We start from the raw sequence: 144,179 nt of genomic DNA, 5'->3' as shown, positions 1-144,179 counted from the left end.
ACAAATGGTGACAGGGACTCTTGGTTTCACTTTCTGCATGTGTCGGTTTTCATGGTTCTGTTTATATATGTCTGTCATGAAAACAGAACAGCCATTCCAGACAGCGGCAGTTATAAACTTGGTTACTACCATCACTACTAATGGATACATAATCTCATTCATGAATTATGAGTCAGATGACTGACCAATTGCAAAGCCCATGCTCGAGTCCAATTTCCAGGGTTCAAATAACCTCTCTAACTCTTGTCACCTGAGTGACCTTAGGCAAGTGACATAAGCTACTCTCAAAGCTTCAGTATACTTATCTGTACAATGTGGATGATAGAGGACCTGTACCCATAGAGCTGTTGTGAGGATTAAATGAGATAACTCATATAAAGCACATACAACACAATGCCTGTTACTGCTAGCCAGAGTTATTAGGCTACACTGTCCCATCATTTTTAGAAAGAATTAAGTATTTTTTATTTGTGTAAGTTAAAACCAAGTTTATCAGACACGGGAAAAATACACAACTCTCTTATATTTTTTCCAATAAGAATCACTCTTGAAATGTCCATTGTTGGCCTGACCTGTGGTGGCGCAGTGGATAAAGCGTTGACCTGGAAATGCTGAGGTCACCGGTTCGAAACCCTGGGCTTGCCTGGTCAAGGCACATATGGGAGTTGATGCTTCCAGCTCCTCCCCCCTTCTCTCTCTCTGTCTCTCCTCTCTCTCTCTCTCTCTCTCTCTCTCTCTCTGTCTCTCCCTCTCCTCTCTAAAATGAATAAATAAAAAAAAAAAAATAAAAAAATAAAAAAAAAAGAAATGTCCATTGTTGGCTCTCTCCCCTGCTCGTTTCTCAATAACTTTCACCAAATGAACATCCCCAAATGATAAAATATGCACACTGATAGAAATTTGTGGACAACATTTAGACCAGTGAAGGATAGGAAGGAGAAAATATAAAACAGTTCATGTGGAAGAAAGAACAAGACATCATAATACAATTAACAAGAAAGGATAAGCACAGATGCTTCCGAGGTCAAGAAATGTTGACCTTCAGACACAGAAGCAGACAAAGCAAACAGTGTTTTTGTCTTTTTTTTTTTAAGCCAGGCTTTTGGGTATCCTAACTTGAAAAATACTAATTGTATGTAAAAGTAAACCCAATACCATCATCAGATCTTTCCCCAAAGCAATTAGACCACTTCTGGCTTCAAAATACTATATTACACTATTCAACTTTAGTAAATGTATTTTTAAACAGCTTGCTGGGGGAAAAAATCCGTTTTTAAAAAAACTAAGAGAATAAATTTAATTTATAACCCAAACTACAATATTAATTGCAGAAAGAAAAATATTAAATTACTATTAAAACATGATTGAAGTAAACTCGACCTTTTCAATCAAGTTGGATTCCTTATTTACAAGTTGTGTGAGTTTCTGCAGATTTGCATCTACCATTTCTTGTCCAGCAGGAGAGATGCCTAAGGAGCCAGGGACAGAAATAAAAATGACAGGAAATTTGAAAGCCTTTAGAACTGTTTAGATTACAAGAATTTTGAGTCTATCCACTCTCCAAAGTGGCCCACCCTCTAAAAAAAGAAAAAAGAAAAGCCATTCTAGTGTTCAAAGGCAAACTTAAGTGGTAAAAAGTAAGCTCCAAAACCCTACTGTAAACAAAAGGACTAAATTTGTCCACAGAATAGACACTGTTGGCCAACTGTGATACAGTTAGCCAAAGTAATTCATTAGTAAAAAAGCACAGCAGTCCTCATTGCCTTCTCAAATTTAAGGTGTGCCTTTTCCCTACCCATTCCAAATAGATCTTTAGTTACAACTATCTGGGTAGCTTCCTAAGGCAGTGACTCCCAAACATATGTATCTACCTGTCATCCAAAGTACTAGGAGGGACTTTTAAAAATACAGATTCCTGGAACCGGTCCCTAAAAAATTTTCATTTGGTAAACATGGTGTAGGACTCAAGATTCTGTATCTGTCCTGTAGACAGGGTTGCCAACTACTGTTTCAAAGTAACAAGGTTGAACACTACTGAATTTCATGACTCCCAAACCAGTTAACTTCTCCCTATAAACAAAACACATAACCACCCATAAAAAATAAACTGTCACTCAGCCAGCTGTCCCCTTATAACTTCTGTTTCTTAAAAATACAATCTTTACCAACTCTCCCAATCCAAATTTAGTATCCCAATCACTCAAGCACAAAAACTCACACTCCCAACAAATCATATCCTGAATGAGAGGTGCCCTCTCTTTACTATACCTCCAGTCTGATGCAATCAGTTTTCAAGTAGTGGAATTATGGGGTGTACCTCACCAAAATCAATATGCTACTGATTTCTGTTCATGCAGAAAAATGCTAGAAGCAACATTTAGTGATTGCCCATTTACATTAGGAAAAATGCTATCTTAATAAATACCTCAATAAATACTTGTGGTTCAAGGCCCTGGCCGGTTGGCTCAGCGGTAGAGCGTCGGCCTGGCATGCGGGGGACCCGGGTTCGATTCCTGGCCAGGGCACATAGGAGAAGCGCCCATTTGCTTCTCCACCCCCCCCCCCGCCTCCTTCCTCTCTGTCTCTCTCTTCCCCTCCCGCAGCCAAGGCTCCATTGGAGCAAAGATGGCCCAGGCACTGGGGATGGCTCCTTGGCCTCTGCCCAGGCGCTAGAGTGGCTCTGGTCGCGGCAGAGCAACCCCTGGAGGGGCAGAGCATCGCCCCCTGGTGGGCAGACCATCGCCCCTGGTGGGCGTACCGGGTGGATCCCAGTCGGGTGCATGCGGGAGTCTGTCTGACTGTCTCTCCCTGTTTCCAGCTTCAGAAAAATACAAAAAATAAATAAAAATAAATAAATAAATAAATAAATACTTGTGGTTCAATCTTTCTGAAGAAAAGGACCCACTTCAAAAGGGCATTTAAAAAAGAACAAGAAGCAAGAAATATACAAAATCCAAAAGAATAGGCAAAGGGCAAATATTCATTTCTTATTTAAATTAAGAACTAACATGTGGGAATAAAGTTAGAAAAAATGCAACTTTTTGAAGTGTTATAAGCCAGCATTTAAAAACAATATACAAATTTCTTTAATAAGTAATGAATCATGCTTTCACATCCTTAAGAAAATATGCAAATAGTCTATACAAACAAAGATTAGCTGAAAATGAGCCAGCTTACCTCCAAGATGAAGCCTAAAATAACTGTTTAGGATGTCATCACAAAAGCGACACAGATTGGAGAGCTGTTTCAAATGTCCTTGTAACTGGACTTTAGGGAAGCATACTTTATAAAGAGGTGCAAGAAAACCAAACACATAGGCGTCCAAGGTAGAAGGTCTAAAAATAAATTCAGGATTTTTTAAAGGCACATAAGAAAATATTAACTTGGGATTATTAAAATTTTTTCTCAAATTTATTAGTCAATTTTGAAGTATATAATATAGTCTCTTAAATGATTTACTACCCATTTTAGTTTATAATAATGATGCAACTAAGATTTTATTCAGTAGTTTTTCTTCATACAGGCAGACCCTGGGTTATAAACAAGATAGATTCTATAGGTTTGAAAATGTTTAAGTATTTATATACACAGAATGGTAAAAATCAATACTATATTAAGACAAACATCTGTCTAAATTGTATTTAATAGGTACATGTACCTGTTTCAACTTACAGACAAAAGTCAGCTTAAGAACAAACCCACAGAACCTACCTTGCCTGTAACCCGCAGACTGCCTGTACTCATATACTATTTAGAAGAAAACTTAGTTGTATATTAAAGATTCATTTTTATAGACACTGGAGACAGGATAAGAATAGTCTTAGATGTTTTCAATTCACATATGCAGTATATTAAGTCAATGTTAGATTTCCACTAACAGAAAGTTTCCCATAGTAAAAATCCACTAAATATTTTTAAGTGAAAAACTCATTGGGGGAGAGGGAAGACAAGGGAACTTGCTTTAAATAACTGCTCACTGAATATATGCACACAAAACTTTAAAATGATTTTTAAGGAATGTACTCACGTGTCTCCAAAGAAAAACTGAGATGTTCCCAATCTGTTTGACAGAAGGTTTAGGCACTCCTTGGCATCTCTGTATATCTAATAAGGATGACAATATATCTCAGAGATTGGAAAGATGCTCTAGAACTCCTTGGGTATCTATAGATAAGTTCATCTCTACTCTCTCTCTCGCCCTCCTTGAAAGGGCCATGGCTCTGACAGTAACCATGACCATACCTGTGCCTCCACTTCTCGGAGGTGGTAGAGGGGAGGCTCTCCTCTGGTCAGTAAAATCCGAGTCAGTGCTCCCTTAGACATTCTTCTAGGAAGGATCAAACTCAAGGGAAAGGGAATTCGTGAAGCAAACCATGGCTTTGTCACAGTAAAGTAATTGTCACTCTCAACCCAGAATGTATGAAGCTGCAAAAGAAGGAGGAAAAAGCACTACAGGATGTTCTTTTATTAAAAGAAAGATCACTCAATCAATGTGTAAGTTTTTCATAAACATCTTGGCATAACGTGACTTCATACATTTTTAAAAAATTTTAAGTTAGACTCAGGATTAAAGAAAACTTGAAACATCGCTTCTGTTGATTAGTGTATCCCAGGCACCCAGAACAAGGCCCAACACATAGTAGGTGCTCAATAAATATTTGCTGAATGAATGGATTACAATTCAACCAACTCTATACATGGAACAACAAACTCCATCTTCCATGAAGAATTTTTATTCCAAAATAACAGTATCTTTCCCTTTATTGTTTTATATCTAACAGAATCCTGTTTTGCAGACACAAGAAAGAATCAAGATTAAAATATAAATGAAATTTCCTCTCTTAAGCCTTTTTCATTATTTTTCTTCTAAGTAGACTAAGTACATGTTTAGTAGATCATTAAAATATTGTAATAGTTACCAATGCTCACCACTGCAGGAAGAAGCTTCTCTTCAAGGAGAGCAATGTAAGCCAGTGTGTCTGCCCCTTGTTTTGCTGAAAGTTCATAATCAGCATTATATTTCTATTAAAAAAAATTTTTTTTTAAACTTCAGAAGTCAAGAACATCTCAAAACAGCAAAGCTAAATAAATTAGGATTCCTATTATGTCTTCCTCAAAAATGGCAAACATAATGTTAAAAGGGAGAATGAGAAATACAAATTTAGTGATAAATGCTGCCTAATGCAAATCAAGTTCTTAGCACAGTATCATGCACACAGGTCAATAATTGTTATGATTTGTTTTGTTTTGTTTTTGTTTTTTTAGCATGCAAGAGAGAGAGGTACAGACAGGGATAGATCAACAGGAAGGGAGAGAGATGAGAAGTATCAATTCCTGGTTGCAGCACCTTAGTTGTTCAATGATTGCTTTCTCATGTGTGCCTTGACCAGGGGTCACTGGCTTGAGCATGGGATCATATACATGACCTCATGGTCACTGTCTTAAAGCTGGCTTGAGCAAGGGGTCATAGGCTCAGCTGGAGCCCCCTTCACCCAGTCAAGGCACATATGAGATATGACATATCTCGGATGTCATAACCAACACAAAATTTGTAGCACATATGTAACTAAAATGGATAATCATATCAATAAGTGTAATAGCAAAGATGGCTAAATGAATCTGCTGATATCTAAACTTCAATAAAATCCAAGGAAAGTGCATGAAAATATAAATTGACTATACCTCACTTTATAACTATCAATTCATGATACAACCCATGATTTAGAGCAGTAATTCTTTTTATATCAGACCCAGGTATCTCCAATTGTCTACTGACTTAGCAAAAAAATAATTAAAAAAAAAAAAACCCTGCCAACCTTACAATGTGTTTTTTAAAGCAACATGTAGGGATCAACAATCTACTTCTTCAAAAGGAACCACCCACCTGTTTTCTTAAAAAGTTTAGAATTTTTGCTGGTTGAGAAACAACGTTGTCTTCAGTTGTCAAAATTGGCACATCTCCTATAATCAAGAAAACAGTTTACATACAAAGAAACAGTTCTATTTCCTCTTAGAGGTTCCAATACTCTAGAAATTAAACCAATTGCACATTTGGGGGGGGGGGGGATGAGTTTCACAAAGAGCAATTCTAGAGAACATTTTCATGTCTCAAAATTCCACTGATCAAGCCATAAGCAACACACAGCCAAGGTCGTGGTAAAAAGAAACTCTAAGAAATGATGACATGGGGGGGGGGGGGGGGAATGATGACATTGGAGGGGAGGGGGTTGAGAGAGGGGAGGGGCACAAAGAAAACCCGTTAGAAGGTGATGGAAGACAATTTGACTTTGGATAATGGGAATGCAGCATAATCAAATGTCAAAATAACCTAGAGATGTTTTCTCTGAACATATGTACCCTGATTTATCAATGTCACCCCATTAAAATTAATTTAAAAAAAAAGAAACTAAAATCCCAAAGTACTCCATGGCTATATGCCTCTGAGCTTTAAAGGGAGTAGGGAGAGGCCCTTAATGAAGGCCAGAAAGTGTATTTAAAGTTTACACTGTACCTCTTGAACCTCTCCAGGTGTTATCTATGACATTGACTTTCAAGGGTGCACCAGAAAATTTGGCGTAAGCCTGAAACAGAGTTTGCAATAAAACATTTTAGACTGAAGACGTAATGCAAATCTGCAGAGCTGCTTGACCTCACAGCCCAGCTCCCAGAAGGCAGAAACGTCCGACAGGGGGGCGCGTCCCTTCCCAGTTCTCAGGCGGATCTCTAGCCGGGGGAGCACGCGCGCCACTACCCGGCGGTCCGGAACCTTGTTTCCCAGGAACTCCAGGGGATGCAGCGCGGGGCGCGTTCTCGCGCGCGCGACCGCGCCTTCGGCCTTTCACTCCACGGCCCAGAGAGCTTTGCAAAGCTTAGAATAAGAACTATGAGCCAAGCGGAGAAACGATGGGTCTCCCGCCACGCTTCGGCGGGGTCACAAGCCAGCTGCAACTCATCCACTGCAGGAATCCCAGGGCGGTGCCGCGAGCAGCGGGAAGCGAGCAGCGGGAAGCGAGCAGCACTACGGCTGGCCTCAGCCCGGCAGGAACCACCACAAGCCCCGCCCCTTCTTTCCCGCCCCTGGCGCGAGAGGCGGCCTCACCATTACCACCAAGGACTCGCTGTGTACCGATGGGAGCCCCCAGCCCCCTCCCCAGCAACTGAGCTCCAAGGAGGCCGCCATCTTGCCGGGGCCAACGTTTGCTATCCCGGAAGTACCTTGCTTCCCAATTTCCGGCAGGTGGAAGGGCGGGGCGAGAGGCAGGAAAAGTGCCTTTGGACTCCTTAGAGATGCAGAAAGGGACACTGGTCGTTAAAAGCGCGCTTAGAATCAGGGGTTAGGAATCCTGGGCCTGGAGTCAGGCTCACCAGTCATTCCTTAAATATTTATTGGATGCCTGTTGTATCCCAAACCCTTTAGCCTAAGCTAACTTGTTTGTAAAATAGATAAGACAGTTTATTTACAAGACTGCTATGTTTAAAATTATGACATGGGGCATACAGTAGGCATTTAATAATTGTTCAACCTCTTCCCCCATATTTGGCCTCTGCCTCTTTCCACTCTCAGTCTCAGGTATGTCATCCTCATGTTAACTTGCTCCACCTTCCTTGAAAGTAACCCTATTCCTGAAATTTATTAGGTGAATTTTGCTTTCCTTTGATATGAAATCTGTTTCTTCACTGCCACTGCTCCCTCAAAAATGAGCTTAACTGTCACCTTCCCTGGGATGATTTTACAAAGTTAAAACTTATAAGTTCTGCAGCCCCTTGTATATACTGTACTTAAACTGTAACTTCTATCCCTAGATACAACCCTTTTGCCCCTTTGAAGACAGGACAAGGCTGGCTCGACAGAAGTGAGAACTATGCAGTTGCATAGGGCCCTGTGCTTAAGAGGGCCCACACTTGACTTAATGTCTTGCTGTCATCATCTTAAAATTCTTAATACTTTTTCAAAAGGGGGCTCTGTGTTTTTATTTTCAACTGGGCCATGCAAATCACATAGCCATTTTGTCTGTGGGCCTAATGGGCATCAACTAAATAATTCTTAAATATCAACTGACAGTTTCTCAGGAAAACTATTAAAAAGAAAAAATGGGCCTTGGGAATGCCATGATCCTAACATGCTTACTGGGTCGTGGAGTTGGGACTCTGGTGCTGTGTCTTCTTTCTAGAAGCACAGAACTCTTTCTGGAATACCCTCCCAGTCATTCCTCTGAGTTTTTTCCTTTCCCCTGTCCAACTGAGATAGATAGGTCCCCTTAAACAACTGAGAGCTCAAAAGAAATCTCTGCAGATTTTCATAAACTTACAATTCAACAAATAATTGTTAGGCACTCCCTTACTGTTTATATATCCATCTAAACTACAGTGTCAGTCTTCTAAAATATTTTGTCATGTTTCAAAGGCAAGAGTTCTCAGAAATAGGAAGGGAAAAGTGTGCCAAAAGATGGGAATTCATTAATAATACGGTGTAATTGGGAAATGCTTAACATATGTATTATTAAAACTAAATAGCAATATACTTATTAAGATGCCACTGTATTCAAGATACTGTAAGGTTCTGGGAAAATACAAAGATAAATGTAACACAAATTATGTCCTCAGGAGTTTATAGTCTACGAAAGAGACATACAACTAAGTGTTATCATGAGTAAAGTTAGAGATATAAATAAAATTCTATAGAAGCAAATCAGAGATGATGCCTCCTCTGTGGGATTAATGGAGGCTATTTGTTCAGTTTTCAGTAAACAGAAGGTAATTCCACTTTCAGATTCAAGTAATGGGACCTCCCTGTTTTGAAGGTTAAAACTGCAAGCCATAAATCTCAGAGTCCATATACTACAATCAGGCATTTTAAATATCATACATAAAGAATGTGGATTCCCTGGGTCTTGTTTGCAGGGCAAAGGGGGTAAAAGTGGATGCACATTTCTTGTGGACACATAATTTCTAAGATCAGCCTTCTTCCTTATTGCTGTTGTTACAAATGGCAACTTCATTTGCTTTAAAGAGAAATTAAATCTCTTAACATTGGATTAGGACAGAGAATAGCATGCTATTGCATCTGATGAGAGAACCCTTCCCACTGGTTTATTTGTGCCTATTTAATAGCAGTCTTTTATTGCTGCAGTTTCTCTTAAGGGTCTGTATTTGCTAGATTGAATTTTAAAACCCTAGTACAGCTGATTTCACAACCAGGATTAATATTGTTGCAGAGAACAACACAGAAAGCTGAAACCTTCAGGAATTATGCCTGGGATGGGTAGTTGGCCCCTGTGTCTTTTTGTGGCTGCTAAAGAGTGTTGCTCAGAGTTTATCAAAATAATTTCATATTTATACCAGGAAACACTACATATCTGCAAAATATTCATGTATGTGTGGGATGGCTTGACTCACAGCTTTTTAATGAGTATTCCAGACAATGTTTTCCCTCAAAAAGAAATATTATTTTTCAAACGATGGACATTAAAAATGACTTCATGTAGTGATAGTCATCTAAACTCAGGGGATCTGACCTTGGCATCTATTCTTATCCCTCATGTATTTCCTAACTTGGGAGCTATGGTACAGGTTCTGTTAGGATCTGTTTATCTGGGTGATTAAGTATCTGTGAAATGGTGCTGTCAGCAAAGATGAAAGGTTTGTGAAAAGTGGTCATGCAGTATAAGCCCTTATGGGAAAGTTAAACTAGAGAGCCTTGAATATCCTTTTCAACTCCAAACTTCAATAATTCAATTCCATGTCCAGATACAGAATCCTTGGGGAGGAAAAAAACAAACACTGAATGAAATTCAGGACAGCTGGTTTCCTGACTAAGCCTCCAATGAGCTATATGACCTTGTGCCAATCACTTTACCTTTATTCTTTAACTCAGTCCCTTATAAATCAAAGGTTCTTTTAGCTCTGAGATATTACCATTCTATGTGTAATGAACATTTAATAATAGTTGACATTCATGGAGTAATTTCTTTTTTTTTAAGTGAGAAGAGAGATAGACTCCCATATGTGCCCCAACTGGGATTCACCCAGCAAACCCCGTCTGGGGCCAGTGCTCTGTGTATCTGGGGCCATGCTCACAACTGAGCTATTTTTAGCACCTGAGGTAAAGGCTCCACAGAGCCATCCTCAGCACCCAGGGCTACTGTGCTCAAACCAATCAAGCCATGGCTGTGGGAGGGGAAGAGAGAGTGAGATAAGAGGGGAGGGGGAGGAGAGGAGAAGCAGATGGTTGCCTTTCCTATGTGCCCTGACTGGGAATCAAACCTGGGATATCCACATGTCGAGCAGACATTCTACCACTGAGCCAACCTGCCAGGACCCATGGAGCAACTTCTATATGCCAGAAATTGTTTGGCATATCCAACATAACTTACTAGATCTTTATAATGACATCATGTGGTAAGTACTGTTATGTTCCTGTATTTTGAAGAAAGGGAATTAATACACAAAGGTGATAATTAAACTTCCTAAGGTCATCTAGCCAATAAGGTGTTAGAGCCAGGTTTGAACCCAGCCAGTCTGGGCTTATATTCTTAACCATTATGTCAAACTGCCTGTAGCCTCCTAAGTGATCAATTGAAAATCCTAGTTTCACTCACACTGGAATTATCAATGCCATGATATTGCCACCATTACTTGTTTCAGTAGTATTTGTTTAGTACTGAGCCATTAAATAAGTTCATTAAGCAACTTCTGCATGTCCAGCACACTGCTCAGCTGTCAGGGAATAAAAATTGATGTTCATACTTTTCAGATGGATAGTTGATAAAACAAGGCCTACATATTTGAGGTAACTATAGATAATTAAGAGATACCATTTTCTCAAGCAGGTCACAAGTTCATTGTGGTTTTAGACAAAGGCTTTAATGTACTGAAATGCAGGGCAAAGGCCTAATGGAAGAATTAGGACTTTAACTGTCCTTGAGGGGTGGGTTTAGCTTGGCACAGAAGAAGGCATTCCACATGGACTAAGCTAAGGTATAGAGATGGAATGACTGTTAGCAAAGAATCTGAAGTCAAGGAAATGGATGCTGGATACAATAAAAAGTTGGAGACTGAACAATAGATTGTTGACTACCTAACTTAAGAATCAGAATTAGTGATATTGGAAGGCATGGGGATATGGAGTTTTGAGGAGGTAAAAAAAAAAGAAGAAGAAGAGTAAAAGTCTAAATATCATACAATATTAGTGGATTCAAATTGTCATGGATGGAAGGTAGAATGCTATCACTGCATAGACACCATAGGAGGAAGTGTATTTTGAACACATAAATTGTATTAAATTAAGCAAAATGTTGTGGAAAATGAAAGAGATGCTACTGAATAACTTTAGAAAGAAGAAAGTTACCTGGCACCTCTGCACCAAGCAATGTTCACTGACTGGCTTGTTAGAAATCAAACTGCAAGGGGTCACTGGAAAAATTTGTATTAGAAATAAGGGCAGTTATAGGATTGGGAGGAATGTGGCAGAAATACAGGAAGGAAAGAAACAGGACAGTAAAAGAAGACCCAAGATAAAGTTGTTGAAGGAAATAACAGTAAATCTATATATAGATGAAGAAAAAATTGACTACTAGTGGGCAAAAGCCTTAAGATGATAGCAAAAGCCTGACCTGGGGTGGCGCAGTGGATAAAGCGTCGACCTGGAAATGCTGAGGTCGCCGGTTTGAAACCCTGGGCTTCCCTGGTCAAGGCACATATGGGAGTTGATGCTTCCTGATCCTCCTACCCTTCTCTCTCTGTCTCCTCTCTCTCTCTCTACCTCTCTCTCTCCTTTCTAAAAAAAAAAAATTAATAAATAAAATTTAAAAAAAAAATTAAAGATGATAGCAAGAAAAGGGATAGGATCCTAAGAATTACTCTAAATAGTATGAGCAGTGGAGTTGGCATTGAAAATGAGTAACATGCTTTCTCTCTGACACTGAGTGAATTTTCAAGGGGCACATGGGATGCTGAGTTAGCTCAAATCTGTTACATTTAAACTTCCCTGTTACATTAGGAGAAAAATCAAAGGAGCCTGAGAGAAAGACATTTGGCTTTGAAAAGAGAATGTGCCAGGGAGTTAGTAAAAAGTGAATGAAGAATTGCTGGCAGTGGCAAAAGTTAAATTTAAATTAGTATGAAAGAGATTAATCAAGTGAGAGTCATGGGCAGGTTAATAATTAGGTGCCCTTTCCAACAGATATTCTTTAACTACATATTTATTCAACCTTTTTAAAAAAAATGGACATGAGGCCCTGGCCGGTTGGCTCAGCGGTAGAGCATCGGCCTGGCATGCAGGGGACCCGGGTTCGATTTCCAGCCAGGGCACACAGGAGAAGCGCCCATTTGCTTCTCCACCCCCCCTCCTTCCTCTCTGTCTCTCTCTTCCCCTCCCGCAGCCAAGGATCCATTGGAGCAAAGATGGTCCGGGCACTGGGGATGGCTCCTTGGCCTCTGCCCCAGGCGCTAGAGTGGCTCTGGTCGTGGCAGAGCGACGCCCCGGAGGGGCAGAGCATCGCCCCCTGGTGGGCAGAGCGTCGCCCCTGGTGGGTGTGCCGGGTGGATCCCGGTCGGGCGCATGCGGGAGTCTGTCTGACTGTCTCTCCCTGTTTCCAGCTTCAGAAAAATACAAAAAAAAAAAAAATGGACATGAGATAAGCTAGAGAACGTAACGGGATCAATTTACATCTTACCAATTCTGTCTGTTAGACGTTCTATGTGGTGACCTAGCCTTAGCATCCCTTAAAATTTGGTCCTGAGAATGATGTAAAGAAGAGGGAGGAAGGGGTCTTAGGAATTTCCTTAGGAATTTAAAGAAGGTGGAATCTATAACTTCAGCAGTGGGGCTCAGCCATCTTTCAGTCTAGCTAAGGTTGCACAGTTGCGTAGAGTCCTCCAATGGTACTTTGCTACTCAGGAGTGTAGGTGGGGAGCCAGGTTCTTTTATTCACTTGGTATCCACATTATCAGCAGTGATATATATTAAAAGTGATTCATTTTGCTCCTCCAGCATAATGAACCTGTTGTCTGTGTTTTGTTAAAAAGGATTAAATAAAAAAAATATATTATCTTCTGACAGTAATCAATTTATGTAAAAACAGAAATATTATATTGTAAAAGTGAGGATATTAAAGGGTTCTAAGTGGAAAGGTTTCTATACTCCATTAAAAGTGATAAAATGTCATATACCAGAGAGAGAGAGGAGCATCAACTCACCATTCCACTTAGTTGTTCCATTTAGTTGTGCACTCATTGAATGCTTCTCATCCATGCCCTGACTAGGAATTGAACCCATGACCTAGGCATGCTGGGACAACACTTTGTCCCCTGAGCCACCCAGCCAGGGCCAATATTGTCCAGTTTTAATAGAGCTGTATTCCTTTTACAGATTAATAGGCTACCATTAATAATGAAGTACAAACGAGCACTGCTTGTGAAATCTTGCCATGTGGAGAAGTGGAGTTTCATTACTGAGGGATTCTTCACTTTATACATAAGTTGCTTTTAATAGCAAACTGCCCTAGCATTTAAAAATAGTCCATCTATATAAATTCTACCTATGAAAAATTATATCAATTATGTAAAATGACACATATCTGATCTGATACCCCACTTTATTGAATCTCCTCTTGAAATGTCAACCATTACTAACATCAATGTTTTAAATGTCATCTTAGCAGACTAAAAGGCATTAGTGTATGTTCTGAGTAATAGAAGTGATTTAGAAAGAGGAAAGAGTCCAAGAAGTTTAAAATGGTTTCACAGGACAGTTTTACACCTATGTATTGTTCACGGCTCTTAAAATGTCCCTGCTTTCCATATTCATCAAGGTGCTGAGGCTACAACATTAAAATCAAGCCCAAGTTATATTGGTTAGATATATGAGAGAAAGATGTATATGTTGACTACTTGATGAAATGTCTTTGTATGTAAATACTTGTAAGTTGCTATTAATTTTGTATTACTGTATCTACTCACACTGTATAGTTGCCCACACATAAATGTGCACCTGGTCTTCTAATTCAAATGTAGGGTTAAATGCACAGCATCCAGCAAGCACAGAATAGATACTCATAGTTATGGTGTTTTCTTAAAGGGGAGAGAGGGACACAAGACATGTTCAATTATTTAAGAACTTTATTGCCTATCCTGTTTCCAGTGTCTCAGACTCATCCACTGCTTTTCGTCACAATGTCTACCCCTGCCTAGAGTGGTTTCCACTGAGGTCTGTTCTTTCCATTGCATCAACTTCTCCCTCATTTCTGGGAGCTTCCTTATTTTGCTGACTCTTGTCTCTACAAGTCATATCCATCTTTTTCTTTCCCAATACTTCATGTATTCTGTTTCTGTAACCATAATTTTCCATTCCACACTTCTAATTTCTATCATAAGGATGGAACAATAAGACTATTGCATGAATGAACATAATTTTTCCCTCTTTGTTGGAGTAGATAGTTAAGTGACCTTGAACTTGCATCCAAGACTAAATAAATACTGAAAACCAACAGGATAAGGGAGCATGAGCAAGGCAAGTCTAGAGAGGATTTTCTTGGGTGTATTTTCCACTGTGGAACAATGACTCAATATGAATAGCCCATGTGGTACTGCAAGAACATGTGTGTGTGTGCAAGAGTGGGTGGAGGAAGGCTTACGAGGCAGGAATTGTAGAAGCTTCTTCAGGCAGAAGACATATTCCCAGAGGATCTCTATTTAAAAGAAAAAAATTGCTCTCAGTTCCTGAGATTAATATTAGAGGAGAGAGCAGAAAGGAGAGCAGAGAGGAGAGCAGAGAGAGGCCACATGGAGGAGGCCAGGAGAAGCAGCCAAGATGGCGGAGTGTTGAGTGAGAAGCCAGTTTGTGCAGAGTTTGTGCAGGGAGAAGGAAGGAGATGGGGAACAGAGGTGAATAAGTCTGGTGAGCTAGAAACTTTTGATTCTAGGAAACTCGGATAAGTCAGTAGCTTTGTGAGCACTGAATAAGTGGGTTTTGGAGCCCAGTGTGTGTTTTTTACTTGCCTGCCGGGTGCAAGCTAGGATTAAAGATGATGGCCCATCCAAAAAAAAAAAATCTTTTTTCTTTTATCTTTTTATTTGTAGATATAGTCATTATGTATATGGACCTGTTTTACATTTTTCTTCAAGATAATTTGTATTTGTAGATATGGCCAATAGTTTATAAAAATTAAGACAGAGCAGTTGACTCTCAATTAAACTGCTCATCTGGTCTATAAGTATCTTTCTTCTATTATTGGATTTCATAAGTCAAATGGTGTCTTAAAATTGTCAAATATAGTTGCAATCCTGTTTAACATATTTCTCTATGGAAAATATTATGAGTACAAAAATGACATCTAGAGGTGACTGTCAATATATATACAGTGTGTCTGTAAAGTCATGGTGCACTTTTGACCGGTCACAGGAGAGCAACAAAAGACGATAGAAATGTGAAATCTGCACCAAATAAAAGGAAAACTCTCCCAGTTTCATATCTATTCAGTGCAGTTCGATATGGGCTCACGCACAGATTTTTTAGGGCTCCTTAAGTAGCTATCCCGTATAGCCTCTACAGACTCGTCACTGACTGATGGCCTACCAGAACGGGGTTTCTCCACCAAACTGCTGGTTTCCTTCAATTGCTTATCCCACTAAGTAATGTTATTCCTATGTGGTGGTGCTTCGTTATAAACGCACCAATATTCACGTTGCACTTTGGTCACAGATTCGAATTTAGTGAGCCACAGAACACACTGAACTTTCCTCTGTACCGTCCACATCTCGACTGGCATGGCCGTGGCCTGCTCTGCTGTATACACGGTGTTATGTCATCATCTGCGCATGCGCACATGCTGCCACATCATCCTACAGAAACTGCGAGGGTTCTCCTTTTATGGTGCAGATTTCACATTTCTATCGTCTTTTGTTGCTTTCCTGTGACCGGTCAAAAGTGCACCATGACTTTACGGACACACTGTATTTTCTCTGCATGTACTTTGTATTTGTTTCTGTGTTTTAAAAATACCTTAGGAGAATGTTGAGTAACAAAATTAGCAATAGAATTATTGGATCCCTTCACACAATAACCCTAAGAGTAGTATTTATACTCATTTTATAAAAATATCTGTTTCAGTCCAACAAAAATATATTGAGTTTACTAAATGCTGGCACCAGTGATACCAAGACAAATAAGAGGTAGTTCTTGTCTCTGAATGGTTTGCATTGGAGGAGATAAACATATAACATTCATTCTGTGTGGATCATACTGATGGGGTAAGTTCAGGGTATTATGAGATTATAGAGAAAGAATAATTCTCCTATCTGCAGAGGGATTGAAGATGACACAGTGTCGGGTAAGAATCCTGCAGACTGGGAGGAGTTCTCGGCAGGCATAACAGCTTCCATAAAGACATAGAGTTTCAGAAACAGTATGTTCTGATTTAAAGTGCAATTCAGCACTTCAGGAGGGTAAAGTGAGTAGTAGATAGTGACAAAAAAGGAGGCTACACAGTCAAAGGTCTCTGTAGCTACACTAAGGAATTTGTATTTGAAGGCATCAAGGGGAAGTACCTTATCCTAAAAAAGTGATTACATAAGGATTTTTTTACCCAGTCTTGTTTGTCTTCAAAGTCTGTACTTTATACACTAAATTGTACTTACTTCATAGACATTCTTGAAGTTAACTATTTACTGAAGATGTTAATAAATCATATAGTAACAAGGAAAAAAATACCAATTTAGAAAATACTTTAATAGCATTATTTGGGAAAAGCTAGTGTTATAATCCTACTTTCAACATTCTTTGAACTTTGAGTCAGTGATTATATTATCTATCTTTTACTCTCATATTTTATACCATATCATGTACTCTTATTTGATTTAGTGTTATTAATATTAAAATAGCAAACTCTCCAGCATCTAATACTTGGTGGAACCTGCACAACAGGCACTCTGCTCTTTGGACACTCAGCCACTGCCTTCGGTAGCCTCCTGACATCAATGTGACCCAGAGACCAGGCCTTCGTATCAAGGGCACCTCCATCAAGGCATATCTACAGGGCTGATCGGAGCATAGGTCTCTCCCAGTCCTGGCATCGAGGATTGACATCCCCTCAATGGATGTCAGAGAAGGCCCAGTTGCTATGGATGACTCTGCTGTCCCTAAACCATTAACATTTCCCAAAGAGGAACAGAGGCCTGAGGACTGTGCCCTCCTCTGTGTTTACCAGTCGTACTGCCTCAGAGGGCAGGGAAGCTTCCCTCTCCACGACCTCATGCTCCATCCTAATGTGAATGGTCTTCTTCCTTTTTTACTAAACATTTAGATAGAAAGGGTGCAGAGAAAGTGAACTATAATCACTTGGTGCAGAGCAAAGAGCAGAGAGAGAGCATTTTATATTCAAGAATAAATTGTCCAAGCAGTAAATGTCATTGAGGTGAGTCCTGTAATGAGACAGGAGAGAAACACTGGACAGCTGAGGAGCTCCAGAAGGAGGAAAAAAGGAAAGCCTAACCTAAACAGAAGAGCATTAAATGCATACAGTTTCAGAAAAAGGCTTCTGAACACAGTTGCACTAACGGTGGTGGGAAGTCTAACTGGTATATGCCTCTTCATGGGAGATGGGTAAAAGAACTATTATTTCAATGAAAGCTCACTAAAAATCTTTGTTTTGTATTTCTATTTAGAAATTTAATTACATGACCTGATTTTTTATCATAAAACAGGGAATGTAATATTTTCAGCAAGAACAAGTTTGTTTTTTAAATACTTCTTATTATAGCCCATAGCAGGTAAATGAGTTACAAGTTCAGCATTGTGGTTAATTCCTGGGACGCAGAATGAAGGGTGGAATTTTCAGGAGAAAGAGAGAGAAAAGGGGCCTCAATAATTTGCTATAACAAACTTAGCTGAACAGTAGGAATGAATGTTTGTTATATTATTCCTTATGCCTTTACATATGCCTGAAACATTTCATAACTTCCAAAAAGTGAATTGGAGGTGCCAGGCAATATTTAGGGAATGGAGAGAAGCAGCAAGACAGAGATCAAAGGGACACAGGGATGAGACCAAGAGGAGAAAAAGTAGGGAGAGAGAATAAGAGAAGGGGTGATTCTGAACCCAGAGAGCTTTGTAAAGGTTTAGGTCACAGGGCACACTGTGCTGTTTGCTAGATTTGCCCTGATTGAATAAGCTCTCTAACCATTTCTTACCAAATATGAGGTCAAGAAGCTGATCGTGGCATTCTGATCTCTACAACCCAGACCTAAAAGCACAACAGCAGTTCTTCCAAAAGAAAAAAAATGGACAGCAAATGTGATTCCATCAAAATGAAAAGAGAAAACAATGAGCAAATATGTATGATGAAGCTAAAACAGCTCTAAATGACCCTTTGGGGGCAGAAGCAGAAGGCTTAGCCAAGTTCAAAATGAAATCTCATATCCTTTAGGACCCCTTTCTTGGCATTTCTATATAATTTACATGCAAATCATCTGCCTAGTTAATCTTCCTCTATAGCATCTGGTATTTATCATCAGAAACAGATTGGTAAGAGATTTTGAAGAAGTTCTTTATATATTACTGGTTTTAAAGATTCCTCTTCAAGGCTGTTTCTTTAAAAGTTAAAGGGGCAATTGAGCACAGGGAAACACGTGACAGAAAGTAGGGGTCAAGTCAATTATACTTGGGACTCTCCTAACGTGGCATAAATGAATCACAGCCAGACAGGTGAAAATAAAGGCAACTACAATTTACTACCAAGAGGACTTTGAGAATCTTCCAGCTTATCTTCCTCACCCACAGCTGGGAGCTTTCACAAGGAACCCCAACCACAGTGGCTGAGCTGCAAGTTAGGAATTAGGTTTTCTGGAGTGTCATTCAAGGGTGAATTAAGGTTTTATTTTTTCCCCAAATGAAGTAAATAGAAAAGTTTTAGAGATCAGCTCTGCATTTGGCTGACCTGGGAAAGTCAGGACTCTGTACCTCAGGGCTAGGCTTTCAGATGTTGGTGACACAGAACAATAATACCTCATCATGTTCATTCTCAAGACACAGATCTGGGATCCTGCCAGACACATCATGCATGCTAGACCTTTTCAGGACACTGGCTCCTCACCTCATAGAGTCTCCCCTTCTCTGTAGTCTGTGGATTTGATTTAGAAATTCAGGAAAATCTAGGAGTGAACAGGTAGGTGAAAGATTAGAGTAGGGTTTACCCATTGGAGCAAAGCTGCAACTAGGAGCATTTTACAACTGTAGAAAATTTAAAAAATAAAAATCAATTAAAAATTAGAATAATAATGAGAACTCAGAAATGACAGTAATGAGACAAAGTCCGTGTGGAAAAGTTGCACTCAATATATTTTGGGACAATGTGGGTTTTCCTTTTTTTTCTTAGCTCTTTGTGTGAATATTTATTTTAGTGCCTCAGTGCTACTAAACAGAAAATATTATAAATGTCTTCATGTTTAATGTAGTATTCTTCAGCTTTTTCTATATTGGTAGAAAGTAATAGATTACAAATTTCTTAGAGTTTAGCAGATTGTGGTTCCATATGTAATAACAAGTATAGATAAAGGTTAATTTACTTGGCAAATTGGCAGTTATCTGAATTAACTATCCTTTAAAATTTAATTTACCAGACATGACATTTTGTGATTAAATTAAGTCATTTCTAATATATTTTAATATTCCTAAACCACAAAGCATCTTAAACTTTGTAAAGAGAGCGCCTGGCTCTGAAGGATGGACATTAGATGTGAATTCTGGTGAGCTGGGGTCTGGGACAGGTCCTGCCACATGTTGGCCTGAGCAGTTTGCTCCGATTCCCTGAACTTAAGAGCTCTGTTTTATGTAAGGAAGAGCACTGATCTTCCTCTGACTGGCTGGCGAGGCATTGTAAGAATCCAGAGAGGTGATACATGATAGAGAAGTTTATAACCTGGAACATTGTATACAAGTTTATATTTTGTTTGTATCATTGTTTTGAAAGGAAGGGTTTTGTGTGCATTTCGGTTTTACTGAAAAATAATGGTTTTCAGAAAAGTAATTAGGAAACTTTTTACTCTTATATGTCGCGTGCCAGCCGCAACAAGTCTATTCCGGGGTCCTGAGCGGGAAAAGGTATGAAATTGAATTAAAGATAGACAGAGACTTAAAGATATATATATACAGATGGGTCAGGAGGATGCCATGGCCAACAGTTACTACTGTTCCTGAGCCGCAACAATGGCTGCCCCCAGAAAGACATCCGTCTTTATTCCTGGGCCACACGTGGGCCATTAACAATTCAATTAAGTTTCCAAGGCAACTCAAAGACAACTCCCACCATACTTCAATCTAACTTTTCACCAAAAAGAAACTAGTTTCCAGTCTCTTCCAGGGAACATGGGTAGGCAGAAAGAGCAGTGAAGCACAGCTCTTTGTTAACCAGGCAGGTGAGGTGGGGGGTTTGGCCCAACACCTCTGTCCCCAAGATATCCAAACTGCAGAATACCCTGTTGGCTTTTTCTGTCTCCAACACTTATAGCTATAAAATATCAAGAGGTTTCTTTTCCCCAGCTCAGTCAACTCTCCTTGTTCTAGTTCTTTTTGGAGCTCAACCTCTTCCTTCGGATTCTCTTAACTCCTTACATTTATACAGGAAAATGAGTCCTCCACTGGAGGTCAACACCACCCTGCTGGCACATCTCACAGTGAAAACATCTGAAGTGGGAATGGCTAAGAAAGAATTCTAACTGTAATTGCAAAGCTGGCTTAAAATGAAAAAGGCACGCCAGTCATTCATTTCTTAAATGTTTACTGGGCACCAAATATATACCAGGCATTCCCTGAGGTGCACAAATAAAATGGGCAAAAGTGCTTTCTCTCATGGAGCTTACATTCCAGAGTATGAGGCCAAGGGCATCAAAGTCCCAGAAGGATCAGAAAGGAGGGAGAATGGATGGTGCCCAATGAACAGTAGTATGAAACCCAGAAGTATTTATCCTCATCCATAGCTCCATAGCTCCACAGCCCATAGACACACACAGACCAGACTTGACCATGATGAGACTGGATACTAATGGGAAGTAATTAGTGTGGTTTTTCTGATAAATTTCACAAACATACAATAACACAGTCTAAAACAGTGTTTCCCAACCTTTTTTGTGCCACGCCCCACCTTAACCTTTCTAAAATTTTTATGTCCCCCCTATGTAACATACATAATTTTTAACATTAAAAAATTGATTTGTTCACTTAATAAACATAAATGATAGGTTCTAGGAAGAAATCACTATGAAATTGTTAACAAAACACAGTAAGTAAAATTTCAAAACATATAATGAAAAACAGAAATTTAAATTCCAAATAATTTTAATACAGATTTTTCTATATTAATTAATTATTTTAATTTAGTGTGATCCTTGCGCTTGATGCTTGCTGCACAGAGATTTTATATTAGGTTCCAATTTGGTTAGCTTTAGTCTCAAGTCTCCACGTTGTGTTATATCCAGCCGATTTCTTTTTTTTACCAGTAAATCATTTACAGCACTAAATCCACATTCAGCTAAAAATGAGGATGGAAATGGTAGCAATAGTTTTCTTGCACATTTGGTTGAATTTGGGTATTTAATTTCTGTTTCCTCACAAAGCCATGCCATCACTCCTTTGATATTAAATAAAGCTTTAACTGACTCATCATTTTGCAATTCTGCGAGTTCTTCTTGATACTGCATATTTGATATATCAGACAAATCCACTAACATTGGCTGCATCATCCATGTTGGGAAATCAATTTGTTTTAAATCAGAAAATCTTTCTTTTAAATCAGCCGATAGAATATTCAAATGATTGACAATAACAAGTAAAGCGGTATCAGTTACTTCACATTTTTGGAGCCAATGAAACTGTTTAAAGTTTTTGTTGTTAATATGTTTCTGACATAACTCAATATTGGTAATGAAACCAAATATCTTTGCTTTTGCATCGACAAGAGTTTTATTTGTTCCTTGAAGTTGCTTATTTAATATATTTAGTTTTTCAAAGATATCGGCTAAATAACTCACAAATGCTTTACCATCTACTGTTAACAGATACTTCATTTCAGGTTTGTTGCTTAAAAAATCACTAAGAGTATCAAACAGTTCCATAAATCTTTTCAAACAGTTTCCTTTAGATAGCCATCTTACTTCAGTATGAAGTAAAAGTCTCACATGGTCTTCATTTTGTTCTTCACAAAATAGCTTGAAAAGACGCTCACATTTGGCACTAGCTTTAATAGCATTAACACACTTTATTACTGTATGTAATACTTCATTCAGAACAGGCGAGATGTTTTTAGCTACCAAGTTTTCCCTATGAATAACACAATGCACAAGAATCATTTCTGGATTTGCATCTTTCATCAATTTTAAGCAGCCATTTTTCTTGCCCATCATATTGGAAGCACCATCTGTAGCACAAGATGTTATATTTTTCATTAGTATATCATTGACATCTAAGTAGTTTTTTAGCTTATTATATATATCTTTGGAGGTAGTGGTGCTTTCTAATCTTTTACTGAACAACATTTCTTCAGCAAAATATCCTTTATCAATATATCTTACGTAAGTTATCAATACTGCCTCACTGTTTCTCAAAGTTGATTCATCCATTTGCAAGGAGAATTTTCTTGTTTTCAGCTTTTCAATAAGTTGTTTTTCAATATCCTCACTCATTTCATCTATTCTTCTGCTAACAGTATTGTCACTGAGTGGCATAGCTTTTACATCTTTGTCATCTTTTTCAAGAACCGTTTTAAGAAATGCTGATATTGACGGTTTTATTAAATTCTCTCCTATAGTGTGATTTTCTCCAGTTTTAGCGATGAATAAAGAAATTTGATAACTAGCCTCAAGAACATGATTATTAGTTGAAGTATGAGCAGTAAATAGAGACTTTAATGTTGTTCTTTTTTCAAAATTTTTCTTTAAAGTTTTAAAGTAACTCAAATCTGAATTAATATGAGCACTATGTTTCGCCTTCAAATGCGCCTCAAGATGACCTCATTTCATTGATTCGTTGGTCAAGCATTGCTGGCATAAAAGACAAAAAGGAATCCGCTCATCGTGAACAGCGGGTATGAACCCAAATTTTAAATATTCCTCCGAATATTGACGAGTTTTTTTCTTGCTTGCAACACTCACTTTACCATGGGCTATAAGAAATAAAAATAAGATTAATTAAAAACTAATATTAAAATATGTGTTAAAATATATTCAATGTTAAGAGTGTGGTGGTTACGGGGGGGAGGGGGGAATGGGAGAGGGAAAGGGGGTGGGGAGGGGCACAAAGAAAACAAGATAGAAGGTGACAGAGGACAATCTGACTTTGGGTGGTGGGTATGCAACATAATTGAACGACAAGATAACCTGGACTTGTTATCTTTGAATATATGTATCCTGATTTATTGATGTCACCCCATTAAAAGAATAAAATTATTATAAAAATATATATATATATATTCAATGTGACATAGAGTAAACGTATACTAAAAATTCATATTTATTTAAATGTATACAACACATTTACTACACTACCACCGCAAATCAAAAGGTATCTATATTTTTTCCACTTGACAAAATTTTCTGGAAAGTTATGCTTCTAAAATTAAAATTGTCGTGCATGCACTATTATAGCCCCAATAATATTTATAAAATATTAGTGCTTTCTAGCCCCGATGCAAGAAGTACTTAATAAAGAGTTTAATATTGATAAAAATAAAATCAAATACTTACCAATTATATCTATACAATATATATGTATATTTATTAAATCAACGAACTTTTACAACAGTTTTGACTGACACTTATTTCAAATTAACACCAACTGAATGATGTGAAACACCACAGAAGTTGCGATGGGCCAATTAGGTGAGAATAACTGCGTTGTTTAGCGAGTTTTTAAAACGTCCGGGGTTCCCCGCGGCAGACGGCATGCTCCGCGGTGAACCCAGGACAAAGTTTACTTGATGACGCCAATCACCCAGTTGATATTTTGGTCTCGTCAAATGAAATTATACTTAATAATTATTTACCACAATTATTTAAGAATTGCATTTTTTGTTAAATTTGGCACCGATATCTAGCATTGCATTTTTTTTTTTTTTTTTCTTTTTCATTTTTCTGAAGCTGGAAACAGGGAGTGACAGTCAGACAGACTCCCGCATGCGCCCGACCGGGATCCACCCGGCACGCCCACCAGGGGCGGTGCTCTGCCCCCCAGGGGGCGATGCTCTGCCCATCCTGGGCGTCGCCATATTGCGACCAGAGCCACTCTAGCGCCTGAGGCAGAGGCCACAGAGCCATGCCCAGCGCCCGGGCCATCTTTGCTCCAATGGAGCCTTGGCTGCGGGAGGGGAAGAGAGAGACAGAGAGGAAAGCGCGGCGGAGGGGTGGAGAAGCAAATGGGCGCTTCTCCTATGTGCCCTGGCCGGGAATCGAACCCGGGTCCTCCGCACGCTAGGCCGATGCTCTACCGCTGAGCCAACCGGCCAGGGCTAGCATTGCATTTAAATGGCCTGGGGCAAAAGAGTTCAAGTTGTGTCGAGTCCATTTTCAAATTGCCCCCCCTTAACTATCGAATTGCCCCCCTGTGGGGCGTGGGCCCCACATTGGGAAACACCGGTCTAAAAGAACTAAATCAATTTAACAGTAGTAATCTTTTTTTGATATTTAGTGTCATTTACCAATGGCACATTTACAGACCTTGAAAGCACAGCCTCCATGCTGTCCTGAGTCAACTACAGTAGAGCTTAGTGCAAGGACATTCCAGCATCTCCTGGAATTCATCTGTACCAGGAAGCCAGGTAGCTCATGTTCAAAGTTAACCCCTCTAAGATGCAGATCACTGTCCCATCTGTAGGACTCAGCTGCTACCCAGATCCTGGTTCTCAGCCAAGTTCTGCCTCACCGCTAAAATCCTGTCAATTGACACAGCTCTGGAGGTCCACCTGCTTTAGGGGCCCAACTTGTCTGTGAATGAAACCGAGGCTCAGAGAACTGATGGGAAGCCCAGAGTGAGCTGGTGGCAGAACCTCAGCCAGATTCAATTCTTCTAATCCCAGCTCATCTGGAAACAGCGTGTATTTTTATAAGAGACAAATATTTTTGTTTGGATCTTATTTTCATTTTCTTCTGGTGATATGGATGGTGTGTTGGATTTTATCTGAGTTATCAGTGCTGATTATTCATATTCTTCTCAAATAATAACTACTAAGTTTTATTTTGAGAGAGAAAAAGGCTACAGATGCTCCTACAAAGAAAGAAATTAAAAGACCCTGATCTGTATTTTTGGGGTAAAATCTTAGGACAAACTGGGCTCAGGTCCAGAATAAATGTGGGCCATTCCTAGCAGAGCATAAGAGCATAAAAATGTTTATGATCATATCACATCAATGTTAACAAAAATCTGATTGATATAATTTTCAAAGAAGAAACTAAAGATAGCCTCAGGCTGCGTTCATGGTAGTATGGTCTTTTTGAAAGATAATTAGTTTGTTTATGTACCACATTAACATAAAAGAGTTTTAAAACCAGTGAGCATCTTTTAATTAAAATCAGTGCTTCAAATGAAGATGTAAAAGCAGTCCTACCAGTGAAAAATGAAGGCAAATGTCTCCATCTAAGGTAAAGTTGCCAGATAAAATACAAGCTGCCTGGTTTAATTTTAATTTCATATGAATAACAGATAATTTTTTTCATATAAGTAAAAACCTCAAATATAGCTCAGTTTCTTGTATTTTTACTTGTTAGATGTGTCAACTATAATCTGAGGGGAAAATTTTGTTTCCAAATACTGTTCCTAAATAAAATCCAAAGTATATGATGGCCAATAAATTTGGAAAATAATTCAATAAAATTTTATATCTCACTGATGCAGGGTTTCTCAATGTCCACCCTACTGACATTTTGGGCCAGGTAACTGTTTGTTGGGAGGCTGTCCTATGTACTGCAGAATGTTCAACAGTGTCCCTGGCCTGGAAGTAGCATCCCTTAGTTTTAACAGCCAGAAATGTCTCCAGGCAGTGCCAAATAACCTCGGGTCGGGGGGCGATATCATCCCTGATTGAGGACTACTGTTTTGAAGGAGGAAACTTAACATAACTAAGTGTGGTACATGTATTTTGGTAGAAAACCAGCCTGTCTGGTCTTGAAGACAGAAGGGGAAAGCCATACTTGATGTTTTTAAACATCAATTTCATTTTAAAGTATCCAGAGAGAGACAGCCATGGAGAACTGATGGGAAGTGGATGCGGGACTGTTTTCCAATCTGAGGCTCTATTAGAGAAGCTTCTGTTTCTCTCGGGGCTCCAAGAGAAAAGGGCGGTAGGAAGTACTCATGAGAAGGCTCAGGTTCCCAGCATAGTCTCATCCAAGCTCTGAAAGAACAGTTAGTACAGAGTCTGCTGATTTTTGGAAAAGGCATGTTTTATTTGGATAGCAATAAGTGAAATTCCAACCTAGACCACCTAGCTGAATAATCATGGTGTGTGTCCAAAAACTACAAATTGCCAAGTGATGTGTGGAGAATCAGAATGGTAAAACTGTTTACTGTATGATTTTCAGAAGAATTTGACAGGGAATTTTGCTAAGGTGCTGTTGCTTCTGTTTTCCTCAACAAAACATTAATTTAGTTTGCTGTCAAAACCAAGAAGGTAATGTGGTTATGCATGTTATTGAGAAGTTTTTAAAGCCTTAACCTTTCATCTCTTTGTGGCTGTAATTACTGTTCTTTAGTTGTATAGAGAGAATCACTAATCATTCCTTCTCCAAGGAATTTTCAGCTCTAACTCTATTTTCCACTCAAATTCTACATGACTGCCAGATTGGAGTGAAATATCAAATCTACTTCCAGTAAGGGAGACTCAAAAGAACAGTGGTTCAAAGAAAATTCCGAAGAGAATATATGCACTTCTTATTTTGCTTTTAATAATTTGAAATATCTAACTGCATATTTTGTGAGGATAATGCAAAAAAATTATTACTTAATTAATTTTGTATTTTTTCTGATGTTAGAAGCGGGGAGGCAGAGAGAGACAGACTACCGCATGCACCCGACCAGGATCCACCCGGCATGCCCACCAGGGGGCGATGCTCTGCCCATCTGGGTGTTGCTTCGTTGCAACCTGAGCCACTCTAGTGCCTGAGGCAGAGGCCATGGAGCCATCCTCAGCGCCCAGGCCAACTTTGCTCCAATGGAGCTTTGGCTGTGAGAGGGGAAGAGAGAAAGATAGAGAGGAAGGAGAGGGGGAGGGGTGGAGAAGCAGATGAGCGCTTCTCCTGTGTGCCCTGACTGGGAATTGAACCCAGGACATCTACACACTGGGCCAGTGCTCTATCACTGAGCCAATCAGCCAGGGCCTAAAAAAAATTTTTTTAATAGAGTCATTCTAACTAAACGTAAGGGGTATATCCCTACGAATGTAATTTTTTTTAAAAGTTATGTTAAGCAATTCTTCTGTAAGGATGAAGAAACTCAGTTCTGGGCCACAGTTGTTTCTTTAGACCAGGGATCCTCAAACTATGGCCCACGGGCCACATGCAGCCCCTGAGGCTATTTATCCGGCTCCTGCCGCACATCCGGAAGGGGCATCTCTTTCATTGGTGGTCAGTGAGAGGAGCACATTGACCATCTCATTAGCCAAAAGCAGGCCCATAGTTCCCATTGAAATACTGGTCAATTTGTTGATTTAAATTTACTTGTTCTTTATTTTAAATATTGTATTTGTTCCCATTTTGTTTTTTTACTTTAAAATAAGATATGTGCAGTGTGCACAGGGATTTGTTCATAGTTTTTTTTATAGTCCGACCCTCCAACGGTCTGAGGGATAGTGAAATGGCTTCCTGTGTAAAAAGTTTGGGGACCCCTGCTTTAGACAAACAATATACTCAATCTTAAAGATGCAGCAAAGACTAATTGCCCTTAAGATAAAGTCCAGATTCCTGACTGCAAGGTTCTAAATTATCTGACAGGAGTAGATCATTTTCCCCAGCTCCTAGGGTAAGACTAAGCTCCTCTAAGATACAGACTCCAAAATAAACCGGCTCAAATAAGAGTGAAGATGATTAATCTGTTACATACAGGTGGTCGGTGGTCCAGTGTTCATGGGAAACATGAAGTCATGAAGTCATCCAGTGACCCAAGTACTTTCTGTTTTGTTGCTCCTTCACCCTATCAGTCATTCTCCTTATCCACATGGTCAACTCTGGCTCATCACCACTTTCTTGTGTTCCAACCTGTAGAAAAGTAGGCAGAGAAGTGGGGAAATACCTTTCTTTTAAAGATGTGTTACAGGGTGAGTTTCCCAGGAAACAGACTTTGTGATGGAGATTAGTGTGCAGGATGTTCCTTAGGAAATACTCCTAAGATCAACACCTTTTAAGGGAAGAGGGGGAGGCAGGAAGCCTAATTGGGCAGAGAGAGAAATTAGGCTACAGGATAATCTCAAGGTCTCAACTGACCTTATGAAGAGTACTGACACAGAGCTAGCCCTTAGAGTTGGGATGGGAAGTTGGGCCTTTGTGTCCCCTGACCAGTTACTGGCGTCAAGCTGCTGCAGGAAAGGGGTATAGCCTCGAATGAGTCTGCTCTTTCCAGCTGAGGCAATTCCCAAAGATGGTTTTCAGCCAACAATCTTCCAGAGGAATAGCTCTTAGTGCAGCCCAGCAGCCATGACAGGTTATAACCTGGAAGTTGCAGAAACCCCTTCAACTTACATTTCATTATCCAGAATGTCTAAAGCAGCCACCATAGCTGCAAAGTAGTCTGGGAAATGCAGAATCTAGCCAGCAGCCATATGCCTAGCTATAGAGGGGAAGGAAGGGGAGAACGGATATTGGGGAACAGTCACCAGGCAAAAGGAAAATCACTGCTTCCATTTGTACAGTTTATTGACTGTTTTAGATCAAAACCTATTTTACTGAAGAAGAAACCCACAAAACACAGATGTAGAAAAAGAGCTTAAAATGGGGCAAGAACTGAGAGGTTGCTCATATCCAATGATGTTTCAAGTAGTGATGACTTCACCAAACTTAGCTAGATTTTAGAATAAGACATCACAGATTCCCCAGAGCTCCATAGGAAGAATTTCTAGGGCCAAGTTTCAGTCTACTCTCCACAATTCCAGACACAATGAGAACCAAGTAAAGCAGTATCTTCATGAAAGGCCCGACTTTGAGCTCTCTCTATTTCTACTTCTGGAATTAGATGCTTTTTAAAGAGCTACTATATATCAGAGTGGGACACTTAATGTAGAGTATAAGAGATACTGAAATATGATTCTGCTTCTACAAAGAAAACAGTAATTATATTGACTGAAATCAGACACAAATCACATAGCACTCATACAAATTTATTACTTCCTATTAGTGGTACTTGGATTTTCAACATAATAATGGCATGTTGGAAAGAAAGGACACTAAGAAAATCTTAAGTACTTCCTACTCCTCTTTCTAAACAAAGCAGCTGGACGAGTTCCTGCTACTGATTGGACCAAGGACTGAAACTTTTATAAAAGATGTCATCGAGGCCCTGGCTAGTGGCTCAGTGGATAAAGTGTCAGCCTGGTGTATGGATGTCCCAGGTTTAATTCCTGGTCAGGGCACACAGGAGAAACAATCATCTACTTCTCTACCCCTCCTTCTCTCCCCTTCTCTCCCCTTCTCTCCCCTCCCACAGCCAGTGACTTGATTGATTTGAGCTTGGTCCTGGATGCTAAGGATAGCTCAGTTGGAGCACATCAGTCTCAGGCACTAAAAACAGCTCTGTATTCTAGCACTGGCCCAGATAAGGTTGCCCGGTGGATCCCAGACAGAGTACATGGTGGAGTCCACCTCACTATTTCCCTCTCACCTAAAAAGAAAAAAAAAAAAAAAAAAAGACACCATCAATTGGCTAAACATAGGGAGAACTGCAACCTCTAAAGAAGCATGGTAATAAAACTCTTACCAATAGCAGCACATATTAGAGCATGGGACTAAACAACCAACCAATTCTGTTGTGAAGCTGGAATAAGACAGAGTAAGAAGACAGAGCGCAGGAACAGGAAAATCATAGTGAAACTATAGAGACAAAAACGGAGGTAGCTCATATGTCTGACTTCTAGAATGGCCGATGGATACCCCAAGTGCTCGGTCTCTTCCCCAAGGACAAATTGCAACCACAGGTTGAAGCTAACAAGCTTATGAAGCCTCAGGGCTTCTTATGGAGACAGCCCCCTACTCCCCATGGCTATGGCATCCTGATTTTCCCTTGCCTCAGTATCCTGACCTCTAGCATCCATCATTTGAAGCAATCCGGTTTCTCCACCACTAATAACTTACATATGCCTAATGAGTAAGTCTACAGCCCACCTACAAGCATGGTGAGACTAAGGTCCAGGTTCATACTCAGGAAATTTCATTCCACTGAACTAGCAGTGTTAATACCTTCAGATGAAAATGTATCTTTAGAAAATCTCCTGTCAGTCTTTCCACTGGACCCTCATCCTGAGACTCTCCTGTACAGCACTTAACTCTGTCAAAGATCCTCTCTCCTGTCCCCTATGCCCTTGTCCCCATCCTCTCCCACAAACCAGTGCTGGAATACAGGCGACTTCTTAGCTGCATATAGAAAGGGCCACAGCAATCCTCAAAATGGAGCAAGTTTCTGCTCCACCCCCAAAAAGTGTTTAATTGCTTAACTCCAGAGGAGTCTTTCCAGGATCCTGCATACTGATATTTTAAGAACAAAGTGATGTCTCCATAAAGGGGCCTACTTGGAGTCCTATCTGTGTCCACACCGGGAGTACACCATAGCCAGGCATGGGGGATAGGAGAGAGTGAAGGCTCCAGAATGCCACAGGTCTGCATTTCAGTCTTAGTTCTACCACTTGGTAGCAGGGTGGCCTTGGAAAGGTCATGCATTCTCCCCAAGCCTCCACCTCCCTGTTGTAAAATAAGAACGTAGTAAAAGTATCTGTTTCACAGGACTGTTGTAAGAATCTAGTGATGTAAAATTAGCTCTTGGCATAGGGCTTAGATGTAATGAGCACCCCATAAATGACAGCTATAGTAGTTGCTACCCCATAAATAAGCCTATTTGGAGGAAATATACCCTATGGTAAGAAGAAAGTGAACTTGACCCAGTAATAAGACCTCACTCTGTCTCCTGGCCCAGCTTCCCAATAATTCGTCATCAAATCTCATATAGAGGTGGGATTATAAGTAAATATGAACAGAGCTATTTCATTAAAAATAACTCTTTAAAGCTTTGAGGTGTTGCTTTAGCACTGCCACAACTTCCTAAAATATATATACTCCACCTAACCTGGAAAAAGTCAGTCACTCAAACTGCACTTCAAAATGCTGTGCAGCTTTGGAATCTCACAGGACCCAGAGTATCGGAGGGTACACAGGAGACTCGATGGTATCCAGCAGACCTGACCGTGATCCCCAGTTGATGTGACAACAGTACTTAGTAGACGTGAATAGGGTTCCCAACAGATAGAAAGATGATCTCCAAGAGACAGGACTGCAGTCCCCAGCAGACATGACAGTGCTCTTTAGCAGCTGTGGTTTTACCTCCAAAAAAGGAGATGAGTGCTCTGTGCACACTGCAGGATTCTTGGAAGTGGCAACCAGCTCAGGCTGAATGAAACCAAGGGTGGTGCTGGAGCCCAAGGGTGTGGTATTGGCCAATGATTGGTGGAAGAGCAGAAGAAAATGGAGTGGCTGCCCATATTTATTTATGGACACATGTATATTATAGCCCACAGTACAGAAATTTGGAGTTTGAAAGAAGTGGAGGAGACCGTGAATTGAAGCAAAGTGAGCAAAATAGGCAGGGAGCCAGGGCGTGCTCTTCTGCTATCTGGGATCCTCATAGAAGTCAAATGAAGAGCTTCAGCTACAGCACAGTGTTTCAGTGGGGAAGTGTGAGGAGCTGCACCAGGAGTGTGGAGCACTCCAGGTTTTCCTCCTGGTTCACCACTGACTGTCTCTGGGGGGAGTTACTGAACATCTGTGAACCTCAGCTTATCCACATAAGGAAAGGAGGGAAGGGGGTTGTACTCGATAACTGAGGCCCTTTCTTTGATGGTTTTATTCCATCACTATCAGATTTAGATACTCCTTCCCAGTTGAAATGTGTAACTCACAAGAACTTGGAAATATTAGCATTCAGTAAGTCATCTTTAATGGAAACTTACATCCTTTAAAATAATTAGCATTTAGTACTCAACCTCAGAACATTATGCAAATTTAGATGAGAGAGGATAAAGCAAGAAAAAGATGCTACACTATCACAGTTTTCTTTTTGGCATTAAAACAAAGACCCAATAGGTGGTTGAGACAGTTTTTGTTTCTTTAGCACTGATTTGATGGCAGCAAGAGCTAAGTAGGAGTCTCTCAGACATGGATTTCTCCTAGGTGACCAAGGGGTCTTGTGCAGACTGAGGGTCTGGGGCTTGCATGGCTTGGTCACAAGTGAGAGAACTTCTATAAAAGCCCACAAATCCCTGGGGAGAGAGAAAGGCATATTCTAAAGCAGGCGTAGTCAACCTTTCTATACCTACCGCCCACTTCTGTATCTCTGTTAGTAGTAACATTTTCTAACCGCCCACCAGTTCCACAGTAATGGTGATTTATAAAGTAGGGAAGTAACTTTACTTTATAAAATTTATAAAGCAGAGTTACAGCACGTTAAAGCATATAATAATAATTACTTACCAGGTACTTTATGTCGGATTTTCGCTAAGTTTGGCAGAATAAATCTTTATAAAACAACTTACTATAGTTAAATCTATCTTTTTATTTATACTTTGGTTGCTCCACTACCACCCACCATGAAAGCTGGAACTCCCACTAGTGGGCGGTAGGGACCAGGTTGACTACCACTGTTCTAAAGGGTTAAAGCCCACCTCACCTATTAGGGGGTGGGAGATAGCCAGTGCCCTCAGGAGATGTAACAGGAAAGAGGAACCCAGTTCTGGAGCTCATCTTACGCCTTCTGGCATATTCCCCCTCTGATAAGGTGTCAGGGTGACAATCAACTACTCAGAGACCAGATGAAATTCCCCAAGGGCCGAGGGGAGGCAACAGCCCTGGTCAGCAGACTGAAAGACTAAAGCCCCATCCCCAGCCTTACTCAGATATTTATTAGCCAGTACAAATAACTCAAGGAAGCAGACAGCATAAGTTTTCAGGGGCTGAAGTAAAGGACAAGGAACATGCTGACTTCCAATCTCTGTTCTGAGAGTCTAAACAGTTCTGTTACTGAATCTTATCCTGCTGTTTTGCTGTTTCCAGCACACAATGTTTCCCATATGGGTCAGAGAGGCCCCTGGACTCACATCCACTCAGGACTTTAGCCCTAGGGCACCTCGCTTTCTCCAACTGTCATCTTAACTATGCATATTTTCATAGCATATTCCTACAATAAGGAACCTCTAATAATCATGTAGTTCATTGAAATAACATCATCTTTATCATTAGTACAATGTTTGCTGATTGGGACATCCCCGGGAAGCCCGATGTCACAGGGGAAGCTGGCAGACAGCCCCTCTACATAATGAAAGCACCAGAGAGCAGGGTTGGGGATTCAGTCTCAGAGCTGTAGAAACTCCTCTCTTGTCACCATGAAGAATAATCAGCAGACTGACATTATTGTCATTAAAAAGCAAGGTGTCTTTTACAAGGTAGATATTAGCATCAGCCTGGCAAAAACTTTCTTAAACAAATCTTAAGGAATCCAATTTAACAGAAAGTTGCTTAGCAAGCAACAAGGCTGTTGTTTAATGAGGTCAAACTATGATTACCTGATGCATCAATTTCCACCGTGTGCCCGTCTTCCTCTTGGGCCAGAAGATTTGTGTCTGGGGCCAAGACAACCCCTCCCTGGACAGTATGCACATGTCCACTGCCAGCTTTTGATTCACTGACAGTTCCCATACTACCCATTCCCAAATATCAATGTTGGGCCAATTCCTTTCTGACCGACACATCTTCCCTTAGATGTGGTAAAACCTTTCATCATCAGATTAGAGTCAAGTCTCTGTATGTTATAAGATGTGGCTGAATAATCAAATGTCAAAATAACCTAGAGATGTTTTCTCTGAACATATGTACCCTGATTTATCAATGTCACCCCATTAAAATTAATTTTTAAAAAAGATGTGGCTGAATATTGGATTACCCATTATATGTGTTCAGCTGGCATAAGGCTATTTCCTTCCACAACCAAATTCTCAGGGTCATCCTATTTTTGCCATCCTCCCATGAAACACCTACACGGTAGTCTTCAAAAATCATTTTGTTTTATTTCACTTCCTTTCTTATTTTCTGTGTTCTTTATAATGTCTCCACTGATTTTCTGAGTGGAGAAAAGATTGTTATTTTTAGCATAAATTGAATTAAGTAAGATGACAAATTCAACTGTCATAATCAGCTTTATTATATCAAAGGAGAACAGGTTATTTCCCCATTACAATTTCTATTTCAGAAACTGTGTCCATAAATGATGAACAAATATACATATATTATTACTACTAGCTCTAAAATTGTCAGTAAAGTATTGCAACATTAGGTAATAAGTTCCATTTCTCTTTTTCATAATAGATTTTGCTTGTCTTGTTAGAGGTTTGCACCACTAGTAGCTGCTAAAAAAACCCAAACGTGGACAAACTGCCTGTATTTCCAACCTTGTATGAATTGATTCAAATACTATAGTATAGATTAATCTAGCACACAGTCTCTGTGCTGCCACTAATAAAGAAGAGTAAAGAGCAAATGAAATAGTTGCCACTTTCAGATTTCAATCTTCTATTGGCTTTAATCCCTTTATTGTTATTTATTGGTCCATTCAACCATCTACTTGTTTATTTCTACCTAATTTGTTCCACAGAGCATTTAAAGCAAATGACAAGAACACAAGATGAAAATCAGGATCAAGAAAAATAAAAATAAATGTTAGATGATCAAAGTGGAGAGGAGGAGTTAAAAAATATATAGGATAGGATTTCCTACATAAATACTAAAAGTGTAAGCCAATGTTTGTGCTGGGATTCCTGGTGGCAAAAATGAAAATGTAGTAAATATACTATTAGCTATTACCCATACAGAAAACTTCTCAAAATAAACAAGTCTTTTTCTTGGCACTTGGCTCTGAAAAAAATTTCTTACTTTATATGAGAAAAACTCAGTGATGTGGATGATGACAATCCTACAATATATTTTGCCAATGGAATTCCAAACCAATAGAATTTTGTGGTTTTTAAGGGATTTTTTCCTTGTTCCATTTTTTTCTTCTATAGTTTCTGAGCAATACATCCTCCGTTTATCTTTTGAGTGGTTAGCATAACTATTTTAATATTTAATAAAATTTCAACTTAATCAATCTTTTTTATCTGCTCCAGAAAAGTACAAGGACATTATAAGACTATAGCAAATTGCTTCCCTCCCAACTTTGTAGTTATTGTACTTTAGTTCTACCTTGACTTCTAATCTGCAAATTAAACAGCACTATTATTTTTTATATGGCTGTTTCAATTTATGTATTAATTACTTTGCTCACTATTTCTTCTTAAATTCCAGGTTCCAATTTGAGTTCATTTTCTCTGAGTCTGAAGAATTATTCTTTAGAATTTCCTTTTGTGAGGATTTATACTCAATTTTATTTTAAAATGTCCCCTATTCTTAAAAAATCTTTTTATTAATTGTAGAGCTTGGAACTCATAATTATTTTTTCTCAGCATATTAACGGTACTATTCTGTATCTTCTGGCTTCCATTAATGCTATTGAAAACAGAGCTATCACTCAAATTTTTACTAATTTGAAGTGATTTGTCTTTTATCTTGGCTGCTTTTAAATCCAGTATATTTACCATTTAACTACCCAGTTGAAAATATAGTTGTCTCAACACAGAAAGAAAAAAAAAACTCTATCAAGTCAAATTTTCCCCTAATTTATGAAGTTTATTTATTCAAATCATTGTAAAGTCATGTTTCTACATTTCATACAACATATACATATATAATGAAAGGCTAGATCATGAAAAAACACCTTCCCACTAAATCATAAAGACTTTCTCTCATAACAACCATAGAAATAGACCTGTTGACAAGGATAATACCTCCTTTTTTTATTTGCTTGTATAAGAACAGACTATTAAAGACTACTGAATATCTCTCACATTTTATTTTTTATTGTTGTGGACTTGGGATGCTCTGTGAAGATGTGACACTTCCCTTAACACAAGCCCCCACTTAAGAACAAGGGTAAATCTTTCCCCTAGATAGCTGAGTAGATCATCATCAAATCCTTCATTTGTAGGAGCTTCAGCCTCAATTGATAAACAGGGATATTTATTAAAGAAAAATAGAGCCTGACCAGGTGGTGGTGCAGTGGATAGAGCATCGGACTGGAACGTGGAGGACCCAGGTTCGAAACCCCGAGGTTGCCAGCTTGAGCGCAGGCTCATCAGGTTTGACCAAGGCTCACCAGCTTGAGCCCAAGGTCGCTGGCTCGAACAAGGGGTCACTCAGTCTGCTGTAGCCCCCCCCCCCGGTCAAGGCACATCTGAGAAATCAATCAATGAATAACTAAGGTGCCACATGAAGAATTGATGTTTCTCATCTCTCCCTTCCTGTCTGTTTGTCCCTATCTGTCCCTCTCTCTGTCTCTGCCACAAAAAAAGAAAAGAAAAAGAAAAGAAAAGAAAAATAGAGAAATAAAGGAAAAGTTAACAAATGTTATCTCTTCTGCAACAAGGAAAACTCAGAATCATAACATTCCATGTACCTCAGAGCCCCTGACTAAAATAGAATAATTATTCCCCAGTGTCAATGACAGATTATTTTTATTCTGGGATCTTACTTGGCCCAAACCAGCCACAAATTCTCTATTTTTCTGATCTGTATGTTGGCCAACATGGCTAGCTGGACCCACATACACAGAGTTACCCAGGAATGAGATTATTGTGTGTTTCCATGGAGTAACACAATTCCCCCCCACACCCTGATTCGGGAGTTCAGTTTTTGCCCTAGGTTATCAAGGCAGCCAAAATCATTCATTCTTCCTGTAGTCAGGGCAATTGAAATTTCCTCTCAGCCCCGCTGTTCTTCCTTTTTTAAAAGGGGGGTTGGGAACCCCCTCCCTCAGACAACATGCTCTATTTGTTTAAAGATAATCGCCAAAATCTACTGCTTCCCACTTCCTCTCATTTAGGCTCTGGATAATAATAGATTTTAAAAGTTAATTACAAATAGAAATATTGAATCCCAAGCCCATCCAAAGAATGGGGGGGGGGGGAATAGGGCCATTAAATGGCTTCCCAAGGACACACAGTGATGGAACCAGGATCAAAGCCAGACAGTATGGCTACAGAGCCTGCTGCGTTTCTGCTTGTTTTCATTGGCTTTTTTCAGAAATATTTCAAATTCGCAACATCCTGGGGGTTGGCTTCTGGTCTCTGAAGTCAGAGTCCCAACCCAGAAATAAATAACTACTGTTTTATTGAGAGCCACAGTATGCCTGGCAGCATCCTAGAGTTAATTCTCCTACTGCTCCCATGGTGGGTGCCATTCCCATTTCCCAGTGAGGACACCGAGACTTCACCTGGTCCCCAGACAAGAAGTCAAGAGAACGCCCCAAGGTCATGTGCCTAGTAAAGGACCGAGGCCGTGTGGCTCCACCAGGCCCCTTCTTCAGATCATAGCATTCCTCCACAGGACAAGGCGAGGCCATGATATATTGTGCTGGTGACCACATGACCACATGCATTTTTGCAATGGCCTTTAAAAAGTGTAGAAGAAGAAAAAGCAAATACTAGAAAACTGAACTTTTGGCTTCATATATTATACTGGAAGGAAATAAGTTAAATTAACAATAAGAAATTCATACTTACAGCCTCACTTCCCCTAGTCTGCTCAGGAAGCAGTGTTTTATGCAGTGCTCAGACACTCATGGTCCCTAGAGCAGTGCAACAGAGTATGAGGGAGTTGGGCCTGGGGTCAGGGACAGGAGTTTGAGTCCAAGCTCTGGCATTTCCTTGGGAAGGTTATCCAACCTCCCTGAACTTTCGTTTTCTAGTCTGTACTGTGGGAATTTAAATCATCCTATCTATCTTACCTCATTGTTGGATAGATTAAGTGAGATCAAATATAAAATAAGGCTTTATGTCTGAGATATTTAGAGTTGATTACTATTATTATGTGGGCTACTAAGACACTTTCACAGAAAAGAGAAAAAGATGATGTATGTCATGTGTGTGTACTTATGCATGTGCATGCACATATATGCATGCACAAATGTGTGCACAAGTACATATGTTTAAGTTATGTTGTGCAAATGAAGATGAAAAACTAGTCAAAATTTCACAGGAAGGAACTGATGAAGTGTGTTTGGGCAAGTCTGCAGGCTTCTGATTTTAGCTGCTTAACTTTTAGATGTGCAGATAATGTTGAAAGCTTACTGCTGTGACCAAGATAGAGGAACAGTGGCCCTCAAGGAACTGTTCCACCTGTGATCCCATAGGCAACTTGAGGAAGCTGCAGTGGATACGGAACGCCACCCAGAGGGCCCTGGGAAATGGGCCCTTATATCCAGCAAGTGTGGGCTTGGGGGGCAGCAGGTGAAAAATGGAAGTATTAGATGGGGCATGGGACTCTGACAGGTACTTTCAAAAGAATGACCAGTCAGTACCGCAGGACAAAATACGCTTGTCTCTGAGGGACCCTCTGCTGCCGCTGTCTAACCTTTCCCTCCACAGTCCTTCCTCATCCCGTCCCCCCTTGTTTTCTTCTGTTCCCCAACTCTTCCACTATGTTTGCTCACCTCTGGTTTTTCTGCTCAAACTTTTACTTTATTGGATTGGTCACATCTATTATTCTTTCCCACTGGTCAATCTTTAAATGCAGCAATAAAATAATCAACATTGGCCCTGGCCGGTTGGCTCAGTGATAGAGCATCAGCCTGGCGTGCAGGTGTCCCGGGTTCGATTCCCAGCCAGGGCACACAGTATAAGCGCCCATCTGCTTCTCCACCCCTCCCCCTCTCCTTCCTCTCTGTCTCTCTCTTCCCCTCCCGCAGCCAAGGCTCCATTGGAGCAAAAAGTTGGCCCGGGCGCTGAGGATAGCTCTATGGCCTCTGCCTCAGGCGCTAGAATTGCTCTGGTTGCAACAGAGCGATGCCCCAGATGGGCAGAGCATCGCCCCCTAGTGGGCATGCCGGGTGGATCCCGGTCGAGTGCTTGTGGGAGTCTGTCTGACTGCCTCTCCGTTTCCAACTTCAGAAAAATAATACAAAAATAATAATAATAATAATTTAAAAAAAAGAAAATAATCAATATCACTAGCAATTAGAGCCACACTCAGAATTGCTCTTGGGAAGGGATATGCCAGTATGCCCCTATGGTAATCTCTTCCTGAGAACTACATAGGTTGGACTTTTAACTGGCATGTATGATAAACATGCAATGAAATGTAATGCTCAAATGGAATAATGAAATATGCTTGCAGTTTCCCTAGAACCATAAAGGAATCACATTTTTACGGATAGTGGCCAATTCCCTCCCATTTCTTCTGAGATTGATACAAAGCTGGTCCATTTTAATGCCACTGGGAAAATATTGTCCCTAAAGGGAGGAAGGAGAGGTACTGTAGATGTAATATTTATAAGTTTGTGGTACTAAGAAACCAGATGTAACTCTAATGTTTTGTGCCCCTCAATTCCTGGGTCTGAGTAGAAGACAGGAGGGTAAGAAATGGAATATCAGCACCAAGAAGAGTTCATTAGCTTCCTCTTTCCATCTGTTTTTATGCCTAATGAGTCAGTCTAACATAATGGAGAGTGTGGGGCAGCTGTGCTAGGCTTGCTCTCAAATTTACTGGCTGCAAGCACTTTGCTTGATCAGTGCATGAGCACGTGGTAGAAGCATGTGTGCACAGCCTACATAAGGCTCTGGGTGCTTCCCCTGGCCGGCGATTCTCCCAGAGCGCTCTCCCGCTGCTTGTGAGGTGTGGTTTTCCTTGCTCCCTTGCCTTTACTGCAAATAGCAGATTTTCCTTTGTTTATTCACTTTTTATCTTCTGTTGTTTATTTGCTCACCTGTCTTTGCGAGCCTCCAATAAACAAGTATGGCCGGACACTTTCCCACTCCGCAGTTTCTCTGCAGTCTGTCTGAATCCAATGTGAACCTGCCTGGCTTTGGCCACAGGTATTACAGAAAGGATTGTCAGAAAATGTCTAGTATAGAAGAGGGGTCAGCAACTTTGTCTGTAAAGGTCCAGCAAGTGAGTATTCTAGGCCAGGGGTAGTCAACCTTTTTATATCTACCGCCCACTTTTGTGTCTCTGTTAGTAGTGAAATTTTCTAACCGCCCAGCGGTTCCACAGTAATGGTGATTTATAAAGTAGGGAAGTAACTTTACTTTATAAAATTTATAAAGCAGATTTACAGCAAGTTAAAACATATAATAATAATTACTTACCAAGCACTTTATGTCAGATTTTCGCTAATTTTGGCAGAATAAATCTTTATAAAACAACTTACTATAGTTAAATCTATCTTTTTATTTATACTTTGGTTGCTCTGCTACCGCCCACCATGAAAGCTGGAACGCCCCCTAGTGGGAGGTAGGGACCAGGTTGACTACCACTGCTTTAGGCTTTCCCAGGTGATACGGTCTTTGTTGCAAACATTTAACTTGGTGGTTATGCCACAAAAGCAGCCATAGACAAGTGAACATGGCTGTGTTCCAACAACTTTACTGACAGACCTTAAAATTTGAATTTCATATGCCAGAAACCATACTTTAAAATTTTTTCTACCCATTTAAAAATGTAAAAACTATTGCTAGCTTTCTGACCCTATGAATACAGGCAGTGGGCCAGATTTGGTTTGTGGGCCAGTGGGCCAGTCCTAGAACATTTTATATATTAACTGTATTCTTCACATTAAACCCATTGAATTGCCCATCCACTTTTCCCTATCTGTTATTTTTTCCTCCCTTACTCCCTCCCATTCTGATTTACCAGTACCTTCTCATCTGCCTTCCCCTATTTGTTATTTGTTTTTTCTTGCTATGAATCTCCCAAAAGATTAAGGACCATTTGCCAAAGACCCACCTGTAAGCCCCCAACACTGTGGTGAGAACCAACAAAGTGTTGCACACAGAGCCTGTGGCTGACTGTGTTGACTGCAATGCCGGTGGCCGAGGCCAGGCAGGTTCACATCGGATTTGGGCAGACAGTAGAAAAACTGCTTAGCCGAAAAGTGTTGGGCCATTCCGTTTAATAAATCTCACAATGGTGGACAAGCACACAGGCAGGGCAAATGCCTCTCAGGCAAACAAACAACAAATGGCCCCTCACAGTGGCGGGCAGGTAATCCACACATCCACAATCCCCCTGAGCACAGTAGCCTTATATAGGCCACACACACGTGGTGCTGCCACGGGCTCACGCACCAATCAGGCAAAGGGCTTGCAGCTGGTAAACTCCCGAGCAAGCCTCACACAGCTATTTTCCCCACACTGTCTTACACAGACAACTTTCATTCTTGTGAAGCTTATATTGTTAGAGGGGTGATGTAACACATAAAATACAAAACTATGAAAGGAAAACACAAAATATACTTTTGGTGCCTCTTGATTAAGAAAAAGCACATATCAGCTATTCCCTCTTGGAAGCCCCAGTCCATCTACATCAAAATATGTTCATATCTCTCTCAATAGTTCCTGGCCTACCCGCACCTTCTGCTTCACAGGCAAGCTTCTTGAGAATTACTTTACTTTTACTATTACCCTATCTCCACTTCCTATTCTGTCATCCTCATTTCTCAAATGGCAGTGCTCTGCTTTTCTTTCATTGACACTACTCCAAATTACTTTCAACAGTCACCAATGACTACTGTGTTGACAAACCCAAGCATGGTTTCACCTCCTTATCTTGCTTGACCTCCCCAGTGTTGCTACTTTTCACCAGGCCTCCCTGACATCATACTTTCCTGATTTCTTTTCTACCTTTCCATATTTTTTTATTGATTGATTTGAGAGAGAGATAAACATCGACCTGTTTCTGTATGTGCTTGGCTGAGGATCAGACTGGCAACCTCAGCGCCTCAGGGTGACACTCTAACCAACCAAGCTATCCAGCCAGGGCTCCATCTTTCCATCTTTATTGCTGGCTTTTCTTTCTCTACAAGTCTCTAAATATTAATGTTCCTCGGTGTTCTTTCCTCATCCTACATGTTCTTCTTAGTTAGTTTCATCTACTCCTATGGCTTTAATTGCTACTTTTGAATGAATGATGCCCACACCTATGAACCTATCTCCCATTAACTAACTGCCTAATAGACAGCTCCATTTGAATGTGTTGATGATGCCTTAACTCAGGGTGGCCAAGCCAAATCATCATCTACCCTCATATCTCAGGGAGTGGCACTACAATATGCCAAGCTGCCCAGGTCAGAACCCTGGACATCAGGATGGGTATTTTGACATCTCCCTTCATGGTCTTGCACATAACATGCATTCCTTCTGCTTGCAATATTCTTACTTTCTCACATGGAGAAGGCGTCCTCATCTTTCATGACCCAAATGAAAAGCCAGCTCTTCTAGGAAGCCTTTTCTAACTCTGCGACTATAGGATGCTTTCTTCTCAGCATTTCTTTTTTTATTTCTTAGGACATATGTTTGTCACAACCTTATTCTGTTTGTTTATGTCATCTGCTTGTCTGAGGAGACTATGAGCTGAAGAACAAGAACTATGTGTCATTCACCATTGTATGCCCACTGTCTAACAGTGCTGGGCACATTCTAGAAGACTGTCAATAAATATTTGAATGAATCAGTGAATGGATACATGGTAATTATTGCTGTATAACTAATTGCATTAGTAAAAATTTTTGAATTAAGATTTCATACCTGATAAAAAAAACTATTCATTTTCATACTTTTGTCAATGATTGGATAGTCAACCTACATAATTTTTTAATTTAGAGTTGAAAGAACTGCATCTATCTAGTTCAGCTGCTTTATGAAAACATCAGGGCTCATTTGTAATTAGCAGTAAAATTTTTCTATTGACAGTTAACTACTAAAATATTTCATGTGTTCTTTTAGTTAGGTTAAACATGCCCCCCAGGAATTCAAGTAATATTATTCATTTGCTTACAAACATTTCCCCATACACTAAATTCAATACAATTCTAATCAAATTAGTCCAAATTCTAAACTCCAAGTGAATCAAATTTTAGCATATTTTACAAGTTTGCTTTATTTATTTATTTATTTATTTATTTATTTATTTATTTATTTTTGTATTTTTCTGAAGTTGGAAACAGGGAGGCAGACAGACTCCTACATGCGCCCAACCGGGATATACCTGGCATGCCCACCAGGGGGCGATGCTCTGCCCATCTAGGGCATCACTCTGTTACAACCAGAGCCATTCTAGCGCCTGAAGCAGAGGCCACAAAGCCATCCTCAGCGCCTGGGCAAACTTTGCTCCAATGGAGCCTTGGCTGCGGGAGAAGAAGAGAGAGACAGAGAGGAAGGGTGGGGGTGGAGAAGCAGATGGGCGCTTCTCCTGTGTGCCCTGCCCAGGAATTGAACCCGGGACTCCTGCACACCAGGCCGACGCTCTGCCACTGAGCCAACCGGCCAGGGCCACAAGTTTGCTTTATATCCTACTACTGCATTGCACTCTGCATCATATGTTCATAGCAAATACATTTAGACATCTGGCACTAAGTTTGGAACTTTTCTGGCACCATAATCATTGTTATCATGGGGGACATTGCAGGAACCCCCATGTGGATGGATGAATGTATTGTTTAACGATGGAGAGTAGTTACTTTAAGAAATGAGAGTTGTCAAAAACTCTCTCTGAACTTCAAGTTGTGTAGACATAGTTATTATTTGTAACAAATGTCCTCACAGTTGTATTTCTGGTTATTTTTCTAAAGAATATTTAGTTTTTAATAAAGGTATATTAAAGAAGTTTAATGAGAGGTTTTTTAAAAAATTCATTTAGACCCTTAGTGAGATTGAAAATAAGTGATTTTACACACTTTACTTCCTTCTACAATTTTTAGTGCCTAATTGCTAAAGCAAAATATCTTACAAATTTGGTGGTGGGTTGGAGGGGGAAAACGGCAGGAAGTTTTTTACTTTTCATTGCACAGTAATCAAAAGCCTCCTGCTTCATTTGCTGGGCCTTTACTTGTGCTAACTAGTTTCTAGAGAAGCAATTTTCCTGTCACCTATCAAGTACCTTCCTTTGTTATTGTGGGGCAGCTGTTAGGCTTGCTTGCTGTTTACCGGCTGCAAGCCCTTTGCCTGATTAGTGTGTGAGCACGTGGCAGAGGTACATGAGCATAGACTATATAAGGCTATGGGTGCTTGTGCTTAAGAGAGATAGGGGATTGCAGATGGCGGATTTCTCGCTTGTCTGCCCGCCACTGTGAGGGGCCATTCTTGCTATTTGTTTGCCTGAGAGGCCATTTCCCCTGCCTGTGTGCTTGTCCGCAGTCGTGAGGCTTTATTAAATGGAATAGCCCAACACTTTTTAGCTCCACAGGTTCTTTACCATCTGCCTGAATCCAATATGGACCTGCCTGGCCTTGGCCACCAGCATTACAGTTATTAACACAGAACTAACTAGTAGCCCAAAGTCTACATTTTCCAGCACTGTGATGTCAATGTCACAACACTAGAGTATAAACCATAGTTCCTTTATAGAATCTTTTTTTTTAAGATTTTATTTATTTATTTTAGAGGAGAGAAAGAGAAGCGGGGAGGAGCAGTGTAATGCTAGTGGCCGAGATCAGGCAGGTCCACACTGGATTTGGGCAGACGGTAGAAAAACTGCAGAGCCAGAAAGGGTTAAGCCGTTACATTTAATAAAGTCTCACAACAGCAGACAAGCACACAGGCAGGGAAACCACCTCTCAGGCAAACAAACAGCAAAATGCCCCTCATAGTGGAGGGCAGGCAATCTGCCATCCGCAATCCCCTTGAGCTCAAACACCCATAGCTTTACACAAGCCATACACATGTGACGCTGCCACGTACTCACGCACCATTCAGACAAAGGGCTTGCAGCCGGTAAAACAGCAAGCAAGCCTAACACAGCTGCCCCACAAGCAGGAAGCATCAACGACTATATGTGCCTTGACCAGGGAAGCCAGGGTTTCAAACTAGTGACCTCCGTGTTCCAGGTAGACACTTTATCCACTGTGCCACCACAGGTCAGGCCTCAGATCTTTAAATGTTACTAATTATCTTCTATTTCTATTCCCAACAAGAATTCAAGTGAAAAACCTGACAGAACTAATGATAACTTTATACAAATATCAATTAATAAATATGTATGAAATTTCTACTTAGTTGTGCCAAACAGCAGTAATTTGAGCAACTTTTCCTACTTCTGAAGAACAGCAGTAGCAGGATGGGTAAGCCCATCCCCAAAGTTGGGTTTGGATATCGAGATCAATGATAGTGTAATACATGTGGCAGAGGGTTTGAAAAGACTTATTACTCATATAATGAGGAGAGAGCAGGACAGTCTGAAAATGGCTTGAAAGATCAGGGAAAGGAGAATAGCTTTGGAGTTTTCGTGGTGTATAGGGAATGGGTTGGGGTGAGGGCTCCAGTGCATGGTCTAGGGCTTGCCCAGTCTGAACTTCCTGCCAACACCAAAGGCTTTCTCTTCAGGTTACACAGATGTAGGGCCAAGGGGTGGGGAGTTATAGAGCATAAAAGCTGTCAGCAAATACCAAAAGTGGAGTCACACTCTGTATTAAAACAGTTAGAATGGAAGGGAACCTAGTATATCAGTTCTCTGTTGCTACAATATTACATAACAAACTACCCTCAAATTTTAATGGTATACAAAAATAAACATTTATCATTCACATGTCTGGAGGCCTAAACAGTTCTGCTTAGTACCTGAACTCCTTCACCTGTCTGAGTCAGCTGTCAGTTGATATCAGCTGGCTGTACTTAGGGCAAACTGTATATGAGACTCTCTCTCATCCTCCAACAGACTAGCACAGACACACATGCTATCACGGGAAAGGCAGAGGCACAAGAGGAAGCAAGCCCAATTGCATGAGTACTCTTTAAGCTTCTTCTTGTGGCACTTTTGCTGAAGTTCTATTGTCCAAGTAAGTTACATGGCCAAGCCTAAAGTCAAAGTGGGAAGGCAAAGATGTGTATATAGAAGAACACAGAATTGGGACCATTTTTTTGCAGCCACATGAATGGATTACCAACATATCACCTCTTATCCTACTTTACCATGTGAAGAGAAGGAAAATCAATTCAATGAGCTGCTAACTATTAAGTGCTAGGCAGTGTACTTGGAATTGGCACTATAAAAATAAATGAGATAGCTATAGGAAGCACAGAGTCTGACATTAGGGAAAAAATAAATGAAAATTAAGTGATAAGTACAACATATTCTAATGAGGTAGCATGGAAAAGAAACTGATGAACTCTTTTACCTCCTTTACCATAGATTTCATAGTCAATTTAATCAATTTTGTTGTAATCAAATTTCTTCTTAATTCTGAGGACACAAAGTAAAGAAAGCTTCCTGAGATTTCCTAGTGAACAGCTTCATAAAAATGCAGGCTCTTTAGAGGCAAAACTAGATTGTAAGTTCTGTTAGGCTAGCTAGCAGAAAGTCATTTGATTCTTTTGTTGCTCAGTTACACTTAGTAGTCATCTAGTTTCAACCAGTATGAACTGCATGCCCAATACAAGCTATTATCCTGGGAATCTGCAAGGAATTGGGGACGCCTAGCAAAACGACTTAAAAAACCAAAATGACTAAAAAATGGTATCTGCCTTCAAATAACTTACAGTTTAGTTCTGCTTACTCCCAAGTCCTCACTGTATAAAACATTCACAAGCAGAGCTATTCCTGAAACAGAAGTTGGGACATAGTCTGGAGACCTGAAGATCTAGTCTAATTCATCTCATTTGATTATGGTAACTGTTAGATTCAGGGAGTACTGTTATGCTGGGGCTGCCAAGAGTGTAACTATTGAAGGAACAGGGAGTGCTGATAGGGCCCCTGTGAGGCTGAGAACAAAGAAGGTCAGAGACCCTTATCAGAAGTTTATGTTTGAAATTCACCACTAAGCTAAAACCGGCCCCTGTTGCTATGCCGGCCCCTATTGCTATGCTGTGTGCCACCTCCCTAGCCAATAGCTAAACTGCCACATCTGCTTCTGTAAATGCTTGCTCACTTAGGATATATAAGAACCTGGCTGTAAGTGCCAGGCACGGCTTCCGTTTGCAGCTCCTTGTGAGCACGGTGTCTCCGGACATCTTGGGAATTCGCCCGTGCGCAGGTTAAACTGGCCAATAAAGTAACATCTAAACTCCTGAAAGTCTCCGACGTTTGTTCTCATACCCGGTGGATGCAACATTTTGGGGGCTCGCCCAGGATTCTCCCTTGGCGGAGTTTTGGGTCAGAGACCGGAAGGACAGCTAGAGCTGAGTAAGTATTCACGGAGGATCCTCATTTGGTTTGGCTTTTAGGCTCCGGAGCACACAATCCTGAGGTAGTAGGTAGGATGCTGCTGGTAACCTACCCAGGGTTTTCAGAAGCGGGACGCTGCTCTCTGAAATTTGCATATTTGGATTTGTTAACTTTAGAGTGACCAGTCACATTAGGAATCCGTTTTGCGCTGCGCTGCGCTGTGTTTTGTCTGAGCTCAAATGACTGAGTTGAGTGTGAGAGAGACAAGTGTGTTCCTTGTGTTAATAGTGTGTGTTGCCTGTATCCTACGTTTTCTCATTATTCCTGAGTCATCTAGGATGGGACAACAGGAGTCTGTGCCGGGATCCCCGCTCGAGTGCCTATTGAAGAATTTTTCTGATTTCCAGAAGAGGGCTCAGGGGTACAGAGGTCTGCAGCCGAGTCCAGGTTTCCTCCGGACCTTGAGCCAGCTGGAATAGCCTGCATTTAATGTGGGATGGCCCACAGAGGGCACTTCTGACCTTCCAACTTTATTTGCTGTCAGAGCCACGGTCTATAGGGCTCCCCACCCAGACCAATACCTGTATATGGATGTGTGGGTAGATGCAGCCATTTTGCCTCCTCCTCTGGGAGGGCAGCCATCTTGCCTCCTCCTCCGGGAGGCGCCGCCGACACCAGATGCTGGCCCACGGGCACCTCCTGGCCTCATCTATGTGCCTTTTTCCACTAGTGATTTATACAATTGGAAACATCAGAATCCCCCATTTTCCAAGAAACCTCATGGACTAATATCTCTCCTTGAGACCATTTTTAGGACCCATCAGCCCACATGGGACGATTGTCAGCAGATTTTACAAACCCTCTTCACTTCTGAAAAAAGGGACAGAATAATGAGAGAAGCTGCTAAGGTGGTATTGGGAGAAGAAAGGGAAACTTGGGAGGAAAGAAGGGAGGTAGAAGACGTTCTCCCATCTTAACCTCCTACCTGGGACCCTAATACCACTGGGGGAAGGGACGCACTCCTCCAGTATCGCCGGGCTCTGTTGAGGGGGCTCAAGGCAGCAGCTAGAAAGCCAACCAACTTTAGCAAGGTAAGTGAAATCATCCAGGGAAGAGAGGAATCCCCAGCAGCCTTTCTAGAGAGACTCATAGAGGCTTATAGAGTATATACCCCTCTAGATCCTGAGGCAGAAGAGAACAGGAGACTAGTAAATATAGCCTTTGTAACTCAGGCCGCTTCAGATATTAGGAAAAAGCTTCAGAAGATAGAGGGATTTAAAAGAGAAAATAGGAGTAATCTATTAGAAATAGCCCAGAAAGTATATATATTAACAGGGATGATCCGGAGGTTGGCAGAGCAAAGGAGGTAACCAAGATCCTGATTGCTGCTCAGAAACCTCCCCCCCCAAAGGAAAAGGGGGACAGAGGAAGGGCCAAGGATAGCGAATAGACAAGGATCAATGTGCCTATTGCAAGGAGAAAGGACACTAGAAGAGAGAGTGCCCAAAGTTGAGGGCCGACAGCCAGAGGCCAAAACAAGCCCCAGAGGTATTGCTCCAAACCTTAGACTGACGGGGCCAGGGCTCCATTCCCGCCAGCTCCCAGGAGCCCATGGTCACCTTAACAGTCGAAGGAAAGCCAATAGACTTCCTAGTCAACACGGAGCCACCTACTCAGTCTTAAAGAAACCACAGGGCCAGATGCAGAAGGCAACTACTAAGATAATAGGGGCAACGGGCAAAGCAGAAGCCTACCCATGGGCCACTGCAAGAATTACTGACTTAGGTCGAGGCACCATCACCCACTCTTTCCTAGTCATTCCAGACTGCCCTTACCCACTGCTTGGAAGGGACTTATTGCAGAAACTTCAGGCCACCATAACCTTCTGACAGGAGGAAAGCCCTATAGGGAACAAAGAGGCAGAGGCCAGCATAGAAGTAACTGTCCCACTGTCTGAAGAACACTTACTTGCCACCATCCTAGAAGGTAAGGAGGCCGAGGAAGGGGTTCCAGACGCCCTGCGTGCTTGGGTACCTGAGGTTTGGGCGGAAACCAACCCCCCAGGTTTGGCTGCTCACCAACCGCCTGTCCTGGTGCAACTGCTTAGCACTGCTAGACCGGTTAGGATCAGGCAGTACCCGGTCCCAGCCCGAGCTAGACAGGGAATCGCCCGGCACTTGCAACGCCTGCTGGAGGCAGGCATCCTTTGAAGGTGCCAATCAGCCTGGAACACCTCGCTGCTTCCCATCCAGAAACCGGGGAGCCAAGACTATGGTCTGGTCCAGGACTTGCGGGAGGTGAATGCTCAGGTAGAGACTATTCATCCCACGGTGCCCAACCCGTATACCTTACTGAGCTCATTGACCCCAACCCATACCTATTATTCTGTCCTGGATTTGAAGGATGCCTTCTTTTGTATTCCCCTGGTGCCTCAGAGCCAAGAGATCTTTGCCTTTGAAAGGAATGACCCAGATAATGGACTGGTGGGGCAGTTCACTTGGACCAGACTACCACAAGGGTTTAAGAATTCCCCCACCATTTTTTTTTTTTTTTTTTTGAAGCTGGAAACGGGGAGAGACAGTCAGACTCCCGCATGCGCCCGACCAGGATCCACCCGGCATGCCCACCAGGGGCGACCACTCTGCCCACCAGGGGGCGATGCTCTGCCCCTCCGGGGTGTCGCTCTGCCGCAACCAGAGCCACTCCAGCGCCTGGGGCAGAGGCCAAGGAGCCATCCCCAGCGCCCGGGCCATCCCCACTCCAATGGAGCCTTGGCTGCGGAGGGGAAGAGAGAGACAGAGAGGAAGGAGGGGGTGAGGGTGGAGAAGCAAATGGGCGCTTCTCCTGTGTGCCCTGGCCGGGAATCGAACCCGGGTCCCCCGCATGCCAGGCTGATGCTCTACCGCTGAGCCAACCGGCCAGGGCTCCCCCACCATTTTTAATGAAGCCCTCAGCAAAGATCTGCAGGCTTTCCGCTCCTCCCATCCATCGATCGTACTGCTCCAGTATGTGGATGACATCCTCATACCTGCCAAGGACGAAGGAGAGTGTGAAGAAGCCACCTCCGACCTGCTTCAAGATCTCAGGCGAATGGGGTATCGAGTCTCTGCCAAAAGGCCCAGATTGTGACACAAACTGTAAGTTATTTGGGGTATAACTTACAGGGAGGGCAAAGGATATTGTCCAGCCAGTGAATTCAGACGGTCTTGCAGATCCCCGAGCCTACTAACAAGAGACAGGTACGAGAATTCCTGGGTGTAGTCGGATACTGCCGACTGTGGATATTAGGCTTTACAGAACTAGCTAAACCCCTGCACGAACTGACCAGGGGTAAGGAAGAGCAGCTCACATGGACAGATAAGGAGAAGCAAGCGTTCCAAGCGCTGAAAGAGGCTCTGGCGGCTGCCCCAGCTTTGGCCCTGCCAGATCTGGCCAAACCCTTTCAGCTATTTATAGCAGAAAAGGGAGGGGTAGCTTTAGGGGTACTGAGCCAGAAACTTAGACCGTAGAAGAGGCCTGTCACCTATCTGTCCAAGAAACTTGATCCTGTAGCCTCGGGATGGCCAACATGTCTGAGGGCACTTGCTGCCACCTCCATACTAGTCAAGGAGGCTAGTAAATTAACTTTAGGGCAGGACATCAAAGTCATTGAGGAAAACTACGTAGAGCAAGTGCTGCGAGCACCTCCTGACAGGTGGCTATCTAATGTGCGGCTAACGCAGTATCAGGCTCAGCTGCTGAACCCTCCATCTGTACAGTTCCTCAAAACTGCTGCCCTGAACCGAGCGACTCCACTTTGGTCCACAGTTGCAAACAAATCCTTGACACAGTGACTGGCTCCTGCCCGGACTTAAGGGATCAAGCATACGGGAAGGCAGACCTGACCCTCTTTACTGACAGGAGCAGTTTTATTAAAGATAGACAGCGACATGCAGGGGCAGCAGTTACCATGGAAAATAAGGTCCTGTGGCAGAAAGCACTGCCCGCAGGAACATCTGCACAAAGGGCAGAGCTAAGAGGACTAACCCGAGCCTTACAGATAGCGGAGGGAAAAGTTGCCAACATCTACACTGACAGCCAGTATGCATTCGCCACTGCCCATGTCCACGGAGCCATATACAAGGAGAGAGGCTTACTGACAGCAGGGGGAAAAGACATTAAAATCGCAATGAAATTCTTGCCCTCCTAAACGCCATTTGGCTACCTACCAAAGTTGCCATCATCCACTGCAAAGGACACCAGAGAGGGGACTCGCCTATTGTAAAGGGTAACAACCTAGCAGACTCAGCTGCAAGAGAGGCAGCCACTGGGCCACAAGAAAGCCTTCTGCCATTGCTGCCTAAGCCAACGCTACCTCCGGATCCTAGATATTTCCCAGAAGAAGAGCAGGAAGGGATGCAGTTGAAAGGGAAGAAAAATCAGCAGGGATAGATAGAGCTTCCTGACTCCCGGCTCTATTTACCCCAGGGAATAGTAAGAGAAATAGTAGGAAGTATTCATACTAGTACTCATCTAGGACAAAACAAGCTAGAACAACTTATCAGGAAGTATTATGTAGGGCCCAACATCAGGGATATTGTCCACTCCATTGTCTTGAGGTGCAGCATCTGTGCCAGAGTAAATGCGCAGAATAAGAAGCTACCCCCCTTTGTGAGGTATCGGGGGAAAGCTCCGGGAGAACTGTAGGAAATAGATTTCACAGAGATGACCCCTAGGAAGTCAGGTTATAAGTATCTATTAGTATTAGTAGACACCTTCTCAGGATAGGTGGAAGCATTCCCCACGCGAGGAGAGGCTGCTTCCACAGTCTGTAAAGTCTTATTAAGGGAAATCATACCTAGATATGGCATTCCCCTAGCCCTAGGATCAGACAATGGACCTGCATTCATATCCAGGATATCTCAAGAATTAGCCACTAAGTTAGGTATTAATTAGAAATTGCATTGCATTTATAGGCCCCAAAGTTCAGGACAGGTAGAAAGAATGAACAGGACTCTGAAGGAAACTATAATTAAGCTGAGAGGGGAGACCAGCGAAAACTAGGTTGAGCTCCTCCCTTTCGCCCTTTTTAGAACCAGATGTACCCCCCTATCTCAATAAATAGACCCCTTATGAAATCTTATTTAGGCAACCTGTGCCCCTTGTACCTCGATTGACCAGAGGGGAACCAGAGATTTCTAATCATAATTTCCTCAAGTCCTTGCAGGCCCTGCAACACATCAGAAGCGAGGTGCAGGCCCTCCAGAGATCAGCCCAATCGAATGCGGAACACAGCTCCTGACTACCAGAGCCACCAGAACCTAGACCAGGAGTCTCCAAACTATGGCCCGCGGGCCACATGCGGCCCCCTGAGGCCATTTATCCGGCCCCCACCACACTTCCGGAAGGGGCACCTCTTTCATTGGTGTTCAATATCTACATCCTGTGCTCCTGGAGTACTGTATGTGACGGCAGCGGCACCACAAAGTGCGGCGGCGCTTACGTACAGTACTACTTCTGGTGAAGCGGGACGCATGCATCACGGCTCCTGAAGCACGTCATATCACTTGTTACGGCTAGCAGTGACAAATATGGAACCAGGCATTGACCATCTCATTAGCCAAAAGCAGGCCCATAGTTCCCATTGAAATACTGGTCAGTTTGTTGATTTAAATTTACATGTTCTTTATTTTAAATATTGTATTTGTTCCTGCTTTGTTTTTTTATTTTAAAATAAGATATGTGCAGTGTGCATAGGGATTTGTTCATAGTTTTTTTTATAGTCCGGCCCTCCAACGGTCTGAGGGGCAGTGAACTTGGCCCCCTGTGTAAAAAGTTTGGGGACCCCTGGCCTAGACAGTGGGTGTGGATTCTCAACCACTGACGGGGCAACCTTGAGCCGCGGTAGAATGGACCGTTCCAGGTGATCCTGAGTACACCCACAGCTATTAAGGTAGCTGAAAAGCAAGCCCTACTGGATCCATCTCTCCCACGTGAAGCTGGCCCAACCACCTGACGAAGGATCTCAGAGATAGCAAGTCATACGGACCCCTGGAGAGCCTCTAAAGCTCACCTTCTCCTCCACTTAGGACTTTTTATTGTTTACCCAGCAAGGGACTAGAGTTACAGGGATAAGTTTTAATCAGGACAGCAGATAGCACAGTTATGGCACAGAATAACACCTAGGATAATAATAACCCCATAACTCTCCAAGCTGACTTATCAAAGTTCTTTGAAGACAAGTTCTGTGATTCACCAGCAGCTTGGAGACATTCTGATTCAGCCAGGAGCCCTCTCGCTGATGATTTGCCTAGCTCATACACCTTAGGTAATAGGTGTAACCCCAATGTAAAAAAAAATAGGGCTTTATAGTATACTCCACACTATGCTTGCCCTGAACCCCCTTTCGGACGGCGTCGCATATACGGGTCTCACTCAGATTATTTTTGTAAAAAGTAGGGTTGTGAGACCCTAGTCAGTGAATTTCAATGGAGTCCACCTAAACCAGGAAATATACCTCGAGAAGCAAATAGACTCCCTAGCCGAGGTAGCCCTTCAGAATAGGAGAGGGCTAGACCTCCTCCTCCTTCAGCAAGGAGGACTGTGTGCTGCTTTAAGAGAAGAATGTTGTTTTTACGCTAACCACTCTAGAGTAATTAGAGAGAATATCAAGATACTTGCAAACAGATTAAAGAATAGGAACCTAGAAGAAGACAGCCCTAGCTGGTATGCCTCTATGTTCAAGACTTCTCCTTGATTAACTACCCTCATATCCGCAATTGCTGGACCCCTCCTATTATTATTTTTGGCTCTTACCTTTGGACCAATAATCCTTAATAAGCTCCTTGCATTCGTAAAAGAGAGGATAGATGTAGTAAAGTTAATAGTTCTGTCCCAACCTTACACCAGTCTCCCCACTGATGAAGAATCAAGGGTTTGATTTATGCCCAAAAGAGATGGGGGAATGTTAGATTCAGGGAGTACTGATATGCTGGGGCTGCCAAGAGTGTAACTATTGAAGGAACAGGGAGTGCTGATAGGGCCCCTGTGAGGCTGAGAACAAAGAAGGTCAGAGACCCTTATCAGAAGTTTATGTTTGAAATTCACCACTAAGCTAAAACCGGCCCCTGTTGCTATGCCAGCCCCTGTTGCTATGCTGCGTGCCACCTCCCTAGCCAATAGCTAAACTGCCACATCTGCTTCTGTAAATGCTTGCTCACTTAGGATATATAAGGACCTGGCTGTAAGCGCCAGGCGCAGCTTCCATTTGCAGCTCCTTGTGAGGACAGTGTCTCCGGACATCTTGGGAGTTCGCCCCTGCACAGGTTAAACTGGCCAATAAAGTAACATCTAAACTCCTGAAAGTCTCCGCCATTTGTTCTCGTACCCGGTGGATGCAACAGTAACACTGCTGGAAACAAGTATACCCTGTCTCCTCAGTGCTCTCATATGTGGTGTCTCATTCCATACAGTGACTTTAGTGTAACGAGGCATTAAATGAAGCCTGGATTAGAATCATATCAGACCTCGAATGAAAAAGAGCTTTGATGGATAACTCGTAAATCTCCAGGTCATTAGCTGTAAGGAGAACACTAATTGGTGAGGGGTTATTCTAGCAGAGTTTGGAAATAAGCTGATGATTAGTTCATCTTCCAGCTGGTGGCAGACTGCTTCTTAAACTTGGAAAGAAATTCTTTGAGATATAAAGATGGATAGTAATACTTTTCTGGATCTTCTCTATTAGTCTATTTTGTTTCAGAGGGAAAGTTTCCCCTTGTGCTGACATTTTTCTAGTCAATCCCCCTTATTTTTAGGGGGCTTTGCCCAGGAGGAAGACTAATTCCTTATGCTCTGTCCCTCTCTTTCAGGTTCTACTCCCGCACTTTTAAACTGTCACAGGGCATCTTCTGAAAGGGTAGAATGGAAGTAGGGAGACAGAAATGAATTGAAAGTAAATTTTCCATAAAGCACCACTATCCTATAAACCAGGGGTCCCCAAACTTTTTACACAGGGGGCCAGTTCACTGTCCCTCAGACCATTGGAGGGCCGGACTATAAAAAAAACTATGAACAAATCCCTATGCACACTGCACATATCTTATTTTAAAAGTAAAAAAAACAAAACGGGAACAAATACAATATTTAAAATAAAGAACAAGTAAATTTAAATCAACAAACTGACCAGTATTTCAATGGGAACTATGCTCCTCTCACTGACTACCAATGAAAGAGGTGCCCCTTCCAGAAGTGCGTGGCAGGGGCCGGATAAATGGCCTCAGGGGGCCGCATGTGGCCTGCGGGCCATAGTTTGGGGACCCCTGCTATAAACGGTTCTGTCAGATGGATTCCTTCAGATGTGTTTTATTTCCATTAAAAATGCAAAAACTCTCAAACGTTCACTGTTCAGGTCTCAAAACTTGATTGGAAAAATATTCCACATTTGAGGTATTCAAGAAAACCTTGAAGAAATGAAAGAAACCAGTTGCTCTAGAGCCTTCCAAATTTATTCAGAGCAGGTCCCAAAAGCCTGTCCAAAAGTTCTTCTAAAACAGGAGTAGGGGGAGGGAGGACTGATGATGCCTAACGCTAGCGGGTCAGTGTCACTTTCTTCCTCCCCCTTTCGTCCCTTTCTTCTTTCTCCTCCAACTCCATCGTGCGGGCCTCTCACCAGCTCTCTGCTGCCCATCCTCTCAGCCCCTCCCCCCACCCCGCCAAACACCCTCGCCATCGAGGCTGCCTCCACGCCCACCCGAGGACCGCGAGGTCCAGGGCTCTTACGTGTCCGCCCCCCACGCTCCACACTCCGGCCATCCCCACTCCTCCCAGCAAAATGGAATCCCAGCCAAGGGGGCCGCCCCCGCCTCGGCCCTCCTCCTCCAGGACCCGCTGGGCCATAAAGCCCCGGGCCGCGGCCGCTCAGCCCAGCCGCAAGCGCACCACTCCGCGGAGCGCGGGAAGCAGGCACCGGCCCCGACGGCAGCCCGGGACGCGGGTCCCGTACCAGCCCAGAGCGCGCCCCTCCACCTGCGCCGCCTGCTCGGGGGTCCAGCCAGACACAGCGCCCCGCCCGGAGACACCGAGGCAGGGGAACGCTGCGGTCCCGCGGCGCCCGCGGGGAGCAGGAAGAGCCAACATGCTGGCCCCGCGCGGAGCCGCCTTCCTCCTGCTGCACCTGGCCCTGCAGCCGTGGCCCGGGGCTGGCGCCCAGGCCCCTCAGGGTAAGTGGGCTCGGGTCGCGCCAGGGACCACCGGCCCCAGGCCCTTCCCTCGCGGAGTCCGCCGTCCCGCTCTCCGCGGCTTCCCCCTTGGGGCGTCGCTAAGCATGTCTCTGTTCTGGGGGGGCTCCGGGACCCGAGTCAAAGCATTCTGTGATTGAAAGCTGTGCATGGAGTCTAGAATTTCTGAGATTCCACTACCCAGCGATGAATCCAACAACACTTGGAGAATTTTTTCAGTCTGTGTAAAGATGCGAGTTCACTTCAAAGCTGACCCCCACACGGCCCTAGACAGGAGTAAGACGAAGCCCGGTTCTGCTCCCCGCGTCTCGGTCCGGCTGGCCCGCTTCTCTTCTCTTTGCCTTATAAATCCTTCCAGGTGGCGGGAGCGATGTTCACCCAGACAGCCTGGGACCCACAACCCGGGAAAGGCGTGGCATTATTCTGTCTGCCCAGCCACTCACCTTTTTCTGCTCTTAACTTTGCTTGGACCCCAAAACCTCCTTAGGGAATCCCTTGATTCCTGAGATAAACAGAACAGGAAGGGTTGAGAAATCAGTCTTTCTCTATGAAGAAGTAAAAAATCAATAAATACAGTAATTGAAAAAACACCTGGATAAACCTCAAATCCTTTGTGAGATGGGGTAAAAACGATTAGGCAGAAAGCACTTAAGCTAAACAGAAATTTTTGTAAAGGCCAAAAGGAAGAAATTATTTAGGCAAAAAAATATCTTGCTGACCATCTGTTTGAAATTGGTGCCCGTGTTGATTTATTACCAAGGAAATAAAGCTGGGAGACACAACTTGAAGTAAGTTATTCCTCAGTAAGCCAGGATAAAGAAAGTCTGTGAGGGCATTCTCAAATTCACTGCAGTAATCACCCAATTAAACTTCACCAAATAACTCACTTTGATTCCAGACCAGGCAACCAGAATTATCGTTTCAGGGGGTGCTTTACCACTTTTAGTTTGCATTGATATATTTGAAATGCTATAGTCAATAATATTTATTTATTGTGACCTTGCTTCTAGAAAGGTAAGAGAAATTTTTTTAATTGAATTGACATGTAATGTTATATTAGTTTCAGATGTACAATAAGTCCAATTAATATCTATCACCATACATAATTACAAAAATTTTTTCTTGTGCTGAGAATTTTTGAGATCTACTCTCTTTGCAACTTAAAAAAAATTTTTTTTAAGTGAGAGGAAGGGAGACAGACAGATTTCCACATACAACCAGACTGGGATCCACCCAGCAAGCCCCCTACCCTGCCGAGATGCTCTGTCCATCAAGGGCCATAGCCTACAAGGAGCCATACTCAGCCCCGGGCCCAACTTGCTAGAACCAATGGAGCCATGGCTGCGGGAGGAGAAAAGAGAGAGGGGAGAGGGAGGTAGTGGAATAGATCGTCGCTTCTCCTGTGTGCCCTGACCTGGAATTGAACCACATACATCCACATGCCAGGCCAACACTCTACCACTGAGACATCCGCCAGGGCCGCAACTTTTCAAATAACTTTCATTATTAACTATAGTCATCATGCTATACATTACATCTCCATGACTTACAGTATTTATTTTATAACTGAAAGTATTTTTCTTTTGGTCCCCTTCACCCATTTTGCTCACCCACCCCCAACCCTGATCTCTGGCAATAACATATCTGTTCCATAAGACTTGTTTCACTTAGCATAATACCTTTTGGGTCCATCCATGTTGTCACAAATGGAAAGATTTCATCCTTTTATGGCTGAATAATATTCCATTATATATATATATATATATATATATATATATATATATATACACACACACACACACACACACACACATATATATACCATATTTTCTATATCCATTCATTCATCTGTGGACACTTAAGTTGTTTCCATATCTGAGCTATTGTAAACAATGCTGCAGTTAACATGGGGGTGCATATATCTTTTCAAGTTAGTGTTTTGTGTTTGTTTTTTGATAAATACCCAGAAGTGGTATTGCTGGATCATATGGTAATTCTATTTTTAAATTTTTGAGGAGCATCCCTACTGTTCTCCACAGTGGCTGCACCAATTACATTCCCACCACTGGTACAGGAGGGATCCTTTTTCTGTACGTTTTCACCAACTCTTGGTGTTTATCTTTTTAATTAGCCTTTCTAACAGGTGTGAAGTGATAGCTCATTGGGGTTTTGATTTGTATTTGTTTACTGATGTTGAACATCTTCACATGTACCCATTGACCATCTGTATGTCTTTGGAAAATGCCTATTCAGATCTTCTGCCTATTTTAAAATCCAGTTGTTTGGGTTTTTTGCATGAGTCTCATAAATTTTGGATGTTAACTCCTTAGCAGTATATGATTTGCAAATATTTTTCTCCCATTCAATAAGTTGCCTTTTCATTTTGTTGATAGTTTCCTTTGCTGTGCAGAAGCTTTTTAGTTTGATGTAGGCCCACTTGTTTACGCTTGTTGTTGCCATTGGTGTAAGAAAGGAAACTTTTTAACATTCAAAAGTTTTCTTATTGCAGACATTATTAGGCTGGTTCAAATTTATGAGTATAGTATTATGTGTTATATGATTTTTTTCCCCATTGATTTGAGAGAAAGGAAGAGAGTGAAAGAAGCATCAATTCATTGTTTCTCTTAAGTTGTTTCATTTAGTTGTGTACTCATTGATTGCTTCTCATTCGTGCCCTGACATGGGGGTGGAACCCACAACCTCTGGTGTTCTGACACGATGCTTTTATCCACTGAGCCACCCAGCCAAGGCCTGGTGTTACATAAATTTTTGACACTTGAACACACAAGTTTCTGATGTGCTACAGGCATAGATATCACTTCCCCTTAGACAGAGCTGCCTGTTTTTTTTGGAGACTTGAAATCAGGCTATACTACCTAAATTATCTGGTTTTTGTAGTTGCTATAGATTATCTGATTAAGTCAAGTTTCTGATAGATTTCTTTGAGTTAGTTACTTTTGCAATTATCAGCTCAGTTGGATAATTTGCTTATCTCCTTTTTCCTCTGAGCTAACATTATTAGTCTTATTAGTATGTGTTCAATTTTTATACTGTGGTGTTTGGCTCATTGACAGCAGTAATTTCACCTCTGACACTGGAAAGTTGTGCTTAGATCCTGGTGCTATTACTAAAATGTAATAACATTAAAAGAAAGATAGTGTCTCATTTCCTTTTCAAAACACTCTCTAAATTCATCACCAACTACTCCCAACTCTGTCTCTTGAGAGAGAAGCCAGTGGATTAGACAAACCAAACAGACTGAAATAGGACAGATTTAGCTTGAACTAAATTATGGAAATGATCACAGTCCAAAATAAGAATCAGGGATTATTAAGTTTAGTTTTGAATGCAGTTCCCACACTTTCAACACACATCTCTTTTCTGAAGATGTCTTGTCCTGAATAGAACTTTTAAACGTATTGACTTATTGCCCTCGCTGGTGGAAATGTAAAGTTTCCAATTCTCTGGAAATTTAAAAATTCTATTTCTCTTTGGAAGTACAGTAGGCGGCAGTCTTCATGCTTGGGGAAAGTGGGATGTGCTAGAAGGGACGCAATAGCTCTTCTGCTTTCCAGTGCTCCTAGGAGTGAGCTCATTATTGTGTCAAGTCCTTGGTACATATTAAAGAAAAATACAAATTCAGCCTAAAGACAAGTTTTCTTTTTCAAAAGTAGACATTTTTAAGTAGGTTTTTGCCTGTTTGTTTTATAACTTTTATTTATTTTTCTTATTCACTCATGTTAGGATTTTATTGTGTTGGCTTTCAAATCTTTTGCTATGCAAATTTATATTTCAACTGGGATCTGGTTATATGTATATTTTTTATAATCTCTTTTTACCATTTAATATACCATGAACAACTTTCCATGTCTATAAGTGTTCAGCCACACTACCTTTTTTAATAGATAGTATTATACTTTTTGGAAGGACCAAAATGTATCCATCCAGGGCACTAATATTCATTGTTCCCAGTATGTAGATATCATCAGTAATAATTTGTTGAACAGTTTCAGTGACATAGGATGGCTTAATCTGTGTCAAGCCCTTTTTTCTCTGCTAGGGACACTTTTCATAACATGCTATGCCAAGAGAGCTTCAGGCGTCCCACCTCTTCCGTTGAATTTTTATATAATTCCTTCCATAACAGAATTCTAGAATACCACTGGTGGTGAATATTTTTGTACTTAAATAATTTACTATATTATCCACTATTTCCTTAGGATAAATTCCTGCAAGTAGAATTGCTGAATCAAAAGCATGTGCATGAGTGGACCTGGAGAAAATTATGCTAAGTGGAATAAGCCAGTCAGAGGAAGATGAGTGCCATATAATTTCACTTATATGTGGAATCTAATGAACGAAATAAACTAACAAACCAAGGAGTAACAGACTCATAGATACAGAGAGCAGACTGACATCTGTTAGAGGGGAAGGGGGTTGGGGGCTGGGTGAAAAAGGTGAAGGGATTAAGCAAAGAAAAAAAAGCTCATACAGACAACAGTGTGGTGATTATAAGAGGAAATTTGGGTGGAGGAGGTGAAACAGGGTAGAGGGAGGATAAAGGGTGATGGAAGGAGACTTGACTTCGGATAATGGTGAACACACAGTACAGTGTACAGATGATGTGTTATAGAATTGTACACCTGAAACATATATTTTTATTAACCAATGTCACCCCAATAAGTTCAATTAAATGAAAAAACATGTGTGTCTTAGAGCCTTTGACACTGTTGTTTAAACTGTTTTCAATAAACTATCTTCACAGTGTCTATACTAATTAGATCTTACTCATGGGTATATGAGTCCCCGTTTTCCTGAACCCTCCACCAACAGTTTGGTATTACTATGTTTTGTTTTGCTTTTTTCAATTTAATGAAAATTGTTTAAGTTAGCAATTCCTTCATTTTTAGTTAAGCATGTGAACATTTATATAAATATATAACTATATATAAATATATAATTCTTTGCCTTTGTGACTCTTTTTCTATAAATTGCTTTTTGCCCATTTTTCTTTGAGGATGCTTATTTTACTGATTTTTAAGAGCTACTTTTAATTATGAATACTATTACACTTTTGGTAGCCAAATCGTTGGATCCAGGAGACATCTGTGGACTTGTTCAAACAATATTTGCGTAAGTAACTCATAGTGAGGAAGACCCAAATTTGGCCATTGCCTTTTAAATAACTCTAGATGTACTCTCTCATGCCTTTCTTAAATATCAAAAAGTTGGAGAGAAAGTGTTGCTGGCTTGAACAAAAGCAACTTATTCTAGTTTTTGTATACCAACTCTATCAGTCAGGTTATAATCAAGAAATAGAGACCACGTTGTTTTTCTTTTTTGTTTTGTTTTTTTCTGCATTGGGATTTGTTAACAAATATCAGAGAGCTATAGATGCAAAAAGGGAACACTTAGGTCTCACAAAAGGAGCAAACCGTTTTTCTGACACTTTATCTCCCACCACAACCATGCTTTCTGCTGTATTCCCTAGTTCACTTATCACCAACTAGGACAAAACAATTGGCACTGGTCCAAGAGGTGCAGAGCGAACCCCAAGGTCCCCTGAAGTTCACTGCCTGGGGACCTAGGAAAAGCAGTGACTCGGCTGCTCTCCCTTGCCCCCTGTACTCTCAGCCATCAGTGCTTTGCCCAGCAGGCATTCTCAAAGCCGCTTCTTCAGCCACATGCAATTTGGGGTTTGCAAACTTAGTCTTTCCTTGAGTGGGGGCCATGACCTAGTAATAAGTGTGGTGCTCTATTCCTTTTGGTTCGGGAGTCCAGCCACTGTAGCTTCCTGTCAAGTTGTCTCCTCAAATGGCATTTGCCCCAAAGTTAAATCTTCCACTGATTGTGCCTTTCTCTCCACTCTCCCCAGTGTTTGACCTTCTCCTGTCGGCCAGCCAGAGGCTGAACCCAAGTGCTTTGCGGCCAATCCTGACTGACCCCAGCCTGAACGAGCTCTACGTGATCTCCACCTTCAAGCTGCAGAGTAAAAGTTCAGCCACCATCTTTGGCCTCTACTCTTCAACGGACAATAGCAAATATGTTGAATTCACTGTGATGGGACGCTTAAACAAAGGTAAGGAAACTTGCAGAAATCATTTTCTTAAAAATCCTCTTTTTCTATTCCAGGATTTGAGGTCTACTTTTAAGATGGTTCCCTTGTACAACTTTTTTTCCCCCTCATTTACCGTTCATTTCAGTTTTCACTACTGAATTCTTCTTATTGTCCATTCACCTATACAGAGAGAGCAAGTTGATGTTGGGTGAAAGAATGAAGAACTGCGTGTGGCCACAATGCCCTCTGACATTGTCCCTCATGTTATTCTGGGTCCAGTTCTGGAAGGGACAGCACCCAGGACAGTTGGGCCCCCATCTCAGTCAGCTCAGGTTGCTTATAACACACCATCAGCTGGGCAGCTTGAACATTTACTTCTCGCAGTTCTGAAGGCTGATAAGTTCAAGATCATGGTGCCAGCAGATTCGGCTCCAGGAGAGAACTTGGGTCCTAGCTTGCAGACAGCCACCTTCCATGTGTCCTCTTATGTCCTCTCCTCATTGTGTGTCACTGGGGGGCGGGGAGCTTTTTGTCTTTCTTTTCTTATAAGGACACTAATACCATTATGTGGGTCTTGCCCTCACAATCTAATATAAATCTAATCACCTCCCAAAGGCCTGCTTCCTAATACCATCACAATGGGGGTAGGGCTTCAACATATGGATTTGGGGGGGACACAAACATTCAGTGCATAACAGCCACCCACACCATTTTATGTTCTCTTGGAAGTATGTGGTTTAGCAGCCCTAACTCCTAGCTCTGCAAGCACTTCCCAGACTTGATGGAAAGACTGTGCCTTGGACAGCAGAACTAAATGGACAGCTCTCTCTTTCAGCTGTTTCATGCCAATTCATACACATTGGTCACCTGTTTGGCACCTCCACTGTCAAATGTTTTACTGTCAAAATCAGTTACTACAAGTACTAAAAAATGACTCAAAGAAAAAGGCCACTAGTTTTTCATCTCCTTCCCTTCCACCCATGTGCTGGGGAAAATACCTGTTCCTACTTATTGAGGAATGTGACAGATACGTGTTTTGCTTTTAACAAAAAAAATTAAAATAAATAAATTTTAAAAAATAAGAACCAGTCTTTGTGGCTAGATGTTATATTTTTTTCTCTTTCTTTTTTAATTCAGTGAGAGGAGGGGAGGCAGAGACAGACTTTTGCATGCACCCTAACTGGGATCCACCCAGCAAGCCCACTAGGAGATGATGTCTACCTATCTGGGCTGTTGCTCCATTGCTGAGCAACCGAGGTCTTCTTAGCACCTGAGGCGGAGGCTGTGGAGCCATCCTCAGCACCCAAGGCCAACTCGCTCCAGTTGAGCCATGGCTGCAGGAGAGGGAGAGAGAGAGAGAAGCGAGAGGGGGGAGGGATGGAGAAGCAGGTGGGTACTTCTTTGTGCCCTGACTGAGAATCAAACCTGGGACATCCACATGCTGGGCTGACCCTCTACCACTGAGCCAAGAAGCCAGGGCCTTTAATGTTTATTTCAATTTGCTTTATAAAGTACATAGATACTTCCAGTGCTCCAGACTCTTAGACTTTGACTGTGGTTGAACACTTGAGTCAGAGGCATTAGCTGCTGGAAGACTTTCCTCCTTCATAGCCTTCATGGGACTATAGAGTTAAAAGCAAGAGGAATGAGGTTCTAAATCTAACCCCTTCTTTTATGTCAAATTCCAACGTTCCCTTTCCCTTCCACCATCCCCCTCACAGTCTGCTTTCTCGGTGCATCTCAGCCTCTTGGGTTGTGGTAAGATTTCACATAATGCAGTCTGGGGACAAGGTTTATGGTTCAGCCATTCCTCTCCCTTTGCCCATCTTCAGCCCTAATGAGGGGTAATTTCGCCCATTTCTCTGCCTTGAATCAGCCCCATTTTGCCTCACATCTATTGAAGGAACTGCACATCTCACAACCCAGCTACTCAGTTTGTAACACTATGTGAAAACCACCCTCTTCATCTAAAGAGCAGTAGCTTCTCACTAAACTGTCTATTTAAATGCATGAAAGATTTTTCTTTTATGTAATTCACTCAGCTTAGTGGCTAAAAGGTTCTCTGTAGAGTGAAAAACTCTGCTTCTAGCTTTTCACCCTCGCTGAATCTCATCCTCTATTTCTAAACTGGTTAGTATATATGAAACTACTGTGGAAAGCTTGTGTTGCCTGGAAACACAAGAAGCAACTTACCCTGAACTTATTCTTCCTGTTTAGTAAGCAGGAGTAACACTAAATATATGGGCTGCTAGGAGGATAGGTAAGGGAGTTGTTAGTATGTTTCCTTTGAAGAACCACCAGGCATGTGACTCAGCTGTAACTCCCAGCTGATCACTGTGTTAGAAAAGATGAAAGGGATGATGAACACTTCTGCACCCTCCAATCTATTAGAGGCGAGCAGTAGCCATTAGAAAATATTTTTTAAAAAGAATACAGAAATGGGCCCTGGCCAGTTGGCTCAGTGGTAGAGCGTTGGCCTGGCGTGCGGGGGACCCGGGTTCGATTCCCGGCCAGGGTACATAGGAGAAGCGCCCATTTGCTTCTCCGCCCCCCCTTCCTCTCTGTCTCTCTCGTCCCCTCCCGCAGCCAAGGCTCCATTGGAGCAAAGATGGCCCGGGCGCTGGGGATGGCTCCTTGGCCTCTGCCCCAGGTGCTAGAGTGGCTCTGGTCACGGCAGAGCGACGCCCCGGAGGGGCAGAGCATTGCCCCCTGGTGGGCAGAGCGTCGCCCCTGGTGGGCGTGCTGGGTGGATCCCAGTTGGGCGCATGCGGGAGTCTGTCTGACTGTCTCTCCCCGTTTCCAGCTTCAGAAAAATACAAAAAAAAAAAAAAAGGATACAGAAATGAAAATTCTTGGAATATGAGGAAGTTATACTAGTATTAGAGTTTGGAGAGTTTGACCTAGAGATGTTTCACTGGAGCAATAGGAAAAAGTACAGAGATTTCCTACCACTGGTGGATCTGAGAGTTCAAGGAAGGAGCAGCAACCCACTCTGATTCGAAAAAGAAAAAGTCACTGGGTCCAACAGGTCCCAGGTAAGGACATGACATATGGTTGTGGCTCCCCATGGCAGTATTCAGTGGTGGCCATGCATTCCTGATATAATTTATGGAGAGTGGGGGAGAAAGTGAGCCCCAGTCATTACTCAACTGGCAAGGCTCAGTTGATCTGTTCTCTTGATTGCATGGGAAACAGTAAAACAGAAGAAATCAAGATGTAGCTCTACTGAGTGGGAACTAGGACCCACCTTTCTCTCCATTAAAGGTCATGATTTGGGAGTGGTTGACTATATAGATAGTATCAAAGAGCAGGATTTCGTTGTCTGGGTCCTCAGAGAGCTCCTACAGTAAACAAAAGTGTATCACATGAAGACTGAAAAACAAGTTTGCCACTAAGCAATTGCTTCTACTGTCACCCTCTCCAATTTACCTTACCCACGACAGTCTCATTACTATTTACAAAGCACAACTTGAATCAAGTTATGCCTGATACCAGGCTTAAATAAAGTTTAAACATCCACCTGTGCATTCAAGGCTTTCCCCGGCATGACACCCAACTAGCCTTTCCAATGAATCCCTCCTTCCAACCCTCCATGCAGCCTACACTTCAGCTCGACAGACTAGCTACCATTCACAGGACCTGCCCATGCTGTCTTTCCTTCTCCATCCTCTTGCTCTCGCCCTCTGCTCCCCCCCCCCCCCCCCGTGCACATCCTGCTCTCTCTGCAGATACCAAAATTCTACACATGCAAGACGCAGCTCAAACTCCTTCTGACACCTTTCCTTATGCAACTTTGTATTTCTGTGGAAGGCACTCATCTTAGTTTGTCTTGTACTTGAATTACTTCTAGGTCTTCTCTTTCCTAGTTTGTAAGCCTCCCTCAAAGCAGGGACTAAACATCCCTTGAATCACTTTTGTGTCTACTGCTGCCCCGATCACAGTGGCTCACACATAGAAGTGACTCAAGAACAGATTGAATAGAATAAATGGAGGCTGAGAAGAATAGTCTTGTTTGTTAAAGAAGCCATACTCTATTGTACCAATTCTGTAGATACAGAATGCCTGGCATGTTGTTGGTCTGACTCAGATTCATTTTTGAATGAATGAATGTTAGAGACATTTGGGTGAGACTATAAAAGAAATATACATAGTACTTCTGGAAGAATGATCTATCAGATCTATAAGTAAGACAGGTGGTATAATCTTGATAGAAATAAGCATTCTATAGAAACCATCTGACTGGATAGGAAATATAGTTGATGCTTTTCTAACATCTGGCATGGAGGCAACTTTCCAGTTAGTATCCTGCGTTTGAGTTACAGTTAAAAATCTTTCTGACTGTGAATACCTCTCAATTGCTCCTAGCTTTGTTTGCTATCTCTGAAGTGGGGAGGAGATGATAGCTGCCTCACAGATTGATTGCAAGAAGGGAATTACATGAAGTATGATAACTCGTTTATACTGCAAAGCTCAAAGAAATCCTTCAGGGTCTTCCAGAAGGAAGGGAAGAAAACAGGAGGGAAAGAGAGGTAGAGATAGATATCGCTGCACCATTTAATCCCCATCTTCCAAAGATGATAACTTGGTGAACTCTTCTTGGCTTGCCCAGATGAAAACTTCCCCTTTTAGAAAAAACAAATGAGAAGAACTGTTTCTGTTGGGTTTTTTACTATTTTTTCAATTATGCTTTACATTTAATATTACTTATATTAGTTTCAGGTGTACAGCACAGTGGTTAGACAAGCATATACTTTACAATGTGATCCCCTGGATATTTCCAGGGCCCATCTGGCACCGTACACAGTTACTGCAATATGATTGACTGTATTTCCTATGCTGCACTTTAGATCTCTGTGACTGTTTTGCAACTGCCAATCTGTCCTAAGAACTGCTTCTTTAGACCTAATTTTATCTCCACAGAACAGCTTGGTGCTGTAGAAATGAAGGGAACCCCAAGACTTTGCAGTAATGACTGGAGAGAGTCAAGCTCCTAAGCCTGAGTGTAGGAGATGTCTGGTAGTTCCGGGCAGTGATTCTGAAGGCTGTGGGGCTAAAGAGAAAGATATAACTTGGAAGAAATGGAAGAGTTTAAAAATTAGAATTTGGATAATGACGGTCAATAAATGAGGTGCCTCAGACATTTATACTAATGGAGCTCTTACAGTGTACCAGGACTGTGCAAAAGGTTCAATACTCATTTTCCCTTCTAGCTTTCACAATACAGCTAGTGCTCGACTTACGACCATGATTGGTTCCGACAGACCAGTCATAACAATATTTGGTTGTAAGTTGAGTAGGCTATATGTACAGCACTATGAAATGATGTTATAAAAATCTTTAAGTCAAAGACAGAAACAATTTCCTCTTGGTAGACATCTTGGGAGGGGTTTGATGAAAAATATCCAAGACAGAAAACACAAATTGCTGTACCGAGTCTGGGATAACAGTTGAAATGGTGCACGCGGAGATGGTAGTGCTTCTGGAAGCTGGTCCGCACTGTCGTACGCCCAGCTGGGCAACGCTTGCACTGCCAGACGTGAAGCAGTCATGGCTAGCGACTGTGGTCATAAAGTCGAATGGTCGTAGTTGCATAGGTCGTAAGTCGATCAATACCTGTATCCTTATAATGTGCCCTTGAATGAGCTCAATTTTAAAGTGGCTATGTGCAGAAAATTAAAAAATTTTAGTAAACTTTAGGGCAAAACTCCAGAATGTTATATATGATACTATACTGCTCACAAAAAATGGGAGATATTTCAAAATGAATATGAAGCAATAAGAAAAGGAGCATTTGATTTTTTTTATTAAACAAGAACATCAGAAAAGCAAACGACAAGTCAAAGAAAGTGGTTTGATTATGCAAATGTGATGCAAAACCAACTTTAATTTCATTGGTGAAAATGCACTGTACAAAAGGCTGCAAGTACTGGAGTATCTGCACGTTCCCTGATGCTCTAATTTTTTTGAGCAGTGTATATTATCATATGTGTATGGTAACCTGGAAAAGAAAGCTGGGATTATTTTAAGACAAATAAGTTTACTAAAAATAAGTCATGCTAACCTTTTTTGTAAGTAAAGTTTCTAAGCTGATAGATCAAAAAGATACTGTGAGCTTAATATATCTTGACTTCAGAAAAGAATGTTAAGTTACTCATTATACCTTTGGAATTATATTAAAAAGAATGAGCTGGTTAAATACTGCTGTTAGGAGTTGGTAAGTTGCCTTATAGAAAAGTATCTAGTGATTTTTGACAAGTCTCTCTCTTGGGCGTTTAACTGTTCAACTTATTAGTGACTTAGATCAGGGGTAGTCAACCTTTTTATACCTACCGCCCACTTCTGTATCTCTGTTAGTAGTAACATTTTCTAACTGTCCACTGGTTCCACAGTCATGGTGATTTATAAAGTAGGGAAGTAACTTTACTTTATAAAATTTATAAAGCAGATAGATTTACAGCAAGTTAAAACATATAATAATAATTACTTACCAAGCACTTTATGTCGGATTTTTGCTAAGTTTGGCAGAATAAATCTTTATAAAACAACTTACTATGGTTAAATCTATCTTTTTATTTATACTTTGGTTGCTCCACTACCACCCACCATGAAAGCTGGAACGCCCACTAGGGGGCGGAAGGGACCAGGTTGACCAGCACTGACTTAGATGAAGACATTGACAGTATTTTATCATGTTTGTAATTGGAACAAAGCTAGAAAAAACAGTTGAACATATTAGATGCTATGGTCAAGATTTATGACACGTAGAGACAGACAGAAGGGAAGGGAGGATAGAGGTAGAGGGAGGAGGGCAAAGGGGGAAAAGGAGATGGAGATAGAAAGAGACTGCTTGTGACAATGGGCATATGACTCAGTGTGCAAATGATGTTTTGATGAGCTGTACACTTGAAACCTTTTCGACTTTGTGAACCAATATCACTCCAATAAAGTAAAAAAAAAATTTATAAGGCCCTACCAGACTGATAAAAGATGCCACCATCAGTCAGATGAAATTTAATAAGAAATATGTAAATCACAATCAAGGAGTGAAAAGTAAATTACAGAAGTACAGGATGTGGGAGATATATTCTAAGAGTTCTAATCAGACCTGACCAGGTGGTGGCACAGTGGATAGAGCATCAGCCTGGGATGCTGAGGACCCCAGCTTAAACCTGAGGTTGCCAGCTTAAGTGCAGGCTCATCCAGCTTGAGGATGGGGTCATAAACATAACCCCATGGTTGCTGGCTTGAATCCCAAGGTCACTGGCTTGAGCAAGGGATTACTCGCTCTGCTGGAGCCCCCTGGTCAATTCTCATATGAGAAAGCAATCAATGAACAACTAAAGTGCCACAATGAAGAATTGATGCTTTTCATCTCTCTCCCTTCCTGTCTGTCCCTGTTTGTTCCTTTTGCTCGCTCACTGTCTCTTGCTTAAAAAAAAAAAAATTCTAGTCAACAACATTAAGAACCAGTCAGTGTTGAGCACAGTACCTGACATAGTAGTTACTCAAAAATACTTACTTCTTGAATGGGAAGATACAGTAATACAATGGTTCGTAAAGGTTCCTTAAATTATTGCTTTGTTAATGATGCATGTGACCAAATAAGGGAGCTAACAGTTCCACTGTACTCTGAACTGCCCAGGCCATATCTAGAATATTGTGTCTAGTTATGGACACATTCACAGGGACACTGACAAGTCAGAGATTACCTTGAGAGTCACCCAAACAGCATCCCTTTCGACCTCACTTTTTACATCAAAAGTCAAAAAGTTAACAACGGGAGAAATAAAAGAGCCAGACAGAACACATGAGAGAGATAAAAAATTGACTTAAACTATTTGAAGAATATGGTTTGGGATAAGTCTAAATTTATCTGTAGCTCTGATGAAGAGCAAAATTAGGACCCATTTGGTCGAAGTCAGAGGAAACAAATACTGGCTCTGTATTAGGAAAATCTTGGAAAGAAATTCAAAAGTGAAATGGTTTTCTCTACAAAGTAATGAGTTCCTTGTTACTGGAAATGTGGTGATAGAGGCTGGATTTGTATTGAAAGAATTTGTGAAGTGAGATAATGAGCTGGATGACTTACAGTGCTAATATTCTGTGGCTCTTCTAAGGCTAGAGAGATTACTTGGGCACTTAAGAAATTGCTTTGTGCCCTGACCAGGTGGCTCACTTGGTTAGAACTTTGCCCTGATATGCCAAGGTTGCAGGTTTGACCCCGGTCAGGGCACATACAAGAGTCAACCAATGAATTCATTAATAAGTGGAACAACAAATCAAGGTTTCTTTCTCTCTCCCTTACTCTCTCTCTAAAATCAATCAATAAATATTTATACATAAGAAAATTGCTTTGTAACTCTTTCCTATAACATGTACTTGGGATTTTATGCTTATGCACTGCTTTGTCACCTGCCAGATAGTTGTGTACAGTGACGAGTCTCATGATTTCTCAAAATATAAAGCTCTCTGAAAATATATAATATAATTGCTGTGCTTTTCAATGGATGATTTCTTTGCTTTGTGTGTCCATGTGTGTGTGTACATATATGTGCATACTGTAATTCCAGTTGCAGAGGCAGGTTCACATTGGATTGAGGCAGACGGTAGAGAAACTGCAGAGCCGGAAAGGGTTGGGCCACTCCATTTAATAGAGTCTCACAACAGCGGACAAGCACACAGGCAGGGGAAACGCCTCTCAGGCAAACAAACAGCAGAATGGCCTCTCACAGTGGTAAGCAGGCAATCCACACAGCCACAGTCCCCCATCTCTCCCGAGTGCAAACACCCATAGCCTTATACAGGCCTTGCACACGTGGCACAGCCATGCACTCACATACTAATCAGGCAAAGTGCTTGCAGCCGGTATCCCTGCGAGCAAGCCTAACACAGCTGCCCCACATTCCACCCCTTTAGGGTTGTTTGCTTCACAATCTACATGACAGGAAACAGAGACCACAGCAACAGCAAAAGTTACACAATAATTACAGTTGCAAAGATGTCCTTCACAATGTCTGCCTGAGCACTTTGCCCAAGAAGTTAACTGGAGGCCCACCTCCAACTCCCCACTCCACAGTGCCAACAAGGCCACGCACCGTGGGGGGGGAGGCTGTACAGTCCAGGGCCAAGTCCATTGAAGCTGTTGGCCTTTAAGGAGGGCTGTTGGGGCAGGCAAAAGCATGTTGCCCTGATGTCCAAATGTCCTTGGTGCATATCCGCAACTGGATGGGAGCAGCTGTCTGATGCAGGAGGGCCTCCACTGGAGCTGGGCTCCCCCGCCCCCTGTCGAGGTCTCTCATTCAAAATCCGGAGTACTGTCCACAAGCGGCGTGTCCATCCAGTAAGGGAGCTGGTGCCCCCCTCCTGTCGCAGTCCCTGCTTTAAGAGTCCATTATACCGCTCAATGATACCAGCAGCCTGGGGGTAGTAGGGAACATGGTACTTCCAGTCCACCCCCAGCTCTTGAGCCCATTGTCTCACCATTGAACCAGTGAAGTGGGTACCATTGTCACTTTCAAGGACTAGCAGTCATAAGTATGCAGCATTCAGGCGGTCCAGAGCCTGTATGACTGCCCTCTGGTCAGGGTTATGGGTGGGGTAAGCAGCAAGCAGACCAGTGGCAGTATCTACACAAGTGACTGCATACTGGTAACCGTATGGTAAGGGTCTGATGATGTCTACCTGCTACAGTGTCAGTGGAACACGACCCCTCTGGTTCTGTCCAGATGACACCAGTGGTCTCCAAGGGTGCTCCTTGGAACACACTACACATTGCTCACAGGCTGCAAGTACCTCCACATAGGACACAGGCAAGCTCCACGCCTTAACTGTAGCCCACATAGTTTTTTGTCCCCCATGGAGCAGACGCCAGTGGAGCCACTGAGCCACATCACCTGCAGGCACAGTCTCCAAACATCACAACCTCACCAAAGTGTCTGCCTCATCATTCCCAGGATGGGCTAGAGGGGCATGCCCTGTGACATGATATACTGTCACCTGCTTCTGGTGTCCTGTTTCCCATAAGTCCTGCCACATGGCCTGACCCCAAAGTGGACGGTGCATTACCATCCACTGGTTAATATGCCAAGTAGCAATCCAAAGGGTCAGTCCACGATAGACAGCCCAGCTGTCAGTGCAAATCACTAGAGGTGAAGGTTCATTACAGGCAGCTAGCCATATGGCTCTTAATTCTGCCCACTGGCCACTTTGGCCTGTACCTGTGTCCATCCAAATAGTCTCAGTGGCCGGATGGAAGGCTATGGCCGTCCACTTGGCAGGTTGCCCCCTGCTGGAACCATCAGTATACCAGACATCCTCGGGGATGGGCACCCGCCCCTCATGGTAGGGACTGACTTCAGGTTCTGCATCCTGAGCCCCAGCTGCACCTGACTCTAAGGTCGCATAGGTGACTGGACCCAAGACTTCCTGCAGTTCTGCCCTCAACAGGCTGGTGCTAAGAGCACAGCATTGTTGCAAGTATGCGCCCCACTTGGCCAGGGTGGAGGTTTGGGCCATACCACTATGAGGTTTGATCACCCAATCTCTCACCCATCTTGCAATAGGGTATGTTGTCTTGACTGTAACTGGTGTTGTGGTTGTAATGCTCTCAGTGGTCAGGAGGGCAGCATACACAGCTGCTAGGTGCTTCTCCACTAATGAGTAATGGACTTCAGTGCCTTTCCACAATTGGGACCAAAACCCAATAGGTTGCCGTAAGCGCTCTGTCCGTTGCCACAAGCCCCATCCAAACCCCTCCAAGGTTACATGAATATCCAGCTCACAGGGCTTGGCAGGATCAAATACATTCACCTTGACAGCTCTCTTAGATGCTGCGAATGCACCTTGTGCCTGCTCAGTCCAGTCCCAGCGAACCCCCTTCCGAATAAGGTGATATAAGGGATGTAGTAACTGAGCTAAATGGGGTATGAATTCTCGCCAATACCCCAACAGACCTAGGAATTCCTGTAACTGCTTTACCATAGTGGGCATGGGGTATGCTTGGATCTTATCTATAACTGCGTCAGGGATAACCTTTGTCTTACCTGACCAGATAACTCCCAAGAACTTAACAGATAACCCAGGTCCTTGCAATTTGCTCTTGTTGACCGTCTACCCACAGGCTTTCATATGGGATAGCAGGGTAGGGACTGCTTGCCCCAATTCTGGAAAAGAGTCACTAGGTAGCATAATATCACCAATATAATGGTACATGTGGACTACCTCTGGCTGTTTCCATTTAGCCAGGCCAACAGCCACCAGCCCATGGCACAAGGTGGGGCTATGCAGATAGCCCTGTGGTAATACTGTATAAAAGTCCATTGCTGACCTTCCCAAGTGAAGGCAAATTGGTCTTGACTCTCTACAGCTGTATCAATAGAGAAAAAAGCATTGGCCAAATCTGCCACAAAGTGGTATGTCCCCAACTCATGGCTTAACCGATCCATCATGTTAGCTATTGATGGAACAGCAGCGTGCAAAGGGGGAACAACTTTATCAACTTCCCTGTAATCCACTGTCATTCTCCAGGTTCCATCTGGTTTGTGCACAGGCCACACTGGGGAGTTGTAAGGACTGTGTGTTGGCCAGACGATCCCCAACTTTTCTAGTTTGAGGACTGTCCCTGTGATATCTTCATAGTCACCTGGCAGGCGGTACTCCTTCGTGCTAGTCACACGCCGAGGGAAGGGTAATTGCAAGGGGGAATGTGCTGCATGTCCCCGCAACACTGCCTTTACAACCCGGACTTGCAGGCAGAACTCCCCAGCTGTAGTTTCCAACCACTGTCCTTGTAAGACATCTACCCCCTAAATGTATTCAGGAATAGAGGATATGTATACCCTGTATTGCTGAGGAGGCAGTCTTCCTATCCCCAATGGAAGAGTTATTGGCTTCACTTGAACAGTTTGGCCCACATACCCGTCAATGTCCACTGGGGTCCCAGCAAACTGCTCTGGGTTCCCATAGAGGAGGGAACATTCTGCACCTGTATCCACCAAGGCCAACACCCGTTGTACATTAGAAGGGACCAGTGGATAGCCAGTTCCACGTGTGGCTGCCAGTCCTGCCCGTCCCTGTTAGATGGGTCCCTCAGCCTTCCCTGTATTCAAACTGGGACAGCAGGTCTTGGGGTCCTCCTCTCCTTCAGCAGTCTCCATCATATAATCTTGCAACCATGCCGCCTGCACACCAACCGTTTTATTGGTAGCTGCTGGGGCTGTTCGTCTCAGTGGCTGGAATCTCTGTCCTGGTTCAAGCTGCTGCCAAAGCTCCACAGAACCTTAGTAGGCTTGCCATTCAGTTTCTCCCTATCTGCCCAGCTGCAATCAAATCTACCCACATCTGTGTTCAGGTAACTTTCACAGGCCTGTTCCTCTTGCTGGGGGGGGGGGGGGCTAGTACAGGCAGCAGCCCTCACAGCTTTGTGATTCTGTGGTGCCTCCAGCTCCCCCAAATCTGCTACCATCTGTGTAACCATGTTGATGGGCTGCCCCACATAGGGACCCAGGATAGCCACTAGTGACCCAAAAAGGGCTGATGGGGCACTGCAGAGGATAAGATCCCACATCCCGGCCATAAACATTTCCTCGTCTGGCCCACAGGACCCAGGGTAGAAAGCAGCATTCTTCATAACCAGTTCCTAAAGGACCTTTACTAACTCACTGTAGCACTAACACCAACTCACTGCTCCCAGCAAGTCTCCAGCATTCTGCCAGACCATACAAATGGCAGCCATCAGCCATCCTAATAGGGTGTGGTTTCCTAGGTTGTCATGGCAGTTCTGAAGACACTGCTTCAAGAGGGAGTGTGTGGTAATGGCGGCCAATTCCTCCATCTCTGTTCTGGAGAACATGATACCATCACCTCTATGTCCAACAACCGCAGCAACCAGCTGCCAGCAGCTCCATGGATTTCTGCCTGAATTACACCCCCAACTTCATCAGCTCTGATAGGGCCGGACCACAGAGTGCTCCACTATCTATGGAGGAGGTTATGGTTGCCCCTGAGGGATTTTACCTTTATGGTGACCACCAGCTGGGCTCTGAGTCTGCAGACAGCAATTGCAGCCCAAGCCTACCCCTCAGAAGAGGAGGAGTCAGGAACACCTGCTCCCATCCACTCAGAGACACTCTGCAGGCAGGAATGCAGCTCTGTCTTCCACGCCCACTTTGGCTCCTGCAGCTGCCGGCTCTCAGCCTGAAGCTGACTCTCGAGCTCCTGAACCCGCTGTTGTTTCTCCAACAGCTGTCGCTGCCAACATTCAGCTTCCAGGGCAAACTGCAACTTGAGAACCCACAGTTCCTTCTCCAGAGACTGCTCCAGTTCCAGGCACCACCTGCAGCTCACAATGCAGCTCTCGAACCCGGTCGGCCTCCCTCTCCAGTGCTGGCTCCAGTTCACGCCATTGCTGGTTCTCAGCCTGCAGTCTGTCTGGCAGTTCTCAGATCTGCAGCTCTTTCTCCAGTGACCATTTGCAGCTCATGCTGTTGTGGCCTCTTGCTCTGCAGCTCGTCCTGGAGCTTTCAACCTCAGGCCCCTTCTTGCACAGAGCTCTCGGTTTCCTCTTGCAGGGCTGTAAAAAACACCCAGCCTTCAGCCCCTGAAAGGAGAGACACAGAGAACAGCGACCACTCCTCTATCCCACCCTTCAAGGGTGTCGGCGGCTCCATACTGATCTGCTCTGAATCCTGCCCACTACACCAGGTGTAATGCTTGTGGCTGAGGCCAGGCAGGTCCACATTGGATTTGGACAGATGGTAGAGAAAATGCAGAGCCAGGAAGTGTTGGCCATACCTGTTTATTGGAGGCTCACCAAGACAGGCAGCAAATAAACAAAAAAGTGAAAGCTAATAAACAAAGGAAAATCTGCTATTCACAGTAAGGGCAATGGAGCAAGGAGAACCACACCTCATGATGGTGGGAGAGCGATCTGGGAGAATCACTGCCCAGGGGAAGCACCCAGAGCCTTCTGTAGGCCGTGCACACATGCCGCTGCCACGTGCTCATGCACTAATCAGTCCAAGTGCTTGCAGCTGTTAACCCGTGAGCAAGCCTAACACAGCTGCCCTACAGTGTGTCTCTGCAACTGGGTGAGAGCAGCTTCCCAGAGCAGGATGGCATCCACTGAAGCTTACCCCTGCCCCCGTCAGGGTCACTCATACTATCCAAAGGCGGCATGTCTATCCAACAAGTGAACCAGTGCCCCCCTCTGGTCGCAGTCCAAGAGTTAGTCCACGATAGATAGCCCAGATGGCTATGCAAATCACCAAGGTAAAGGCAACTAGCCATACAGCTCTTTTTTTTCCTCTTTTTTTAATTATTATTAATTTTAATGGAGTGACATAGATCAGTCAGGGTACATACGTTCAGAGAAAACATCTTCAGATCATTTTGACATTTGATTATGTTGCATACCCATCACCCAAAGTCAAATTGTCTTCCGTCACTTTCTATCTGGTTTTCTTTGTGCCCTTCCTCTCCCCCGCCCCCAGTAACCACCACACTTTTGTCCATGTCCCATAGCTAATTAACAGGTGTGAGGTGGTATCTCATTGTAGTTTTGATTTGCATTTCTCTAATAACTAATGAAGATGAGCATCTTTTCATATATCTGTTGGCCATTTGTATTTCTTCCTGGGAGAAGTGTCTGTTCATGTCCTCTTCCCATTTTTTTTATTGGATTGTTTGCTTGTTTGTTGTTGAGTTTTGTGAGTTCTTTGTATATTTTGGATATTTGTTTATGTCCCACTTCTGTATGAAATCATATAGTTCTTGGTTTTTTCTGATTTACTTATTTCACTCAGTATAATGTTATTAAGGTCCATCCATGTTGTTGTAAATGATCCGATGTCATCATTTCGTATGGCTGTGTAGTATTCCATAGTGTATATGTACCACATCTTCTTTATCCAGTCTTTTATTGAAGGGCTTTTTGGTTGTTTCCATGTCTTGGCCACTGTGAACAATGCTGCAGTGAACATGGGGCTCCATGTGTCTTTACGTACCAGTGATTTTGAGTTTTGGGGGTATATTCCCAGTAGAGGGATTGCTGGGTCATATGGTAGTTCTGTTCTTAATTTTTTGAGGAACCACCATACTTTCTTCCATAATGGTTGTACTACTTTACATTCCCACCAACAGTGGATGAGAGTTCCTTTTTCTCCACAGCCTCTCCAACACTTCTTATTACCTGTCTTGTTGATAATAGCTAATCTAACAGGTGTGAGGTGGTATCTCATTGTAGTTTTGATTTGCATTTCTCTAATAACTAATGAAGATGAGCATCTTTTCATATATCTGTTGGCCATTTGTATTTCTTCCTGGGAGAAGTGTCTGTTCATGTCCTCTTCCCATTTTTTTATTGGATTGTTTGTTTGTTTGTTGTTGAGTTTTGTGAGTTCTTTGTATATTTTGGATATTAGGCCCTTATCTGTGCTGTTGTTTGAAAATATCTCCCATTTAGTTGGCTGTCTGTTTTGTCAGTTTCTCTTGCCATACAGCTCTTTATAAATGAACCTCAGCACTTTCCACAGTGTGCTGTCTGTTGCCACAAGCCCCATCCAAACCCCTCAACAGGCTCACAGGGCCTGGCGGGGTCACACACATTCAAGGCCTGTGTCCCCTTAACAGTTCTCTAAGCTGCTGCTGCTGTATTAAAAAAATAAATAAAGCACCTGTTACCTTCTAATGCCAACATCTACTGCACATTAGAAGGGGACCAGTAGATTGCCAATTTCACATGGGGCCTCTGGCCTCCCCCCTTCATCCCTGCCGTCATGGCAGTTCTGAAGACGCTGCCCCAAGGAGGAGCATGTGGCAACAGTGACCAGCCTCTCCATCTCTGTTCCAGAGAGCATGATGCCATCCACCCCTATGCCCCACAATCACAGCAAGCCTACCAGGGGCTCAGTAGGTACTCTTTGCTGCTGGGTTTTACCTTCTGGACAACCTCTGGCCAAGCTCTGAGTGTGCAGATGGCAGCTTCAGCCTGACCTCCTCATCCTCAGAAGAGGAGCTGGAAACACCTGCTCCCACTGACTCAGAGCCACTCTGCTGGCACAGCTCCATCTTCAGCTCCTGTGGCTGCCGGCTCTCGGCCTGAAGCTGAACCTGCAGTTGTTCCTGCAACAACAGCCACTGCCAACGTTCAACCTCCAGGGCAAACTGCTACTCACGGACCTGTTCAGCCTCCTTGTCTAGTGCTCGCTCCAGTTCAAGCCGTTGCTGCTGCTGAGTTCGCAACTCATCCTGGAGCTCTGGGCCTTGGGCCACCTCTCGCACAGAGCTCTTGGTTTCCTCTTGTAGAGCTGTAAAAACCAGCCAGCTCGCAATCCCCAAAAGGACAGTCATGGGGAGCCATAACAATGACCACTCCTTTTCCCCACCCCTCAAGGGTGGCTGTGGCTCTATACCCATCTGCTCCAAACCCTGCCCACTTCGCCAAATGTAATGCCGGTGGCCAAGGCCAGGCAGGTCCACATTGGATTCAGGCAGACAGTAGAGAAACTGCAGAGCTGGAAAGGGTTGGGCCACTCCATTTAATAAAGTCTCACAATGGCAGATAAGCATACAGGCAGGGGAAGCCACCTCTCAGGCAAGCAGCAGAATGGCCCCTCACAATGGTGGGCAGGCAACCTGCCATCCACAGCCTCTAATCTCTCTCAACTGCAAGCACCCATAGCCTTACACAGGCCACACACACCTGGTGCTGCCACGATTCACACCAATCATGCAAAGTGCCTGCAGCTGTTTATCCTGTGAGTGAGCCTCACACAGCTCTACACATACTCTGTAAACTTTGCATTTGTTCAAATCACTTTAGACTCATAGGCACAGAGAACCGACTGTCAAAGGAGAAGGGAGTCAATGGCTGAGTAAAAAAGGTGAAGCAATTAAGCGAAAAAAGAAAAGACACCTCACAGACAACAGCATGGTGACCACCAGAGGGAAGGGGGGTGGGAGGAGGTAGAAGAGAGTTGAGGGGGGCTAAATGGTGATGGAAGGAGACGTGACTTGGTGTGGTGAACACGCAATACAGTGTGTAGATGAGGTGTTATAGAAATGCACACCTGAAACCTATATATTTATTAACCAATGTCACCCCAATAAATTTTAATTAAAAAAGAAAATTTTGAAACAGATTATATTTATCATACCTGGAAGTCACCCAGACTACTTTCAGGAAAAGCAATTTGATGATTTACTTTTTATATATATTTCTGAAGCACTAAAGTTACAAAGACCTAGTGTATAAAGGATAAAGATAAACAAGCAAAGGCAAACATGACCGTCCATCACAGGAGACAGTAATGGCAAAAGGCTTTTTTTAAATGTACAGTTATTTTTAAAAAGGGGGAAAGGGTGACACCAGTGGCTTTCATCATATATTTAAAAGTGTGAAAGAGCAAAACCATTTGCCAAGCAAAGCAGAAAGCCCCAGACTACCTTCCCAAGTTTGCTGCCCACAGGCCAGGTCACTCTGGACCTCTGTGCTCAGCAGACAGAATATTATCATTCTCAGTCTTTACAGCTGGTTCTCTGTTTCATTGCTTTGACATTCAACATGTCGTAATATTTTTGACAACCATATACATTTTTCCCAAAAAAGGCAACTTTTGAAAATTCTTCCCCATGGTAGCAATATTTCAGATCTATATTGCTTGGGTTTGTTTTTTCATCCTCTGCCAGTCACTGAGATGGTATTTAATCAAGTTACACTACATAGTTCCCATGTCAGGCTTGTATCCAGACATGAAAATGTAACCATAGAACGAGGTCTCAAATTGTCAAGTCCACAAAGATGTGAAATTTAGAAGGAAAGGATTTATATATAAATCAATAGAAACTGTCCCCCACATTTTAAAAAGATTGTGCGTTCAAAAATCAGAGTGGGCCCTGGCTGGTTGGCTCAGTGGTAGAGCGTCAGCCTGGCGTGCAGGAGTCCCGGATTCGATTCCTGGCCAGGGCACACAGGAGAAGCGCCCATCTGCTTCTCCACCCCTCCCCCTCTCCTTCCTCTCTGTCTCTCTCTTCCCTTCCCGCAGCCGAGGCTCCATTGAAGCAAAGATGGCCTGGGCGCTGAGGATGGCTCTGAGGCCTCTGCTTCAGGCGCTAGAGTGGCTCTGGTTGCAACAGAGCGACGCCCCAGATGGGCAGAGCATCACCCCCTGGTGGGCGTGCCAGGTGGATCCCGGTCGGCGCATGCCGGAGTCTGTCTGACTGCCTCCCTGTTTCCAACTTCATAAAAAAAAAAAATATATACAAAAAAAAATCAGAGTGGACACATGAATATTCTATTTTATCTATTATTTTTTCAATTAAATCATTATAGGTGGTATTTTCACATGCTATGGGAAAATTAGTAAGAAATGGACTCCTGGTACCGAAAGTTTATGCTCTAGTAGGGAAGATAAAAAATAAACAGATATAGTACTACCTACATTTGTACAGCAGTTCATAGTTTTGCATTTTCTTTCAATGAATTTTATTTTGCTTATTTAATTTTTAAAATTTTTAATTACAGTTTATATTTTATTTTATTTTGTATTGGTTTCAGGTGTACAGCATAGTGGTTAGACAGCATATACTTTACATGGTGTCCCCTTGATAGTTCCAGCACCCACCTGGCACCACACATAGTTATTACAATATTACTGACTACATTCCCTATGCTGTACTTACAGTCCCATGACTATTCTGTAACAATTTTTTTTTTTTTTTGGTATTTTTCTGAAGCCGGAAACGGGGAGAGACAGTCAGACAGACTCCCGCATGCGCCCGACCGGGATCCACCCGGCACGCCCACCAGGGGGCGACGCTCTGCCCACCAGGGGGCGATGCTCTGCCCCTCCGGGGCGTCACTCTGTCGCGACCAGAGCCACTCTAGCGCCTGGGGCAGAGGCCAAGGAGCCATCCCCAGCGCCCGGGTCATCTTTGCTCCAATGGAGCCCTGGCTGCGGGAGGGGAAGAGAGAGACAGAGAGGAAGGAGAGGGGGAGGGGTGGAGAAGCAGATGGGCGCTTCTCCTGTGTGCCCTGGCTGGGAATCGAACCCGGGACTTCTGCACGCCAGGCCGACGCTCTACCACTGAGCCAACCGGCCAGGGCCTCTGTAACAATTTGTAGCTTCTCAGTCCCTTCACCTTTTTCACCCAGTCCTCCAAACCCCTGCCCTCTGGCAACCACCAATCTGTGTTTATGAGTCTGTTTCAATTTGTTATAAAAACTTTTCCATTGATAGAGAAGCTTGTTGTTCCACTTAGTTGTTCCATTTAGTTGTGTACTAATTGATTGCTTCTTATACATGCCCTGATTGGAGGTCGAACCTGTGACCTTGGTGTGCCTGGACGACACTTTATCCACTGAGCCACCTGGCCAGGGCAAGTCTGTTTCAATTTTATTTATTTTGTTCTTTAGGTTCCACAAATAAGTGACATCATATGGTATTTGTCTTTCCCTGTCTGACTTACTTCACTTAACATAGAACCTTCTAGCTCTACCCATGCTGTTGCAAATAGTAAGATTTCATTCTTTCTTGTGGTCAAGTAATACTCCATTGTATATATGTATCACTTCTTTATCCACTCCTCTGTTGATGGTCACTTGGGATGCTTCCACAGCTTGATTATTGTAAATAATGCTACAATGAACATAGGGGTGCATATATTCTTTCAAATTAGTGTTTTGAGTTTCTTCGGATATGTTCCCAGAAGTAGAACCACTGGGTTATTAGGCAGTTCCATTTTTAATTTTTTGAGGAACTACCTACCATACTGTTTTGCACAGTGGCTTCAACAATCTACATTCCTACCAGCATTACACAAAGTTTCCTTTACTCCATGTCCTTGACAACACTTGTTGATTGATGATTTGTTAATGAGTGCCATTCTGACAGGTGTGAGGTGATATCTCAAATAGTTTTAATTTGCATTTCTCTGATGATTAGTGATGTTGAGCATCTTTTTATATGCCTATTGGCCGTCTGTATGTCCTCTTTGGAGAAGTACCTATTATGTTTTGCTCAGCTCTTTAATTGGGTTGTGGTTTTGGGGTTTTTTTGGGTGGGGTTTTTTTTTAGTGTTGAGTTGTATAAGTTCCTTATAAATTTTAGATATTAACCCCTTATCAGATGCATCATTGTCATCCCATTCACTGGGTAGTCATTTCATTTTGTTGATGGTTTCTTTTTTAATGCAAAAACATTTTTAGTTTGATTTATTCCCAATGTTTATTTTTTTCTTTTGTTTCCCTTGCCCACAGAGAGATATCAGAAAAATATTACTAAGAAAAATTTTTGAGAGTTTGCTGCCCATGTTTTCTTGTAGGACTTTTATGGTATTGAGTTTTACATTTTAGTTTTTAATTCTTTTTGAGTTCATTCTTGTGTATGGTGTGAGAAGGCGGTCCGGTTTTATTTCTTTGTATGTATCTGTGCAATTTTCCCAACACCATTTATTGACTAGACGTCTTTACCCCACTGTATGTTCTTGCCTCTTTTGTCAAATATTATTGAATAATTGACTACAGAGGCATGGGTGTATTACTGGGCTCTCTATTCTGTTCCATTGATCTATATGTCTATTCTTATGCCAGTACCATGCTGTTTTGATGACAGTAGCCTTATAGTATTGTTTGATATCGGGTATTGTGATTCCTCCAACTTTGTTCTTCTTTCTCAAGATTGCTGTGTCTAATCAGCATCTTTGTGGTTGGTTCTATATAAATTTTTGGATTATTTGTTCTACTTCTGTGACATATACCATTACTATTTTGACAGGAATTATGTTGAATCTAGAGATTGCTTTGAGTAGTATGGACATTTTAACAATGTTAATTCTTCTAACCCATGAGCATGGTATATGCTGCCTTTTATTTGTGTCTTCTTCAGTTTCTTTCTTTGGTGTCTTACAATTTTCTGAGTACAGGTCTTTGACCTTCTTGGTTAAATTTAATACTAGGTTTCTTCTTTTTTCTTTTTTGATGGAATTGTAAATGGGATTGTTTTCTTAGTTTCCTTTTCTGATAGTTCATTAATGTTGTATAAAAATGTAATTGATTTGTGTATATTTATTTTGTATCCTACTACTTTACTGAATTTATTTATCAGTTCTAGTAATTTTTGGTGGAATTTTTAGGGTTTTCTATGTATAGTATCATGTCATCTGTAAATGATGGCAGTTCTACTTCCTTTCCAATTTGGATGCCTTTTATTTTTTCTTCTTTTCTGATTACTGTGGTTAGGAGTTCCAGTAGTACGTTGAATAAGAGTGATACAAGTGAACAACCCTGTCTTGCTTCTGATCTTAAGGGGATTGCTTTTAGTTTTTGCCCATTGAGTATGATGTTGGCTGTGGGTTTGTCATAGATGGCCGTATTATGTTGAGGTGTCTTCCCTCCATTACCACTTTTCTGAAAGTTTTTATGATAAATGGATGCTGGATTTTGTCAAAAGCTTTTTCTGCATCTACTGATATGATCATATGCTTTTAATCCTTCCTTTTATTTATGTAATGTATCACATTTACTGATTTGCAGATATCGTACCACCCTTGCATCCCTGGAATAAATTCCCCTTGATCATCGTGTATGACCTTTTTAACACATTGCTGGATTTGGTTTGCTAATGTTTTATTAAGGATTTTTGCATCTATGTTCATTGAGGATATTGGCATATAATTTTCTTTCTTTGTAGTGTTTTTTATCTGATTTTAGAATTAGGATAATGCATGCCTCATAAAATGAGCTTAGGAATTTTTCCTTCTCTTGAAATTTTTTTTTGGAATAGTTTGAGAAGGATAGATGTTCTCCTTTAAATGTTTGATAAAATTCTCCTGTGAAGCCATTTGGTCCAGGACTTATGTTTGGTAGATTTTTTTTTTTTTTTTACTGCTTCAGTTGCATTAGTTGTAATCAAGTCTATCCACATTTTATACTTCTTCTTGATTCAGTGTTGAGAGATTGCATGTTTCTAAGAATTTATTCATTTCCAGATTGTTCAATTTGTTGGCACATAAGTGTTCATATTTTCTTATGGTCCTTGTATTTCTGTAGTGTTTTGCATTTTCTTATTTGACCACCACCGAAAACAAAATGAAGTGGAAGGGAAACTTTTTTTTTTTTTGATAGAAAAATTCTTTAATCAAAACAAGTTTATATGTTAACACGTATGGCTTAACTAGAGTATCCAGATTTTAATTGTACTAAGGACCAAACATGTTAATACCAAGAGTTCCCTCAAAACACAGGGTCCTGTGTTCCATTTTAAGACCTCTCATAATTAAAATTCCAATTATTGAAATAATTCAACTTTTCACCTGTTGATGAAAATAAATTATGAGAGGTCAAAAACATACAATGTATGCCACATGCAAGTACTTTGTCTACTGTCTCAGAGCAACTAATGTTTCCACTTTTTGCAGTCCTGTCACATGTATGATACAGAAATAAAAACTCCCTTCTGATGTAGCCATGTTTACAAATAGGTTAGTTTTCTAATATAGTATTTTATGTTTATTTACTGCATAAGCATCATGGATTATTCTCCAATTAAAAAAATACTTAGTGACATTCTTTATGAGTGTGCCCTTAAAAATTCAGAAATGTTTCAAAAATAAACTTTTATCATTTAGTTTTCACTTTCAGCTATTAGTGCCTGTAAAGGATTTTAGATGGCTGAACCTCGAGCCAGATTTCTTCTTTTTTTTTTTTTTTTTTTAGTTTTTTTTTATTTTTTATTAAATTTAATGCAGTGACATTGATAAATCAGGGTACATATGTTGAGAGAAAATATCTCTAGATTGTTTTGACATTTGATTGTGCTGTATACCCCTCCCGCAAAGTTAAATTGTCTTCTGTCACCTTCAGTCTGGTTTTCTTTGTGCCCCTCCCCTCCCCTCCCCTAACCCCTCTCTCCTTCTTCACCCCATCCCCCCTCCCCCAACCCCCTGCCCCTGTTGCCATCACATTCTTGTTCATGTCTCTGAGTCTCATTTTTATGTCCCTTCTATGTATGGATTCATCTTAGATTTTTTTCTGATTTACTTATTTCACTCCGTATAATGTTGTCAAGGTCCATCCATGTTATTGTAAATGATCCTATGTTATCATTTCTTATGGCTGAGTAGTATTCCATAGTATATATGTACCAAAGCTTTTTAATCCACTCGTCCTCTGACGGACACTTGGGCTGTTTCCAGATCTTCCCTATTGTGAACAATGCTGCCACAAACATGCGGGTGCATTTCTCCTTTTCGAGCCTTTCTATGGTGTCCTTGGGGTATATTCCTAAAAGTGGGATAGCTGGGTCAAAAGGCAGTTCGATTTTCAGTTTTTTGAGGAATCTCCATACTGTTTTCCACAGTGGTTGCACCAGTCTGCATTCCCACCAGCAGTGCAGGAGGGTTCCCTTTTCTCCACATCCTCGCCAGCACTTATTCTGTGTTGTTTTGTTGATCAGCGCCATTCTGACTGGTGTGAGGTGATATCTCATTGTGGTTTTAATTTGCATTTCTCTAATGATTAGTGATGTTGAGCATTTTTTCATATGCCTATTGGCCATCTGTATGTCCTCTTTGGAGAAGTGTCTATTCATCTCTTTTGCCCATTTTTGGATTGGGTTGTTTGTCTTCCTGGTGTTGAGTTTTACAAGTTCTTTATAAATTTTGGTTATTAACCCCTTATCAGACGTATTGTCAAATATGTTCTCCCACTGTGTAGTTTGTCTTTTTATTCTGTTCTTGTTGTCTTTAGCTGTGCAAAAGCTTTTTAGTTTGATATAGTCCCATTTGTTTATCCTGTCTTTTATTTCACTTCCCCATGGAGATAAATCAGCAAATATATTGCTCCGAGAGATGTCCGAGAGCTTACTGCCAATGTTTTCTTCTAAGATGCTTATGGTTTCACGGCCTACATTCAAGTCTTTTATCCATTTTGAGTTTATTTTTGTGCGTGGTGTAAGCTGGTGATCTAGTTTCATTTTTTTGCAGGTAGCTGTCCAATTTTCCAAACCCATTTGTTAAAGAGGCTGTCTTTACTCCATTGTATTTCCTTACCTCCTTTGTCAAATATCAGTTGTCCATAGAACTGTGGGTTTATTTCTGGGTTCTCTGTTCTGTTCCATTGATCTATATGCCTGTTCTTATGCCAGTACCAGGCTGTTTTGAGTACAATGGCCTTGTAGTATAACTTGATATCAGGAAGTGTGATACCATCCACTTTATTCTTCTTTTTTAAGATTGCTGAGGCAATTCGTGTTCTCTTTTGGTTCCATATAAATTTTTGGAATATGTGTTCTATATCTTTGAAGTATGTCATTGGTATTTTAATTGGTATTGCATTGAATTTATAGATTGCTTTGGGTAATATAGACATTTTAATGATGTTTATTCTTCCTAACCATGAGCACGGTATATGCTTCCATTTGTTTGTATCTTCCTTTATTTCTTTTATCAATGTTTTGTAATTTTCCGAGTACAAATCTTTAGTCTCCTTGGTTAAGTTTACTCCTAGGTACTTCATTTTTTTGGTTGTAATTGTGAAGGGGATTGTTTCCTTAATTTCTCTTTCTGACTGTTCATTGTTGGTGTATAAAAATGCTTCTGATTTCTGTGTATTGATTTTATATCCTGCCACTTTGCTGAATTAATTTATCAGGTCAAGTAGTTTTTTGACTGAGACTTTAGGGTTTTCTATATATAATATCATATCATCTGCAAATAATGATAGTTTTACTTCTTCTTTTCCAACTTGAATGCCTTTTATTTCTTCTTCTTGTCTGATTGCTGTGACTAGGACTTCCAGGACTATGTTAAATAAGAGTGGTGAAAGGGGGCACCCCTGCCTTGTTCCTGATCTTAAGGGGATTGCTTTTAATTTTTTCCCATTGAGTATGATGTTGGCTGTGGGTTTCTCATAGATGGCTTTTATCATGTTGAGGTATGTTCCCTGTATTCCCACTTTGCTGAGAGTTTTGATCATGAATGGGTGCTGGATTTTATCAAATGCTTTTTCTGCATCTATTGAAATTATCATATGGTTTTTCTCCTTCTTTTTGTTTATGTGATGAATCACATTGATTGATTTACGAATATTGTACCAGCCTTGCCTCCCCAGAATAAATCCCACTTAATCATGGTGTATGATTTTTTCCATATATTGTTGGATCCGGTTTGCTAATATTTTGTTGAGGATTTTAGCATCTATATTCATCAGAGATATTGGCCTATAATTTTCTTTCTTTGTGTTGTCTTTGCCTGGTTTTGGAATCAGAATTATGCTCGCCTCATAAAAGGAGCTTGGAAGTCTTCCTTCCTCTTGAATTTTTTGAAATAGTTTGAGAAGGATAGGAGTTAGTTCTTCTTTGAATATTTGGTAGAATTCCGTTGTGAAGCCATCGGGCCCCGGACTTTTCTTTGTTGGGAGTTTTTTGATAACTGTTTCGATCTCATTTGTTGTAATCGGTCTGTTTAGGTTTTCTGATTCTTCCAGATTGATTTTTGGAAGATTGTATGTTTCAAGGAATTTGTCCATTTCATCTAGGTTGTCTAGTTTTTTGGCATACAGTTCTTCATAGTATTTTCTTACAATATTTTATATTTCTGTTGTGTCAGTTGTTATTTCTCCTCTCTCATTTCTAATTTTATTTATTTGAGTCCTCTCTCTCTTTTTCTTGGTGAGTCTACTTAAAGGTTCATCAATCTTGTTTACCTTTTCAAAGAACCAGCTTCTAGTTTCATTGATCCTCTGTATTGTTTCTTTAGCCTCTATGTCATTTATTTCTGCTCTGATCTTTATTATTTCTTTCCTTCTACTACATTTGGGCTTTACATGCTGTTCTTTTTCTAATTCTTTTAGATGCAGGGTTAAGTTGTTTATTTGAGCTTTTTCTAGCTTCTGAAAGTGTGCCTGTAGTGCTGTGAACTTCCCTCTCAGCAATGCTTTCGCTGTGTCCCATAAATTTTGAGTTGTTGTATGCTCATTGTCATTCGTTTCTAGGAATTTTTTTATTTCTTCTTTGATCTCATTCTTAATCCATTCATTATTTAACACCCTGCTATTTAGTTTCCATGTGTTTGAGAATTTTTGAGCTTTTCTGCTGTGATTCATTTCTAGTTTCATGCCGTTGTGATCGGAGAGAGTGCTTGCTATGATTTCAGTCTTCTTAAATTTGTTGAGAGCACTTTTGTGCCCTAACATGTGGTCTATCCTAGAGAATGTACCATGAGCACTTGAAAAGAATGTATATTCTGCTGCTTTAGGGTGAAAGGTTCTGAAGATATCTATTAAATCGAGTTGATCTAGTGTTTCCAATAAGTCTGCTGTTTCTTTGTTAATTTTCTTTCTTGAGGACCTATCTAGAGATATTAGTGGGGTATTGAAATCCCCTACTATTATAGTATTGCTGTTGATCTCGCCCTTTAAATTCATCAAAGTCTGCTTTATATATTTAGGTGCTCCTATATTAGGTGCATAGATATTTATAATAGTTATATCTTCCTGTTGGATTACTCCCTTTATCATTATGTAGTGGCCTTCTTTATCTCTTACTATATCCTTTGTTTTAAAGTGCAATTTGTCTGATATAAGTATTGCTACCCCAGCTTTTGTTTCATTTCCGTTTGCATGAAACATTTTTTTCCATCGTTTTACCTTCAATCTATGTGTGTCTTTTGTTCTAAGGTGTGTCTCTTGTAGACAACATATGTATGGGTACTGTTTTCTTATCCACGCAGCTACCCTATGTCTTTTGATTGGATCATTTAATCCATTTACATTTAAGGTTATTATTGATATGTAGTTGTTTATTGCCATTTTCTTCTTTAAAGGTGTATTCCTTTTTTTTTTATTTTCTGTATTCTTTTCCCACTTTGATCTTTTTACACCAGGCCCCTTAATATTTCCTGCAGCATTGGTTTAGTTGTAATGAATTTCTTGAGTTGTTTTTTGTCTGGGAAGCTTTTTATTTCTCCTTCGATTTTAAACGATAGCCTTGCTGGATAAAGTAGTCTTGGTTGTAGGTTCTTGTTCTGCATTACTTTGAATATTTCTTGCCATTCCCTTCTGGCCTCAAGTGTTTCTGTTGAGAAGTCAGATGTCATCCTTATGGGGGCTCCTTTGTAGGTGATAACTTTTTTTTCTCTTGCAGCTTTTAATATTTTCTCTTTATTGCTTAGCTTTGGTATTTTAATTATGATGTGTCTTGGTGTAGGTTTCTTTGGGTTTCTCTTTAATGGAGTCCTCTGTGCTTCTTGGATTTGTGAGAGTTTCTCTTGCATTAATTTAGGGAAGTTTTCAGCTATGATATGATTGAACAAAGTCTCTATCCCTTGTTCTTTTTCTTCTTCTTCAGGAACCCCTATGATGCTGATGTTATTTCTCTTCATGTTGTCACAGAGCTCTCTAAGAGTTTCCTCTGACTTTTTGAGTCTTTTTTCTCTTTTCTTCTCTGCTTTCATGCCTTCATTCCAGTTGTCCTCTAACTCGCTGATTCGATCCTCTGCTCTATCTATCCTGTTTTTAATTCCTTCCATTGTGGTCTTTATTTCTGATATTGTATTTGTCATCTCCAACTGGTTCTTTTTTATACTTGCTATTTCTTTATTTAGGTTTTCAAACTGCCCCTCCATTGTTGTTCTAAGATCCCTAAGCATCCTTACAATCATTATTTTGAACTCTGCATCTGGAAGTTTGATTATTTCCATATCACTCAGTTCATCTCTTGAAGGTGTCTCTTGTGGTTTCATTTGGATTTCACTCCTTTGTCTTCTCATCTTCTTTTTTTTGTTGTTTTATTTGTATAGTTGGTTGAGTCTAGTCTTGGTGTTGTCTGCCTCCAGTTTTCAGTTGTGTTATTTCTAGGTCTTCTTGGGTTGGTATCAGCTATTATTTGTATTCCACTTTCCGGATTTGGGCAGCTTTGAAGTCTTGATTTGTTTGTTTTCTTAACAGGTGATAGTCTTGTTAACTGATCTCAGCAGGGGGCTTCCTTGAAACTGTAACCAGGAATGCTGTGGGTGTAACCTGAGACGCTGAAGGTCTCTTCCACCAACTAATCTCACTGGGGGCAGGGTTTTTTCTCAGCTTCAGTAGGGGGAGGTGTATCTCAGATCTCCATGGAGACCTGAGTTACTGCCCCTCCTCCCCACTTCTTGTTTTCAGCTGTGTCTTGTTGCGCTGATTGGAGCTGGATAGATGTCTGGAGATCTCTGATCCGGAAGCACTTCAGCTCCGTTTTGTGAAAGGTTCAGTCCCTCCCCCAGCTATGGCCGCCTCCAGCATGAATGAGTCATCACAGGAGACAGTAATGGCAAAAGGCTTTTTTTAAATGTACAGTTTCTTGCATACCTTAGCCCCTCACAGTCTGTCCCTCTTTCTGTCCTTTCCACTTGGGAGATAAGCTGGTCTTTTCAACCCACCTTGCTCCCTGGTCGCCAGGTAAGTGGCTGTGAGCAGTAGTTTCTGCTCTTTTTCCTCTGTGAAATCCTCTCTGGGCTCTCAGCCTCACCCCCCCCCTTCCGGTCCTGTAAGCAGAGGAGATTCAGGCACTCCTTACCAGGATTATTGTGGCTTCCTCTTTGCTCCTTGGTTTTTGAGAGCTGTTCTTGCAGTTCAGTGTTGGTTTTTCATGCTGATTTTTCCTAAATTGATTTGTATTCCAGTTTGGTGTTGAGAGCTGGGTGTCTGTGCATCTGCCTACTCCGCTGCCATCTTGGAGCTCCTCCAGATTTATTCTTATAGACACCCATTTTCTGCTCTCTGCAGGAAGTCATGCAACTGAATTCCCAGCCACAAAATTAAATTGCCTTCTCAAGTTAACATGAATTTTGTACCTTGTAGAATTGTTAGGTCAATGTCAGTTGGTTATCTGGTTGTCATATAAAAAGACATATAGACCACACATTGTTACAAAGCAGCAGGATACTGTAGCACAATGTAGACTGAGATTAATTTTAGACAGATTAATTATATAGAAGTAACTTCTACAAAAACCACAGTGAAAAGACAGTCTGGTAAAATCCAAGATTTGTAAAAACTATGCTCAAAACCCACAGTATTTGGGAAAACAGTAAAGGTTTTATACAAGTAGCAGTTTTAAAAATGTAACTTTCTTCTACTATTAATTATACATTAACGTACACACACTAATTGAAAATATGCTACAACCAATGTCTAGAAAAGCAGTTCAATATTTCCTAAATGGAGTTCCCTCACATTTACTGTATACTGTAGCTGTTAATACTGCACAATTAAGCAATGTTTAATTACTTTTAAACAAAGGGATTTTCCCCCTTAAAACAAGTTTTAAACATCAAAACCTATGCTTATAAACATTTAAAACTTTCAGCAGTCTGTTTCAAATGGAAACCATTACAAACTTCTCAAATGTTCTTTATAGTCCAGGCATGTCAACCTAGTTATCTAGCGTAGAATCCTTTAGAGATATTTCGGCCTCTCTCTCGTCACTAGATGGCTTTTTCTTACTGCTGGCCTCATCTTTGCTTTCTTCAGTGCTATCTCCATTATGTTGCAGCTGATGACTCTCTTGAGCATCAGATCCTCCATTTAGAGTCTTTGAACCTGTTTGTTCCTTTTCTAGCTTTTTGTTTGGCTCTTTCTTCCCTTGATCGTTGGTTTTATTTGCTTCCTCATGCTGTCTTTGTTCAGCAAGAGATTTATTCAGCACTTATGTGATTACTGGGTCTCCTTCACCAACCAAAAACATGTTCTTAAATTTGTTATACAACATTGTAGACGTTTCCATAATAATCTGACTCACTTTGAATCGCCGTATTTTTTTCAGTGTTGTAATCATCTCTGTGTGTTTCTGAACTTGTTGCATTGTGACCTGAAATGAAGCTAGTTCATCCAAGGCCTCAATACATCTGTTCACATCAAGATTATCAATTTTGAGTGAACTTTTAATTTCAGCATGTATCCTTTGAAGTCGAGAATCCATTGATGTTTCTCGCTTCTTCTCCAGTTTCTTAACTTCTGGCTTCTTTCCTTCATCTTTATTCTGCTGCTCAGTTTCCATTTGTTCCTCTTGCTTGCACTTCCTGTCTACTGCTGCTTTTTCGTGTTGACCCTTCAGCATATTCCTTCTATGAGCAGCCTGAAAGTTTCTTCCACCTTTTCTCTTCTTTTCACCTTCTTGATCATCTCCTTCCTCTTCAGAATCAGAGGTTGATGTAATCCCTGTTGTTTTAGCTAAATTTTTCCTTTTTGATTCAACTTCTTTCTTGCCATCTTTTTTGTCTGGCTCTTTTCTTGGCTTCTCTTCTTCCTTCTGGCCCTTTTTATCCTTTTTAAGATGCTTTTTAGGTTGTTTTTCCTCTTGGGCCTTTTTCTTACTTTTGTCTTCTTCAGTTACCACGTCAGTCTCTGAAGGACAGGTCTGTTTTACCATTTTGGGTCTGCCTCTTGGTTTTGGAATCTTGACTTCTGTAGCTGCAGGTCGTCCTCTTTTAGGACTCACTTTTAGATTAGCAGATGCTGTTGCTGTTGTCACTACTCCTGCCTCCTCGGTTTCTACTTGCTTTTCTGCCTTTCTCTTTCTTCCTCTTCTGGCAGCTTTTGGAGTGGTCATCTCCATTGCTTTAGTCACATCCTCATTGCTGGCTTTTTCTTCATGGTCAGTATCTTTCTTTGAAACACTAGTTTCTTTTTCTTCAACTTCAACATCAGATGATGTATTTGATTGCCTAGCTGATGCCTGTTGACTTGAAAATTTCACTTTCGGATTGTTATCTATCTCCCAAAAACCTTCATTAAAGCCTTTTCGTTTATTTGGTTTTTCATACTTTTCCTTATTTTCTGAGTAAGGAAATATATCCTTTGGGCCTAAAAAAGCAGTCTCATGAGTTCAAAAAAAGAAAATGGGTAGTTTGTTTGTAGGTGGTTTCACAGCTCCATCAGGAACTTCATCTACTCGAGCTGGCCAATGAGGATAACCTTTCATCTCAGCGAAGATGAGGTCTCCAGATTTGAAATCACGAGTCATGTTTCGTGACGGGCGATGCCGAGGATCCGAATAGGTGCGACGGCACAGACGGCGGGGGAGATGCGGGAGGCCGGGCAGAAACCGAGGTTGGGGGGGGGGGTGGAGGAGCCGGAGGATGCCTCACGGAGTCCCGATGCGCCTGCCGGTGTTGCAGCACTGAGCCTGCGGTGGAGGGCCGGCCTCCACTGCCCGCGTCCACGCAAGCCACCTGCGCTACCAGCTGCTGCAGAGGCGTCTCAACGGCCCGGAGTCGCTGCCGCCGTTGCTGCGCTGCTCGGAAGGGCAACTTTTATTAACTCTATTTAGAAGCTTAAGAAATGGACACTTGCCTGACCAGGCGGTGGCGCAGTGGTTAGAGCATCGGACTGGGATGCAGAGGACTCAGGTTCGAGACCCCAAAGTCGCCAGCTTGAGCGTGGGCTCATCTGGTTTGAGCGAAAGCTCACCAGCTTGGACCCTGAGCAAGGGGTTACTCCATCTGCTGAAGGCCCTCGGTCAAGGCACATATGAGAAAGCAATCAATAAACAACTAAGGCAGTGGTCCCCAACCTTTCTTGACCGCGGACCGGTTTAATGTCAGAAAATATTTTCACGGACCGGCCTTTAGGGTGGGACGGATAAATGTATCATGTGACCGAGACAAGCGTCAAGAGTGATCTTAGACGGATGTAACAGAGGGAATCTGGTCATTTTTTTAAAATAAAATATCGTTCAGACTTAAAAATAACTAAAACGGAAATAATGTAAGTTATTTATTCTTTCTCTGTGGACCGATTCCAAATGGCCCATGGACCGGTACCGGTCCGCAGCCCAGGGGTTGGGGACCACTGAACTAAGGTGTTGCAACGAAAAAACTAGTGATTGATGCTTCTCATCTCTCTCCGTTCCCGTCTGTCCCTATCTATCCCTCTCTCTGACTCTGTCTCTGTAAAAAAAAAAAAAAAAAGAAAAGAAAAAAGAAAAGAAAGAAAAAGAAATGGACACTTAATAAAATGAACAAGCTCAGGGTCACATAGCTATTAAGTATCTGAGCCCTAACTGGAATCTGAGTCCTGGAAATCTACATCTAGAAAAGCACCAAGAAACCACTATGGGAATGTGCATGAGACAGACGCCTTTGAGCTGTGGAAGGAAGGAAGACTTCAACACTAGGGTGCGTTTGGGCTGGTCTTGGTTTCAGATGTGTAGCAATGATGGAGCAGACAGGAGAACTAGGAAGAAGAGAACATTCCACACAGAAAGAAAAGGATGAGGGAGACTGAAAAAAGCTAGAGGGGGGTAAAAACCCAGAACAGATTGTTCAGCTTGGGTGGGCATCAGCAGTTTGGAGGGTCATAAAGGTGGTGGGAGGTTGGGATCAGTGCTAAGATAAGTTTAGACATTATTTAGGAACCATTGGGGAGCTATTGAAGGATTTTATTTACTTGCTTGTGTATTGCTTAGAGAAGGCGGTAACTTGGTCAGAATAGTCCTATAAGAAGCCCCCAGTTGTCAGAAAAACTGCAGAAAGAGACCTTAAGTAGGAAAGTGAGTCAGGAATCTGACAGAGAAACCCAGAGATGGCACAGAGTAGAGGCAGAAATGCCATTTGACGATTTATATATGTGTATGTGCTGGGCTAAGATAAGGGGAGGTGAGCCCTGGGAAGGGGGACTGGAAGAGAGGAAGGCACCGTCCCATGTCTGTTCTCTCCATTCTGATGGTGCTGCCTTGGAGAAGGTCACCCAGCAAGCTGCAGGGCACTGAGCTCACTATGACTGACCGAAAAATGTTGCCCTGTGGGGAGTCTTACTGCTCTGAAGATAAAATAACTGTGGAAGCACTGAAGTAAGGAATTTGCAATAAAAAAAGTAAAATGAAAAGTGGGATCCCTAAGAGGTGTGAGAATTATTGGATCAAGTATGAAGGATGGTAAATGTCAAAACATTTGATAATATTTCTGCTAACAGATGTTGTGAAGATGGGAGTTCCCATAATTCTTCTTAACTTTTTTTCTTCTTACAATTGTCACAAGATCTAGGAGCATAAAGAATTTGTCGGCCCTGGCCGGTTGGCTCAGCGGTAGAGCGTCGGCCTGGCGTGCGGGGGACCCAGGTTCGATTCCCGGCCAGGGCACATAGGAGAAGTGCCCATTTGCTTCTCCACCCCCCCCTCCTTCCTCTCTGTCTCTCTCTTCCCCTCCCGCAGCCAAGGCTCCATTGGAGCAAAGATAGCCCGGGCGCTGGGGATGGCTCCTTGGCCTCTGCCCCAGGCGCTAGAGTGGCTCTGGTCGCGGCAGAGCAAGGCCCCTGGTGGGCAGAGCGTCGCCCCCTGGTGGGCGTGCCGGGTGGATCCCGGTCGGGCGCATGCGGGAGTCTGTCTGACTGTCTCTCCCCGTTTCCAGCTTCAGGAAAAAAAAAAAAAAAAGAAAAGAATTTGTCGTTTCAGTGTTGCATTACAACACGAAGCAAGGCAGAAGTAGCCTTAAGTGGCACCATGAACACAATAGTAGATTTTGCTACCTGCAATAAATCTTGAATTGCCAATTTATAGATCTTTTATGTTTATATGTGGAAAGCTTTCAATGCAGTCATTTAATTATTCATGAAAAATTCCTATTTACAACAGTTTTAATGTATACCTGTCATGTGTAAAGTACTCCACTAGGTACTAGTTATAAAATTAAACTTAACTATTCAGTTATAAAAGAAATCACACCCACAATCTCTGGAAAGCCTGTTGTAAAAGCAGGTGAGATACCTGTGAAAATGTGTCCTTTGGCCCTGGCTGGTGGCACAGTGGTAGAGCATCAGCCTGGCTTATGGATGTCCCAGGTTCAATTCCCAGTCAGGGCACGCAGGAGAAGTGTCCATCTACTTCTCCTCCCCCCCCACACACACACACACTTCTCTTCCTCTTTTTCTCCCTCAGCTAGTGGCTCAATTGGTTTGGGCACTGAGGATAGGTTCGTTAGAGCACATCACCCTCAGGCACTAAAAGTAGGTCGGTTGATTTGAGTATTGGCCCTAGATGAGGTTGCCAGGTAGATTCTGGTCAGGGTGCATGTGGGAGTCTGCCTCACCATCTCACCTCCTCTCACCTAAAAAATAAAAGAAAAAAGAAAATGTGTCCTTTGAATTCCACAGAAAACTCATTTGGGGAGCAGACCAAGATTATTTGTTTTACGCTACCCTGTGTATCCCCTTAAACTATTAATATGGGGAACAGAGGTTGTAGCCATAATGAACACTGAGATATTGAGTATACATGTCTATGACCTAGTTGTAGTTTGGTAGTCTAAGTGATATTTTTATTGACCTGTTAAAAACTCCAGGTATTTGTAAAACTGTTAAGAAATGTAAAAAAATAGAAGTTTGAAAATTTTAATTAGTGCATGTTGAGTTTAATTTCTCGCTCTTTTAGAGATCAGACAAGATCAGGTGTGTTCAGGGTGGTATGGCCATAGATCAGCGGTTCTCAACCTGTGGGTCGCGACCCCGATGGCTTTAGGCGACCCCTGTGTTTTGGTCGTTCGACCCCCGCTGGGGTCGCGACCCACAGGTTGAGAACCGCTGCCATAGATTAATTTCTCGCTCTTTTAGGTACTGTATATGTCTCCTATTTCTGGACATGTGGTTAGTATTATAAATTTTCAACACTTTTAAAAAGTGGTAAAAATTCTGTCCTATCCCATATTTAAAACATCTCAAGAATTTTAATTTATGTCTATTTTCTTACTTCCCACTATTTTTTTCTTAATATACCGTATTTATGTAAGTCTTATCAATTCTTTACTTTAGGAAACACAGTATTCTATAATCTAGCTAGTCTGTCCTGCCAGGTCCTGTCACTTCTTGTCTCTCGATTAGCAAGTGGTGGTGACCACATAGGTAGAAGAGATCTTCTATGTGGCTCCTCCTGGCATCTCTGTATAACACAGAACCTGATGCCAGCTGGCTCTCTCCAGCCGTGGTCAAATGGAAAAGCAAATCTAGTCAGTATTTAAAAGTGGGAACATTAACCTAAAAAAATCTGAATAGAAAAACCTTAAAGTTTCACAGGAGAGATTATTTTCTTTGTCAATACTGCCACATAAACAGGTATTTCTGGCTAACTACTTCATGGGGCAGCACCAAATTGGCATTTACACTCTACAGAGAAGGTACCCTAGGAAATATGGTCTGAATACTTGCTGCACATCATACCGATTGACAGCAGCACATTCCGGGTATATGTGTGTAATTCCTTTTTTTTTTTCTTTTCACTTTTTTGTGTTAATATAAGTAACGCATCTCCTTGCAGAAAAGTTAGACAATGAAGGTGAGCAAAAGAAAAAAGCACATGGCCCTGGACGGTTGGCTCAGCGGTAGAGTGTCAGCCTGGCGTGCGGGGGACCCGGGTTCGATTCCCGGCCAGGGCACATAGGAGAAGCGCCCATTTGCTTCTCCACCCCCCACCCCCCCTCCTTCCTTTCTTGTCTCTCTCTTCCCCTCCCGCAGCCAAGGCTCCATTGGAGCAAAGATGGCCCGGGCGCTGGGGATGGCTCCTTGGCCTCTGCCCCAGGCGCTAGAGTGGCTCTGGTCAAGGCAGAGCAACGCCCCGGAGGGGCAGAGCATCGCCCCCTGGTGGGCAGAGCGTCGCCCCTGGTGGGCGTGCCGGGTGGATCCCGGTCGGGCGCACGCGGGAGTCTGATTGTCTCTCCCCGTTTCCAGCTTCAGAAAAATACAAAAGAAAAAAAGAAAAAAGAAAAAAGCACATCATCCAAGCACTGACCTCATTAATGTTGACATTATCTCCTCCTAATTTTGTATGTGTGTATATATATACACACACACACACACACACACACACACACACACACAAACATATATTATTTTTTCTGAATGAAACTATCCTGGCTCATAATGTTTTTGCACTCAACAAAATACTGGGAATGTCTCTTTGTGGTTTTTTTTTTAATTAAATGTATTGGGCTAACATTGGTTAATAACGTTATATAAGTTTCAAGTGTATAATTCTATAATGCATGTTCTGTCTATTGCATTGTATGCTCTTCACCCAAAGTCTAGTCTCTTCTGTCACCATTTAGTTGACTCCCTTTACTTCCCTTCTCCTTCCCTCATCCCCCTTCTCCTCTTGTAACCACTATGAATTTTTTTTGCTTGTTCATTTGTTACTTACTGTTTTATGTCCCACATATGAGTGAAATCATATCGTTCTTGTCCTTTCTTGTCTGATTTATTCATTTAGCATGATACTCTCAAGATCCATCCATGTTGTCACAAATGGCAATATTTCATTCATTTTTATGGCTGAGTAACAATCTGTTGTATGTACCACATCTTCTTTATGCAATCATCCATTGAAGGACACTTAGGCAGTTTCAATGTCTTGGCTACTGTTAATAATGCTGCAATGAATAAAGGGGTCCACATATCTTTGCAAATAAATTTTTTCAAGTTTTTTGGATAGCTACTAAGACTAGAGACTGCTGGGTCTTATGGTTGCTCTAGTCTAATTTTTTGAGGAACTTGCATACTGTTTTCCATAGTGACTGTACCAATTTACATTCCCACCAGCAGTATATGACAATTCTTTTTTTTTTTTACATCCTCTCCAACACTTATTTCTTATCTTACCAATAACAGTCCTTCTGACTGGTATGTGGTGCTACCTCATGTGGTTTTGATTTGCCTTTCCCTCATAGCTAGTGAATTGGATCATCTTTTCACATGTCTGTTGGTCATTTGTATGTCTTCTCGGGAAGTGTCTGTTCAGGTCTTCTGCCCATTTTTTTAAAATGGATTTTTTGTTGTTGTTGAGTTGTATGAGTTTTTTATTTTTTTTTTGAATAATAGTCCCTTATTGAAGTATCATTTACAAATATCTTCTCCTCCCATTTAGTTGGTTTCCCTTTTGTTTTGTTGATGGTTTCTTTTGCTGCACAGAAACTTTTTAATTTGGTATAGTTACATTCATTTATTTTTGTTTTTACTTCCCTTGCTTTTGGGATCAAGTTTACAAAAACCTCTGAGACCAAAGTCCATAAGTTTAATACCCATGTTTTCTTCTTTATATTTTATTATGTCAGTTCTTATATTTATCTTTAATCCATTTTGAGTTAATTTTTTGTTTATAGTATCAGATAGCAGTTTAGTTTCATTCTTTTGCATGTGGCTTTCCAGTTTTCCAAACATCACCCACTGAAGAAGTGTTCCTTTCTCCATTGTATGTTCTTGGCTCCTTTGTTGAAAATTATTTTCCCATAAACATGTGGGTTTATTTCTGGGCTCTTAATTCTGTTCCATTGGTCTGTATGTGAGTTTTTTCTGCCAATACCATACTGTTTTTATTATTGTAGCTTTTTAGTATAATTTGAAGTCAGGGAATGTGATACCTCTGGCTTTGTTCTTTTTTTCTCAGGATTGCTTTGGCTATTCAGAGTCTTTGTGGTTCTATACCAATTTTATCATTTTTTTGTTCTATTTCTTTGTGAAATGCCATTGGGATTTTGATGGGGAGCACATTAAATCTGTATGTTGCTTTAGTTATATGGCCATTTTCACTATGTTGATTTTTCCCATTTTTTCCAGTTCTATTTATTTCTGTCTTATTTTAATTTTAAATTTTAATGTATTCTGTTGACATCATTTCAAGTGTGCCACTCAATATAACACCTTCTGCACACTGCATCATGTCCCCATGCAAAATCTCTCACCCCCCTCGTTTCTTCTCTTCTGTCCCCCTCCCCCTACCTTTACACCCTTCCCCTCTGGCTATTGCTATGCTGTTGTCTATATATATGTGTCATGTATATATGATTTTGGCTAATCCCTTCACTTTCTCTGATCCTGTCCCTCTTCTCTCTTCCCTCTGACAGCTGTCCCTCTGCTCCCTGTGACTCTGCCTCTGTTTCTATTTTGTTCCTCAGTTTATTAGGCTCATTAGACTCCACATGTAGGTGAGATCATATGGTACTTGTCTTTCTCTAACTGGCTTATTTCACTTAGCATAATAATCTCCAGGTCTATCCATGCTGTCGCAAAAGGTAAGATTTCCTTTTTTTTTTTTTTTTTGTATTTTTCCGAAGCTGGAAATGGGGAGGCAGTCAGACAGACTCCTGCATGCGCCCGACTGGGATCCACCCGACCAGGATCCACCCGGCATGCCCACCAGGGGGCGATGCTCTGCCCATCTGGGGCATCACTCTGCCACAATCAGAGCCATTCTAGCACCTGAGGCAGAGGCCACAGAGCCATCCTCAGTGCCCGGGCCAACTTTGCTCCAGTGGAGCCTTGGCTGCGAGAGGGGAAGAGAGAGACAGAGAGGAAGGAGGGGGGAGGGGTGGAGAAGCAGATGGGCGCCTCTCCTGTGTGCCCTGGCCAGGAATCGAACCCGGGACTTCCACACGCCAGGCCGACGCTCTACCACTAAGCCAACCGGCCAGGGCCTAAGATTTCCTTTTTTATGGCCATACTGTATTCTGTGTGTGTGTGTGTGTATGTGTGTGTGTGTGTGTGTGTGTGTGTGTGAGTGACAGAGACAGAGAGAGAGAGACAGAGGGATGGACAGATAGGGACAGACAGGAAGGGAGAGAGATGAGAAGCATCAGTTCTTCGTTGCAGCACCTTAGTTGTTCATTGATTGGCTACAGCAGACCGAGTGACCCCTTGCTTAAGCCAGCAGCCTTGGGTTCAAGCTGGTGAGCTGTGCTCAAACCAGATGAGCCTGCGCTCAAGCCAGCGACTTTGGAGTTTTAAACCTGGGTCCTCTGCATCCCAGTCCGATGCTCCACTGCCTGGTCAGGCGGCCCCATTGTATTCTATAGTGTAAATGTACCACAGCTTTTGTATCCATTTGTCTACTGATGGACACTTGGGCTGTTTCCAAGTCTTGACTATTGCAAACAACACTGCAGTGAACATGGGAGTGCATATCTTCTTTTGAATTGGCATTTTAAGATTCTTAGGATATATTCCTAGAAGTAGGATGGCTGGGTCATAAGGCAATTCCATTTTAAAGCTTTTGAGGAATCTCCATACTGTTTTCCACAGTGGCTGCACAAGTCTGTGTTCCCACAGCAGGTGTAGGAGGGTTCCCTTTTCTCCACCATCTCGCCAGCACTTGTTATGTGTTGTTTTGTTGATGAGCGCCATTCTGACAGGTGTGAGGTGGTATCTCATTGTGGTTTTAATTTGCATTTCTCTGATAATTAGTGATGTTGAGTGTTTTTTCATACGCCTATTGGCCATCTGTATGTCCTCTTTGGAGAAGTGTCTTTTCAGTTCCTTTGCTTATGTTTTAATTGGATTGTTTACATTCCTGGTGTTGAGTTTTATAAGTTCATTTTAAATTTTGGTTATTAACCCCTTATCAGATGTATTAGTGAATATGTTCTCCCATAGAGTGGGTTATCTTTCTATTTTGTTAATGGTTTCTTTTGCTGTGCAAAAGCTTTTTAGTTTGATATAGTCCCATTTGTTTATTTTGTCCTTTATTTCAGTTGCCCAAGGAGATATATTGGCAAAAATATTGCTTCAAGAGATGTCTGAAAGTCTATTGCCTATGTTCTCTTCTAGGATTTTTATGGTTTCACGACTTACATTTAAGTCTATTATCCATTTTTTAGTTTATTTTTGTGAATGGTGTAAGTTGGTAGTCTAGTTTCATTTTTTTGCATGTACCTGTCCAATTTTCCCAACAACAGTTATTAAAAAAACTGTTTTTACTCCATTGTATGCTCTTACGTCCTTTGTCAAATATTAATTGACTATAAAGGCGTGGGTTTATTTCCGGGGTCCCTGTTCTGTTCCATTGTTCTTATGCCAGTACCAGGCTATTTTAATTACAATGGTCTTGTAGCATAGCTTAATATCAGGAAGTGTGATACCTCCCCTTTGTTTTTTATTTTCAAGATTGCTGAGGAGATTTGAGTTCCTTTTGGGTTCCATTTAAATTTTTGGAATATTTGTTCTTGATCTGTGAAGTATGCTATTTGTATTTTAAAAGGAATTGCATTGAATCTATAGATTGCTTTGGGTAGTATGGACATTTTAATTATGTTAATTCTTCCTATCTTTGAACATGGGATATGCCTCTACTTGTTTGTGTTTTTAATTTCTTTTCTTTTTTCACTGTTTTATAATTTTCTGAGTACAAGTCTTTCACCTCCTTGGTTACATTTATTTCTAGCTACTTTATTTTTGTTGTTGTTGCAATAGTAAATGGGATTTTTAACTTAATTTCTCTTTCTGACAGTTTATTGTTGGTGTATAAAAATACCACTGATTTCTGAATATTGGTTTTATATCCTGCCACTTTCCAAATTCAGTGACTTTAGGGTTTCTATGTACCGTATCTTGTCATCAGCAAATAATGACAGTTTTACTTTTTTTCTAATTTGAATGCCTTTTATTTCTTGTCTGATTGCTGTGGCTAGGACTTCTGGTACTATGTTGAATAAGAGTAGTGAAAGAGGACACCCCTATCTTGTTCCTGATCTTAAGGGAGTTGCATTTAATTTTTGCCCGTTGAGATTGATGTTGGCTGTTGCTTTGTCATATATGGCCTTTATTATGTTGAGGTATGTTTCCTGTATTCCCACTTTGCTGAGAGTTTTGATCATGAATGGGTGCTGGGTTTTATCAAATGCTTTTTCTGCATCTGATTTTTTTCCTTTTTGTTTATGTGATGAATCACATTTATTGATTTTCAAATATTGTACCAGCCTTGCCTCCCCAGAATAAATCCCATTTCATCATGGTGTATGACTTTTTTAATGTATTGCTGTTTCCAGTTTGCTAATGTTTTCTTGAGAATTATAGCATCTATGTTAATTAGGGACATTGGCCTATAGTTTTCTTTCTTTGTAGTGTCTTTACTTGGTTTTAGAATTAGGATAATGCTTGCTTCATAAAATGACCTTGGAAATCTTCCCTCCTCTTGAGTTTTTTGGAATAGGTTGAAAAGGATAGGTATTGGTTATCTTTGAATGTTTGGTAAAATTTGCCTACATAGCTAGATGGTCCTGGACTTTTGTTTGCTTGGAGTTTTTTGATAACTGTTTGAATTTCACTTGTAATTGGTCTGCTCAGGTTTTTTTATTCTTCCAGATTTGGTTTTGGAAGATTGTATGTTTCTAGGAATTTATCCATTTCGCTCAGGTTTTCCCATTTTTTGGCATATAGTTTTCCATAGTATTTTTTTACAATCCTTTGTATTTCTGTGATGTCAGTCATTACTTCTTTCATTTCTGATTTTATTTCCGCCTTCTTAAATTTCTATCAACATGTCTTGTAGTTTTTAGTAGAAAGGTCCTTCACTTTCTTTGTTAAGGTTATTCCTAGGTGTTTTATCCTTTTTGTTGCAGTTGCAATTGGGATTGTTTTCTTTATTTCATTTTCTAATATTTCATTGTTAGTATATAGAAACACAAAGTATTTTTGTACATTGATTTGTATCCTGCAAATTTATTTGTTTGTTGTTTCTATTAGTCCTTTGGTGGAGTCTTCAGTGTTTTCTATAAAGAGAATCATGTCATCTGCAAAAAGTGAAAATATTACTTCTTCATTTCCAATTTGCATGCTTGCTATTTCTTCCTCTTGCCCAATTGCTCTGACTAGGACTTTCAGTTCTATGTTGAACAACAGTGGCAAGAGTGAGAATCCTTGTCTTGTTCCTAATCTTAGAAGAAAAGCTTTCAGTTTTTCACCATTGAGTATAATATTAGCCAACAGTTTGTCTTGTTTGTCATTGGTTATATCTTTTATGTCCTTCTATAGCCATTTTATTAAATATTTTAAATCATAAATGGATGTTGTATCTTGTCATATGCTTTTTCTGAATCTGTTGATATGATCATATGATTTTTATCTTTTATTTTGTTAACGTGGTATATCATATTGATTGATTTGTGTAGGTTGAACAATCTTTGTGTCCCTGAAATGAACTCCACATCATCTTTTTACTGTATTGTTGTATTTGATTTGCTAGCATTTTGCAGAGGATTTTTGCATCTGTATTCATTGGAGATAGTGACTTGTAATTTTATTTCTTTTTTTTTGTATTTTTCTGAAGCTGGAAATGGGGAGGCAGTCAGACAGACTCCCGCATGCGCCCGACCGGATCCACCTAGCACGCCCACCAGAGGGCAATGCTCTGCCCAACCGGGGCATCGCTCTGTTGTGACCAGAGCCACTCTAGCACCTGGGGCAGAGGCCACAGAGCCATCCCCAGCGCCCGGGCCATCTTTTGCTCCAATGGAGCCTTGGCTGCGGGAGGGGAAGAGAGAGACAGAGAGGAAGGAGAGGGGGAGGGGTGGAGAAGCAGATGGTGCCCTGGCCGGGAATCGAACCCGAGACTTCCGTACGCCAGGTCGACACTCTACTACTGAGCCAACCGGCCAGGGCTTGTAATTTTCTTTTTTTATGTTATCCTTGCCAGGTTTTAGTTACAGAGTATTGTTGGCTTTATAAAATGAGATAGGAAATATTTCCTCCTCTTCAATTTTTTGGAAGATTTTGAGAAGGAAAGGTATTAAATTTGAATGTTTGCTGGAATTCACCAGTAAAGCCATGTGGGCCTGGACTTTCATTTTTTGGAAGGTTATTGATAACTGTTTCAATTTTCTTACTGTAGATCAGTCTGTTTAGGTAATTTTTCATGTTTAGTCTATGAAGGTTTTATATTTCTAAGAATTTGTCCATTTCTTCTAAGTTATCAATTTTGGTAACATATGTAGCCTTTCATAATATTCTTGTATAATCCTTTGTATTTCTGTGGTGTCAATTATAACTTCTCTTTCATTTCTGATTTTATTTATTTGAGTCTTTTTTCTTTTTTTCCTTAGACTAGCCAAAGGTTTGTCAATTTTATTTATCTTTCAAAGAACAAACTCTTTGTTTCATTAATTTTTTCTGTTGTCTTTTTGGTCTCTATTTTATTTAATTATGCTATGATTTGTATTATTTTCTTCCTTTTGATTTTGGACATAGTTTATTCTTCTTTTTCTAGTTGTTTAAGGTAAAATGTTAGATTGTTTATCGAGATTTTGTTTGTTTCTTCAAGTAGGACTTAATGCTATAAACTTCCCTCTGAGAACCGCTTTTGTTACATCCCCCAAATTTTCTGTTGTATTTGTCATTCTCCTTTGTCTCTGTGTATCTTTTGATCTCTTTTTAAATTTATTCTTAGACTCAGAGGTTGTTTGGTAGCATATTATTTAATCTCCATATATTTGTGGGAGTTTTATAGGTTTCTTTTTGCAGTTTCCATTTTCATACTGTTGTGGTCAGAGAATATACTTGCCATAATTTCAATCTTTTGAATTTTATTGAGACTAGTTTTGTGCCCCAACATATATATGGTCTATGCTTGAGAATATTCTGTGTGCACTAAAGAAGAATGAATATTCTATTGTTTTGGGATTGAAAGCTCTGTAAGCTCTATAAATAACAATTATGTCTGTTTGGTCTAATATGTCATTTAAGGCCAATATTTTCCTATTACTTAGAAAATACTTACTTATTTGATCTATCCATTGCTATTAATGGGGTATATAGGCCACCTACCATAATTGTACTTTTGTCAATCTCTCCCTTTAGGTCTGTCATAATTGCTTTATATATTTTGGTGCTCCCCAGTTGTGTGCACACATATTGGGAAGTGTAATATCTTCTTGATGTGTTGTCCCCTTTATCATTATAAAATGTCCATCTTTGTCTCTTGTTACCTTTAATTCTTTTATTTTTCAATTATAGTTGACATTCAGTATTAGTTTTAGGTGTACAGCATAGTGTTAGACATTTATATAACTTACAAAGTGATCCCCCAGTAAGTCTAGTAGCCCCAAAACCATACATAGTTATTATGAAATTGACTATTTTCCCCATGCTGTATTTTACATCCCTGTGACTATTTTGTAATTGCCAATTTGTACTTCCTCATCTCTCTACATTTTTCACCCATCCCATCAACCCCCCACCCCTAATCTGGCAAACATCACTTTTTTGTCTGCATCTATGAATGTGTTCTGTATAAGTGAAATATGGTATTTGTCTTTTTCTGACTTATTTAACATAACATCCTCTACATCTGTCCATGCTGTTGCAAATGGTAAGATTTCTATTTTTTATGGCCAAGTAATAGTCCATTGTATGAATGTGCCACATCTTCTTTATTCAGCTGTCTATTGAGGGACACTTAGGCTGCTTCCATATCTTGCTATTATAAGTAATGCTGTGATGAACATAGGGATGCATATATCTTTTCAAATTAGTGTTTTGGATTTTTTCAAATAAATATCCAGAAGTAGGATTGCTGGGTTATATTTATTTATTTACTTATTTACTTATTTTTGTGATAGAGAAAGAGAGAGAGGAACAGATAGGAACAGACAGACAGGAAGGGAGAGAGATGAGAAGCATCAATTCTTTGTTGTAGCACCTTAGTTGTTCATTGATTACTTTCTCATATGTGCCTTGACTGGGGGGCTGCAGCAGAGCAAGTGACCCCTTGCTCAAGCCAGTGACCTTGGGCTTCAAGACAATGACCTTTGGGCTCAAGCCAGAGACCATGGGCTTCAAGACAGTGACCTTTGGGCTCAAGCCAGAGACCATGGGGTCATGTCCATGATCCCACACTCAAGCTGGCGACCCTGCACTTAAGCTGGTGAGCCTGCACTCAAGCTGGTGACATCAAGGTTTCAAACCTGGGTTCTCTGCATCCCAGTCCAGCGCTCTATCCACTGCACTACTGCATGGTCAGGCTGTTGATTTCTGACAGGTGAGAGGTGGTATCTCATTGTGGTTTTAATTTGCGTTTCTCTGATGATTAGCAACATTGAACATCTTCATGTGTCTATCAGACATCTGTATCCTCTTTGGAGAAGTGTTTGTTAAGTTCTCTTCCTTTTTCTTTTTAATGGAAATCTTTGTCTTTTTGGTATTAAGTTGTATGACACTTGTTACCTATTTTATCTTGAAATATTTTTTGTCTTATATAAATATGGCTTCAGCCACTTTTCCCTGGATGCCATTTGCTTTGGATATCATCTTCCACCCCTTCACTTTGAGTCTGTGTTTGTCTTTGTAGCTGAGATGGGTCTCCTGAAGGCAATATATAGTTGGGTCTTGTTTTTTAATCCATCTGTGTCTTTTAATTGATAAATTCAGTGCATTTAACCTTAGGATAATTATTAATATATGGGCATTTTCTGTAGCCATTTTATCTTGTTTTTCAGTTGTTCTGTTTCTCAGTTGTTTCTTTTTCCATGTGGTTTTGCCTGCTATTTTAGTCTGATGGTATTCTATGATTTTCCCCCTCCATTTTCTCTTGTTCTTTCTCTCTCTCTCTTTGTTTTAATGTTGCATGTCTCAGTTTTAGATTTTTCTTTGGGGTTACCATTAGGTTTATGCGAAAAAGAAGTTCCCTACATGTCACAGTCATTTTTCTTCTGGTTGCACCAGAAGAACTTCACTTACCTGTGCAAGTTCAATCCTTTTCCTTCCCCTTTTATGTTTTGTTTCACAGATTAACTCTTTTATGCTGCATACTCATTTCCAAATTGCAGAAGCTTGTAATCTGTTTTTAATGCTTTTATCCCCTTTAACCTTTATATTTAACTGTTTAAACTCTGTTCTAAAAAATTGCAGTTTCCTTCTTCTGTCCATCTGTTTGTCATCTTACAGTTTTTGTATCCTTTTTTCTTTTTGTTTCAGGTAAAAAGGCTCCTTTCAATATTTGTTGTAATGCAGATTTTGGGGTCATAAATTCCCCAAGCTTTTGTTTCTCTGTGAAAGCCTTTATTTCTCATTCTTAAAAGATTACTTTGCTGGATATATTATTCTTAGCTGGTGATTTCTCTTTCAGTATTTTGAATATTTGATTCCACTGTCTCCTAGCTTGTAGGATTTCTGCTGAAAAAAATCCAGTAATAGTCTAATGGGGTTTCCTTTGTAGGTTACAGTGTTCTTTTCCCTGGCTGCCCTGAGAATTGTTTCTTTGTCACTACCTTTTGACAACTTAATATACCATGCCTGGAGAAGGTAGGTCCGTTTGCATTGAGATAATTAGGTGTTCTGTTAGCTTTGTGGATTGAAAGATCCAGCTTTTTTCATAAGTTTGGGAAGTTCTCATCTCTTATTTGTTTGAATAGGCTTTCTATTTCCTTTTCACTCTCTTTTCCTTATGATATACTCATTACTCTTATATTGCTCTTTCTCATGTAGTCAGATAGTTTTTGTAGCATTCTTTTTTGTTTTTTTATTCTCAATCCCTCTCTTCTTTTACCTGAGTCATTTTTATATTTCTGTCTTCAAGATCACTAATTCTTTATTCCATTGGGTCTGCTGGTTTCTTAAATTCTCTGGTTTATTATTCTTCATTTTATTTATTGAGTTCTTCAACTCTAGAATTTCTGTTTGGTTCTTTTTTATTGTTTCAATCTCTTTGATTCCTTTTCTTCATTGATCTTTATCCCTAAGCTCAATGAACTACCTTGCTGAACTAACTCACCAGTGCAGGGTCGCTGGCTTGAGTGTGGGATCATAGACGCAACCCCATAGTTGCTGGCTTGAGCTCAAGGTCGCTGGCTTAAGCCCAAGGTCACTGGCTTGAGCCCAAGGTTGCTGGCTTGAGCAAGGGGTCACTCGCTCTGCTGTAGCCCCCTGGTTAAGGCACATATGAGAAAGCAATCAATGAATAACTAAGGTGCCACAACAAAGAATTGATGCTTTTCATCTCTCTCCCTTCCTGTCTGTCTGTCCTTTCCTTATATCTCTTTGATTTTTTTTTTTTTTCAGAACAGCAGTCTTGAATTCTGTCATTGGATTTATTTTCTGGAGATTTTTCTATCCTTTTTTTTTTTCTTAAACTGCCTTGCTGCCTTGGTTGTTTATGGTACTTAATGGCTTATTTCTCTGCTTGAGCATTTGAGGGATTGAAATCTTTTAAAGTTCCTGATGCCTTTGACTAGTTAGCAAGTTTATAAGTACAGGCAGTTCCCAGGGTACAAATGAGATAGGTTCTATAGGGTTGAAAATGTTTAAGTATTTATATTATTTATATGCACAGAAAGGTAAAAATAAGTACTATGTTAAGACAAACATTTGTCTAAGTTGTATTTAATAGGTAAATGTATCTGTTCCAATGTGTATTCAGATTTACATACAAATTCAACTTAAGAACAAATGTACAGAACTTATTTCATTTGTAACCTAGGGACTGTAAAGGTCTTTCTTTCGTTTTTTAATACATGGTGCTATAGCTCAATTTTGTGTATTCTCTTTTCTGCATTACTGGGACTTTTGGAATCTCTGTGGGGCAGCATCACTTTAGCCATGGAAAATGCCCCATATTCCCCAAGGAAGTGGGTATCCCCTCTAAAACGGCTTGCCGTGATCCCAGGGAACCACACTTATGGTGGAGTGTGGTGGGCGATGGCAATTCAGGCTTGCTTTCCTGCAACCAGCAGCTGCCAGCCATTCAACACTATCCGAAGTATCCCGGCTGCCTCTTCCAACTCCACTGTGATGGGTAGGGGACAAATGGGAAGATAAAGGTGGGTTTAAACATTTGTGGCTTTGTTTTTTTCCCCACTGGTTTTTGCCACAGAGAGCACAGTCCACTCTGGCTAGAAGCTGCTTCTGCCCTGTCACAACCTGCCTCTGCTGCTGTTGCATCTGATGGAGCTGAGCAAGCTGATGCAGGAGAAGGAGGGGTTGCATTCACACATCTACAGCTATTTTTTTCTCCAGTGATGGTGGCTGCTCTACTGCAGCTGCCGCCCTTTGCACTGCTTCTCAGCCTCAGTACGTACCAGCCACTGGTGTGCCAAGTGGGGATGGCAGCCCAACCCTCTACTGCTATCATGCCCTCTGGGGCCACAACACGTGCCAGACTGCATCTGCAGCTCACAGCTCTATTCTTCCCCATTCTGCTTCACTCGCTTGCTCTGATATGCTCACCTTCAGAAGTTTCAATGTGTGGATTTCGCTGATGTGTTTTGTGTGTTGAGCAGGGAATCCTGTGTTGAATTATAGCTGTCCAACTTGTAACTTTTAAGAGGAGAGACCAAGAGTCTTTCTCACACAGCTGTGATCCTGACATTACTCTCTCTCTCTCTCCTCTCTCTTTTTTTTTTTTTTTTTGTCATTTCATTTATTTTATTACATTTCAAACTAACTTGTTAGGGATCAACTGAAAGAAAAAAGAAAAAACACATTCATTTATTTAGATGACACTTATGAGCCCTGTAGCAAGTCAAGGTCATGAGATACCAGTCTTGTAAAGAAGCAAATCAGAGGCAATATCCTCTAATGTATACTGAGACCTTGGGAGCAAATCACTTTCTCTGTATAGCAACCTCACCCAATGGGCTTCACTCCTAAAGGCTCAGCATCCAAGAACAGACTTTAGCTCAGAGCTCAATATATTCAAGACAATAAAAAAGCAAGACAGAAAACCAGAATTTTTAAATCCACATGCATTTTGATTTAGTGAGCTTAACAAGATATGTAAATGCATAGCTACATGCATAGATAAAAAACAAACAGAAAATATGGATACCTGACCAGTCGGTGGCACAGTGGATACAGCATCGGATTGGGACTCAGAGGACCCAGGTTCGAAACCCCAAGGTCACTGGCTTGAGTGCAGACTCATCCAGCCTGAGCGCAGGCTCACCAGTACAGGGTCACTGGCTTGAGCGTGGGATCATAGACATGACCCAGTGGTCACTGGCTTGAGGTCAAAGGTGGCTGTCTTGAAGCCCAAGGTCGCTGGCTTGAGCCCAGTGTTGCTGGCTTGAGCAAGGGGTCACTCACTCTGCTATAGCCTCCTGGTTAAGGCACATATGAGAAAGTAATCAATGACAACTAAGGTGCCACAACGAAGAATTGATGCTTCTCATCTCTCTCCCTTCCTGTCTGTCTGTCTTTATCTGTCCCTCTCTCTGACTTTCTATGTCGCTCTCTATCGCTGTCACAAAAATAAATAAATAAATAAGGTGGTGGATCCTCCTAGTTTTTTGGTTTTATTTGTGTGGGGGTTGTTTGTTTTTTGCAACCATGGATACCTTTGATTTTCTAACTAAGCATTGTTAAATTGAGGATGGCTTGCAGAGGGACAATATGACAGGTTACACTCAATTTAATATATGCTTACAAAGGACTCTCCATGCCTAGCATTCTTTGAGTTATGTAATAAACCACCCTCACATCAGTCCCTGAGGCTTCTCCCTCCTTGGTTCTTGTCACACTTGCGAGAAAGAATTCAGTCAAGACACAGGGTGCAGCGTTCAAGCAAAGGAAGCAATTTATTAAGCAAAGCTATACACTTGGCACAAGGCACAATTAGCAAACTCAGCTCGTATGAGCACACTGCCTGTTGGGACCTTAAGAGTTTTATACTTTTAGGCCCTGGCCGGTTGGCTCAGTGGTAGAGCGTCGGCCTGGTGTGCAGAAGTCCCGGGTTCGATTCCCGGCCAGGGCACACAGGAGAAGCGCCCATCTGCTTTTCCACCCCTCCCCCTCCCCTTCCTCTCTGTCTCTCTCTTCCCCTCCCGCAGCGAGGCTCCATTGGAGCAAAGATGGCCCGGGCACTGGGGATGGCTCCTTGGCCTCTGCCCCAGGCGCTAGAGTGGCTCTGGTCACACAGAGTGACGCAGAGCATCGCCCCCTGGTGGGCAGAGCGTCGCCCCCTGGTGGGCATGCCGGGTGGATCCCGGTCGGGCACATGCGGGAGTCTGTCTGTCTCTCCCCGTTTCCAGCTTCAGAAAAAAAAAAAAAAAGAGTTTTATACTTTTAGCTTCAAGACTTTGTTTTGTGTTATTGGGACTAATGTACAGGGTTTCAAGGCCATTTGAACATCTGGTGATTTTCTTTTGGCAGACCTTAAGACTGCTGACTCCCTCCTTCAGTGGGTGAGATAAACCCCCTTTTTTTCCCTTCCCTTTTTTCTGCCCTGATAACTGTCTATCCTATCTAACACTCAGTTTCAAATTCTAGTCCTGCCACTTAACTGTGTCCTTAAGCATTTCCTTCACTTACCTGAACTTCATTTTCCTCATCTGTAGATATTCCAATTTCGTAAGTTTGCTACAAGTAGGAATTAAGTGTTTAAAGCAGCTAAAGGCTGCACCCAGGCCCATGGCAGTGCTCAGTAAATGTTTGGTGAATTAATGAATTCATGCCCTCAGGACCTGACTTGGATTAAGTAGATTTTTCATGGGTTCTGCTTACTCATTGTACTTAGCACTATCTGACATTATATTGTTTATTTTCAGATTTGCTACTTTATTGTCTGTCTCTTCATGAGCACAACATACACTGAGAATAACGCCTGGCACACAGCTAAAGTACATTTATGGTTCCAGTGACCCAGCCTTGTGACCTGTAGGCCCTTCAGCATTGATCTGCCCTGTCCTCCTAATATCATTATTTATTGATCTGTGCTTGATTTCAGCTATCCTCCGTTACCTGAAGAATGATGGGAAGATCCACTTGGTGGTTTTCAACAACCTGCAGCTGGCTGACAGCAGGCGGCACAGGGTCCTTCTGAGACTGAGCAATTTGCAGCGTGGGGCTGGCTCTGTAGAGCTCTACGTGGACTGCACCCAAGTGGATTCAGTTCACAATCTCCCCAGAGCCTTTTCTGGCCTCTCCCAGAGTCCTGAGGCCATTGAATTGAGGACTTTCCAGAGAAGGGCACAGGTAGGGACCTACAAACCATTCTCAAAAGTGGAAAATGAGCTTCCGAGGCTTCGGGAAGGCAGAGGTACGTGCTGAGGTTTTGAGAGGCTCCGGGAAGGCAGAGATGTGTGCTGAGGTTTTGAGAGGCTCCGGGAAGGCAGAGATGTGTGCTGAGGTTTTGAGAGGCTCCGGGAAGGCAGAGATGTGTGCTGAGGTTTTGAGAGGCTCCGGGAAGGCAGAGATGTGTGCTGAGGTTTTGAGAGGCTCCGGGAAGGCAGAGATGTGTGCTGAGGTTTTGAGAGGCTCCGGGAAGGCAGAGATGTGTGCTGAGGTTATGAGAGGGTCTAGGTCTGGCTGCATAGTAGCTTCACCTGCCAGACTTGGAAAACCGCTGAGATCCCATCAAGATAAACTAAGTCAGAATCTGTGGGGGCGTACCATAGGCATCTGTATTTTAAAAAATACTGATTCTGGCCTGACCTGTGGTGGCGTAGTGGTAGCAGGTATACCTGGGACACTGAGGTCACAGGTTGGTAACCCCAAGGTCACTGGATAGAACATGCCTCATGGGCTTGAGCGCAGGCTGGTCAGCTTGAGCACGGGGTCACTGGCTTGAACACAGGATCATCCACATGATGCCAAAGGTCTCCAGCGTGAGCCCAAAGGTCACTGGCATGAAAATCCCAAGGTCACTGGCAAAGGGGTTTTGCCAAAGGTTCTGATCCCCCTAGTCAAAGCATCTACAAGAAGCAGTCAATGCACAACTAAAGTGAAAGCAATTACGAGTTAAAGCTTCTTGCTTGCTCTCCCTCCGTTTCTCTCTGTCTCTCTGTTTCTCTTATTCAAAAGAAAAATAATAATACTGAGTCTAATGTGAAGTTAAAGTTGAGAATTACTTTTGATGATAAATGGAGATGTTTTGGATACAATTGTAAAGTTTGGAAGTAAATAGCAAAAATTTAAAGACTATCTTAGAGATAGCATGATCTATTTATAATCATTTGGTACTTATTATTTATTTATTTATGTTGTATTTTTCTGAAGTGAGAAGTGGGAGAAGATAAAGAGACAGACTCCTGCATGCGCCCGACTGGGATCCACCTGGCATGCCCACCAGGGGGCGATGCTCTGCCCATCTGGGGTGTTTCTCTGTTGCAACCAGAGCCATTCTAGTGCCTAAAGCAGAGGCCATGGAGCCATTCTCAGAGCCTGGGCCAACCCTTCTCCAATGGAGCCTTGGCTGCGGGAGGGGAAGAGAGAGAGAGATAGAAAGGAGAGGGGGAGGGGTGGAGAAGGAGATGGACGCTTCTCCTGTATGCCTTGGCCGAGAATCGAACCCAGGACTTCCACACGCTGGGTCTATGCTCCACCACTGAGCCAACTGGCCAGGGCCTATTATTTATTATTTTTAATGAATAAGAATGATTAGAAACTGCCAATCAACAGGGACATTTTTCACAAGATCTTACCAGACCATCCCTAACCAAAAGGACCTTTTTGCCAGTTTAGTTCCATGTGCCCTTAAAGTCCCATCTTTTCTGTCTTCTGTTTTATGCCATGTTGGTGGTACTTTTTTTTATCATATCACTGCACCTACTATAGAAATCGCTACTGGTATTTCTTTTAGAGTGGCTTGCTAAGAAATGCTTTGTTTCCTATAAAGTATTCTTGCCCAGGCCACGTGGCTAGTGGATAAAATGTTGCCCCAGCTCTATCTGTTCCCCTGTTCCCTTCCTCCTGTGCTTGCTCGCTTTCTCACTCTCTTAAATCAACGGGAAAATTAAAATATAAAATTTTAAAAATATATATATATATTCTTTCCATTAATTATAACTGTAACTGGTCATAGTTCCTGAGTTTTATTTGATATGAAAGTCACTGCCAAAATCAGTAACTATGTTTATCTTTTATGACCCATCATATTGTTGTCTTCTAGCTCTTGATTCTCATTTTCCATTTGTATTTTATTACAAGTGCTTTAGTTACAAGCTGTGCTGAGCCCTTTGTACAAAGAGGCAGGGTGTAAGTAATAATTTCCATTATAGCTAGGACTGCTAAGACATTTTAGATAATATTTTTTTAAAAAACTAAGAATCTGTTATTAGGATTTTGTGCTTGAAAACAGAAAGCATTTTTAAGAAAACTAAACTCCAAGGTTTTTTATTTTATTTATATTTTATTTGAAATATATATATTTAGTGTAGATTTATGTAAGAAAAAAAGATTAATGAATAGAGAAACATGCTAAACTATTTCTGAACCCATTAAGTAGCCAAAATAATAGGAATAAAGGAAATTATGTCACTGACCATTTCAGAAATTAGTGTGTACCACCAAATGAGTCAGTTTCTGAAAGCCAGATGTCAGCCATGACCATGTCATCAGAAACTATATTTATTGGAAATTTGTCAAAAGTCCTAGCTCCTTAGACTCTCAATGTGGACCACAGTGCTCTGTCTTCAGTTACTTACTATTCAATCAGTCAATTAGTCAACTAACAGGCACATTGTAGGCATTAGGGATACTGTGGTGGAACAAATAGTCATGTCCTGCCTCCATAGACCTTATAGCCCAATGTCCAACACACTCTCTATTATATAGCACATGTTGGATATAGCTTAACTTAGCTAATTAGAAAGTAGAATTCCCTTGGCCCTGGCCAGGTGGCTCAGTGGATAAAGCGTCATCCCGGTGCACCGAGATTGTGGGTTTGGTCCTTGTCAGGGCACGTCTGAGAAGCAACCAATGAGTGCACAACTGAATGGAACAACTAAATAAAACAACAAGTTAATACTTCTTTCTCCCTTCCTTCCCCTTTCTTCCGCCTTCCCTTTCTCTTTCTCTCTCCTTTCCTCCCTCCCCTCCTGCCCCTCTGCCTCTCAATCAATGGGGGAAAAATTTTAGTAGAATTCCCCTGAAATTTCTTAGTATACTCATTTCTAAAATAAAAGTGATGGTTTTACATTGGCAAATAGTATAACCTTTTGCTGTCATATATAGATAAAATAATGGATACAAGTAAAAGTTACAAAATAAAGGGCTGAGGAAATTGACTTTGTGACTAACAATTAATGATTGTCATCAATCAGTAAAGTGAAAATATGAGGCCAACTACCTAGTAGTCATAAAATATACTGTTTATTCATTCTCATAAGCCAAGAAAACCTGGAGCCAGGACTTCCTAAAAACAATACTCTTTCAAATTTGTAAAGAATAAGTAAAATTTTTATTACAGTCTAAACTCCATAAACAAATTCCAGAAAATTAAGAGACTCCTGCCATAAAATAGCTATTTACCATAAAGGAAAAATCCTTTCTTCCTCTTGAGCTACCTTCCTGAACTCTCAGGCCTAGTTGAATGCCTGAATTTTCTTTAGCTACTGGCTAACCTTCTGTAGTTGCTTCAGTGAAAAGGATAGGGTTGCCAGGCTTTAAGAAGAATGCAAACCCACAAAATATATAAGCTGTCCGGGTGCAAGTATTCAGGGGCTACTCTGTTATGAAAGTGTTGTGGATATGTCAACACATTGGCTTTATATGGCATCAGCACTGTGTGGTATGTATCTGATTTTTTTCCAGGACTTCTTGGAAGAGCTGAAGCTGGTGGTGAGAGGCTCACTGATCCAAGTGGCCAGCCTGCAAGACTGCTTCCTGCAACAGAGTGAGCCACTGGCCAGCACAAGCACAGGTGTGGACTCTTGGGCAGTTTGCATACCTTCATCAACACAGATAAACTCCAGGCCTCCAAATGGGTGGGGTCCCATCACCAAAAGGTGGGCAGACATCCTACAGGAGATAGCTACAGAAATCAGGTTTTTATGCCACTTGTTTATTTTCCTAACTCACATGAAGTTTGAACTAGCCAGTGGCATATGACCATTATTTGTTAGATGCGTTACACAAAGTTAAATTCCTATACCCTGGGTTTTTGTCATGATAACTTTCTGGGAAGTAATTTGCTTTGGAGTCACTATGGAAATAGCTATCACTGGCTGAATGCTCCTTACTTTTTGTTGTTGCTATAGGAGACTTTAATCGCCAGTTCTTGGGGCAAATGACACAACTAAATCAACTGCTGGGGGAAGTGAAGGATCTTCTAAGACAGCAGGTAACCACCAAGACATGCCATCAGAAAAGCCCGTGCGTTACCAGAGACGCTCATTATGTGAGCTAGTGGAGCAGGGGGCAGACCGGTGGCCAGAAGCACAGTGTGCCAGCCCGGGGTTCTGACACTGAGGCTCTACAATTGGGGGGCGAGCATGTGATAAAACATCACGGCTCTAAGGCAGGGGTCCCCAAACTTTTTACACAGGGGGCCAGTTCACTGTCCCTCAGACCATTGAAGGGCCACCACATATAGTGCTCCTCTCACTGACCACCAATGAAAGAGGTGCCCCTTCTGGAAGTGCAGCAGGGCCTCAGGGGACCGCATGTGGCCCATAGGCCGTAGTTTGGGGACGCCTGCCTAAAGCATAGCAGGAGCTGTCAAAGGTTTACTTTATAACTACCTTAAGAAGTGTTTAATAACTTGCTACACATGGATTCTTTCACTCCTGGATTATGTATCAGGTACTCTCTTTCAATCGTTTTTTTTTCCTCTCCCCATTTCCAAAGGTCAAGGAAACATCATTTTTGAGAAACACCATAGCTGAATGCCAGGCTTGTGGTAAGTGCTTTTCTAGTAACTGGCTCATTCTGAGTTGGACAAGCAGATGCAGACAGATGAAGGGCCTGTGTGAGGCTACATTGGCTACAGTTTCTGGAGGTTTGGCACAGAGGTGGAGGGAAGAGAAGTTCATTGTAAAACCAAATTTTATTTTGTATTGGCTATGTGTTCCCGGTGGTGAATAAGCCTATTGTTTTTCTTCTAGGCCCTCTCAGCATGCAGTCTCCAACCCCAAACACACTGGTGCCCCCAGCACCCCCTGCACCCCCCGTGCGCCAGTGTGACTCTAACCCGTGTTTCCGAGGAGTCCGATGTACCAACACCAGAAATGGCTTTCAGTGTGGGCCCTGTCCAGAAGGTTACACAGGAAATGGGATCACCTGTTCTGATATTGATGAGGTAAAAGTTCAACTGGACAGGGTAGGAGCTCCATAAATATCTTGCACATCCTGCAGCTTATGGAAAAAGAATCCAGGCTGATGACTAAGGGATGACTTGGGTTGTCCCCCAGGCTACTTAAAAACTACTTCTTAATGAGTCCTTAGAGAGCATGAGACACCAGGAGCAGTGGGAGGAAGGAGGCATGACACATGGTTGTGGTTGTGTTTGTGATACATCCTCTCCCTGTCTCGTCCAGGTCACGACAGTACTGAGATTCTGGCTTCATACTCTAACATTGGTTGTTTCTTTTAAGCAATCTGTGTTATAGTTTTGATTTTTCCATGCTTTTGCAAATGTCTGTGTAAGGGTATGTTCCAGAAGTTGCAACTGATTTCTTCTAGTTTCCTAAAGTAGAGGAGCAGAGGGGAGTCTCAAACCAACAAGACCTATTGAGGAAGCTCCATAACCTGTGAATAACCAAAAGTGCCCAGGGTTGGAGCCAGAAAGACCCACAGAGCAAGTACGGGCTGGTTGGACAGTTGCCAAAGCCTCTGAAGTAGACTATTTCAAGACCATGACTAGCCAGTCACTAGTCCATCTCCAAAGTAGTGTTCATAGTAGGTAGCAAGGCTGTCATCAAAATGTGCCTTTCCCCTCCCACCCGGCCAGAGGAACGTCAGATGGAGAAAAGGGGTGCATGCAAGGAGCTTAGCTACACACACAGACACACACGGCTCCTGCAGCTCTGTGGTAGCACTCCACTGATTACCTCCCTAGGTAGTAAGCAGTTAAGATGGTCTCTAGAAATCTCTCAATTGCAGAAACATCTGTATACATTTCACAGAACTGCATCTGGTTTTTATCTGTGAGCTGGAATTTTCCTCCTTTTGAAAGGGCCAGAAGTGGTCATGTTTTTTACATTAGTTGAAGTGATTGAAAAAAAATCAGAACTAGTCTTCTCAACTTGAAGGGCCTCGGAACTACCATGGGCTTGGGAGGGCACAGAGACAGGCACAGACCGGACGGACCACATCTGATGAAGAAACAACTGCCCTAGCTTTGTCCTCACGAGGTCCTTTCTTGTGAGTAGTTAGTTCAGTAATGCCTTTGAACTCATCTAACAGCCAGCTGTCAAGTGGTCCAAGAGCACCATCCTTCCATGGAGAGTTCTAAGCTAGAAATTCCAAGTTAGCGTATCAGGAAGTTTACAATGGGAGGTGGAGTGATTGGCACTGAGGACCCTTTCCACGTGGCTGTGCCTTCATTCTGTAAGCCGCAGAGCAGCTCCAGGTTGTGTGGGTCAGGATTCCTCAGGTAACTGAAATTGGAAGGCTTTATTTCCTTTTACCATTCTCACCACCAAAGACAAATAGTTAAGTGAATAAACAAGCACACACCAATAAATAAATGAAAGTTTGAGAGTGTTTTCTCCGTGTGACTAATGACTTTGAATTTCCTTTTCTCTCCAGTGCAAGTACCATCCCTGCTACCCAGGTGTGCGCTGTGTGAACCTAGCTCCCGGCTTCAGATGTGATGCCTGCCCAGTGGGCTTCACGGGGTCCATGGTGCAGGGTGTTGGGATCAGTTTTGCCAAGTCAAATAAACAGGTAGGCTGAAGTTATGGTTATTCTATTTATTTGCAACCTTAATTACCAACAGAAAAACTCTGGTTGGCTCCCACCTCTTTCTGTATAAACCCTCTGCCTCCTTGAGCAGCCAGTGCCATGTGGAATGTCACAGTGCCAATGAGCAAATTAGGGTGTTTTTCAACTCATTTCTCAGTATATATGTCCATACAGTTTAGTAAGGAGGAAACCCTTGAATTAGGATAACAGAGTATCACTAGAAAACAGTTGAATGGGTTAACACTGAATATGTGACATGATTTCAGGCTTATTTTGTTGGTAGCCATTGAACGTTTTGTCCTGTGGAGTAACTTGAAAATAAGGGAACAAATAAAAGCTTCAAAAAATTAGGTCACTTTTGTAGTCATTGCAACTGATCAAAAGCTGTCTTAGAGATGAGAAGATTTCAAGAGTAGAAATAATCCCCGGAGGAAACCCCCACTTCATCTGCCATAAGTTATAAATTGCCATAAAGCGCTTGAGCTCTTGGTGACAGTCTCCACTTATTTCCAAACGTTCTATATCCTGGTCATTATTTGACTGACTGTGAAATTCTTTTTGATGTTTTCAGCCCTTAAAAATGGTTGATCTATAAATATATTTTACTACCTTAGGGAGATAATTAGCTTTAAAGAAGGGCAGGGTTCATTATCTCCTTGCTGCCTATCAAAGGATTTTAGAGGGCATCATTTTTTAGACTAGAAAAAGGAGGCAAGCTAGGCAGAGGCCATTAGAGTAATGACCCAGAGTTTTTCTTGCTCTCCTCCAAAGACAAAAATCCTCGGACTAAACCAGGAGCACAGACAGAATAAAATTTAAGGGGCTTGATGTCAAAAGCTGTTAAGGAGTACTTCCCAGTAGGTACCTAGCACTATGGTGGACTGAAATGAAGTAGAAGGGAGTCACCTTGATAAAACTTAACAAATTTTAAAGCATTACCAATATCAAAAGAAATGTGCAGGTTCTGGAAACCAAGAGGGAACTCAAAACCAGGGCTGTGAGCCCTGGCCGGATAGCTCGGTTGGTTGGGGGGTCATTCCAAAGAGCAGAGGTTGCCGGTTCTATTCCTTGGTCAGGGCACATACAGTAGCAGCTCAAGTGTTCCTGTCTCTCTCTCTCTCCCTGCCTCTCAAAAAAAAAGGCAGAAACAAAAAAAAAACAAAAACAGGGCTATGGGTGGAAGCTAATATCCCCGTGGCTCAGGGGAGGTGGGAGCTGGGTACAGGTCCCAGGAGTGGGGGGCTGAGGTTTCAGCACCTATGTGGGTACAGCAGATGAAGTCTTGGACCCTTAGAGAAAGACCTAACACCCTTGCATAAAGCCAGGAGCCTCAAAGTACTACCTAAACATTACAGAGAGATGAGAAAAATTTACTAACCCCCAAAATCAACAAGGAAGCTTGATGTCAGTTTGGGGACAAATGAAAATTGCCCACAACAAATCAAAGTTCCAAGCTTATTATCACATACAGGTGTGAGCTCCAGATCTGTGTTACACATACAATACAGATATACAAGCCAAAAATGATCATGAAAACCAGCTCTGGAGCAGTGAAATCCCCAGAGCCCTGGCTCATACCAAAGCCACACCACTCTGTGAAGAGATTGCAAACTCAGGGCCAGTGGAATGCCCACAGGCGAATTGTCATAAAAATGGTAATTTACACGAAGATGTTACCATGAGGAAACATGATAAGTATACTACGTTCAAAAAGATACAGAGAAAAAAAGAAGTAATAAATACCATAATTAAAGAGTAGAACAGGGGCAGGCATGTTTGAGATAGACAAGTAAAATTTATTCAGTGAAAAATATTTAATCATTGGCATTAAAAACCTACTAGATGAGCAGGACAGCTAACAGGGAGTTTACAGATGGAGCTAAGAAAATCATCTAGAATGCAGCACAGAGAAATGAAGGTGTGGAAAATAGGAGCAAGAGGTTGAGTCAACAGAAGAGATTAATGACAAGGTCCAATATTTGTTTAATTGTAGTTTCCAAAAAAGAGTAGAAGGAATAGGAGCAGAGGGAAGCTGAGAGTTTTCCAGAATTGCAAGAAACAGGAATTTTCAGGTAAAAGTGAGTCCTCAGCAGGAGAAAGAATAACCTTCCTGACTATAAATGTTGTGGAGCAGATTAATCATACAAGTTGTCTTTTCTGAACCACTTTAAATACCAAGTAGGCAACTATCACTTGAAATTAGGTTAAGTACAGACAGAACACAGGGAGATGGCTGAAATGATGCCCGGATTACCATTCTGCCTGAAATCTCTTGTCTTCACTTCACACAGCAGTGTCAAAACACAGCAAAATTTATTTGCATTTCTACTTAAACAGAGTATCTCTTTAAATCTTTCTGCACTAGGTCTGCACTGATATTGATGAGTGTCGAAATGGAGCATGTGTTCTAAATTCTATCTGTATTAATACTTTGGTAAGTATTTTTCATGTCTGATGTGATCAAAGCAGACTAGTTATTTAACACAAGTGTATGTTTATAAATCATAACCCCAAAACACACATAGAACATAGAGGCATAATTGATTCGATTGGCAAATGAGGATAAAAGTTTGTACTGAAAAACAGTTTTTAATATATGGTAAATTTATAAGTAATTTTTATAAGAATAATTTTTTAACTGCCAAACTTGATTTTTTTAATCTTTTATCAAAGTAGTGTTAGGTTTTCAGATAAATTTTTATATAAATATTAATGACTAAAATATTATCATTCTTATATTTCAAAAATATGAAGAACTTCTTAGTTTATATTAATAGTTTAGTATTCCAGAATATGAATTTTTACAGGGGATGACACAGTCCCCAAACGGTCTGCAGTACTGCCATAAAACTTCTGAAAGTCATTTGTATTAAAGTGCTTAGCATTTAGGGTCCACAGTTTAAATCTTCATCTACAGAGGTTTTATATTTCTGAAGGTTCCTCTCAATAGTTTCCAAGATGACTGCCAGTTCTATGTATGACTGCCTCTAACTTACTATATATGTCCCTGGGAAAGTTACTTAATCTCTAGGTTCCGAGTTTCTGCATATGTGAAAGCATTTTTGAAATACCAGTCACTTATTTTAATCCTCACAACGACGCTGTCGATTGGCACTGTTACCACGCCCGTTTTAGAGCAGGAGAAACTGAAGCACAGGAAAGGTTAGGTAAGGTGGATAAGGCCACACCTGTCACAAGACCTCCGATGTGGCTGCAGAGCCTGTGTGCACACCACACTCTCTGCTGCCTAGGACTACACAGAGATTTAGAGCTTCTTAGCTTTTCACCAGGACACGACTGGTCTTGCACGAGTAAATTTGGGATTCACTGACAAAAAGTAGTAACTACAGCCCGCTAGGGACAAGAAAAGTAGGTGGGACTGTAGAAAGTAGCACTCTGAGGAACCTCAAAAAGTAGAGAAGTAGGCAAAAAAAAAAAAAAAAAAAAAAAAGGAGAAGAAGCAAAGGAAAGGAGAGAACTGACCAAATGGAGTAGTCCCGAGGCTGGTGGGTCAAGAAAGTGCATTGAAAAGCTTCCTTTGAACTTGGCAGTTCAAGGTTGTTAGGGACTAAAACCATTGAATTGCACACTTTATGTGGGTCACTTTCATAATATGTAATCTGTATCTAAATAAATCTGTTTAAAAATAAATAAAAAGCCCTGCCTGGCCCTGGACATGAGGCTGCGACGGAGCTGAGGGCTCACGTGCAGCGTTCCTCCCTCTGGCGGAGGTGCTCACGTGCAGCGTTGTCCCCTCTGGGAGGGCTCAAGTGCAGCGTTCCTCCCTCTGGCGGAGGCCTCACGTGCAGCGTTGTTCCCTCTGATGGTTCGGCCATCTGCCTCCTTAAGCTCCCTTGTGCCTACACGGCCTGCTGCAGCTTCCGATCTGGTGGTGTCTTCCCCAGTAGTCACACCATCTTGTCAGACATGCACGTCGACAGAGGCGGCACGGGTGGCCCTACCCCGGCCTTACTGGGTACATGCAAAGGTAGATGCGGTCACGGAACCACCACGCGCAGTTCTGCGCTCCTGGCTCATCCTCTCCTGCTGGCTCCTTCCAGGGCTCTTACCGCTGTGGGCCCTGTAAGCCCGGGTACACCGGAGACCAGACAAGGGGGTGCAAAACGGAGAGAAACTGCAGAAACCCAGACCTCAATCCTTGCAGCGTGCACGCGCAGTGCATTGAAGAAAGGCAGGGCGACGTGACGTGCGTGGTAAGTCACTGTTGCTTGCTTTACTGTTTTACCCTCCTCCGTTTTAAATGCTACACCAGTTTCTACTTGCTTCAGGATAAAAGTACGCAAAAATGAAAACATTTCGAGCAAGCTAAACAGAGAATGTAATAATAGAAGAGCTGGGCTGGGTTTGTGGGAAGCAATCAGAAGTCCATCTAAGCAGCAGCTGTCTTTCCTCTCCCTGAGTCCTTGTTTGACACTGTCCCCTCTGTCAACTCACTGGGGGGCCCGCTCCCAAGCGCTGTCTTATGGAAGGCTCCTTCCCTGCCTGCCACCCACTGCCTGAAGGACTTGTTTGTATAACTTATTAGCATATTGCTGTCACTTCCAAGGGCTACATTTCTATCATTAGAATACTGCTACCATTAAGACATACAGTTTCAAAATCTGGCCCCAGCAAGTGGGTCTCAGAGGAGAGGTGGTAGGCTCTGGTAAGCCCACAGAAAGAATCCCGTTTCCCACGGTGGTGTCCACCTGCACCAGGTTCGGGAGCAGCCCCGTAGGTGGTCACTCCTCTTCCTGTGCCAGTGTGGGAGGCGGAGGCTGGGAAGGGAGCCTGAAGTGGGTCTCATGCCAGGCTGCTGTGTACCGGGCCCTGGGTGAAGAGGACTCACTTCTGTCATCCATCCTCAAACCTCAGGCTCGAGTCCTTGGGGATTCTAGGTACTGAATAATCAACCATTTTCAACTACCCACCTCCTCCTTCCTTTCCAGTGAGCTGGGCCCTGGCAGACGACCCTTGGAGTCTGAGACTCACAGGTGCCTGGTGAGCACATCCGAGTAGCAGGATGGGCTCTGGGAGACTTCTTCCCTCTTCTCAGTACCTCAAACTTGGACTTTTCTAAGCTTGCAACATTTTCTACCATGAGCATGTCACTTTTCAAATAGAAAAAATAGGAGTCACAACTAAGTTAAATAAATGTAATGACATCAGCTCTCTCTGCCAACACAAAGTCCTTATGAAGGAACAGGCTGGTCAGAGGGGATAAAAACAGTTTCCCTAATTCCTGTTGATCAGGCATGTTTATCACCATTGAAAGGGAAGCATGTGTCTATATTTAAACCATCATTTTCTAGAACAAATTAATGATTCCCCTGAGATGGTGAGTTATGGGGCTCTTAATATGTTTTTGAATTTGTAATAAGACACTACGACAGATGGTAAAGGATTAATACACTTGGTGTGACTACTAAAATAATTTAATCTGCCAGAAAATGGCTCACTAAAAATGTATTTGTTCCTAGAGAAATTTTTTTCTTTATTAAAATGAGTCAAGAACCAGACTCCATATCTGAGCTTCCCAGGCCTCCTGAAGGCCCGGCTGGAGCACTTGAGCAGACGTCAGGTGGTGGGTGGCGTCTCTGGCAGCTGCCCGGGAGAGCTCTGGGTGCAGGAGAGTGTGGAGGATTGAGGACGCGGGCTGCCGCCGAGGAAGGCACTGCTCTTACATCACCGAATTTTGATTAGCAGGGCCAGGAAACTTAGCATTTAGTCATGTGCAGTTTCTCTCCCCTTGGCCCTGGCTCTGTTCTTCAGGCTCTGCTCCCTCTCCCTGTCCTTCTAGCTCCCTGTCATTCACCAGGCCTCTCTCCCGTGTTCTGCTCTCCTGCCTGCCCTCCCACGGATGCCCAGACTGCTCCTGGGCTGAGCTCCCAGGTACCATCTCATATCCAGGACACCACTGGCGGAATGATTTCCTCTCTCTTTGGTTTGTCAAACAGCCTTTAATGAGGATTATCAGAGGAAGAACTCAAAGTGCCCGCTAACCAGATATCCATGGCAGAAGAGGCTGGACTAGCCCAGGGTTGATTTCTAGTCCCAGTTCTGAGAACCTCAGCAAGGGAGCTAACCACTCCAAGCCGAGTTGATTCTTATGTAAAATGGGATAACTATGACCTTGCAGCAGTATCATAACAATGGGAGAAAATGGCTAGAGAGTCTGCTTAGAATAACTGTTGTAATGCTTGTTCTGCTCACAATGAGACTTGCTCTCAGAGGCTGGTGTGACTTGGATACTTGGCTAGACTTCTCCAGGGAAGTGATGAATGCACAGACCCAACACCATGCCTGTGGGAACCTTCACCTGTTAAAAGGATATAAAAAGAGGGCAAGTTTCCTGACCAGGCAGTGGCACGGTAGATAGAGCGTCAGACTGGGATGCGGAGGACCCAGGTTCAAAACCCCAAGGTCACTGGCTTGAGTGTGGGCTCATCTGGTTTGAGTGCTGGCTCACCAACTTGAGCAAGGTGTCACTCGGTCTGCTGGAGCCCCCTAGTCAAGGCACAGATTAGAAAACAATCAATGAACAACTAAGGGGCCACAACGAAGAATTGATACTTCTTATCTCTCTCCCTTCCTGTCTGTCTGTCTGTCCCTATCTATCCCTCTCTATCTCTGTCTCTCTCTCTCACACACACACACACACACACACACACACACACACACACACACACACAAATAGAGGGCAAGCAACTTAGAAGTTTCCTCCTTTGGTCTAAACTGACCTAGAAGACTCTTAAATTCAGAGATATGACTGTTCAAGAATGATAGGAGAATGCCACATTTCCCCTGAGAAAAGAAACTGGACAATCACATGCAGAACTTCTGACAATAACTCAAAATTACAAATACAAGCACCCTTTGAACCAGGAATTTCACATTAAGAAACCAGTACATGAGCAGAATGATACGTGTACCAGAGTTACTTGTGGCACATTGTTTGCGATCTAAAAAGATTTGAAAACTTGACACCCACCAGTAGAGGACTGGCTGAATTAAATGAGGTACATGCATACTACCTGATGTATATCTGTTGCCATAAAAAAAGACATAAATCTACAAGGAGTAGTATGGAAAAGGCTTCAAGATATAGTGTTAACTTTTTTTTAAAAAATCAAGATGCCGAATAGCAGTGTGTATGTGTGTATGCTACTAATTGTGTTAAAGGAAAAAGAGAGAAAAAGAACAATGTCCGTGTGCTGGTCTGTGCACAGCCTATCCACGTGTGCATGGGAACTGACCCCCCTGCCTGCCTGACCTGTAGGAACAGGGGGGGAGTTTACACTGCAGCTCCCTGGTACCTGTTGAATTTTGAACCATTAGACTATTCAGAAAACAATTTAATAGTTTTAAAATCCTTCCCAACAAGGCTCTCCCTCTGGGGATGTGCACAGAGGGACAGAGGCTCTGTCAGCCACTGGCCTCTCGCCAGGCTTAGCTTCCCAGGCCTCTGACGGCCTTCCCCTTCACAGTGCGGAGTTGGATGGGCTGGTGACGGCTACTTCTGCGGGAAGGATGTGGACATTGACAGTTACCCAGATGAAGAACTGCCATGCTCTTCAAGGAACTGCAAGAAGGTGAGGAGGGCAAGTAGGAAAACACACACACACACACACACACACACACACACACACACACACACACACACACACTGAAGTGACATCTTATATGGAGGAAAGATACTGTGGGTTCCATTGAAATTTGCATTTTTAGAGTGGCTGCATCTCAGCTCTGCCAAAACGGCCATCGATAATAAGCCAGGCATCCACCATTGTCTTGAGATCTGACTTAAGCCAGATGTAGACGGGGTGTGGGAAATGGGGAGCAGTCCCCACTTTCAGCTATAGGATTGCTGAGGTCAGGGGTCTAAATATAATGTGATTACAGTTGATGATACTACGGTGCAATTGAAATTTGCTGAGAATAGAATTTAAATGTTCTCAACAAAAAAGGAGGGAGGGGAATATATGAGATGATGGACCCATTAATGAACCTGATGGAGGGCACCCTTTCACACTGTGTATGTATACCAAACCATCACACAGGGCACTTTATCCTTCCACACTGTGTATGTATATCAAACCATCACACAGTGCACTTTATCCTTCCACACTGTGTATGTATACCAAACCATCACACAGTGCACTTTAAATGTCTTAAATTTTATTTGTCAATTTTACCTTAATAAAGCTTTAAAAAACACCAGACAGGTGTGCTGCCTCTCTGAGCTGTGTTTCCCCACTTAGGACAACTGTAAGTATGTGCCAAACTCCGGCCAGGAAGACGCAGATGGGGATGGCATTGGTGACGCCTGTGACGAGGACGCCGATGGCGATGGGATCCTGAATGAGCAGGTATCAGCTCTGCTGGGAGAGCTTGGGAATTGCTACCCGCCAGGGATGCTACAAGAAAGCCCCTGAAGTCATCCCAAATGCTCGTCCCCATGCCTGTGTTCCCATAGCATTGCAACATTTTGTTTAAAATTGTCAAATGTTTAAATATAAAACTGACAAACTTGGGGCTCCTGAGTTCTGACAGCCGGGGTGGAGGGGGTTGTGGAGGTTGGCCAGCATCCACCCAGGACCAAGCACACAGTAGGGATGCAGCAGCAGTCGGAGTAAGTGTTCGGTCTTCCGATCCTTTAGGATAACTGTGTCCTGACTCACAACGTGGACCAAAGAAACAGTGACAAAGATATCTTTGGGGATGCCTGTGATAACTGCCAGGACATACTAAATAACGACCAGAGGGACACTGATGGGGATGGAAAAGGCGATGCCTGCGATGATGACATGGATGGAGATGGTGGGTTGTCTTGTGTTGTCTGGTATTTGGGACTCATTTGTCCTTTTGCCCTGTTCTCTTTGAGGAACAGGAGTTGAGTGACTGACTAGGAAGGCCTCTCCATTCTGAGTGGTTCCATGCCGCCTCTGTCTGGGGAACCCAGGATCCACCTGTGTCTGTGGGAGGGGACTTGGCAGCCCACTCCCCTATTTAAAAATCCCCGGTATTTCTGGAACTCTATATCATTGCCAGAAACCTTGTAGGAAGTACTTTAAGCAGTATCTAGTCAAGGCTATATCTTTATAGGGTATCTGTCTCCCAGATTATTCCTTTCCCACTGCCCAGCATCCTCCTGGCACATGCGGGCCCTGAAAGTGGAGAATTGGGCGAGCAGGCCTGGGCAGAGCCACAGGCTACGTACGGCTCCTCCTGAAGAGACTCGGGCATTTCCCAGGAGATGTGGACATCCCTGCCTGTTCTGGAGAGAGCCGCGCGGCAGGGTGGCTGCAGTGCCCAGTGCCTGGTCCGCTGCAGGGGCCTCGGATTGTGATCTATGTGAAGGGCACCCCCTGTAGCACAGTCCTGAGCTCTGGTGCCCCGCAGGACTTGAGGAAGGACAGTTGTTCCTCTATAGCTTCCATAACACACATATGACCATCATCAAAGTATAAGCTGGTTCCAGTCATTTCTGAAAAACATATCACATCACAGGGCCTTGAAGGAAAATCCATTTACAAGTACAATATTATACATGCACACACATGCACACATACACAACCTATTCAAAAATATCCACAGCTCCCTAAAACATGACCTCACCTTCTATAAGCCCAACTGATGACCCAGATCCAGTACTATGCTAATTAACCAACTCAACAAAACAAACCAGAAAAGCCCAAGCTGTAGCATCTGCCAGTTTCCATAATGTAAATGCCACTCCCACCATCTGAGCTCAAACTACCAATACGAGTGGACATGACTGCAGGGGAAGCTGGGACGAGAGGGGCGTGGGGGGGCCTGTCTCCAGCATACCACTGCCGAACCCTGAATCCTGGGGTCCCAGGCCTAGCTCACACACCCACAATGTCCTGCCTTTCCAGCATCAGCCCACCAAGCCCTCATGACTTCATCTGGTTGCAGAGATATCTTTTGATATCTTGGGCAAATTATAACTCATTAGGTCATTGTCTCTGATAACTGTTCATTTTTAAGTCTCCCAGAATGCACCCTTTGACCTTACCTCCCAATAACTGCTGGGAAAGGTAGTGGCAGTCTGAGGGGGTCAGGCAGACCTCACTCCCGTGTGCTGTGGACAGGCCTAGACTCTAAAGTGCCAAGGAGTGTGTGTTCCAGACCCATCTGATGTCCACCTGACTCACGGAAGCGTCCTTTCTCATAGGAATAAAAAACATTCTGGACAACTGCCAAAAAGTTCCCAATCGTGACCAACGGGACAAGGATGGTGATGGCGTGGGGGATGCCTGTGACAGCTGTCCTGACGTCAGCAACCCTAACCAGGTTGGTAGGACGTGAGGGAATTCAGTCTCCAGGCCAAACTCCCCTTTGCAAAGACACGTGTGAGAGCAGTGTCTACAGCAAACAGCAGAGCCCACTGGCTCAGTTCTCTGCGTTGCTATACACCTAACAGAGCCAAGGGGGTGAGGGTGCACACTGAGTCCTGGAGGTGACAGGAAGAACATCAGAGAAAATCGGAGTCCCTCTGGACTAATCTCCCAGGCTGTAGTGTGCTCTCTGAAGTTAATAATAGGAGTTTAGTGATGCCCAAACAAGCCTTTTCTGCTGAAATGAAAATGTAACATGGAAATTAACCATGGGGAACTTCATGTCCCTTTTAGCCTTTAAACCCCTATGCAGACTATGTATGGACATTGCAGATTAAGTCATCTGTGACGTGTTTTTTCCCTTTCATTCCTCCTTCCTGTCTGGATAATTGGGGATGAATGTCTTGTATATTTAAAGCCCTGCGAGAGGGAGTCATCGCTGCCCTCTGTGACTCCCTCCCGCTCCGGCTCAGTCCCGAGCTGCAGAGGCAAGGCAGAGGCAGCGTGCCTCCTCTCATCGCTGCCCTCTGTGACTCCCTCCCGCTCCGGCTCAGTCCAGTCCCGAGCTGCAGAGGCAAGGCAGAGGCAGCGTGCCTCCTCTCATCGCTGCCCTCTGTGACTCCCTCCCGCTCTGGCTCAGTCCCAGCTGCAGAGGCAAGGCAGAGGCAGCGTGCCTCCTCTCATCGCTGCCCTCTGTGACTCCCTCCTGCTCCGGCTCAGTCCCGAGATGCAGAAGCAAGGCAGAGGCAGCGTGCCTCCTCTCATCGCTGCCCTCTGTGATTCCCTCCCGCTCCGGCTCAGTCCCGAGCTGCAGAGGCAAGGCAGAGGCAGCGTGCCTCGTCCCCTGGCTCCCTTCCAACCCGTACCGTGTTCTGCATCTCCACCTGCCACCACTGCCTGGTGCTCTTCCAATCAGCTCATCTGGAGTGTGGGCAGTCCATCCATGCAGCTTGATATTTTGGAAGGCTTTTCTGAAAATTCAGCTCTGTGCCTACACCAATATGGTGTTGTCCTTTTGCAGCTCTGTCCCATCCCATTCCAGAGAAGTCATTCCTGAGACCCAGTGATGGGCAGGTCTGCCTTCTCTGGAACATTCTGTGCACGCAGGTCCAGGGATACACAACAACACATTCTGTTCTCTTTGCAGTCTGATGTGGATAACGATCTGGTTGGGGACTCCTGTGACACCAATCAGGACAGGTACGGCACACCTCCCAGCTATTACAGGGCCAGGTGAAACATCTGGGCGGGGTTTTATCCTTCAGAGCTTTCTGTTGCTACCATGCTTTGGGATCTGTCTGGGTAGACTGAGCTGCTGGTGGGACAACAGCCCTGCCTCTGGTTAGGATCACCACACCTCCCTGAGAGTTCTTATTAGGGGGAGTAACAGTATCAGGGGGGCCACTCGGCACTCTGGCAAGTGAGAGTCTATTACAAGAGAGACAGTATAGTATTATACTTCAGAGACGGGCTCTGGAGTGACCCAGCTAGATGTAAATCCCAGTTCTTCCACTTACAAACTGACGCCCGTAGGCAGGCGCCTCATCTCTGGGCCTGTTTTCTCTGTAAAATGAGGATGATGATGATGGAATATAGTTCATAGGACTATTGCAATTTACAAAAAGTGCCTATTACAGTTTCTGTTACATAGATAGCACTCAGTAGATATGTTCTAGCTCTTTTACTATTTTATTCTTTCAGCTCAGGGAAGCTTCACTGCCATCCCCAAATTGAAAGCTGTCAGTTCACTGCAGGGTCAGTGTGACTTCATGGCCCTTGGAATGCCTTCACTCCACATCACTTGAGCATAGTTGTTCTATTGTCAGCCCTCTTGGCCCCACATAGATGGAGTCCTAGGTCAGGGCTGGATCAGCTGCTGCCAGAACATCACTGAAACAGGCATGTGCAGCTCTTCCTAGGAGGCTCCCGCAGAAGCAGGCTCTGAACCCCTTCTCCTCCATGGGGAAGCAGGACAGAGGGTGTGAGACAGGGATGAGAGGGAGAGGTTTCCAAAAGACGAAGCAGGAGGAAACATAGCTGCCCTTCTCAACATCTTCTCACAAGTTGGCCTGCAGACAGCAGGTCAGGAGTCAAACCTTGCTCAAAGGCAGGGCCTACGAAGTCCCAACTTTGTCCTGGCGTTCAGTGTCCCTGCTGCAAAGTACTGCCAGCTACCTGAACTTGAACGTTCCTCTCAATCTCTTGGTCTCAATTTCTTCACCTGCAAAGTAGAAGTAATTAAGTGTGCCTTTTTTTGTTGTTGTTCTGTATTTTTCTGAAGTGAGAAGCGGGGATTGGCAGACAGGCTCCTGCATGTGCCTGACCGGGATCCACCCGGCATTCCCACCAGGGGGCGATGCTCTGCCCATCTGGGGCGTTGCTCCACTGTAACTGGAGCCATTCTAGCACCTGAGGTGGAGGCCATGGAGCCATCCTCAGTGCCTGGGCCAACTTTGCTCCAATGGAGCCTTGGCTGCAGGAGGGGAAGAGAGAGACAGAGAGGAAGGAGAGGGGGAAATGTGGAGAAGCAGTTGGGTGCTTCTCCTGCGTGCCCTGGGCAAGAATAAAACCCGGGACTTCCACATGCCGGGCCGATGCTCTACTGCTGAGCTAAGTGTGTCTCACAGGTTATGGTGAAATGAAAGACAGTGTAGGTTAAGCTCCCAGCCCAGTACTGGTCCTCAGGTGACCTGCAGAAAAGGGTGACTGCTATTGTTACAACAGCGTGGAAAGAGGCAAGCCAGCAACAGCTCAGCATGGGATGCCTCCGCTTTTGAGTGAAGGTGAGACCTGTGCCCTGACAACTTCCCTAAATGTCTCCATCAAGAACGTTCCCTGGTGTAGGTCATCCTGCACTCTGAGTGCCGTCTGAGTAATTTCTGAAATACCCTATCCCACTAGCCTCTAGATATCTGTGTGGAATAAATGACTCATTCTGCTACATTTTAATTCCCACAATCTTGAACCTGGGGGAAGAGGATAGGCACTGCTTTGATTTTTGCATAAAAATGTCCAGGGCTATAGAGAACAGCTGCTAATGGAACAGGCTCCATCCATCGTAGGATTTAAAAAGCAGCCCTGCTCCATGCACAGGAATTCCACTATTTGAGCAGTCATCTTCTGCTGGTCCAGGCTGGCCTCACTTTTTTGGGGACCCACCTGGGAAGCATGGCCTGAGGGCACGGACTGGTCCCTGGCTTCTCTTCCCTATCCCATCCTGGATGATGTAGGGACAGATAGGCCCTGATGGAGCAGAGTGAGAGAAGTGTCTGCTCTCGTCCAGAACAGCCATGGGAGGTGCTGGCAACACAGGGAAGCTCTGGGGACAGGGCACTGGGCCTGGAAGAAAGAGGGCTCTGAGCAGGGCTTTAGACCAGGACTGAGCCACCTGTCAGGAAGGGCTGCCCTATCTCTTTGCCATTCACAGCTGATCGTTCTTGAATCCACTGGCCAGGGACTGTGAAGAGTAATAGGAAAGAAAACATTGTAGTACCTCCAACCAGGTACTTAGAATTGCTTATTTCTCTATTAAAATTGAATATGCAAAACTCTAATCAATCATTGAATCTTCATAACAACCTTATGAGGTAGGCCCTGTTATTATTCCCACTTTACAGGTGAAGACGCTGGGCCATAGAGGGGTCCAGTATCTGGTCTCAGGTCACAGGCTGGTAAGGGGGCTGAGCAGTCTGGCCCCACACTCCTCATTCTCTTCCCTTGGCACATTCTATCGGGAATCAGCTAGTAGCTTCCAGGAGCATCTAGGTATGAAATAATAAATTAGACCCTTATCTTCTTGCCAAGGAAGTGATCTATTATTTCATCAGGTTGAAGTGGGAAAATAGTCTCTGAGGCCCACAGGGCAGCTTTATCTAAGGCCACATGTGTTTGGTGAAAGACCAGGCCTGGTTAAAATTGCAACCCCACACTCTCCCTCGGGACAGCTGGGCTCGCACTGCCCTTTGCTGAACTGTGATGCAAATGACCTCTCCTTCCTCCCACAGTGATGGTGATGGGCACCAGGACAGTACAGACAACTGTCCCAACGTCATTAACAGTGCCCAGTTGGACACCGATAAGGATGGAATTGGTGACGAGTGTGATGATGATGATGACAATGATGGCGTTCCAGACCTAGTGCCCCCTGGACCAGACAACTGCCGGCTGGTCCCCAACCCGGGCCAGGAGGACAGCAACAGTAAGCAGCTCGGCCCGGGATGACATGGGGCTCCCCGGCTCCCTGTGGCCAAGCACAAGGTGGCACCCCTCGCCCAGGGCACTGCTTCTCTGCTCAGCCACAGCTGTGTGGACGGTAGATGCTGGGTAGATCCTATTCCCCACTGTCAGGGAGTGCCCGGGCCGCCACTCAGGGGCATGCCGAGCTGCCCTGCAGCTTGCCTGCTCTCCACCAGGTCACAGCAAAGGAGCAGGAGAGAGAAGGCATGGCAGCAAATGGCTTAGGTGGGGTCACACTCTGCGTCTGCAGGAACCACGCCAATAAGGAAAGGTGCACCAGGCCAGAGAGGAGACAGCAGGCGGGCACTGGGCGAGCCGGCGAGCGCCAGCCCGTACACAACTATGCAGTCAGATGTTTGACACTGTCATCTGAACAAAGCACACTGTAGGCCAAGTGCCTCAGAACCACCAGAAATTATGGTCTTTGAGATGAATTTTGGTGACAATAATTTCTTTGCTTTATATACGTTATAGTCTAGAAAGTTCTATAGCCGTTTGCTTGTGTAAGGTCAGGCTTAAGATCCGCCAGTTGGTGAACCCCACTGTCCTCAGAGGACACTCAAGGTAAAGTCAATTCTGAACAGTTCTGCTGCACACTGTCCCCAGGAAGTCCCCCATCACGAGAACGCTGGACCGGCCTGGGACAGGCTCAGAAGAGGCTGGTGTCAGGATTCTCTACCCACACCAGTTAAAAGCCATAGCCCTGAGGAAGACCTCAGGCTCACTTGTGTTCCTTGCCCTGACCCCTTTCTCTTTGAGGACTGAGGGTGGGTGCAGGTGTTGGAAGCTCCTCTCCCCTTCTTCATCTCACTCAGATGACGGCGTGGGAGACGCCTGTGAGGCAGACTTTGACCAGGACAAGGTCATCGATCGGATCGATGTCTGCCCGGAGAATGCTGAGATCACCCTGACCGACTTCAGAGCCTACCAGACCGTGGTCCTGGACCCTGAAGGGGATGCCCAGATTGACCCCAACTGGGTGGTCCTGAACCAGGTATGTCACAGGGCTGGCAACATCTCAGCTTTGCCTCAACACTGACATAAACCCCTGAGAGCGGCAGGTAATGTTTGGAGTGCTGACTGCCAGCCAGGCACTGTTCCATGTCACACTGACTCCTCACTGCCCTTGATGAAGTACTTTCATTAGCTCCATTACACAGATGATGGGATTGAGGCTTGTAAAGCTTTCATGGTTGCTCATGGTGGCACTGCAGGTAAGTGGCCGAGGTTTCTGGAATTGGGACCCAGGCAGTCCGACCCTACAGCCATGCTCCTAATTTCTCCAGTAGTCTGCCCCACCGTGGGTCCTCCTTGTGTAACTAAAGGAGAAAGGCACAGAGGGGCTGAGTAGATTTCCCAGCACCACCCAGCAAGACATTCATCAGAAGTGTTATGTTCTGCCCTGACTGGATGGCGTAGTTGGTTGGAGCATCAGTCTGATGCAGAAAGGTTGCCAGTTCAATCCCCAGTCAGGGCACATACAGAAACAGAGCAATGTCTGTCTGTCTGTCTGTCTCTCTCTCTCTCTCTCTCTCTCTCTCAAAATAATAAGAAGAGTATATTCTCCAATTAAGGCTTTATTGAGTCAGCTTAACGATAGTTTTAGCAAAATTATGTCTATTCCACTTTGAGCACACAACCAGGTAGAGCAGTTCCTCAGATAAGGCAGTCTTGACGTGGAGATCAGACATCGCTGACTGCTCACCCATGATGCCTGAGGGTCCTGGCCTTCCTCGAGCCCACCCTGTCCCTTTGAAGATTGCTCTTACCTCCTTCAACTCTCTCTGCAGGGCATGGAGATCGTGCAGACCATGAACAGCGACCCTGGGCTGGCAGTAGGTATGTCCAGGGCCTTTGTTTGCAGTTGTATAGAATTCACTCTTTTCAACTAATCCTGTGTCTTTGTCTGCTCTTCTGATATTACTCTGATCTCTACAGGATACACGGCTTTTAACGGAGTTGACTTCGAAGGGACCTTCCATGTCAATACCCAGACAGATGATGACTATGCCGGCTTTATCTTTGGTTACCAAGATAGCTCCAGCTTCTATGTGGTCATGTGGAAGCAGACAGAGCAGACATACTGGCAGGCCACCCCGTTCCGAGCAGTCGCGGAACCTGGCATTCAGCTTAAGGTATTGATGGTTCAAAGTCATTCATCTGCCTTTCTTCTGATCCCTTCACCCTCCTTTTAAATTCTGTATTCTCCCTTATGGCATTACTTCCTCTAAGAAGTGTTTGCATTCATGCGAGTGTTAAGTCAGGAAACACGAGAGCCCACCAGGTCCTTGCCTTTATTCCTGTGTACATGCCACATTCTAACTTCCGGGGGACCCTAGCCATGAGACTGCCAACCTGAGTGGCACCCAAGAGGTGGAGGAGACATCTCAGGCACACGATCTTGGGAACTGTTTCCTTGCTGGGGCCAACTTCACACAGGGGGATGAGAGGCTGCCTGTCAGTCCTGCCGGAGGAAAGGCAGATGGCAGACCCCTCCTCAGGCATGTGTGGGGAGCAGAGGGTTTATAGCAGGGAAACTGGGATGGGCTGGTGGAGCATTGGCCAGTGCTGATTAGTAATGGGCTGGAATCACCTCAGTAGAAATGGCATCATAAGTGCTTATGCTCGTGTCCAAATCCAAGGCAGCCAGATTGTGACCATGCATTCACCCCATCACTACCCCATGGACCCGGGAAGGCTGGTCTGTGCATTCTGTTCTAAAACATTGCTTGTGTCCTTGTCTAGGCTGTTAAGTCTAAGACAGGTCCAGGGGAACATCTCCGAAATTCCCTGTGGCACACTGGGGACACCAGCGACCAGGTCAGGCTGCTGTGGAAGGACTCCAGGAATGTGGGCTGGAAGGACAAGGTGTCCTACAGGTGGTTCCTGCAGCACAGGCCCCAGGTGGGCTACATCAGGTAGGCGGATGACCTGTCGCACCTCACCCTGGAAGCAGAGCAGGCCTTCATTCTGCCTCGCACCTCAGCAGGCCCGACCCAGCGGGGTCTGCTGGGGCTCCGAGACCTCAGGCTACGGCTCACAGAGAAGAGGGCGGCGTGAGACGCCCAGGCTCAGGCTGACCACATGGACACTAGGGCCAAACTGAGGGTAGAAGGACCTTTGGGGGGTGAGTTCGGCACAGGAGAAGTAGTGCTCTTTTGCCGTGTTCCTCAGAGAAGCCTGAGAGCTGACATGCTGACCCACGTGACATGAGACGTGTGGCTAAGTGTCTGTCCACACTTGCCCTGTGATAGCCCCGTGTCTGGCCACTTGCTCATGAATAGTGCACACTGCAGTGGGTCCGTTAGAGTCTCCCTCCTCATAGACAGAAACTCTGGGAGGGTCATTCCGGGGTCTTATTTTATCTTGGTCTCCTGGCACCTGGCACATTGCTGGCCTGAACTGACCTTCGTGTCAGTCAGTGTACTTAGCCTTATTTCCCTATAGGACTGATTTTTAAAAACCATTCTCAGAAGCTAGGATGGCTTAGGACTGCACCCTTGAAATTTAGACAGAGTACTTACTTTCTCATTCGCCAACCTATGTAGTGCATCTATGCAGGAGTACTGGTGGCAGTCTCCTGGTGGACGGGACAGAGAAAGCGTGAGGGCTGTTCATATTGTATTCTCCTTTGAGATGTTGCATAGAATGCACTCTGTCTCACAGCAACCATGTCTTGTTCTCAGCCCTGTTAAGCCCAATGCCTCTTTTCTATAACATTTTTAAATGTCCCCTCTTCTGTCCCAAAATGAAATAATAGGAAATATGACCTATCTGCACATATAGTTTTAGAAAATCAGTTTGATCCTTAATGTTTGAGAAATAAAAATACTTTTAACAAAATCATGCAAATGCTTGAGCATAATTACACCAAAACACCAACTAAAGTAGACATTTGCACCTATCCCTGGAAACACTGTGACAGTGACATTCTAATTCTACAGGTCGTTGTGTTGGTGACTTATATGTTACAATGGTGTTGTCAACAGTAATGTGACTTTCTAAAATGATGAACAGGTTTTTCTTTTCAATTACAGGCAGTCCCTGGATTAAAACAAGATCATTTCTGTGGGTTTGTTCTTAAGTTGAATTTGTATGTAAATTGGAACAGGTACATTTACCTATTAAATGCAAATTAGATTTTTTTTAACATAGTATTTTTACCTCTTTATGCATATAAATACTTAAACATATTCAAACCTATAGAACCTATCTTGTTCATAACCCGGGGACTGCTGGTACAGCTTCCATTCAATATTATTCTGTATTAGTTTCAGGTGTACAGCATGGTGATTAGACAGTCAGTACTTTATACTTAATAGTAATCCTTCTATACTTCTAGTGCCCACCGGGCACCACACATAGTAATTACAGTATTATTCCCTATGCTGTACTTTACATGCCTGTGACGATTTTGTAACTACCAATTTGTGCTTTTAAATGTCTATTCTGTTGATTTTAGAGAGAGAGGAGAGGAGAGAGAGAGAGACAGGAACATTGATCTGTTTCTGTGTGTGCCCTGACCGGGGATGGAACCAGCAGCCTCTCTGTACTGGGACAATGCTCTAACTGAGCTGTCTGGCCAGGGCCAATCTGTACTTTTTAATCCCTTCACCTTCTTCAACTAGCCCCCCTTCCGTCTGGCAAGCTTCCTTTTGTTCTGTATCTACCAGTTTGTTTTTGAACAGCTTTTAATTTTCAAACAGAACAAAATATTCAACAGTTTCTCAACTTATCCTGAAAATTTCTATTTATATAGGGGTGGGCAAACGAAGGTTTATAGTTGTAACACAAATAAATATAACACCAATTAACAATACAAGAATAAACTGTGTTGTGTACTCACAACTATAAGCCTCCCTTTGCCCCCTGCAGAGAAACAGTGCAAAACACATGTCCACAAGGAAGGGAGCTAGGTTCCAGGCCTGGGGATGACGAGACAGGCTCTCCACCTAGCCAGGCTTCCGGAGGAACACTGCAGAAGTGTCTGGAATGGACAGGTTTTGATTGTTCTCTCCAGGGCCTTGTAAGCTATCCAGCATCCTTGGCTTTACTAATGCCACAGTGACAGCCAAAAATGACCCCACAAATTACTAAAACTGTGCTGCAGGCAGTGTTGTCACTTTTTTTTTTTTTTGTATTTTTCTGAAGTTGGAAACGGGGAGGCAGTCAGACTCCCGCATGCTCCCGACTGGGATCCACCCGGCATGCCCACGAGGGGGCGATGCTCTGCCCATCTGGGGCATCGCTCTGTTGCAACCAGAGCCATTCTAGCGCCTGGGGCAGAGGCCATAGAGCCATCCTCAGCACCTGGGCAAACTTTGCTCCAATGGAGCCTTGGCTGTGGGAGGAGAAGAGAGAGATAGAGAGGAAGGAGAGGGGGAGGGGTGGAAAAGCAGATGGGTGCTTCTCCTGTGTGCCCTGGCTGGGAATCGAACCCGGGACTCCTGCACGCCAGGCCGACGCTCTACCACTGAGCCAACCGGCCAGGGCCAGTGTTGTCACTCTTGATGAAAACCATTGCTCTGAGAGTCCTCCACATGAAACCACTCAGACCTAAGGAAAAGCAGCATGATGTCTACCCAGGGTACCTCACAGATGTGACAATGAAGTCACAAAGCATCCTGATCCTGGGTCACATTGGGATTTTTCTGTAACTAATGAGCAAGGACCCACCGAGTGTGACTCTGTGCCCAGTGTCTTAGGCTTTTGGAGAAACAGATGGGAAGACAAGGACACATGGTCCCTGACCTCATGGAGTATCCAATCTAGTAGGGAAGGGGGGAGCGTTAGAGCCCGTCCGGGTCTGGGAAAAACAGAGTAGGAAACAGGGCAAAGACGCACGTGTGTAAGAAGTGGGAGCTCTGGAGCTCGCGATAGGCGCTGCACCTTTAGCATGGCTTGAGTCTCATGGATTCCCACTCGGGCTCTGTTGTCTGCAGGGTGCGATTTTATGAAGGCTCCGAGCTGGTGGCTGACTCTGGGGTCACCATAGACACCACCATGCGTGGGGGCCGGCTTGGCGTGTTCTGCTTCTCCCAAGAAAACATCATTTGGTCCAACCTCAAGTACCGCTGCAATGGTAATGTACATTCTTATCACTACATATTAGTGCTAGAATTAACCAAATGATGCCCCCTTATTTTTAGAGCATACTTTACTCCCAGAAGCCCAAAGCTCATGCCACATATTCATTAAACCTGCCAGTCCCTGTGTGGCTGAAGCAAAGATAGGTCTCAGTTTTCCTATTTGATAAATACAGTGGGCCTCAATTTCCTCATCTAACTTCTTGGCATAAGGTTAGGGCAGGCATGGCCAACTTACGGCCCGCGTGCCGGATCCGGCCGCGTAATGAATTTATGCGGCCCGCGGTTTAACTTTTAATCTTCTCTGTTACTTTAAAATCTCAGCTACTCAGAAGTGGAACCGTCTTTGATTATTGGAAATCGAGATATTTAAGAAGATGTGATACGTGGAAAACAATTCCGCGTGTGACTAATCTAGGGTTAACTTCCAATAATTGGTTGAATGGATTTGCGATACTTCTTTATTTTTTTTAAAAAAATTCCATTATAAAGATTTACAACCTTTGTACTCGTCTGTACTCGATATGAACTGTTTGACATTTAGCAGCGATGCGAAACCCACATTCTTTTAGGCGGAGTTTGCCACTATGCACCCAAGGTCAAACCGTTATTTTTGTGGTCAAGTGTGCTGAATCAAGTGGCATTGTAGCATAGACAATAGCTGTAGTTGGTAACTGAAAACATGTCCAGGCTGTTTGTAAAACAAAATAATTATTTTATTTGCAATATAACCCCTTCAAGCTCATTCTATTAATTAAATATTGTTTCGATTGATTGCGATACAGTTTGGATATTTATATGGTATGTAATTATATTTTTGTTAAAATATATTTTTATTAAAATAATATTGTATATTAAATTTTTTCACTCACATTTATTCATAAACAAATTACATAATAAAATTTTGTTTATTTAAACGAATCATTTTTGTATTTAACATTTTTTAATTTTAATATTTCGTCTGGCCCGTGAAAAAAATTTTCTTTTTAATCTGGCGCAGGGCCAAAAACTGTTGGCAACGCCTAGGTTAGAGGTTAGGTGAGAAGTTCAGTCAGGTTTCGTTTCCAGGTGGCCTTTATTTTCATGCGGCTCAAATGTAATCACAGACTCAAAATTGACCCTGCCGGCTGGCTTTCCTTAGGGCTCTGAGTCACTCCTGGACTTCAAGGCAGTGATTTGCAAAGCAGCCTGAAGTAGAAAATGGCCGCAGGCTTGTGGGGCTTGCTGAAGTGACCCCCAACAGCCACCTGCCCTGGGCAGAAGGGACCAGGATTCCGAGCGGAGGGAGCCTTGCTAACCCTGTGCCTGTTCTTGTCCGCAGACACCATCCCAGAGGACTTCCAAGAGTTTCAAACCCAGAACTTCGATCGCCTGGATTAGAAAACCCAAGAAGCAATTTGTAACTGCTCTTCCAAACCCTAAAGCCATATATTTTTTAACTTCCTACAACTTTCTTTATATACACTGTGTCTTTCTTTTACCAACTCAACTATATCAAACTTTTTATATAAATGTGGCAATAAAGAACAGAATTTCAAAACCCTCTTCCTCAGACATCACTCACTGTGGCTTGGGCTTTGATGGTGTGTGTTGTCCTGAGGCGTCCGTGCTGGACCTGCAGGGCATCTCTCCCTCAGTCCGTCGGTGAGACTGAGCGTGGCCGTGGCCGGGAAACTAGGCCTGGGCCAAGGTCTCCTCTCCCGTCACTGCAGTTAGCATCACACAAATCCTAAGTTTCTGCTCACCTCAGCAGTCTCCTTGTTCTGGCCAGGGACCCTCAGAAACATGTTCAGAAGCACATCCCCTATGAAGATTCTTCCTGGCGAATCCTGGGGCAGAGTTGCTAATTCTGAGCTCCTCTCCACAACACAGAGACTTGTCTCCCAGCACATTCAACAATTATGCTGATTTCTATGTACATCTGGCTCCCCCTAGTGGAGTGTAAGCTGATTGAGAATAAAGGACCTGGTCTGCAGTCAGCATCCCGGCCACCCTTTGGTATTCACTGGGGATTCGTTTTAGACCTCTCTGCAGATACCAAAATCCACAGATGCTCAAGTCCCTTCTATAAAATTGCAAAGAATTTGCATAATATAAACCATCTCTAGATTACTATCATACTTAATGTGATGCAAATAGTTGTTATACTGTATTGTTTAGGGAATGACAAGAAAAGTCCATAGATCACAACCTGGGATTTTTGAATGTTTATATTCAACTTTAGCAAAATGATTCAAATCCCTATTAGAGGTTCATCCAGCTTAGTAAATTCCTCATTTGAATCATATTAACTTCTCTAGGGGTCTGAGCCATCACTCACTAACTGGGATGAATTCCATTGCCTGTCCTCCTAACTTCTGAGCTCACAGGTCCTGAGGGGGTATAAGGTGTGACTGAGAAAGAGACGTGTGTAACAGGGGGAAAGGTCGTGTCCAGGTGGAGTCCCACAGGAAGTGGAGAGAACCCTTGGACAGGAGGAGGCACGGGAGCGGGTGCAGTGAGGGGTGGAGCACATTTTGCCTCCACCGAAGAAAGAAAGGGAGCTCTTCTCCCCACCCAGGGTGTATTCCTATATTTCAGAATTACAGGTAACTGTCCTTAGCTCTATGTTGGTGCTGGGCTGTATAGTCAAAGAGAGTGAGAAAGATGCAGAATCCAGTAACCTATTATTTAAATATCTCTAAGGATGGAGGGGTGGGTGGAAGGGTGGGCTAAAAGGTGGTGGGGGGAGACTTTGCCTGTGGCAATTGGCGTGATGATGCGATGTGCAAATGATGTTTTGTTGAAACATCTTGAAACCTGTATGATTTTGTGAACCATTGTTACCCCAATTAATTAAATTATATATATAGGCATTTTTTATGGGCCAGACCAGGAAGATAACTCAGAATATACTCAAGCAACAAAATAAAGAATCTGATCTACAAGTGAGGAAACTTAAGAACTAGGTCATTCATAACATGAATCCACGGGAGTTAGACATGAGGTGCCCTGTTTGGAGGGCATGCACTCGGGGTCCCTAACAATGGTGGGAGAAGGAAAAAGGGCTCAATTTCCTTTGGTATCATGAGAGGAAAAAACCCTTCAGTAACCACAGCTCCAAATCTTACCCTTGCCCAAATCTTTGCATAATAAGCTTGGTCTGCTGAGTTCTCCCAAGTTTCTTGAGACAGAATAGTTTCCCGAGGGGAGGTTCTTTTATTCCTGAGAAAGCTTAGTACTGAGTGTAGAGATGCTGAACCCATCATCCTAATATTCGTATGCTGTTTGAGAATTATCTTTAAACGTGTGGTGTTTAAAGTACTTGAAATATTTAAGAGAATTTGGCATAATTGAACTTGTGATTTCAACTTAAAAAGTATAGCTGAGTATTTGATTTTAGACTTGTGATTTTAGGTTTAAATGTTTGGGAGAACTTGGTTGAATATA

At 42.6% G+C, this 144,179-nt stretch overlaps 2 protein-coding genes and 1 pseudogene across 3 annotated transcripts in view; 1 reads left to right on the top strand and 2 right to left on the bottom strand.

Annotated features, from left to right (window-relative positions):
- Positions 1-7,196, bottom strand: part of MTX3 (metaxin 3) — a 9,758-nt gene extending 2,562 nt beyond the window's left edge. The window contains exons 1-8 of one of the 2 annotated variants that reach the window (XM_066381685.1): positions 7,100-7,196; positions 6,512-6,581; positions 5,885-5,961; positions 4,930-5,022; positions 4,243-4,425; positions 4,028-4,104; positions 3,178-3,335; positions 1,381-1,469 (exon numbers count right to left, since the gene is read on the bottom strand). In XM_066381685.1, coding sequence (XP_066237782.1) covers positions 1,381-1,469; positions 3,178-3,335; positions 4,028-4,104; positions 4,243-4,425; positions 4,930-5,022; positions 5,885-5,961; positions 6,512-6,581; positions 7,100-7,180 — 828 coding nt within the window. In that variant the 5' untranslated portion in view covers positions 7,181-7,196. The remainder of the gene's footprint in view (positions 1-1,380; positions 1,470-3,177; positions 3,336-4,027; positions 4,105-4,242; positions 4,426-4,929; positions 5,023-5,884; positions 5,962-6,511; positions 6,582-7,099) is intronic. The other variant, XM_066381686.1, reaches the window with a different exon arrangement.
- A 49,091-nt stretch (positions 7,197-56,287) lies between these two features.
- Positions 56,288-142,294, top strand: THBS4 (thrombospondin 4). Its single transcript, XM_066381684.1, has 22 exons — positions 56,288-56,660; positions 62,554-62,757; positions 113,169-113,416; positions 116,975-117,083; positions 117,421-117,503; positions 118,010-118,061; positions 118,267-118,460; positions 119,912-120,049; positions 122,433-122,501; positions 124,129-124,281; positions 127,555-127,659; positions 128,329-128,436; positions 128,728-128,887; positions 130,266-130,384; positions 131,576-131,628; positions 134,433-134,626; positions 135,480-135,658; positions 136,455-136,503; positions 136,603-136,799; positions 137,410-137,582; positions 140,607-140,746; positions 142,072-142,294. Exons 1-22 carry the CDS (start codon positions 56,576-56,578, stop codon positions 142,128-142,130), a joined length of 2,871 nt encoding a protein of 956 aa, XP_066237781.1. The 5' UTR covers positions 56,288-56,575; the 3' UTR covers positions 142,131-142,294.
- LOC136403170 (PC4 and SFRS1-interacting protein pseudogene) lies at positions 91,753-93,743 on the bottom strand (annotated as a pseudogene).
- Positions 142,295-144,179: the final 1,885 nt, after the last annotated feature.

The sequence above is a fragment of the Saccopteryx leptura genome, chromosome 4 (genome assembly GCF_036850995.1).
Source record: "Saccopteryx leptura isolate mSacLep1 chromosome 4, mSacLep1_pri_phased_curated, whole genome shotgun sequence".
NCBI lineage: Eukaryota > Metazoa > Chordata > Mammalia > Chiroptera > Emballonuridae > Saccopteryx > Saccopteryx leptura.
The sequence above is the reverse complement of the archived record's forward strand: the minus strand, read 5'-3'. Positions and strand labels throughout refer to the sequence as shown.

What these genes read in the sequence shown, in the direction of transcription:
- THBS4 (XM_066381684.1), top strand. Translation starts at nt 56,576, where the DNA reads ATGCTGGCCCCGCGCGGAGCCGCCTTCCTCCTGCTGCACCTGGCCCTG. An exon ending in AGGATCTTCTAAGACAGCAG is followed by an intron (nt 117,504 to 118,009) that starts GTAACCACCAAG and finishes CCATTTCCAAAG; the next exon opens with GTCAAGGAAACATCATTTTT. An exon ending in TTGCCAAGTCAAATAAACAG is followed by an intron (nt 120,050 to 122,432) that starts GTAGGCTGAAGT and finishes TTTCTGCACTAG; the next exon opens with GTCTGCACTGATATTGATGA.